A 112,053-nucleotide genomic window follows, 5' to 3' on the forward strand; every position below is an offset into this window, starting at 1 on the left:
TGCATGGGATACTTTACTTCCTAATGTTGGATAAAAATCTTCCAGGTCTCAGTTGGATTGTAACCATAATCAGACACAGAAGACACAGACATTCACACAGACATGTGACATTAACAGGAAGCAAGAGAACTACTTTCCCACCCTTCCTGCTCCCAGACTCATCCCACTGACTGATAATGAGCAACAGATTAAATGTCTTAAATGATGTCAGTGCCGACAGGCTACAATAATACTGTCTTACTTATAACACAGTCAGCAATCTCAGTCAATTTAATAGTTTCCTCCAGGACAGTGTTTTCTTGCTTAATTGGGGAGATGAGAGGATTATAGACCATTTGGGAGAGGAACTAAACCCACAAACCCTGTCAGAAATGCAATTTATAACCCGTGAGGCTCTGGTGCCATCTATTGGCAAAAGTATAAACGTAAGTAAAAAGTGAGTGAACGTTAAGTCCTGCCCTCTTGTGGAGATTTTTCAGATAACATGCCCCACAATTCATCTTCACATTAGTTTTTCTAAGCATGCCACAAAATGCGCCAATGCACCACCAAGCGATGTCCTCAAAAGGCAAGGTATAAGGAATCTGGTTTATTTTCTGGCCATCTTGTTTTCAGTGCATGTGATTCAGGCGTCCTGTAGATGGCGAGAGCAGCACACTGTGGAATTCCTTTGCACACACTGAGGCGCACGGGTTATCAAAACAAGGCTACCCAGACCAAAGTGTGTGATTTGAACAAGGCAACTTCCTCAGTGCAATTGTGGCAATTGTTTTTTTTTTTTAATTCCCAAGACTCCCGCACTGAGATATTATTTAAATAGAGTGTAAAGTATTGTACTACACAGTGAGGTGGATAGTATACAAACCTATAGTGACATCAAGATTATATATTTGGGTCTTGGTCAATAGAAGTAGTTTTTTTTCATAGGTAATCAGATAAGAATATCTGTCTAGAATCAACATGACGAACACCGGAACCAAAAACTATATTTAGGGGGAGGTTAATAGCTGATGCACTCCTTTGTGGACTCGATCAACTGCTCATGCGCAAACTTTTCAAAACACCGAAAGGAGACAAACAATGCCTTATCGAGTAAGAAATGTTTTCATTTCAGACAAATGACCTTTGTTGGCGTTTACACTCAACGTGTGTCCATGTTAAATTTCTTAGCCCCAGCTAATTTCTTAGCCAGTGTGACTAAGTTAGTGTGAGGTTACGATAACAATAGCTAGCATGCTAACTGATAGCTAACAGGCATTGTCGTTGGGTATTTAACTGTGCCCCCCCTGTGTTCAGTTTAGCATTTGCGCGGTTAATCGTCACACAGACTCCAGTAACGCTGATTGTAATGGGAAACGAGACAGACGGCTGTTTGGTATCCACTTTTAATTTCGAAATGAACTGTCCTCCCTATTTCAGGTTTGCAGTGGCTTCGGTTTAATCTCAGTGTGACTGCTCAGTGAGCGACCAGAGGATGGACAACGCTACCGTGTCAGCCTCGGATGGGACAACTGAGTGTCCCCTGGTTTCTGAGGACATGGAGGGAATCTGCGTAATGCCAGACTTAGCTGCCATCAAGACTGAGCAGTCGGTGGGTGCGAGCCCAGATGACACGGGCACCCAAAATGTGGCCATGGGCATCAAGTTTATCCTGCCCAACCGCTTTGACATGAATGTTTGCTCAAGATTTGTCAAGTCGCTCAACGAGGAAGACAGCAAGAACATCCAGGACCAGGTGAACTCTGATCTGGAGGTGGCTTCTGTTTTATTCAAAGGTAAGGAAGAGGTGGAACCCTGTTTATCTGTTCATTTGGTTATCCTGTGAGAATGGCTGATGCACAAGGCTGTACTTGACACAAAATGTTTCCCCCTCTTCCAGCTGAGTGCAATATCCAGACCTCACCCTCCCCTGGGATACAAGTGCGCCATGTTTACACACCATCCACCACCAAACATTTCTCCCCCATCAAACAGTCCACCACGCTCACCAATAAACACCGTGGGAATGAGGTTTCTTCCACACCTCTTCTGGTGCATTGTAAGTACCATAGTTGTATTAACCTCATTTGGTAAAATGTTTCAAACGTGAATCTAGTCAAGATATTAATGCATCTGTTTCCTCTCAGCTCTGTCCATTCATCAGCTGGCAGCTCAAGGGGAAATGGTGTTTCTGGCCAGCAGGATTGAACAAGGTAGGCAGTCCTTCCAGGTTCTCAAATGGGTATCATTATTCATGGTCGTGCAGTGGTGAATATGATATGATTAAATAATATCTGGTCTAATAACTTTTTCTGGTCTAATCAGCGATATAAAATATTCTGGATTCATAAATGAAGTAGAAAAGTACTATCTTTATTGTACTTACATTTTTTTAAATTGTTGCTGTAGTTATAAATGATGGATGAATAGATGGTGAGGCGCATACAAATGTATTGACCATGATGTTTGTTTTCTTTTCATGTGTCATATTAATAGAAACTGTGATCAATCTCCAAGATGAAGAAGGCTTTACCCCCCTGATGTGGGCAGCAGCACATGGACAAATTGCTGTTGTCGAGTTTCTGCTCCAAAATGTATGGAGAAGTTAACTTCCTGTTTAATTCAGATCTCATGGTTTTATTATATTAGAGCATTCCTTATAATATTTATGAACTGGCTGTTATTCTTCACTGTAGGGTGCTGACCCCAACCTCCTGGCCAAAGGGAGGGAAAGCGCGTTGTCCTTGGCCTGCAGTAAGGGATACACTGATATTGTGAAGATGCTCATCGACTGTGGTGTTGATGTCAACGAATATGACTGGGTAAGAATACTAAGCTTTAATTTCATGTTCATTGGACCTGGTTATGTAGCATATGGCAATAAATAAGGATAAAAGGACGTTACTTCACTCACTTTGCACTGGGCGTTTAATGGTGTTGTTCAATGAGGCCCTGTGTCAGTGTGTGTGGCTAATTGTTATGTTGCCTCTGTGGGTTTCAGAATGGAGGAGCCCCTCTGCTGTATGCTGTCCATGGGAACCATGTGCGTTGTGTGGAAATCCTGTTAGGTAAGGACAAATCTTCAATTGAAAAAACGCCTATGGTCAGAAATATCCATCTCTATTTATATTTCTATAGAATAAATATATAAGTTTTGTGTTTAGGAAATATCTAACACGTGTAATAATTATGTCTTCCAGAGAGCGGTGCTGATCCTACCATAGAGTCTGATTCTGGATTCAACGCAATGGACATGGCCGTGGCGATGGGCCACAGGAATGGTATGTAAAAAATAAACACACAGTCCGTCATACATTTAGGGTTAAAAGACATGGAGGTACACACGGTCTGAGAAACGGATGCTTGTGTTATGTTGATGATAGTGATTTCTCTCAGAAATCCTCTTTTGTTTAAAATGAGCAACCAAACTGTCTTTCCCGCTCATGGCTTCTCACCTCAGTTGGTGTATACAGTGGTGAATAAAACAGTCTCATCACAGCAAAAAGCGTGGTAAAAATCTTAGAAAAAAAAATAATTTTAGATACTTAAACGAACACTATTATACGAGTATTTTCATTAAGTGTTTTACAAGAAAGAAAGCAAAAATACGTAATACTCTCAGACATTATGTATGTGTTTCATTTTCTGCTCAGCAAATAATAACAGGGTCTTTTAAAGGCGGCAAATGCGATTTCTACTGTATGCACTGAATTCAGAGTTGCCCTGTGATACGTTACTTCGATCTGAGCAGGAAGCAAGTTGTTGGCAATGCTGTGACTTCTAAGACAGTAAAAGATGCTGCTAAGACAAACCCTATGACTATTCCCTTATTTTACCCCCTTTGGGAGTGAAGGGTGGCCAGTGTAGAAAACAACTGTAGCAAGTATTCACTCTTAAATGACATATGGCTCTGTTCAGTAAAACATAGTATGTTTCTCTGTTTAGTTCAACAGGTGATGGAGGCACACTTACTGAAATTACTGATGGGAATCAGAGAATGAACTGTGACACTTGAGGAAAACAAATACTTGGGGGACATCATTGGGTTCTGGACAATCATGTAGCACGCTCAAGCTGTCAGGCAACAGGAGTAGTTTCTTTTTTCCATTATGTGATATTTCAGCAGCATTGCATCACATCAACACCATTTTGTGGGCATGATGCACATGAAGGTTTGCGCTGTGTGGATATTCCATTTTACCCTTCTTTCTAACTATTTTGCTCTGCACTTTTTCACACTGAATGTGGAGAAGCGACTTTCATCAGGATACAGTGATATTTCAAAAAATCCAAAAGGTAAAGTTGAGTACTTCACTACAACCTGTAGAATGGCTGCCGAATTAGCAGCGCAGTGCAGGCGCCATTTTTTTCTTTAGCTAAGCTTGGAAGATCTGCTTTGACTTCCTTACAGTATTGGATATTTCTTCACATGCAGTCGTCAGCCATCCTTTTCCTATCAGTGCAAGTGTTTGTTTTTTTTTTTGTTTTTTTTAACTAACTTATTAACCATAATAATGAACCGTTTTTAAGAGTATCAGAATTTTATTGTAATACGTTGAAGTAGTTCATGTTTGTCTGGTTTTCATAGTGAGCTCATTTCTGAGGCTCATTTTTCTTCCCTGGAGAATACAGTGGGTGGACTGAAAATACGTTCTTACGGACTGGAATGCACGTAGCACAGACTCTGTGCTTTTTTTGAAGCTGCCAAGCTTTTTGTTGACTGAAGATCCTTGTGTTGGTTGTACTCGGTTTATTTATTGGAATAATTTAGGCAGTGTGTTGTAATGTGATAAAATTCTCACATTGATGTAACTCAGTTTTGTTTATCTGTATAGTGATACAAATGTCCAGATGTGTTGTTAATTTTTATAAGACCTCACACCTCATTTAAATGTCCCGCAAGATTACTGTGGTGCTGTTTGCCACTGTATGACGGTGCTTGTGTTTTATAGCAGTCATAATAAGTGGTGTATCAAGAAATAACTTGTATTGACCTCAGTTTCAGCCATCACTCTGTACAGATATTTATCTGATTCCAAGTCAAAATGGTCAAAGCACTGTTTATAATCACAGAAATGAAGCTGTTATTTAATTAAAAGATCTTTTTAAACTGTATACAACAGAGTCAGTCATGGGGAGAAAAAAACTCTTGTTTTGTAGCTGTTGAGTTCTGTAAATAGTAAGAATCTAATGGCTGTCCTTACACAGCAGCAGAAAATGTAGTGTCTACTGTTTAGAAAAACATGATGAAATAACATTTTATGATAATGGGCTAGCATTAAGATTCAGAGTCCCGCCTTGCTAGTGACTCAGTTCCATAGGCTGCAGGCAAAACCATATTTGAAGGAAAAAAAACCCATAGATTTTTGGTAATTTATTGACAGTAGCAAAGGTTTATTCCAGATATGGTGGTTTTAGCGAGGCCACATAGAATTAAGGTTCAGTAACATGATTACCCCTTTTCCACCAAGGCAGTTCAAGGACCACTTCGGAGCTGGTGCCTTATCTTGGACCAGTTCTTCATGTTTTGACAGCCTGGCAACTGGCTCCTCTCTGGAACCAGGAAAACTGGTTCCAGAGAGGAGCCAACACTTTGCTGGTCTAAAACCAAGACCGCTTACATCAGGGGCTGGAGGCAGGATTATCATGCCCAACAAGACAAACAAAAACCCTGTGACTGCCAGTTATGAAAAAAGAAAAACAGAGCTAGCTTAGCGTCCAGTCGGCCTAATCCAAAGACGAATAAGAAAAACCAAAGATTCAGTATGGATGTGACATCAAAGAGAGAATGTAGTCTGCTATTGTTTCTGTGTTTGATGCTAACAGTGTTGCTAACGTAGAGGCTTATACAGATACACAGTGACGTAATGACATGGCTCTCTGGCCCGTGGAAAAGCAAACCAGTTCTAAGAAGGTTCCCAGGTTGAACAAACTCTGAACCAGCATTAGCAGCAGCTCAGAACTAGCACTCATTTCTCGTTGGTGGAAAGGGGGGTAACAGTACAGCAGGAGCCTTAAACACCACATTTTACACACAATCTCTCACTCTTAACTGGACCACAGAGCACAACAAGCATTTGGAAAGTCTGGTGGCAAAGAAGAGGTGGAATGAATACTAAAATACCTTATGCTTAAATACTGCTACCCCGGTTTTTAATACTTCAGAGTACTATTCTAGAAAATTACTCAAAAATAATTCACTTATAAGTATGTAAGTACTTTGTTCAGGTGTTGCACATGTTACAGAATGCTCACAGCCAAAAGTTGATAGATTATCCATCTTCTCAGGTACTTTATTAACTTTCCACCTCTCAAAGTAGACATTATAACATCTTGTGTCCCACATGGTCCTGTCAAGTTTTGGCACTCCGGGGAGTCCCATCTCCTCTAGTTAGCCTCATCCTTGGATGCTTCATCGAAATTCTCCACCAGATCTGAAACAACAAAAGACTCGGTGGTAAATTGGCTGAAGTAGAGAGAAAGGCATGTCCATCTGTGCAAATGACTCTCAGAGGTGCCGGAGCGCAATTCAGGAAAAGTGTGTTTATCTGACACATGATACTAGATGTAATGCAATCCGGCTTCTTTGCTCATCTTTCCCCACTCCTATATAGACTGCAATGTGCTTGGCATATGAGGCCCTCACAACTACTGAAGGCAGCTGTAAAAATTATGGCATAACGCACCAAAAAGTTGGCTTCAATTACTCCATGAAATGTGAGAAATCTGCCTCTTCAAGTTTTGGCTCGAAGGGTCGGGGGTTAAAATGGAAACAATTCAAAAGGTCTGAGTAAACATGTTCTTTCAGTGGGAGAACAAAAAGGAAACTTAATTCCAATAACAGCATGATGGCAATGGCTGTTAACCCCGTGCCATCAGGCTTCAACTGCTCCTTTTTCTGAATACATGTATAATCGTTTGTTACACTAGTGGGAACTCTGGTTACAGGCAGAGAAGTCCTGGGAAAAGCACAGATTATTGTAATGGCAACCTCATGTGTTTGGTCCATTTTCCTCGCAAAGAAAAGCAAACTGACTCTTAAGATCTTATAAACAACGAACATGAGATTCAAACACAAAACGCTGCATTGCACCATCGTCTAAAGTAACTGATGAATCCCCTTTGTTTGACCCTTTTCACAAGCCAAAAGAAAAGCAAACCTGCCACGGCTATTTAACCGAGAGAGAGAGAGAGAGAAAAAAAACCTGCTGTAATAAAATGTGAAAGAGTTTTTCCAAATAAGACTGCAAAGCAGTTTGATGCGAGATAACCAGATTTTACTTGAGAAATGTTGAAGTAATGTTTTGTTTTGAATGGTGGAACAGGCTACTGTGAATAGACAGCTGAATGTAATGCAAAGTGACACATTTTAGCACTCACCTGGAACGTCATCATCTTCTTCTTCTACTGCTGCAATTGGCGCTTTTCCATCTGCAGCTGTAAGAACAGAAGATTTGTGAGTAGCTTGAATAGCGGTTTAAATTTTTGAGCTGGCATTAACAATCAAGCTTCAGTCCTGAGGGCAAGACTCGTCTCTCTAATCAAGTCTGACCAAACAGAAAATAGATGTGAATCTACAGTGAGACTGAGGGAGGCCTGTGTGCGTCCATTAGAAGAAATCTAGGATGATGTATGCTACATCATGTGCTACAACACGCTACAGCTAATTCAACATGTTAAATGAGTTTTAGTGTTGTAGGTTACTGACCCTGTTTGGGCAGGGCCTCAGCGAGTCTCCTGAGGCTCGTCAGGCTGTCGGCTCCCAGCTGGTTCAGGATGCCCGGCAGCATCTCGGTCAGCTGCTTGGTCTCAGCGTGGCCAGTGATGGTGAAGGTGTTGGCTGCGAGCGAGGCCTGCACTTTGGGATTGTTGAAGTGGATGACTGTTCCTTGATTTGTAAACATGTTAACCTGTAACAGACCAAAGTTTATTTTTAATATATTCAATGCCAAAATAACAAACTGACCTTAAATCACAGTGGGACGAAACGGAGATGAAGGTTTTACCTCTTCAATACCAGAAATGTTGTTGACGCCAAGTTTCTTTAGGGAGAACTGGAGCTTCTTGTCATCTGCGGTTGCTGTTCTGTGCACAACCTTCTTCTTTCTGCGAGCACTGCCCTATGGGGACAAACATAAAGTCATTTCTTGTCATTTAGAGCATTTCTTTTCTCCAGCTTTTAATTTTAGTGTAATAACATTAGTAGTAACTAGTGTTGATTCCCTTATAGTAAACAAGATTAAGTGCTTTGCGGGCAATTGATAATTTCACGTAACTTGTGATAATTTTTTTTTTTTTTTTTTTTTTTTTTTTAAATTACCTTTCCGCCGATGCGGACTTGTGCCTGTAGTTTAGCGAGTTTTTCTTGATTCATAATTGCTTCTTTCATCTGAAAAAAGAAAGAACATTACATGTGATTATCTTAATTGTGGTTGGTCAAAATACAGCACGAAGCAGGCTTAGACACCAAGATACAAAGCAAGCTATGCAACTAGGGAGACATCAAATGGTCAGACTGCAATGCAACTAAACATCTGTGCCAAACTGAAAATCTGGCTGACATCAGGCAACAAAAAATTATGAAATTAGAGCTGTTGAAATCAATTTTGTTAGACGATTTCAAACTGTTGCTATGTAGACTATTTTTATTTATTATTTTGTCTTGATCTTGGATCTGCATGAATGAGACGAGTCTTATTATGGATATGTGACATTTATCCACAGTCAGTGTGATTATTTATCAGGGCTGTGCAGAGCTGCAGTGTTACAAGCACACATTTGGTGTGACCTGGTTCATTAGTGTGCTGATGGTGAGAAACATCAGGTAAATGTGATAAAAGGCCTTTTCTTGAGGACTGCATCGTGACTAAACGGCTGTTTCTGATCCCACCCTTCTGACAACATGGATAAAGCGAACAAAAGCACACCAAGCATAGCTGAAATGCGACGAACTGACAATTGTGTTATTCTGCACAAAGATGATTCAGGCAGAACAGAATGTTTTGTTGTTATTCTTCATTGTTAAGCCTCACTGACAAACCGGGGCTTCAAAAATACAATGCAATAACTGCAATAACCAGTTCCCTGATACTCTGAAATTGTTTTGCAACTTGTATTTGTATTAACTGCATTATTTACATTAGTGTTTGTGTTTACCTGTCCGAGGGACTACAGATGGAAATCTTCTAGTGGCCCAGTCTTGTACGTTTTCTTTTTTTCTCTGTGTATGATCTAAATGTTTTTTTGTGCATGGTCCTTGACATGTACACACACTGTATATTTTTGCATTGTGGCATTATCTTGCCAGTCTAGACAACAAAGTCTTTAGTCTATAAAAGTTTGTTAATAGTCTATTAATAAAATGTAAAATTACAGACAACCCGGTATAAGTGTCCACAGCTGCTGCACGGTAAAAACGTAAGCCCGTTATGAACGGCCCATGATTATGTACGGATTATAGCTCAGTTCAGTTCACATACATTTACATCCAGACTACATTATCAGCCTGTAATTTGGCTACTGCGTCGCAAAAGCTTACTGCGTCCCTGGGAAATTGTCTGCAACGAATGCTAATGATATGCAAGGTGTTAACAAATGAGGCGATAATAGGGAAATCGTATACGAACGACACAGGGAAACACATACGGAGAGAGCAGAGGTTTTAGTGTGGGTGTGATAATCGGCAATAGATCGTGCTCAAAGCGGTAAGTAGATTTTTTTTTTTAAAGCAAGCAAGGAGCTGTCAGATGCGCAGTCAAATGCGCTAAGTTAGTTTAATTAGCCAAAAGCTAATGCTTCCACTTGTCCGCCTGTGTTAAGGACAACAAGCGAAGGAAGGCAAACAACAAAAGGCTGTGTTAGGCCAAACAAAACAAGCCAAAGAACACCGCAGATAACGTCAGGGTTGGTTTGAGCTAACGTTTGCTGACCGATTCCACCATCCACTGCGCCGAAACAAGGTGTGGTTTAGCTTTTGTGCCAGAACTTGAAGGCTAACTTTAGCTAGCTTCTGAGCTAGCAGGGAGACTGTGGAGTGGACGGCCTGTCACTTACAGCCACTCATAACCGTCAGTAACATTAGCTTCAAACCCCGGCAGATTTCAGCCATCTACTCAGAAAAGGCTTTCGTTTACCTCTTGCCGTCGGATCGGGGGGAAACAGTGCAGGGAAGAAGGTATTTAAAGCTCCACACTGACCTGTAAACTAACAGCAGACACATGCGGGGAGCAAGATGGAAGCGAGAGAGGAGGGAGGAAGTGACGTACGGCAAAAAGTGCAATCTGGATTTGGGTCTTTCCTGCCCTGAGCTGAGCTTTGCAGGCGACACTTTCACCACCTTTAGCAGCCTTTAGCAATCAATTGTGAAAGGTTCAGGTTAGAGTTAGGACGTACGGGGTTAGGATGCTGCCCCAGGATGAGAGGACATGCAGTGCTGTCATTTGTGTGCATGTTGTTTGTTTTAGAAAGTTTATTTTCTGAGATACATCTTCAGTGGGTGTTCTATAGACACCCTATGAATGAACTGTTACACAGGGTGCTATTATGCACCCTGTTTTAGGGGGCATAGGGTGTTTTAGGGTGCAGAGGGAATAGGCCTGTTCGATAATCCATGCATATAACAGATATCAATATCTTTACTGATATTGCAGCCTTTTGCTTTTGTGTTTAATGATGACAATTCCAATCACAACATAACAATATATCACAAAGCTCAAACCTATAGGTCTACCAGTTCAGTTCATTTAGAAATAAGACTCCCCAGTAACTCAGTAACTCAGTCAGAGTATGACTAAGTTGTATCTCGTATCTTTTAATTTATTTTGAGGATGATGTGAAATGTTGACATTAAAAACTCTGCTGTATGGTTACTTGTTGTGGGACGTTGCTCTCACAGGCTCTGGAAAAAACAAAAACTTTTTTTTTTTTCAATAATTTGTTTAGCTCTCCTCAAGCTTTGTGATGCCTCAAATGGAGGTGCAATTCAAAATCAAACCACTGAGAAATCCTCCCACCACCTGGTTTGTTTGTTTGGTATGAGTAGCCAGATTCCACACTGCTGGTGGATCTGAAGTTTATTACATTGGACATGAGTTGAGTGACCATAAGATGTCAAGGTGCACGGCGCCTGTGGAGAGAGCACAAGGAATTTTATTATACACCAGTACTGTGCGTCTCATAGGTGTGCTGATGAGGATAAATATACTTCTTACTGTAAACTGTTTTGACCCGCTATCATTCGGTTTAAGCACAACACTTCCCTGCAGTGAAAATGAAAATGTAAAACAGTAAGATGAAGTGTCTGATGTATTTATTATATTATCAATTTGTGCACTCCGTTTGAATTCAAGGGAAAGTTCACCTCAGATCATCTTTATGCTGCAGTATCAATGTACCCCCTACTGTTTATGTACTGTCATTTAGTCTGTGTGTGTGTGTGTGTGTGTGTAAGAGAGAGAGAGAGAGAGAGAGAGAGAGAGAGAGAGAGAGAGCATTTCATCTCAACCAGCTTTGTGTTTTGTTTTGCCTGCATGACTTTTTTCAACAACGCATTGAATGGGTGTGAAGACGTTGCATTGAGGAGGCAGAAGTCATTTAGGAAACAATAAGCTCCGAGTCCTTTACTCAAAACACAACCTGTCTTGTGGCTGCATTGCATTCTGGTCTAGTAAGGGTGGTGTTACTTGAAAAACTAGCGTATCTCTGAAGATGTCTTTCAGTATGGTGTTGAGCACTACACAGAAAACTGTAAGATTAGAAAGAAGCATTCTCTCTTCGTTTGTGATGGACTGTCGCTGAAACTCAGCAATGATGTCTCCTGTAAATATCTTGACATGATATCACAACATCAACATCACAAAATGTAAAACAAATTTTACGTATAGTTTAAAATGGCACACATATATGACACAGGGTCATGCATCTGGAGTTATTTCCCTTAAAAAGCCAAACAAACTACAGCTTATACAGTAAATAAATGACCATAAAACTCCCCTTACAAGCCCTTGTAATAATTCTAATAATAAGGATGGTGTGAGCCGGTTTCCCCCGCTTTTTTGTCTTGGATTTAGTTTCTTTTTGTGTTATCACGAACATGGACAAATATTTGCACCAAGTAACATCCTCTGACTACACTGAAACATGTCAAACCAATAAATTAATAAATAAACGTTTAAAAAATAAGTTTTCGCTTATGCACATGACTATAAACCTTCAGAAACCTGCTTGATCGTCTACAATAGATGTGATCCAACAGTAATACAGCTAACCCATGCAACAGTACAGATATTTATTAATAAAGAGAACGTTTAATATAACTTATATGACAACAAATATGAGCTCATGTACTTTTTTCTGTCCTGCACCTCCACGATGATCACATTGCTGAGTCCTCTTGACTCATCATGAACCTGAGGGCGCATGGGCCGGTGCCCCTGGGCGCGGTTGTAGGATCCTTTAGGGACTTTCGGAAATGTGTTGGACATTGTTGTGGAATAGTTGTCAACAGTTTCCCCTCACTCTGAAAGTAAAGTGCGTGAATGCGTCGCTAAATTAATTTCGAGCACCAAAAAGAAAACACGCTGAAATAATTACCCATCAATCCACAGGCAGGGAGGAGTGAAACCTTCAGAAACACATGCAGATGAACTTCAAGGTGCAACACCTTCACTGCTCTCACACGCTGATGTATCACTGCCTTTCATTTATAGTTTTTCCCCTGTTGTTAAAACTCGACTAATTTCCTATAATCATTTCAGGAAAGATCCGGAAATAAGTGAAGAGTTTTGTTCGTTAATTTATGATCGAACATTTGAAAAGAGGCTGAAATCACGGCTGTTAAAACGCTCTGAGAAACGTTAACAGGCGTTTAAAGCTCGTTTTTCAGACGACGTTTCCCATGTTTTGGAGATATTGAAAGGACCGTCAAAAAGTATTGAAACTAAAGTGTTTGAACCCTTTAAGTGCAAGAATCTAAACTGCAACACGTGTTGAACATTTTTGCATGCTTCTTATGATACCGATGAGATTTAGAAATAGAAAAGAAAAACATCTTTAATTCAGCCTATATCCGTTTGAGTGGGATGTTCCTCGCGTGTGGGCGTCAGTTTTCCTCTCTCCAGTCCACTGCAGGCACCGTATCTCTACTTGTACCTTGACTCGTCTTTTCTGCATGTGATACACATTAATCACATGGCCCCAAACACCCCTCTCAGGCGAACCGTTTTGGTGACACTTTGGGGTTTTGTCAGAGCAGGAGGCAGGCACCCAGCCAGCCAGCCAGGCAGGCAGGCAAGCAGGGAGACAGACAGACAGGCAGGCTGGCAGGCAGGGAGGCAGGGGTTGCGTTTGAACAGCCAAGTGCTTTCTTGGTACCCCGTGGCACGGAAACACCCTCGGATCGCAGAGGGGGAATTTAGAAACACTTTAGAAGTGGTTTACCACACATGCTAGTGCTGCTGTTGTAAGTGTCGGATCAAATTTAAAAAAAGGAAAAAAGTACCTAGTCTTCATTCATGTTTTTTTCTGATTGTGTTAGTAGGCATTCACACACGTTTGAACAGAGGTCCGTGTGCGCCTAAATTCATCTCATATTTTTTTGTTTTTGCCTCCGCAGTCTTGACTTTAAGAGGCTAGAAAACACTTGATTTTAATTGTGGACAGATTTATTTTTATAAATTTGTAATAACTCGTTCAGCAGTTAAAATAACTCACGGCACAGATCTCATGAGTGGACGAGCTCTCTGTATGAACTTAACGTTTGATGTTACGTTTATGGATTTACAAATGTCAATCATTCGTTATTCATGGGCTTAAATAAAGATATGAGGAATTAAACACGGAGGAACCAGAAAGTAGCGTCTCATGTAACAATTTAATGTGCACAAGTTCTCCTTTAGTTGATTACACGATGGTGGAGTGTTTTAGTCCTGCATCAGATGAAATATGAAACTAAATAATCGCAAAATCCATAGGTTGTAAGGTAAATATCAATCATGGCCAGTGACTGAAAATGATCAGGAAAAACTGTTCGTTTAGAAAAACTGAACGAATCTGGGTTGTTGCTACGGTTCCCTGTTGTCTACATTAATGAACAACACTGATTCATTCACTTATTCTTAAATAACTAATCTAAAAAAAAAGCTATAGGTAACTAAAGCGTTGGTGGGGAGCGTGTCTAACTTTCTCTGCCGACAATATTTTGGTCTTTAAATTAAGAGCCAATAATCAACATTAATTTTATTATAGTATAATGAGCCTGCAGACTAGTCTGTCCTTTCAACCTGTGAAATGGCAGAAGTGGTAAAATAAATAAACTATAGCATCCAGTTGGTAGATATCAAAGTAAAATACCTACAGTGTGAGCAAAAAATTAAAGAAAATATTATATGTTTTATTTTATTTCAAAATTCCTCATTCCTTTTTACCATAGCGCCTTGATGCTTAGTGTCTATAAATAAATTATAATTCATATGGGCTGGTAGGCTGTAGTTTAAAACTTTACACCAGGATGATCATTCAGACAAACTCCGTTCCTTATACGAGACTTTATACGAAAGAAAAGTTAGTTTTAGAGTAAGTTTTATGTAAATTTCTGGTTGTGACACCAACCAGCTGGAACTGCTTTTATCTTCTATGGGCCAGAAGTGTTTTGTTAATTGTGAGATGAGTTCGCCGCTAGATGGCGGTGGTCAAATGGGAACCTCTGAAAAGTTGCTGAAGGGCCACACAGCACCTGAATACATCTGTCAGTGTGAAATGAAGTCATGATAACTATGGCTGGATAGGTTTTTATTAAAAGTCCTAACGCGCTTTCAGGTCCGCTGCATTTATGAAAACCGCCGTATAACTTCTCATTTTCTGACAGGAAAAGTGAGAAATAAAATGTTTGGGAAAGTTTTTTCTCTTTAATAATTGGATTAAACTCATCAGAGTGTAATATTCTGGTAAATGTGCTGCGTGGCTTATGAAATATTTTCGCTTTGATTTATTTTTGCTAAAACCTGGGACCGTGTCCTGCAGTGATGTCTGACAAAAATGGAAAAGAGTGGCAAAATCATTTTCAGTCTAAAACCTAAGAAACAGTCACATCTGAAAGCAAAGCTCAACGGCAGCAAGAGATAAAACAGAATGAAAAACAGTCTGCGTTCATACTTTACTACAGAGACTCTCACTCAGCTTTAATTACCAATTTAATAATGACTGTAAAACATAGGAATAACGGAATAAAATCCACAGACATGAATGTATGAACTTCACGTTTTATTTAGGGTCCATTTTAATATGCAATCCAGAAACTTAGGGGAGACATATTATACATTATAGTGTTTTTGTAATGGGCTTACACACGTTGCAGTATAATTTTCACCTGACACTGACTTAAAATTAACACTCTCTTTACTCTTTGTTTTTGTCTTTTATGTGATTAGTTTTTTTTAATCTCATTTATTTTTTTGCTTTGTTAAAGGCGAACAAACCTGTTCAGAAATATTAATACCATCCTCCCAACCTGCTAAAACAAAATAAGATAAAAACAAAACAAAACAAAACAATAGCAATATCCACACACAGCAGCACCATGCTCCAGACGCACGGCAGAGGCCTTATATCTGGGGCTTGCATGCTCTGCGTGACCCGTGACTGATGCGAGTTAACAGCTGACTCTTTTCCATTACAAATGGCTCGCGGATAATCTAGATAACTACCGGATCACGCAAACTGAGCTGCCTGGATATGGTGCACCGCTCTCCGGCACCATATCAGAGGACATTCATATTAAATATCATAGGTATTCTTTACAGTGTATAGGACCTTTTTTTTTTTTATCCCGAGTATTCTGGGGTTTTGTCTCTTCAAATTAAAAATCAAAATATTCTTATGCCCCCTTAACGCATGACACTGATAACCAAGTCTAAATAAATAATTTTAAAAATTGTCATAATATCCTCTTCGATCTTTGCAGTGACCACACCAGTAGTTAGACTTTCCTGGCGATCTTTTTTTTTTATCTTCCACAATCTATTTTTACGCAAAACACTGGGGTGGAATAAAAGCTGCAGATTAGTCATATGCGGACTATAGGCCACCATGAATGACCACTAAAAAGGATGTAGGCCACACCAAACTTTTTTTTTTTTTTTTTTTTTTTTTTGAAACGCTCACGGTTAATTTTCAAAGACCTTTTTTTGTTATTTCATTTTTTTCTCTCTCTTTTCGTTTGCCTCGGTGACGTTTCCTCACCATGTGATCAGGGCAGTGGTATAAATAAGGAGAGAAGATCCACCCCCTCCGTGATTCAGATTTGGCCCTTTTGCAGGTTTCCCGGAACATTTCTCTGACTAGCATCGACGGGATCCTTCGTTAGTCGGCGATAATAAAAAAAACCCCTGAAAACATATGGAAATAGCGAGAAAACAGGGGGGCATCTCTCACCGACGGCGACACGTGCTCCTCTCCTCTCCCCCTCCTCATATGAGTTGTTGAAGAGGGAGGGCAGGGCAGCTTGTGCATCCCATCGTCTTCCTCATCTGGCGTCGGAGGGCACAGCCGTGTGTGAGCCATGACTCTGAGCTCAGAGATGTCGGATGCCTCCATCCTTTCGGAAGAGACCGACATAGACGTGGTCGGCGAAGGGGAGGATGGGGACAATCAGACGCGCTCCTACGTGGATGAGGTGGCGCAGATGCACGACGGAATCCTCCTGGCCGGCTCTCCACCTCCGTGCCTGGACAGCTCCACCTCCTCAAGGGATACCTACAAGCCGGCGGGCAAGAACACCCTGGTGAAGCCCCCTTACTCCTACATCGCCTTAATCACCATGGCCATCCTGCAGAGCCCCAAGAAGAGACTCACTCTCAGCGAGATCTGCGACTTCATCAGCAACCGCTTCCCGTACTACAGGGAGAAGTTCCCGGCCTGGCAGAACTCCATCAGACACAACTTATCCCTCAATGACTGCTTCGTCAAGATACCGAGGGAGCCCGGGAACCCTGGGAAGGGCAACTACTGGACCTTGGACCCGGAGTCGGCTGATATGTTTGACAACGGGAGCTTTCTGAGGCGAAGGAAACGCTTCAAGCGGCAGCAGACGCAGGACTTGCTGCGGGAACACAACACTTTTATCCCCGCCGCTGCTGCGTATGGGTACGGACCGTACGGCTGCGGAGGATACGGCATCCAGCTCCAGTCCTACCACACACACTCAGCGCTTTTTGCTTTTCAGCAGCAACAGCAACAGCAGCAGCACTCCAGGCTTTCACACTCACACACGGGAACCATTATCCCTGCACCGTCTTTGATGCCCACCACCACGGACTTAGCCAGGAGTAGGTTTTATCCGCAGCTCAGCTCCAGCCTGGGCTCAGCCAGCGTGCAGGCTGCAGCTCCGGCGCAGAAGTCCAGCTCTCCGGTGCAGAGGTCTCCCTTCTCCATAGAAAGTATCATAGGGGGGTCACTGAGCCCCTCCAGGACTTCTCCGGTCCTTGTCCCGGTCTTACCGTCCTCTTTGGGGCCTCCAGCGGCCAGCCAGCCGCAGACCGTTCATCCCGGAACTGTTTTACACCCGGCTGAAAACTTTTCGAGCAGAGTGGTCAGCGGCACTAGCGGCTGTTAGATGTCTTAACTACAAACTTTTCAAGAAACAAACAAACAAACAGACAGACAAACAAAAAAAGAAACAGCATCAAAAACAAAAAACGCCCCCTCTTTGAAGGTAGGATTATTTTTGTATGTTTTTTTGATAGCACGCAGCTGAATGATGGACATAAAAAAACACTATTTGTGCCTATATTCATGCTGTTTAAAAATATATTTATCTTCAGTTTTTTTTTCGGTGTGAATCAGATTTTGACCACGAACTCTCCTTGTATTTTCCATGAAGTGATTCGTTTCAGTCACTGTTTAGGGCGTCTCAGGATAATGACTTAATGAACATGTTATGAATGATCACATGTTTAAAATAGGCTAATAATGTATTTGTGTCAAACACATCCATGTTTTTTTTTATTAGTTTGGCAAATCAAAACGTTTTTCAAGTTTTGATTTGAACTTTGTATTAAAAGACACAGAGAGCAAAATCATACATTTATAATAATATGCAGTGTGTGTTTATTTCAGTAATAAAAACATTGTACATTTTTGGCAAGTATTGTGTAATTGAAGTGTGATATTTTTACACAGTTTGTTTTAAACAAGAATAAATTTCGTTTTGCAAAAAAAGAAAGGTAATTTGTTGGGAAATAAATTTATTAAATAATCCTAAAGTCCATGGGCCACGTGCTAACACAGGGTGTTTAATTAGAAGGAAAATAGGCCAAATATTGTTGCTAAAAACACCAAGTTGCAGGTCTTTTCGACTTTATTAGGTCTTTGCGTTGTGATTGTGTGCATTAATCAGATAATAACAAGTGTATGACCTTGAGCGAGGGATTTAAAAAGTGTTTCCTCCATTCCAGTGGGAGTGTGTGTGCGCGCATAATGGGCCACAAAAATGTAATTCATGCATTATATACAGTTTGCTCAGACTGTTGTTGCACACTCGCTTATACCAACGCTGTGCACTTTGGAACATGCGCACACTGGGCCTGCGTGTCCATCTGACCTCTCTCACACTCATCCTCATAATTACGGTGAGCGGACAGGGAGGTGTCAGCGGGGTGAGACGGGCTGTATTTTTGCCTGCTTCAGGTCGGTGATTATACCGGTGCTGATGTCGACAGGCGGCCAGCTCTTGAGAAAACACTCCTCATTCAATATTTCATTATCCGCTCTTATTTGACACAGTTTTCCCAGAGAAAATGAAACGTTGCTCCTGAAGTCTCGCTCTGGTGTGCCACGGGGCCAGCGGGGCTCGTGGAGGGACAGGGCTGTTTGGGAGGTTAAAACCACCTTAATCCACTCACCGGTTTTTTAGTGTTTACTCACTTTTATTTTTGCTCTTTATTTCTGCCCCACACGCAGGAAAGGGCATGTCATTTCTAACATGCAAATAGCCGCTGACAAGAAAAGCCAAACAGGGTGCTGTTTTTACGCAGACGCACGGAGATAATTAGACACCGTAAGGAGCTGTAGTAAAGATAAACCTGCAAGTGGATTGTTATTATTTTTTCCAAAAAGCACTGACAGATTACTCATCTCCTGAACACGTTTTAGTCTGAAGCAGGTGCTGGGGCTCGAGGCTGCAGCACCTGTGTTACCGTGATGCTGCATGATGTGTCAGACCTCTTCTATTTAAATTTTCATGACTTCTGTATGTTGCCTGTATACTGTACAGTCCCGCTGCTTCCGTGACTGGATGTGTGCGCCCGTCGACTGCGTGTGTCTGCCTCCCCCTGATTCAAAGCAACGTGTGTGTGTGTGTGTGTGTGTGTGTGTGTGTGTGTGTGTGTGTGTAGTAGATAGCTAAATTGGTGCAGCGCTTCGAGCCAGTTCACTAGGCCACGGGAGGACAGCTATTGCGTGATGATGTAACACGCAATGAGAGACAGACACACACATACACACACAGAAGAGAGAGGGAGAGCAGCAGGGAAGGAGGTCAGTTGGGCTTGTTTACAAATACAGAAGGTTAAACAGGGAAAAGAACAATTAATGCAATAAGACATGTTATAATAACCCGTGTATAGTCGCGCGGGTAATTTTCCCCAGTCTATCACAATAAGAGTCCTATAGGGATTTGCATTGTGCCTGTGGTCAGTTGTGACTTGTAAATTATAGTATTTTTTTTATCGCATCTATCCATAATATCTTTGTATGTCGTGCTCTTTGATTCACTAATTGCACATTGGGTTTGTTATATTTAATAGTGAACAGTACTACGACCCTCTGGCACGTTATTTGTTTTTTTTGTTTTTTAATTTTTTATCACGTGTGCATTTATCTGAAACATTTATATTATCTTTCCATAATAGAGTACAGTGCGTCTACGGTTCTGTGATGTTCTACAGGATTGCATATTCAGCTTAGAGACAGTTCAGCGGACTTTTTACCTGTTGTCTCTGCGTAACTGCTCTGGTAACAGCTTATTTGACAGATGTTGGTATATAGTTGAGGGTGCCACAAAACGATAAATAGTCAAACTCTCTCCTCTGTGCATTTCAGGTCCCAACTCTGTGTTACTGTGCTAAATGCTACACGTGAATGTTGTAAATCAAAATCATTCATTATTATTGCGTGACTCTGTGTTAACTACTTCACACTGCCGTTTATGGCCAGGTCTCGCCTGTAAAAGAGACAATGTGGGCCTGCCTCAGGAGAGTTCCTGCTCACATTAAAGTTTAAAAAGACGCAAGGCAAAAATCAAAGAAACACAGACTGGGCCTGCGCAATGAAATAGTTTACGGCCTGTGATGATAATATCTATCTATCTATCTATCTATCTATCTATCTATCTATCTATCTATCTATCTATCTATCTATCTATCTATCTATCTATGACAATACGATACGTGTCCTAGTTTTCTTTATTGAAGTGATGTGGCAAAAAATCTACTTGTTCTTCAGAAATTTATTTCATGGCTCCAGTGTCTCTGACCCGTTTGATAAATAACTGTAGTAACAAATAACAGAAATCTGTACTTTTATGGCCAAACTGTTGCTCTGACGGCTCATTATCTTTGAACTAAACGTTTCCCTAAAATGGTCCTCAGATTTTCTTTCAGATAAACAAAGTGTTTTCGTTCAACATTCAGACATAATTATAATTATTATTATGATAATTATTATCCCTCTTTTTTAAATTTTCCAAAGCACTCTGAAATAGAAGATATTTTACAGACTGATCAAACAATGCAACTTATACTATTCAAAACAAAAAAAAAAATTATGAAACTCAGAAGAAGTGTCAAAAATAAAGTAGGCAACGTTTAAGAGTACAGATTTTGTTCAGTTTACCAAGTAGAAAAAAGACAAGTGCAATGCATAAACCTCATTTTAAAATTCTGTAATGGTCAAGATGGTCAAGTAACCCCGGATGTTGTTTATTATTAAGTGTTTTGTCATGAGCTGTGGCAACCTCAGAGGAATATATGTAGGTAGTGGTGCAGTTAAAAAGGGGGCTTTTCATGAAATGTCACGGATCATGTGGGCATCAGCCTCCTTGAGCATGACTGAAGCTCAGTTAGCAGTTTATCCTGCTGGGTCACAGGTCATGAGGAGAGAGGATAAAGCACAACACTCAGCCCATAGGAGACACTGGCCTTTGGGTGAATGTGTTAGGGTGTTCAAGACTGTGAGAATAATCTATATTTCTGAGAAAGTCACAGAGACTTGGCAACTTCGATTTAAGCTGCACCCTCAGTAAACAGGTTATTTTTATCCTCGAGATGGGCTCATTGAACAGGAAGTCTCAGACTGACCTCATCACCTTTAGTCTTTATTTGACACAGCAGCATATGTGTGTTTTAAAGACAGAAAACTACCAATAACTGCTTGGAATGAATTTGTTAGTCATACCGGTGGAATTAAAAGTGTGAAAAATACATCTGTGGAAAATGGGATTTATAACCGTTTTGTGGCTTAAAAATATGCTCAGCTATAAAATAACACTGACAAAATTTCCACAAATGTTTGAAAAGGGGGGGAAAACGTATTTTATGACCTTTAGTACATAGTTTTAATTACATACACTTTTTCTTCAAGCTTTTACTTGGATGAGCTATTATTTTTTTGTACAAGTAACATCAACACTGTCTGAGCATTTAGGCTTATTTACGACCTCTTGCTGTATCATAGGATTTTGTGATAAATTTTTTTTTCCTCCAATGAGAAACACTGTCAGGTAAATAAAATTACAAATTTAGTTATGTTGACATTGACAACTGCACTTTTAGTTTTTTTCTGGTAAATAATGAATGCAGGCTGACCTGTGAGATTGTTGAAGCTTTTTTCTTTTTTCTTTTCTCTCAATAAAAACATTAGTAAAAATATAAAATATTAGTAAATTATTTCTGGACCAATAATGTCTCTAAAATGTTAAATTTTTAAACCCCAGGTGCCCTGCATGAAGTCCTCACTGAGATTGACCAAAAATATTTTTTAAATTCCTCTATAAAATAATAATAAATAACAATAATAATAACAACAATTAACAATATCCTCATTTATAGCAGAAATCATAGAAAATAATTTTGTACAATGTATTTTCTAATAAAAAATGAGAAGTAAATATTTAGTGTCTTAAATTTGAAAACTTTAAAAACTAAATAAAAATATCAAGGAACAAACAAGTAAGGAAATACATCATAAAAGAGGTAAAATCCAGCTAGAAACAGCGTTTTTATGTGAATCTACATGACACAAGTTTTAAATTTATTCTGAAATGAGAAAATTTGAAGTTATTACTTTTTTAAACTTTTTTTTTTTTTTACTGGCCAGTATTGTATTTTCTTCTTTCATGTTTGGTCTTCAGTAAAGAAAAATCTAAAAATAAAAATTAAGATTGAGTTTTAAGTAAATTTCATGTGTTTATTGATTAATTAATTAAATTTTGTTTTACAGGGACAGCGCTCTGTGTTGTCCCAGTGTTGACCAAAAGTTTACCTGCTGTCCCTTGGATCAGTTTATTTAAATCTGAGGCGAAAATTCTTTGTGAACACCTTAGAAGATCTGAGGGAGGTGAAATGTATGGAAAACAGAGGAGGAACATAAGAAAAAGAGAGCAATTGGAAAAATGGGAGAGAATGAGGAATGGAATAAAAAGAGAGTAAAAAAGAGTGAATACCTCCCAGGGAGGTGCAGAATCTCTCCATCTGCTATTCAGTGTATGGAACAGTCACTACACTTATCCCCTCTCTCTAAAAGGAGCTCCGCTTTCCACCCCATTAAAAAGTTTGGGAACTAATGCCACCCCTGAATACTACCCTAATTAGAGGCTGCTCAGAACTGCAAGGACCTGCTACACAAGAGTGGCTTTGGGATAGATTCTGCTTTTCCCCTTTTGTAATGCCATCGTTTTGCTCTTTCTTTTTCTGACCCATTACATCTTTTTCTTTCCTTCTTTCTTTCTTTCTTTCTTTCTTTCTTTCTTTCTTTCTTTCTTTCTTTGTGTCCTCTCAACAGAACTTTCCAACAAAAGGCAGAACAAAGCTTTTTAGCACTTTTGATCCAGCCTGAGTGTTGGTGAAAGTACAGTGCGTAAGCGTATAGCAGTGATGAGTACACATGATGAGACTTACAGTTACAGTAACAGCTGTAGAGATGCATGAAGTGCTGTTTGACAGAGGAATTAAAGACTCTGGCTCCAGGCCACCTCCCTTCAGACAGGCCAGGAGAGAAACACTGAGCTTTCACCACTTCATGAAGTACAAGCGTATGCATCCTTGCACATAATTTATTTAGCTGAAGACTTTCAGGGGTGTTTTTATTTGTTCTACATCTTTGCCTGTCTCACCTCAGTGTGAACCCACAGATCTGGGATCTGCTGCAGAATTATGTTGCTGCCTCTCACTGCATTTTTCACTTTTTTAGCCCTGCACGTGTTTGCTTTGGCATGCTATCCGCTCATACAAACAACTGGGGCCCATAGCTTATCCATCACGCTTGTGCAGAATGTGATGATAAAATAACAGGCGGCCTGAAACAAACCATTTGTTACAGCAGAATTTATTATTCTGTCCACTTGAAACAAAGTACAGAGGTTACCTAGACATCTCCTACTTAGGTTACAACAATAAATAGAACAAAAATTGGCTGCATGTAGCCAGGGCATCTAAGCCAGTTGGAAAGTCCCGCTAAGTCCTGGTCCCCTCTAAAGACTTCTGAGTCCAGCAGCTGTGTGATGTCACCGCAGCATCCGCTGACCGTTTGCGTCCTACACATCATTAAGCATCATTGCGTTACCGTTCAGAGGGGTTTGCCAAAGAAGCACTGCTTGTAACTACCAGCTTCAGGCCTGATTAGTTACATGCAACAACGCCTCTCGGTCATAAACACTTCATTGAGCTGCAGCAGCCCGTTCATCATCGTGACACCCACAGGTAATCCACACCAACGGCTGCAGCTGACACAAGGCAGAACCCAAACATTTCCTCTGGTTGGGACCCGCTTCTAAACACAGACTGCCAGCAATCTATACAGCAAACACAGAGCGGTACACAGCGTAAAATGTAGTAGGACAAATTCAAACCTGTAAACCTGTGCATGTGAATGGGTGGTGCATTTATATGTGTGTGTGAGTGTGTGAGTGTGTGTAAATGGGTGAGGTGGGGGGTACTTCAAACTCTGACTTCCTCAGACAGCTTCCAAGTTTAAAATTTCAGTCTGCATCCTCTGCGTTATGTCATTGATTTCTCAATGACGACGGCCTTGTCACTCAAGAGGCAAAAAAACATCAACGCTGGAAGCCACCCATGTAGGCCCATTCACTCCTCACTTTTCCTTCCCTAAATATCCTTCCCCTCTCCTCCCCCGAACATTCCCTTCTGTTTGTATATTTCTTTCCTTCCATCCTCCTCTTTCTCCAGCTCTCCGCCTCATTGACTCAACCACAAAGTGTCTATGGCAGATGACTCGGATCTCTGAAAGGAACAGGGAGAAGCTGGAGCTGAGCGTTTAAGTGGTCGGATCGGGCCACCCCACCTCTTTCTATGTCGCTGTGCCTTCTCAGGCTTTTGGAAGTTTGCCCAAATCTGTCTTGATATTTGACAGACGTGCTCTTCTCACACAGCAACAGATTGACCCACAATTAGATCCAGAGATTTTAGGATACACACACACACACAAGCACCCCCAGCTCTTGGATGTAGCCTTTGCCAAAATGTGCGCCACATAAAAGACAAAACCATGACCCTCTGCAACATATTAAGGATCTGAGCTTTGATTTCCTGATCACACGCTGCATGGTTATGTATGACATTGTCGAGGTGAAGAAAATCCCTTAGAAAGACACGTTCTTAAATTGTCAACTGCTCTCTGAGTCATGGCTCGGTAATTCCTGGAAAAAGAATAGATTACTGAGTTTGTGAGAGCAAACGAGTGAGAGGAAATGCAGTGAATGTGATTATTTGAGTGTTCCTTTCCTGACATTACTGTACGTCTGCATGTACAGCTCACAGTGGCCTGCAGTCAGACTTATGTCTCATCTTAGAGGAATTTTCTGGAGATAGAAGTTAGCTAAGGATGTCTTCACCAATCCCTTCTCCATTCCTTTCTTCCTCCTCCACAGATTTGGTAAAATAAGGAAGGAAAACATACGCCTAGTGTGCAACAACAATGTTGACTCTCTCAAAGGGAGCAAAGGAACTGTAAAAACACTGTATATCTTTGCGAGGTCCTGCTGAAAGCCTCTTTTTGTCTGGAGTGCCAGTGTGAAAAATCACTACAGAAAACGTCTAGCTGGCAAGATCTCACCGAAGCGGGAAAAAAAAGATGCAGTTTTATTTGATACTTCCTCCCACGGCAGTAGGCACTTCCTGTTCTCCGTCACAACATCTTCCATGGCCTCTATAAAAGTATAACTTTGCAGTAGGGGGTGTCCAGCTTCCCCTGTGCTTCAGGGTGGTCAAGCCCGCCATTTCTGAGCTGACTTCTGTTGGATATGTGGTGTGGCAAGTAACTGGATACACATTCAGGGCACAGCAGGGTGCAGCAGACCTGCTGAAACGTAGCCTAACTCTTGTGTTAGCACAGGCTAAATTTACCGGCTGAATTTTAATGTAACTCCACCGCTAACGTGAGTGATCAAGACCAAAAAGCTCAATTCACACAATTTGCAGCAGTTCACTAAGCGGTAAAGAGGTCCATCTTGTGTGTTTACTGAATTATCATCATCTGAACTCGCTTTATTCCAGTTGAATCTACAATCACTCTGGTTGGGGGAGTGGGTTTCACATGTTTTATCTCCAATGCTTAGAGTGCCTCACTTATGCTTCCATTTTGCCCTCTTGTACACGGCAAAGCTGGAAAAGTGGCTTTTACACACCCACATACCCTCAGTACACACATACTCTTAAATGCGAACACCAAGACTAATTACCACCATCCAATAGTGGTAATTCAGTGCGATCATTATGCAAGCGGACTTCTGCAAACAGCAAAATATCTGTTTTACCACAAATGTAGTTACTCTGACTCACTGATGATATGACGAGGAGCAGCAGACTGTATTGTCTTACTTCATTTCACATTTACTGTATACACATTACAGGTTAATCATCAACTCTTTGAACAAGAGGAGTTTTAACAACCTGAGGAGGAGTTTACATAAACTTATATTAGACACAGCAGATTTAATAGAACTAAGAACTGTTTCTGAATATTTGCTTAATTTATACTTAAAAAACGACTATATGTTTAACAAGAAAAATATGCTTAATTCATGGTTTCATATGTGGAATATTCGATGTCACATATGTGTGAAAATGTTTGTGAAATGATCCGACACCTATCCGAATATCCAAAAATCAAATGTCATATGAAAACCACATGTGGCAAAATGTTAAATTTTCGCAAGTGAATTGGTTTTCCATATTTCTCCTCCCAGACTTGCAGTCCTGGCAGTGCAAAGGAGCTTTTGAGACAGCATTTATGGAAATTAAATTATATGAATTATTAAAATCTGAAAATGTTTTGGTAGCTGGTCAAAAATGTCTTCGGGAGTGGGCTGGCACTGGGTGAATTTGAATTAGTGACCTCAGTGTTTCTACAAACCTGGCTACAGGTCTGCTTTAGTCTCTTAAAACTGGTCTGAGTCTGAGCACCTGGTGTATACAAGTAAAATGAAAGATAATGAGAACAAGATCAGGGGTTGGCTCCAGCCTTTTACGTGCAGTGTTTGGTCAGGTGTCCCCATAGGCTCCTGTGCATGCAACTCTCTACTGCGTTTGACTTTTTTCTTTTCAGTCATGCAAGCAAATGAAACACAAAAGCCCAAAGAAAAGACAGCAACTTGAACTCTTACTATACAGGGCACATAAAACATTGTGTCATGTTCTCATCTTCCTATAACAATATTTTGGGTGGGTTATGTTGAAGTTGTTGACAAGCAGTGCTTCACTATTTGCGGTCTGCTGCATGTGCACCCTAAGACAACAATATCTAAATTTGTTTAAAGTCTAGATTTGTGTCTTTAGCCGTAGACGTTTCTCAAACGATGCCCTGGTTGGTCTTCAGTGGCTGTTTATTCTTTACTGATTCATGCACAGCACCACAGCCCATGCAGCCAACTCAAACATGGTAGAATAATACATTTGGAAACTTTCAACAAAACTGGATTGCAGAGTGAGGTCTTGTTATGAAAGCAAAGATATTAAGAGCCAGATAAACATAGCTGAAAATTTTGACAATGAGTGAGACAGCTTGTTGGAAAAATTCTTTGCAAGGAGTAAAAACCTTCTTGTTTTATTTCCTTAAACTCATAAAGGAACTTGCCATGTGTTCATTAAGAAAGAGAACGAGACATTTAACTAGTAAATCTCACAAAACAATCCAAACAAAAAACCCTAAATCCGAGATGAAGTGGTCTGAAACAATGTGCAGGCAGGATGCAGACAGTAGCGCCGACTCTGACAGCTGTGACTTCTCTGCCTGCCTGTGCGGCTCGTTGTTTTTGCAGTAGCTTAATTGATTCACTGGTTGTACTGGTCTCTTCCTCTTGATCTCTCCATCCTCTCCCATCACTCTGCACTCAGGTGGAACGAGGTGGTAGGGGGTCCAGGACGTGGTCTCGGTCCAGCATGAGCACATATGCTACACAGATCAGTGTGTTTCCATTTCTCTGCCCGTCACCAGAGGGGATAGGATTACTGTGTGCAGATGAGGGACGAGCGGTGAAATGCACTGCTGGTTGGATGGTGCTAGGATGTCACAGAGCAAATACATAAATCTGCGCACATGAATGCTGGTCATTTGTTAGTTGTGGAACTTTTCCTCCCCCATGTACTTCATACTTCTTCCCCATCCTCCTACTTTTGCAGCTGTGGAATAGGCTAGGTTCGTTGTGGGTCTGACAAACTGATGCCCTGCTTATGTCTCTTCATGCAGTTTAAAAGTACAGTATAATAAAAGTTGAGATTAGATTCGTTCATGGAGTCGGTGAGATGAAGAGGCAGTTCTCATTAATAAGTAAGGAAACTTCTCAAAAACTGAATGGCTCATGGAACTAAACTTCATGTGGAGTAGTAATAAAAATGGTCCAATTGGCACCCAAAGTGGTTAACTGCAAAAATGCATATTTCTGTGACCAAAAAAAAAAGACAAAAACAAAAAACAAAACAGAAAAAAACAAAACAACAAAAAAAGCTCTACCTAGTAAATTAAATCTGTCTAAAGTTGCAAGTGTCTCTGAAACAGAATGAGTATTGCCACGTTGGCAAAAGGTTGTGGTGAGGCAAACTACTTCGAATCCATCTGCTCTATCAACTAATAGTATGACATTTTGGGGAAAATGGTTATTTGCTTTCTTGCCAGGAATTAGAGCAGAAGGTATGGTAAATATGTAGCTGGAGCCAGTTAGCTTAGCTTACCCCCCAGTTTGTGGCTGTTGTGGCATGTTTTACTTTTACATTAGAATAAAAGTACTAAGCATGTGATAATCTGCAAAATGAGTATCTGGTGATCTTTGAAAAAAAACCCAGAAAGCTTTTTAGCTTTTTAACAGAAAGAAATCCTCCTACCAGCACCTAAATAATGAACATTTTACATCTCAGTCTTTACACTCACGTCTGCACAGATACGAAAAGAGAATCAATCCCTCTTGTAATTCTAGGAAAGTCGGTAAATAAGTGCATTCCCCAGAATGCCAAACTGTTCCTTTGAATCACTCTCAGTATCGCTTTTCTGAGGGCATCAAGAAGTGAGACAAAGCTTCATCTTATGCAAACACAGATAAAAATAAGCCTGAAATTTTAGTACATTCATCTTCCTCCACATTTTGGTCATGTTGGCAGTTGAGTAGGAGATTAATTTTGCTCTTGTATTTTGGCCTTTAGAAAGACAGAATATCAACAGCTTATTGACTTCTTATTTAACAGTTTGTTATGGCACACGTTATTTAGCTCAGGATATACCTATAAAAGTAACTTCCACTGTTATCTGATTTCCAGTTTGTAGTAGCTCAAGCTGGCAGTCAAACAGCCTGATGGATTGATACTGTCTTGTTTAATGCTTAATGACTTTCCCAGTCTAAACAAATAATCAGTCTCTCAGTAGCAGAGCAGGGCGATTCATGGGGCTATCAATTCACTCTTTAGGGATGTAGCACGGAGGGATGGAAGGAAAGGGGGCTAATGCTAGAGGAGGAAAGGAGAGGAGAAGGGGTTTACCAAAGAATTTATCCTCCTTGTCTTTGCCTTTCTGCATGGTGCTGCCACGAGGGCGGTCAGTGCTATGACCTCTCCCCGGTAGGAGGGGTCCGCTGGTGACCCCTGTATTCCCCTGCATCCCCTTCCAGCCCCAACTCAATGCAGGCCATTCATGAGAGTGTGTTTATCCTAGTGATGCTCCGCAGGGACGGCCTGCTATCCACTGCCATTTTATGGAGCCTGAGGGGCAGAAGGAGAGAAATAGAGAGCAATGGAAGCGTCAAACTACTCTACTCACACTCACACACAATAACATTTCTATTCACCCCTGTACTCCTTGCTTGTTTTTCTTCTCCTTGCACTAAAATGGTGTTATAATGCACCTGATTCCTGATATTCTTTCTTTCAACAAGACACCTTTTGGCTGCATAAATGTAGAAGGATTGATATGCACTGAGGAATAACACAAACTTTCACTCTCTCACACTGCCTTGGACAAACATACAGTGGAGGCACACCCACCAAGAGTGAGAGGGAGAGAGTGAAGGAAGTGTTGAAGTATGTCTTACGGCGTTTAATCAAGTGAACCTTGAAGTTGTTTCACTTTCTTCAAACCAAGCATCTGGCTCCCCCCAAACCCAATTTCTGCAAACTCCCCCCTCGCCAACACGGGGCCTCTAGGGACCTGCCGTAGGACAGGGTGTGGAGGAGGAGATGCGTACGCTCTGTTTTTACAGCTGAGGTCATTAAAGTTGTACGTGCAGGATTAGACAAAGAGCAGAATGGAGTTGGAGATGTCTTAAGACAAATTCAGATTCACAGGAAAGAATCTGCAAACTCATGACACGTCCCACAAGTGAACCTCTCTGCATCATGCTGTGAGTAATCTGCAGCATGTGTGTGATTGCTTACATGCTTTGTCCCATCTCTTTTCGAAGGAAGTGTGCTGAGGTGTGGCGTGCAGACCGACCACCCACACTTCTAACTCTTTCATTAAAACAAATGGATGTCTCTCACATCATGTATGATATACACCAGCGCAGGTGATTTAATGAACCCTGGAGCACAACCTGTATCATCACTTGTATGTTTTCCAGTTCATTAAAGATGGGTCAAAGCTCAAGAGAAGGTAGATCAGGAGGTAGATGTGTCAGTACATTTTGGTCTGCATAACAAGACATGTCTTGCATATTCTCTCTGACTTTCCTTACTTAGCCTGTGTGTGTGTGTGTGTGTGATGGAAAGGAGACAGAATTTATTAATTTATTAATGAGGATACGTTGCCTGTAATATATGATTTAGTTTTCACTGGGTTTTAGTGCCAGTGCAGATAACGCTTTAAGTAAACTTCAGGACATTTAGTATTGCATTTTAAAGTCCTAGAGCTCATGGTGGGTTCACACTTTACCATGAGTTGGTCTTGCATCATATTAAAGGGGAACTCCATCAATCTTAAACATCACAGTTTGTTTACAGGTCCTGGAGAGTACTATTGCACTATTGCAAGGCAACATTAGGTGCGGATAAAGTTTACAAGTTAATAATAATTATAATAATAATAATACCCTGTAGCCCATTCCTCATTTCTGCTTGAAGCTAGAGAATTAACATGCCCAAATCTCGGGCTAAACTGTTTATACTGTAATCTGTAATTGAATTTTGTATCTCATTCTTCTATGCTGACGATACCCTGCTGTGTCTCTCTAACTGATTGCAGTAAGTTTGTAGTTTTACATGGCCAGTAATATCCCAACAGTTACCACAAAGTTTTCACACCCCATGGTCTTATTGACAGGTATGTAGAACTTTTAGTCTGATTCACTGAATTTTACCAGGTGATGGTCTGAGGACCAAAATGTCACTAAAGTTGAAATCCTTTAGAGTTCAGTTCTGCTTGAATTGGCTGCTGTGGTGCAGTTTAATACTTGATGTTGATGATGTTGCACTGGTGTATGTGTTTACAGTGCAGCCAAACAAGCTCATGTTGTTTTCGTAAAGATGTTATTCAAAACGATCGACTTTCCGGCTCCATACAGATTTTACTGTTAGTAATAACAAAAAGGCTAATCATAGCAAAAATCTTCATGCTATGAACTAATTAAAACTCATCTACTTCAGCTGTTATAGCTGGAAAACCATAAAAAAGCTAGTATTTTGCCATTTGCAGTCAAGTTCATGCCAGTTATTGGTTGGAGACAGCTCCATTACAGTGTGAGTGCCATTGTGTTGAATAGACATGTTGGAATTGCCTTTTTGGGTTCATCTCTGTTGGAGGTTGTTTGTTCCTGTGTGTGTACTGGACAGCATTGCACCCAAGACTTCTAACAAACACCAAAACAGCCTGCTCACATTATTCAGTCATTACACTGGCTCCCCAATCAATTTTTTAATTATTTTTATTACCATTACTCAGCAAAGTCCCAGAATACATTTTGTCTGTGGTCACCTGACTAAGACCCCCTAACTGTCTCACCAGCTTAAATTAAATTTAAAGGCCCCTTAACTCTGAAATGGTTTATCACGTTAAAATTCTGCTGATGTTTTAAAATCTAATATAAACGTCACTGATATAGTTCGGTCATCATGTCTTAAGTTGATTCCACTAAATGCTCTCCAGTTTAGTGGAATCAGCTTCTCTCTCTGTACTGTTTAAGTACTGTTTAAACATTTTCTATAAGTTCTAGAATATTATTTTTCCCAGTAGTGTGTAGTAGTAGTGGTATGTAGTTGTTAATGTAGTTGTTGGCATGTTGCCATGCTGTTACTGCCCAGCAGTGGGTCAGCTCTGTGGTAGTCATCATGACACACAACTGATGAGTCACAATCTTCCTCTGATGAAAAACAAGTGTATTTCTGTTATTGAGAAGATGCATGAGATGAACTAACAGCACTTTGTAAACATATACAAGTGTGTTTGTGTCGTACTGTAACATCTTACATTGGCCCTCAAAAAAAAAATCGTGGAAACTGTTCTGTACGCCACTGTTTATAGAGAGCCTGATCCAGATGAAGGTGCAGTGGTTAAAATGATGCCCCAAGACGTTTGTTTTAAAAGCCCCACAAGTGAAACTGTTGGACAAAGATGAACCACAAGCAAAGCAGAGGAACCTGTACTTTGAGGACGTTAAAAACCAGACGCAGCTCCATGAAAAAACACAATTTCCCACCATCATACGCTGCTATCATAACCAGCCAAGTGTAAAATTTGGAATTTTCTTGTAACGTCTTACACCAATTTGAGAACAGTGATGATTTTTTTTCCCTCTCTCTCTCTTTTGTGTTTTCTGCTCGCTGCCGTCCTCACAATATACAATTTATGCAACACCACAACCATTTTGCAAGATGGCATAATTAGAAGGCGAACGGCTGTGTTTGTAAAAACAATGGAACACATCTTATATTTTAGGTATCTATCTGAACAAACTTTAACTTGTAAGGCTCTATGTGTGTATGTCTTTGTTGCACACAAGCATTTATGTGTACTTTACAGCCCTGCTATCTTTAGTTCCTTGGGAATATCACAAGAATGCCGAAACAGGCCACTTCCATAAACCTCCTGCTATAGTCCTCCCACTTTGAGGTTTCTGGCTTTAACATGCACTGACATACTTCAGTAAATATAATTTACTTTATTTTTTATGATTATTTCTATACCAAGCTGTGCTCTTCAAAGGTTTGAAATCTTTTTTGCTAACCCCTTTTTTTTCTCAGTTGTTGAGTTCGTTGCCAGAGAGCCATGACCTCATGCTGTAATTTTAGTCTAATTCCATTTGGAGGGGAAACTCAACTGAGCAGGCCCTTGATTCAAGACCAGAAAGGTTAAGAAACTACCACTGGCTAATAGCAGAGGTAGGGATGCTTAAGAAAATAAAGATCACTTCTTGACCTTTTTTACTTCCTCTTTCAATTGTGGCTCTCAATCATTTTTCCCTCTAAAGGGCCGGCTGCATGTGTTTTCATTTATGAGAGATTATTATTTTGAGGTAGATTCTGCTGCAGTTCTGCTTCTGCAAAGTGAATTTTGCACATTCTTTTGGTCCATCCGCATGATGCACAGTATATCTGAGTGGAAAAAATGCTTACTTGCTATCTTGCTGAGAGTTAGATGAGAGGACTCATGCCACTCACACGTCTGTACAGTAAATATGAAGTTTTATGAAGCGCTTAGTTTAGCACAAAAACTGCAAACAGGAGGAAGCAGTTAGCCTGGTTCCATCCAGACACAACAGAATCCACTTACAGCACCTCTAAAGCTCATTAACTGAACTGAGGTATTTAATTTTTTAAATATAAGTACAAAAACCAAAGTGTGAAAATGACTGTTTTCTGGCTATTTTTTTTTTTTTTTTTTGGCTCTGAGCAGTTGCCGGCCAACCTGCAGAGTCCATGAAGTTACTCATCCCAGCCAAGAAACAATAGGTATTTAATTCCCTGTGAAAAGACAACTTGTTGTTTTTGCACTTCACTTGTTTCACATACAGACACGAGAGTGGTAGAAATTTTCTCATCCAACTCCCAGCAAGATTGTAACCTGTATGACTCAAAACGTGAAACTATTAGTTTAAGAGCAGAAAGATCTAAAATCTTTCTGCATCCCTGTTTTTCACTGGTATGGCAACGGACTAAACAGTGGTTCTTTATGGAAATTAAGTGTACTGTAATGCACAACAAAATGATTCATAATCTGTTTCAGAGAAACCTCAATTTCCTGAAAGACCTAATTTTCAAGGTCCAGCTCCAGCTTTTTTTTTTTTTTTTTTAATATATTCCCCCACAGAAAAATGCACATTTCCATTCAACTGCTTTGGCTGTTTACCATGGCTGTATGTAGTAATTTCTACAGTACATTAAGTTTAGTTACACCAGCCATTAAATTTTTTGAGAAATTTAGTGGTGCATTTCCTTACTTATTAATGGGAACTGCCTCTTGATTTCCAGACAGTAAGCTAATCTCAACTTTAATTATAAACCACAAGAAGGACATTGATGAATTTGTCTGACTCTGGGTTAGAAGAAAATGAAGTAAAATCAGAAGTCTGTGGTATATTGGGGAAAGAGAAACACTGAATATTTTACAAAATGAGCAGATCATTGACACTGGCCTGAAAAAAATAGTGCAAGCCAGGAGAAATAAAAAAAGTTCCCTGAGTGAATGGAGAAAAAAGATCTAGGTTTTCTTTAGGTGTGTTTTTTCTGCTTTGTAGGTCACAACACTGTAAACCGCCTGCATGATTCAGAGAGGAGGTCTTTAACTATCTTGGCACCAAAGAGGATGAGGGCGGTCTCATCAGAGCTGTGAGGTGTGTGAGTTGAAGTCTGGGTGTCAGTCTGCTGTAACTGATTCAGTGGTAATGAAGCGGCTGTTTGGGCAAAGTGCCAGTGAACACAGAGCCACCGGCAAATCATCCACTCTGCGCCTCCTAAACTGTTGTCGCATTGTGCCGATGAGGAGACGTCTCCTCCTTTTCAAGACACATTTTCTGTCAAATGTTTCATGTCCCTGTTGCTCGTGTCCTCTGGAATCGGGCGCCTGTGTTGTTGGACATCCAGTACTCCCCTCTGAGCACTGTTGTTGCAGGGGTGTGAAACTCCTCCAGGGTTGGACCGAGGACTCTCACTGCGAGGGGGCTCACGAGTCAGCCCTCAACCCCCCTCTCCTCTCGCTCTAATACAGCCAGGTCCTCTAACCTCTCCTTAGCCCAAAATCACATCCGTAATCCCATAATGTGTCTCCTTGTCTGTTTCCATCTCAAACACACAGGGACAGGTCCGTGTATGGCACAGCACCCCTCCCTCTGCTCTCTGAGACAGTGGGTCATCCTCTCCCAAATCAATTCGTCTCAGTCCTTTGTCACTGCTATTTCACACGTGTTGTCCGTCCCCCCGTCCAAGACATCAGGTGATATTTCAAAGCTTTTATCATGAAATGTCCCTTCAGGCACATACAACAGAGCTAATACTGAGCAACAAAGAAAACTGTATCTGTGGAGCAGGAGTATGATGTTTGTGTGTGTGTGTGTGTACAGTATGTTTGTTTGTCTGCGTGGTCATACGGTGAGCTCTATCTGAGCCATCTCGTGCGTAGAGCACTCGGGGACACTAAAGCCACACGCAGCGTTTGTGAGAGATTATTGGAGCGAAAGATATCGAGTCTGTCGTTCTAGGAGGAGGTTCCTCGAAAGATTGAACCAATGGATGGAGATGGAGCCAGTGCGTGTATGTGCACCATAGGGTCGAAGTGTGTGTGTACGCATGTGTGTTTATACAGAGGGGGGAGGGGCTCTAGTAATAATATTACTGCCATTCAGATATATAACAGTAACAGCACACATGTTTCCATTATGACAATACTATGGCAATGATAGATTCAGTGCCATTATACTACGTAAACATACAGCTGATGCACTAATAAATCACTGAAGTGCAGAGCTGCGCCTGCTCAGCTTCATTCTTGAAAACCATCAGAGCGCAGAATTGTAGTTGCATCAGTTGGTTTTTAACTTTTTAACACTGTTCCAGGATAATGTCATCACGTCTCTGAATGAATGAGTTTGGGTTAAAGTTTGTTCTTTTAGAGGTGCAGGGCCGTTGCTAAGATTTCATAAGGCTTGAATTTGTGAAAGTCTAAATGGTATGAAGCTCTCTCCGGACTCCCACCAAATTTTGTAGTGGAAATTTAGTTTTTTGTTTATTTGCTTGTTTGCGATTTTTTTAGTTTAGCTTTAATTTAATCCAGTGGTTCCCAACCTGAGGGTCAGGACCTTCCAAAAAAAGATGAAAAAAAAAAAATCTTAATGGCCTCAAAATGATTAAAGGAATGGGAAGGAAAACATTTATTATTGTTAAAGTTTTCTTTACTTTTTTGCTTGTCTTTTGTTAAACACATATGTTTGATCTTCAGAGCTCATCAAATTAAAAAAAATCAGTTTTCAGTTGAACTACTCATAAGGCAGATACTGCTTCAGTTAACAATCCACAAGCTAAAAAAAGTTGGGAACCGCTGGTTTAATCTACAACAATATTTTACAAGCTTATTATGGGTTTTTATATGTAAACTCCTGATCTACAGTTTTAGAATAACTAGCTGTCAAATAAATGTAGCAGAGTAAAAAGCAAAATATTTACCTCTGATGCAGAAGTAGGTTCCTTCAAATTTACTTTTGTGCTGAACTAAATTACGTAATAATTACGTAAATGTAATCAGTCACAAAGTGTTTTTATACCTGCGACTGCTGGTGAAGAAGATCCAGAGTCAGATTTTTTTAATACAAAAGTGGCTCAGCAGTCAGTTGTTACTCCAGCTGGGAGAGTCTGAAAAAGCAACACTGGCAAGACCAAGGGAAAAGTACATCAATAACACAGCTAAACATACAAAGAACAGCCTTTGTCTCTCTCTCACACACACACATACACAAACACAGGCTGACTAAGACAGCACATGCAGTACAGTACTGTCAGCACTGTTCTACATTTGTTCCTGTAAACCTGCAAAATGTTTGCTGCTCTTATTACACATCAAACTAGGGGTGAATTGGAAGAGGAAATGCAACTTAGATACACTAAAAAAAAAAAAAAAAAAGAGACCAGAGCCAGATAAACTTGGAGGAGGGGATGAAGGTTGATGGGCGGGGTTATATGAGTGAAGGTAAATGACATTGGAAAGCCCAGTCTGATTCCAAGTGACCCTGCTTTGAAAGTTTGCGTGAGGCAGCTTAACGGAACGTCGGGTTGTTTTTCCGCTTCACTGCTTTCTGGACTGAACTATAAACTAAAGACGACATCCTCTCATTAGTCTGCCCTCTGTAGCAAAGCCAGGCCATTTAGTGTACCCAAAATCCCATTGTTTAATTGTGCGGGTCAAGTCAAAGGTCAACCAAAATATTGATGAACTTTTTTAAGGAAGGAGGGAGGGGGGCAGCGAGGCTTGAAGCGGCAGGGAGGCAGGCGAGGGCAGAGGTGCAAGGGCCACAAACACAGCTGTACTGAAGCACACACAGAGCCGGTCGGGGCCGTGCACTGGGAAAACAGAATGACCACCATTCACAGTCACATTTTTCACATTGAAGTTATAACGCAGGTGTGTGGTTTGCAGGGGAATCACAAGAGCAACACCCTCTCAGATACAGATCGCTCTCTCCCCGTTTCAAATTGGATGTTACTGCACGGAATTACACATGAAATTACAGTGAGAACTTGTTCGTGCTGCCAAAGGACAATAAAGTCCGTGAGACCAATCACCCACTCAAAGCAATGCAGTCATAACAGCAGCAGGGCTCATAACCTGAGTGAGATGGTGTGCAACGGCTGAGTGTTATGGATTACACTGTTTGTTTAAATCCATGTTAGGTGGATTATGCTCCTTCACTAAAGAGGGCTGGCTGGGGTCAAAGGCCAGTGAGGCAAAGGCTGCTAAGAAGGTCCTCAAAACACAGCTTTCTCTCTGACCTGAGGGAATTCCTGCAGACACCGCTCTTTGTGCTCGTGACTTGAGTTTGTTACAACTTAAACTGGTATAAAAGAGGTGTGTGAATAAACCAAGAGACAGTAAAAAAAAAAAAAACAACAAAAAAAACAAAAACAAAAAAAAGCATGTTCTCAGTCAGAAGTTTGTCAAAATCTGCTGATAGTCTGAAGAAAAATCTGACCTGAAATCACTTTTGCTTCTGGTTCCCAGCAAAAATCTAAATTTTCAAACATGGAGGTGCAAAAAACAAGAAGTTAAACTTCTGGGTTTCTTCTGGCTCTGAGACTCTGAATCTAAAAATACTGTCAGTATTTATGCAGGTGGTGCTGTCTCATCCCAGTCCACCAGGGGATAAACTACGTTTATATTTTTGTCTTTTCTTGTGCAAAAACGTCTCTGTTTGTGCCACAAGTTAAATCATTCTTATGAAGGTCCTGAGTGCTCTGCGGCCTGTTTCAGCTCTCAACCTGTTGCATTATTACAGTATTCTGATGTGGCAGTCAACACAGGCCAGATCTTCTCCCCACATTCTTTCTTTTCTCTTTAATATTTAATTTCTTTAATTTTTTTTGACAAAGAAAAAAGAAAGGAGAACATTTCTTATTTGGGTCAAAGTTCAAATAATTAGTTTTTTTTATTTTGATGTTATAAACTCATTAAATAACAAAGAAGAGAAAAAAAAAGAAGGTGTGGGAGATCTTTTTATTCCAGGCCTATAGGCTTGGGTTTGACCCGTTCTCTCCTGTGATATCACAATGCCTGTAACTGAGAGGGATTTAAGCACACAAAACAAAAACAAAGTGGTCACTTTATGCCCCAGGCGCGTTTCTGGTGACATTTAACAGCAAGGAAAGCTATTTCCTTTACCATTCAAAGCCAAACGCTTTTAATTGCTCAAGAAGTCTGCTGCAGTTTGGAAAACACTTTGTGATATTCCCTGAGCTTGATCTCTGCGGTTCACTTGAGTCTGTGTTTATTCCTGTGTGGAGAAAATTGGTTTACTCGAGTTGTAATTTTGATATGACACTAAAATATTCCCTTGAACGCGCACCATTTGGAAACCTTTGTAGTTCTAATGGCCATTCATTATGGTTTTCAAGATAAGTTTATGTTGTCATTAAATCTGACTAAACACAGAAACAAACATTTCCCAAACGCACCTTATCTTTTCAGCCGAGTAGCCGGCAACGATGCCATTTGGCTGCAGAGACGTATCAGATAGCCTGAAGTCATCTGTTAAGCAGCACTGCATCGACTGAACCATTTCACCGATAAAAATCTTGGGAACTTTCTTCTTGCAGACTGCAGCAGATCGCTTCTGTGAGCGGGCACCCGGGGGTTCCCACAGGGAAAATGGAATTTCCTTTATGCTTTGTCACAGCCTTCAACACAACATCACCGTGCACGTACTAAAAAACTGTGCTTTAAAAGAAAATCTCCTCTCTGAATTTCTGTGAATACTCACACGGGGAAAAAGCTCACTTTGCAAGTATTTTAACCTCTCACCCACCTCTAAAACTTTTTCTTTTTTTTCTGGAGACAAAGGAAAACAGATTCCACCAAGTGATCGTGGCTGGTGTCATTTTATGTGTTTCAGAAATTAAAAACAAGTGTCTGACAAATCACGGAAAAACAGACACATCACTGCCATCTGTCAAGAGACACCTGGTGACACTTGATGGAAACACTTAAAACTAGTACACAGTGTTTTTCCAACTCACCACCGAGCAATTACAAACACCTTTCAAGACTTTATTCTAAATTAAACTAGTTAATAAGATGAATATTTTAAAGAAAACGCTCATTTAAAAAAACACAAAAAAAACAAACAAACAAAAACAAAAAAAAAACCAAGTTGAACTATTTAATAAGTATTTCTGCAGCATTACACAAATATAATATGATTTGTTGCCAAATCTTAATTTGACCAGTCACGTAATTTTACACTTTAAATTATTTGTCATTATTAGTTGGGGTTATGGACAGAATATCAGCCGTGTGATTGTTTCTCAAGTGATTAATGTTTTAGTCATATTTTATGCAGATTTGTAAAACTTTTACAACTTTCCAAAGCACCAGAAACTTAGATTTAGTTGTTGTTCATAGTTCAATCTGTGGATCTGCGTCACTTTTCCTGATCTTCACGACCTTTGCTTGTGTACTTTTTTTTTTTTTTTTTTTATTAAAGTTATTTATTGAACAGTCTCCAGAGGTGGAACAGTCACAGCACTGGACCCACAAGCTCTTTTAGTTCAGCTGAGGTAAACCTGCTGACTGGAGCCTTTCCAGTTCAAACTCTGCAAACTGGCCTGATTAGAAGGAGTTTAGCAGCTCTTAAGTGAGTGGAGCCAAGCATTTTTTGACGCCTTTTCCTGGACTTACTCCTGAATGAGGGATGTTGTAAAGATGTTGAAAATTCCCTATTTTTTTGTAAAATATGACTTTATTTTTATGAGGGCGCCTTTGAGTAAGTCTAATAAATTATATTTGAGCAGGTGAAAGCAAAGCCAAGAAATAATAAGTCAGATTTTTTTAAAAAAATATTTATTTATTTGTTTGTTTGTTTGTTTGTTTATGAAAACTCATAAGTCTATATATGCACTGAAGGTGAAAGGTGTGGTGCGGTCACGTGCCTTTTATGTCTTCACGTCATTTTCAATGCAAATCAACTCATTTTAATAATTATATATATATATATTTTTGTTTTTACTACTCTTCCGCAAAAACATTGCTGGACATGTTCGCCCCGGAAAGACACGTGTAGACACAGAACACGTGGTAGAAAATAGCTGTACGTACGTTATTTACCTACAGTATTGCACTAAAGTGCAGCTTTGAGGTACTTGTACTTGAGTTCTTCCATTTTTTGGCCACTTTCTGCTTCTACTCTGCAGCATTTCAGGGAGAAATATTGATCTTATTACTTCACTACATTCGCTTTAACAAGCTTTTTTCATGCTGAACATATGATGACAACATGACGTATTGTTATTAACCAACAAAGTAGTAAAACGTGCTGACTAATAGTCCAATGATGTATAACTACAGCGCACACGTGTGTCATTTTCAGGATCAAGGACATTTTACTTTGGTAACATTTCAATGCAAAACCTTTACTTGTAACTGAGTATTTGAGTATTTGAGTATTTGTACTGTGTGATTTTGCTGCTTTTACCCATGAAAAGGATCAGGACACTTCCTTCACTACTTCTTATTGTATGATCATATAGTCAAAACAGGCTTTTACGCGGAGCCACCCATCCCAGGAAGTACAGTCAGCGTCGCCCATGCGCGACCGGTATAGGCCTTATATTAATTATTGATCGCTCACAGCTGCTTTTGGTTTATGGTTTGGCGTTAAGCACAAGCGCCTCAGCGCAGAGCTCCTGGTGTCCCGTAAGCAGGATTGTGTGTTTGGCCTCTAATTATTCATAATGCCCTGTGAAAAAAAAAAAGAAACAATGCTTTCCGTGCAAGGGGATTGGCAAAATGCTGCAATTTAATAAATTGACGAAACTCGCCACCTAGAGTGACTGAACAGATTTATTCTCATTCAGGCTCATGTGCTCAGAAGCAAACATATCTGACTCATTGGTCTAAACTGTGTTGCTTGGCTTTAGCATCACAAGTAAAATATTAATGCTGAACAGTCAAGTTGATGAAAAATCTGTTTAAAAATGGATGTTTTGTTTTCCCATGAACTGAACTAAATATGTTTTCGGGGCGGGCTCCATGTGGGGGTGAGTCGTGGTGGGAGGTAGGCTAATTGATGAAAGAGGCGAGTGTGTTTTGCCCCAAAGCGAAGGAAGCTGTTCCCCTTTCCTCCGCCGCCAAGCACACAGTGCAACTCACTTTTTTTTTTTTTTGCATCAGATCAAAGCTGCACAAAAGGCCTGAAAACAGCCCCAACACAGAGCCACAGGTCTGCAGAATTTAACCAGCAGAAATTATACGTTTTATTCTTTTAATTTTGACTATTAATGATTATTATCGGTCTGCAGCCTTAGAAATAAGTTTTGTAGAAGCTGTGCAGTAAAGCCTGTGGAGCCTAGTTTTATTTATTTATGTGTTTGTTTGTTTGTTTTGCTTAGGCTGGGAGGAAGTTGTTGTTTTGTTTTGTGGGGATATAATGTGTAAAAGAGGCACCTAGGTTTGACAGCCTTTTCCAGTGCATGCATTAGGCCTCCCGGGAGGAATTGAGACAGTAACTCCATCCACACAGGTCCACACAGCCGTCAACTGAGACGCACAAAAGTAAAACAGCTTCTTATATTGCTAAGATTTGCGTCAGGGTGTAAGTGATAACGACCAGGACGCTGCTGGTTGGTGCAGTTGGCAGCATTAAATCCAATAAAAGGCTGGCTGATGCCTCATATAGTATATTGCAGCCTACAGCTTCACTCCTCCTCTCCCTCCTCCTTCATAGAACTTTAATTGTAATAATAAATCCTTCAAATAAAGACAAAATATCTTAAAAACAGGCCAGGACCTAATTGATCACCACCAAAATTGGATAAACTGAAGGTGATTTTGTTTATTTATTTGTTAATTTATTAATTCGTTTGACAGGAGGAAAGAACAAGCTCGGTCGAATGTGTGCATCTGATGACAGGGACAACAAATATATGCTCACTTTATTGGGCTTTTATTTAAGAACAAAAAAAAAAAAAAAGTTCAGAGACGTTCTGTGTTTTAAATAATGTCCCTCCGCTCAGAAACGTGTTACCTCACGTTTGACCTTCGCTGTACAGAATGATGTTGGACACCGGAAGGCTGTTTTCACGTCACGTGCTCACTCGGTTCACCGGGTTTCAGACGCGCACTTATGTGAGCATGATTTTGTTTTGGAAGTCGGTTGTGGTCCAATAAGCGACTTTCACAAGTGTGATGTGGAGACTGCAAGCTGTGAAGCGCACACACACACACAAGCACACACACACTGAGGCGGACATCTTGTGTGCAGCAGTCAAATTTTTCAAATGAAAATTATTTTCATGTTCATAAATGCTGTATTTTCCAATGAGGGAGGAGGGACAGATATGTTTACTTAATTTGATTGATTGATTGATTGATTTTTTCTAGAAAAACCTTAATACCCACAGATATTTGTTCAAAGCAGTTGTTGTTGTTGTTGTTGTCTTAAAACCTAAACACGTCTGCAGGGGATGTTTAGGATGTGGGCTGAGCTCCTGGTGAAAGGTCACTTTGCTTACAAAGTGACTGAGTCAGGTGGGCTTTGTGTCACATATTCCTGTCAAAGTTATCGTCTTATTTTGAAGTGTGTAGGGGCTGTAAACTCAGTGGTACAGTGACAGTCACAGAAGCATCTGTATTCAGGAAAAACAGTCCAAGTGAGACACAACAATTAAGAAAAAAGCCGTAAATAATGTGGAATAGAAACCGGAGTGAGTAACGATAATCAACCAGTCATGACGAACGTAAATCTCGGTGCAGGCTATATGTCACGCGTGGTGTGTGGGTGTGTTTACTGTTTATTGGCTCAGAGCTGGAGCTGCACGCCATGGCAGTGCATGGTTACAGCTTTTCTTTTGAGTGTGTGTGTGTGTGTGTGTGTGTGTGTGTGTGTGTGTGTGTTTATTCTCCTAATTGACTGGTCAGGTTCATGCAGCTCAGTGTCCGCAGCGAGCCTGTGAATGTGGGCCACAACTCCCCTGAGGGGGCGAAGGAGGAGGCCGAGAAATATCAGCTCCCTGCCGAGAGAAGTTGGGACCTTGTTGAGCTTCTCAGCAATTAAACAAAGACAAGACACGTGTTTAAAAAAATACAACAGCAGTGAGTTAAAACGATCCACCCATCGCTTGATGTTTACATACTTAAATATCATCAACGAATCAAATTCGAGGCGTGCATATGATATAACCTCGGGGTAGCTTCGTCATTTCATTGCTCCATCTTCATTTTCTTCACGCACTTTTCAATTAAGTTTAATGCAGGTTTTCAGGTATAGAAAGCTCAATGTTCTATTTTTAATTTAATTTGTACCATTTGCTTTTCAGTTAAATCCCGCGAGAAAAAAAAAGTTCTTTGAGTCTTGTTTTAGCCTCATAAATATTCACCTGATGCCAGTGGACACTACAATTTTGGGCACTTTTTGAAGAAGGAAATTGCAGTTTCCGCTTTGAGTCATTACATTAGTGTGGGAACCTGTGTGTTTAACGGATTTAATAACAGATGGATGTGTACTTATCTGAAGTAAAATCGCATTTACAATAATCCACATGCATTTCTTATTGCCTGCCATTATTAATGGAAGTCTACTAATCCTCTGCATTCCCATCACTGCACTAGCTGTCGGTAAATTATGCTGGGAAGAATATGAGAGCTTTTCACACCTTCATTCAAGTGCTATTACTTTAAAATGTTAGCAGGTGGCTTACATCACAGATGGAAATTAAGTTTATATGAGTAATTTGCTTCAGAATAACTGATTTCTTTTGAGTTTACAATGGCGTTACACAACTATTCCACATCAAAAGCTATGTCACACAATGATTTTCTAAATGATACAGTCCAGTGCAATTATACTGTATGAACTCTCACACATCACTGCAGTGAAATCTAATCAATCAAATTCTCTCGGCACAAAACAAAACAACAAAAAAAGAAGAAGAAGAAGGGAAAATGGTGCTTTAACCTCCTGAATGAGGTTGGAAACATGATGTCAGACTTCTCCACATCCAAATTAACCTCCAGCCTTGGGCATTGATTTGCAAATCGCTGCCGTATAAACCTCCAGTGACTCCTCATGCTATTCAGTGCATCTAAGTTCAACAAGCACTGGTGCTCACCTGCTACTGCTTTGACTGCTGCCAGCTGCCAATTAACACCTATGGCATGTTAATTAGGCCGCAGAGTCTACCACTTCAGGAGACTTTTCAGACCCTTCACCACAAGTGCCTTTATTTTCACAAGAGCTCATGTGCAATCTGCATATGCATCTTGCATGAGGAATCAGGAGGAAGCCAAAGTGGGATTCAAAGCTTGGATTAAGTCTTGTAGCTGCAACATGGACTGAAAGTATTTGGGGATCATGTGTAGTATTTGAGGATCATGTGTAGTTCAAATAATTTAGACCAATTAGACTGTTTTGGGATATATTAGTGAGTGAGTGGCAGTGGTGGAAGAGGGGGTGACTGAGTTCCCTGACTGATGGCTTGAAATTGTGAAATTAATGGCCTTTTACAGAATCCACGAGGTGGTGAGTGAAATGTCCAAATCAGTGTATAGGTTAAACGTGATGTACCATGACATAGAAATGTGTTTGTCCTCTGCTATTAACAAGCAACATTCTGTTCAGATTCTGCTGCTGCCTCGCACACAAGCACACATGAATGAGTAAGACAAACAAACCTCGAAACAAATTAACAAACGGCTGGCTCTTCTCACGCACAACCTATCGTGATTCGTATCCAGAAATCTGGAACCGGTCTGCTTCGAGTAAGGTACAGAACCTGCCGGAGCACCTCCTCGCATATTTCAGAAAATTAGACAAATGCACAACATGGCATCATTAGTGCTAAAAGGGATACTGGAGGTGAAGTGGGGTGTTTGGGGGTGGGGTGGGGAAGAGGAGGAGGAGGAGGGGGTGGTTCATGAAATGTTACTCAGAAAAGAAGAAAACCACCTAAAAGGCTGGAGAAACACAATGACACATCAAAAGGGAAAACCTGAAAACCTTGGCATAATAAGACTCATGAATAAGCTCAGATCCCAAAGGAACAATGTGTGTTTAAGTGTGTGTGAGAGAGCAAAAGAGAGAAAGAGTAAGAGAGTGTGTGTGTGTGTGTGTATGTGTGTGTGCGTGCGTGCGTGCGAGAGTGAGCATGCGAGCACAATCACAGAATTACTCCAAAATCATTGACACAGCAGGAGAACGTCCATTTGCCACATTAATGACTTCATTGCTTCACATAATCATTTCAGCTCTTGTCTCTGGTTACAGTTCAAAGACGAGAAATGTTTCATCTCTTTGATGCACAGAAACTTGGTGGGAGCACAGTGAACTCTGATAATAACAAAGGACAAAAAAATGTGCTTTGCTTTTTAAAGAGGCTAAATGTTTGCAGTGCGCTTCAAAGTGCTGACTCAGTGAATTTTAGCATTAATCACACCCAATCGAAAAAGCTGTCCAAAAGTCCATTAAGGTTTTGGAGTAAAATATTGTTTAAACAAGTGATCAGTGTGGAGCATTATCACTGTGAGCATGTTAGCATGTGGATGTTTGCATTTAGCTTGAAGCATCGCTGTGCCTGACTACAGACTCTTGGTTCTATAAATTAGCATTTCTTACAGTCAGCTGCTTATATAGACTCCATAAATCTATTTGTACTTTTAGAAGTGTTTATAATAGAATTAAAAATTAGAGTAACTGACCGACACCTCAAGGTAAAGCATTTTAAATTATCTCTACAGGATAATGTTGGTCTGAGGGTCTGTACTTTTGATTAAACTTTGGTCCACCAGAGAAATGACTGCAGTCAGAAGAGCAAAGGAGGCATCTGGGTTGTGTGTGTTCACACAGCGCTGTGACTCATTAGCTGTGCGCTTCATCGTTTTTTGGGGGGTAACACACTTCTGCTTTTTTTCCCGTGTTTTATGGTTTGTCAACAAATAACTTTTTCAGAGTGGCCCCTGCGTTTGAGTTGACCTCCTTCTCTGTTCACCATGACATCATTTCCCCATTGTAAGAAGATTTCTGTTTTGAATCCACAGTAAAGTGATACAGTGCCAGGAGTTGAGGGATACAACTTCACTCCCTCCTGTAAACAATGAGGGGCCAAGCCGAAACTGTGGGCAAGCTAGGTGGGAGAAAGCTCTTTTTACTGTGAATGGAGAGAGTCAAACAAATTGTTCTGCGCGACAAACTCTCAAATGGGTTCATTGCATGTGTGTGATGTGGTTTTGTAGAATTGCATAAAGAGAGCAGAGTCAGCTAGCGTTGATTATTATTTATGGTTTTTTGAGTAAAACGCATATCACTCCAAATTATTTCTGTAGTAATATATTTTTATTATAATTTTACAGCTTTTTAAAAAAAAATTTCAGCAAATGTCAATTGAAGTTGGTGCGGTGACATTTCATTTGCGTGTCTGAAGGAGATTATATGCTCTATGTGTGTATGTTCGTGAAAATTCAAAATACAGCTTGAAGTTTTCATCATTTTGTTTGATTTATTCTGCGGTAGAACAGAGCAGGAGAATAATGCACAAAAGAACAGTTCTGTAGAGTTCAGTAGGGTTGATCAGAAGCAGAACAAAGCTGAGCTGAGCTGCTGTGACTTTATTGCCATTACTTGCCCACGCAATGGATAGAACATTGCAATAAAGACCCATTCAAGTCTCAGTTGGAAGTGTGTGATAATATTCACTATTAGCAACATAGGATGACTTTGCCTATTGGCTTCACCTGTGTGACTGATTGATAGACCAATATAGACAGGAGACTGGACAGGATCCCACCGGAGTCTGGACACTGGTGGTGGTGGTGTAAAACCAGTTGAATCTCAGTGGATATCCTGTGACAGTGGTGATGGGTTAGCATCATTTCAAGAACAGCATCAAAAGACTAATCAAAGGAAGGCAGGCAGAATGATCAGTGCAGCGCCCAGAGATTTTGACGTTGATGAGAATGTGGAGACTTTGTCAGGGTGGGAAAGTGGAAGTGACAGAGAAGATTAGAATGAAAGGAAATAGCAGAAATTTCACCCAAATATGAATGTGAGAGGAATTTTCCGTGCTGAACTTTTGCTACAGCTTCGTTCAACTTACAAATAAACACACTTAGATTCACTAAACACCACCAGTAATTTTCTTGTCATTTCATGTAAATACACTTATTTAAAGTGGTCATTACTATGACACAGCAATCTGAAAACACCAAAGGTTTTACCCTTCAAGTCTCAAACAGCCTCAGGGAATACTCTTCATCTGAAATGCTCTGAAAGTTGTCCATGTTTTCTCCCTGTGGGTCCTTCCTCAAGGAGGGGAGATGCTGGGTGAGAATCTATGCAGAACAGGGTATTAGGTAACTACAATAGAGTACATTAGAATAGAGAAGAGATTAGTGGAAAGAAATCCAAATAGGATTTTAGTTAATTCTATACCTGATCCACCTCTAAATGTGTTGCAAAGTGGTATAATTCCAAACATGTATGCCAGCCAGAGGAAAGAGGTGTGGAACAGGGTAAAGTAGAGCAGAGTACAGCTGGAAAAAAAATGAGTAGAGGGTGGCAAAGTACAGCAGAGTGCAGTAAAGTGGAGTGGTGTAGACTAGAACACAGCAGAGTAGAGCGGAGCAAAGAAAATTAGTGTAAAGTAGAATGGAGGCCCCATAAAGTTAAAAGTGTCACAAAATCAATAAAACGTAGCTGTGCCTGATTATTTCAGTATGTCTGAATCAAATTGATACAGTTCATGTAAAGGTCTGCCCGTTAAAAGGATGATAAGATACGAGTAGTTTTGCTGCTCTGTGACTCTGTGGTTTTTCAGAGCTCACAGGCCCAGAAAAAGGAAGGAAAGGAAAAGGTAAAGTAAAGGTCAAATCACCTCTGGACCTTGTATTTCTCTGGACGTCATGGCAGCCAGAAAGAAGCGTTTTTGCCTGAGGCTGCTGTAGTTGATGATGTAGTCCAGCTCTTCATGAGTTAAAAGATCAGAGCTGGAGCTGGAAACCAGGTCTGACTGAGCCTTAAGAGGCATCATCTTAAAATCAATTATAAAGTTATTACCAACAATTTCAGTAATTGCCAGTGCAATAAAATCCGAATGGGATTTCAGTAATTCTATACCTCATCCACCTCTAAATGCTTCGCAAAGCAATATACAATCTTTTTTTTTTTTCTAAATTTCATCATTAAAAAATGTATGCCAGCTGGATTTGACCTTATTTGGTTCTGAAATTACAAAATACCTTTTTTTTTCCCTCAAATTGTTGTTATTGTTACTTAACACGATTAAAGGAGAAACACTGCTGGAAATTGGTTTATGTTACGGTCTGAGATTTGACAGCACGCATGGTGTGGAGTTTCCATGTCGACACACACACACACACACACACACACACCTCAAAAGCACAGGACTAGGGACTTAAGTGGCAAACACTCTGCAGGCCTGCCCAATTTTCAAGGCGATTTCCTAACTTGAGAAAGAGCGGGCTGTGAATAATTGTGGTGCTCTTCATGCTTGTGATAATAATGTTATTGTAAAGGGGTGAAAGTGGTACCAATGGTGGAAAAAACACTTAAGAAAGAGGAAAAAAAGAGAAAAGGTAGGACATGTAAGAAACCACACATTCTAACTTGCTGCCAAATTACTCATTTATCATGAGGTTCCATTTACTCTGACAATTAAAGCAACGTAAGGGTTTTGGTAATACCCGTTCCACACATAGGCTCTGTGGCAATCAGCATCAGTGAACTTAAGAAAATAGACTGTTTAGATGTTTTGGGAGCAAAAACAGGGGGGAAAAAATCCCACTTTACACATAAATAATAATTTCTGGATTACTGTAACAAGTAATTGTCATACCCAGACTGTGACGTTCTGAGCAGTTCATTTTCTCAGTGTCAGAAAGTCATGTTTGTAAACTGCTGTTTAAATCTCTCACACACATTCATTTTCATTTTAATGTGAAACTGTTTGTTTGTCCGCTCTCGTCTCTGACTGCTGACTATTAAGTAGCTGGCCATTCGCTTGACACCCGCCCACCTGAGCAGGGATTGTCCAATCATAGCTCAACAGCATTAATGGCACAGCAGGTCAGTCAACCTTTGGATTTCTCCAGGTTTAACAGTGTGCATGGGGCTGCAGTAAAACTCTCTGTGTAAAGGTTGCTGTGTTTAGTTTCAGTTTCATTCTTTTAGTATGTTCATATCAGACATTGCAGATATATATTTTACGTAAGACAGACTGCATCCAAAACAAGATAAATTACCTGATGTCTAAGTTAGTCAATTCCAGATTTGCCTGCAAAATTGGAAACATAAAACCAGGAAATCATGATAAGAGCCTGCTGGCTCAATTAGCTCAATCCTCACACTGAAGTGAATGGGTAAATAACTGTGTGTTTGAGTTTGTGTGGGTGGGTCGATGACTGTACCTTTGTGTGAGAAGGGCAGAGAGGAAGCATGTGTGTAAGCTTTCAATGTTTTGTCTGTGGTTTGAGTACCCAGAATATTCTGTGTGTGTGTGTGTGCGTGTGTGTGTTTGTTTGTGTGTGTGTGTGTGTGTAATACCTCAGAGGGTGCTCAACCGACTGTCTGTGTATGAGCTGAATAATGCATCAGGAGTTTTCCTTCCTCTCTCCCCTCTCATCTCCTTCCTTATCCCTGTCTCCTTCACTTATCTCAGCCTCCAATCTTTCAATCATTCGGTTGTTTTTCTAATATTCACCGAGTTACATGACCTTTGTTCTGTGTCTCATCCTCCGCCATCAGTCTACAGCATCACCCCCCCCCCTCTTACCCCCTCCACTCTCCTCCCCTCCCTCTATCACTCAGCCCCTCCCAAGCCTACTCATGCGTAAGGTAGTGGGGTGAAAATGCTATGCTCTCAGTGCAGCCTCTGCACGCAATAGTGCTGGGATTGTGTGAGAAGGCCAGCAGACATGATGCAGCCCCACATGGCTGTGGCATGGAGCCACGGAAGAGAGGAACGGTGCAGAGGGGAGGGAGGGGAGTAAAAAATCCCCACAGTCCTTGTAACCCGCAACCAGGGGTCTCGGCTCAGCCGAAACCATGGCAACGTTTCACACTGATGAGGGATTTTTTTCACTGACATCGCCAGGGTCAATCAGGCGGGTCTCACGCAATGCCACTCTTCAAGGGGGGAGGAGGGGAAGGAAAGTGGAGTGACAGAACGCACCGAGAAAAACAAACAATGCTGAGCGACTTTCCATTCATTTAGGAGGGCTGCTAATGAAATCTGTAGTTCACAAATCCCTGGGCATAAACACCTTGATTTAAAGTGGTGATTACCTCGAAGGCTGAGGGAGGAGGCGCGGGCTCAAATCACACCCATCACTCATTCTCTTTTGATTTTCAAGGCTCGGCCCTCAAAGGCCGACCAGCCTGCTCCTTTGACTCCCCCTTTCCCCTCGGGTCCCCCGCAGCCGCTCTCCACACCTCTGCTGATGCTGGTCTCATTTCAGGGGCGGGTTGTAATGAAGTCCTCGCCCTCTGATGTATGTTCCTCCGAGGCGGCGGGCCGTGTGGGCCAGGCCGCTGAGCAAGCGAAGGCCTCTCCATTACAGACGGGTTAACGTCTTGTGTCAAGCTTTGGCCGGCGTCGCTGCAGTTGTGATAACAACGTAATGACTTTCTACCTCTGATTACCAAAGAGTCAGAAACATACAGGATCAAAGTAAATAAAACAGAGTAGCACCTTTGGCTGGAAAAATAAACCCCTTCAGAAGTGGTGCATGCTGGGAGGATTACTCATATTTTTTCATCTAATTAGGACAATACATCATTTACAATTCACATGGTGGAATGGGGCCAAATGGAGAGGCCCAGGTTACTCAACATGGATAAGTTAAAGCTTATGAGGAACCAAGGAAAATGAATCAAATGCATGAAACACAAAGAGTAAATTTAATTATTTTAACAAAAACATGGTCATTTTTTGTTAATGGGTGTAATTGTAGTTGTAGCTTACATCTTGAGTAACACGAGACAGGAAATCGGTTGAGATCTATTTTAATTTCTTCTTTAAATAGACAAATGAATAGGGAATGCGTGTCATTTTGTTTGAATATAGCTTTCTCAGATTTGAGTGTTTGTGTGTGAGTGCGTCTTAGATGGTGCAGGTGTCTGTGTGTGTGTGGTCTCATAGCGGAGGTGCTAGCAGTATGGGTTGGGGGGGGTTGAGCGAGGAGGCCTCTTGGAGAACCATCACTCGTAGGGTTAATATCTGTTTCCCATCTTTTCCAAGTGGCTCTTGAGGAACTGTGGGTTTCCCCCATTTCATTTTCAAAAAGGGGAAAAGGAGGAAAAAAAGGCCTCTCTTATGAAATTACAAGTACTTGAAAAGATCTAATGTGGTCTTAATTGTCTCGTTGCATTTGACAATGGGTGTGGAGGGAAACCATGGGGTTGGAGGGGGGGTTTCTCAAGTGTGTTTCAAATTACAATAGGGAGTTCTACAAAAAAATGTGCTTGTCTCTGTTGTGTGGCTTTGTTTTCTTGAGCAGAATAAAGAGGTGCAAGGCTTGGTTGAAGCACTTTTAGAAAAAAAAGGTAAAATGAATGACAAGCTTGAAAAGAGTTTTTCCTGATTGCATGGTGTCAGCCTGCCACACATATACTGCAAAGTGTGATGAATGAATGAATATTTTTTTGCAACCTAACTTCTGAAACCATCTGAACCAGTCCACAAGAGAAAAAAGGATGAAAGTCTTAAATGACCTTTGCCCTGACTGATGTTTTTAACCGAACATCGCCTGATTTGGTAGAGCCCAACCATTTTGGCATGTAACACCTAAAAAACTATGCTAAAAGAGGTAACACTATCCAGAGGTAAATATTAGGAAAATAGAGAGAGCTTACTGAGAAACATAGAGATAATTTGGTGTGGCAGAATTTTTTTTCCTCCTCTTTCCTGTTCAGCTAGCACCTGCTACAACTCCTTAGTGGCCTGAAGTTAGGAACCATTAAGGTTTGTCAACATTTAAGGCCCCAGTCTTCTCAAACCATGTGCAGGTTACTACTGTACAAGGCTGTTTTAGTGTGTGAAATATGTTTGGCTGATTGGTTGATAAAAAAATATATATATATAAAAATAACCCAGTAGAATAGATATTGTTTAACAGCCCGTTTCCCACCAGGAAAAAAAACTAACTCTTCTTTTAGCGTCTTCATGTTTAAATTCTGATTTTTTGCACCTCAAACACAGACAAGTGATTTTTCTCTGCGCAAAGCCTGCGGTACCCACAGAAACCAAAAACCGAGGCGATCCCTAAAACTGACTGAACTGCTCGACTGTGTATGGCCACCCCTGCTGCCAGGCTTCTCCTTTGCCAGCTGCTATAGCCTAATTAGCCATTTCAAGAGTCACCCTGCCAGAAGAGATGTGTTTCCATGTATGTGAATTTCCCTCACCAGTCATTCACTTCGCCATGTTTCCCACCCTCCACGACTACAAATCTGCATATGGTGCACATCTGGGCCTTCATTCACGAACATTCAGGGTACTGAGGTGGTTATCTGATGAGAGGAACACACAAGGAAATCTGGCAGGCCTTTTTGCTTACTGTGTGACAGACTTGATGTTGACAGAGTGAAGGTTTGAGAAATAAATGTGTCTCGGATCCCACGGAGCTCAGTCGGATTGGTATACACAAGTGCTTATGTTATTTTCCTGTTTAACTGTGAAAACTGCCTCCACTGCATCTTGTAGCACAAGCTGAAACAATGTGAACAGTTTATTGCCTTTGATAATTTTAAAATGGAATCAAAGAACAGCCTTTGGCCTACAAGGGATTTACAGCTAACAAAAATAAAGAGACAGATGCGCGCACACACAATTGCAAACAAAATCACATCTAATTGGATCAGGGCAGCTCTCTGGGCTGATTCACTGACCACAGAGACCTTGTCCTCTGATAAGTAGGGATCTAGCCAACGCAGGTTGTCTGTGTACTGACCTCCACAGTCGTTGAGTGTCCGCCGACACCTGACACAGCCAGCTTATTCTCCCCACTGGAGCCTAATGTCTGCTGATGGCGGAGACCACCATCCCCTCTTTAGTTTAGGTGCAGTGGGCCGCGTACACATAGGCCAAGCAAGTCTGTCACCCTCCACCCACCCACCTCTCATTAGGACGAGACAACCTGTTTCTGTGCAAATGACTCTTGCTGTATTCAATGCGGGTGGTGGCACAGGGGTTTCCCACTCACTGTGTCTCCTCGGCCGAAAGATAATAATTAGGCCCAGGGCTGTGCTAAAGTACCCTCAGAGTCTGGTTCTAGTTGGATTTATACAAGCATTTAACATTATGTGGCTTTTAGAACAATTTAGAAAAATTATACCCCACTGATAGTGGTCTTAAGTTGTGGTTTTTCCCATTACATTGAGCATATGCATGGCAAGAGCATGTCACAGCATGAAACCTGCATGATATTAATAGTATGCACGGCAGCAAATTTGGCAGGGAGGTGGCTTCCTCAGAGACCCCACCAACAGTGCTGCAGTTTTCCCATGCTTCATACATGACCTGTACCCTCAGTGATTTGTTTTTCAGTAGATCTTATATCTATATTTGTATAAATGATTATTTAAGTGCTCTAGTGCTATTTAAAGGCTCAGGTAGAAGGGTGGTGCTTTATTTAAGATGTGATTAAACTCCAAACTGTCCAAACGAATGCTAGTAAAATGACTTATGGCCACCATAAACCAGCAGAAGAGCTTCAGTTCTCTTTGTCATGTATTTTACAAATGTCTGGCGCTTTACTGGAGGAATGAACATGAGTCTCCCAAACTATGTTCCCTCATTTGGTGTTTTGACGATGGTGGCAGAGTGCGCTATCAAACATGTCACTGTGAAACCTTGGATACGTGTTAAACTGATGAGATGAGTTTCAGAGACTCCAGCAGCATGGCTCTGGGGATGATTTTTGGTATGTGAGTTTGAAATTTTTAGCTTTGGTCTGTCACTTTTCAGAAGTCGAGTCTGAACCAGATGTGCAGGATTGAGGGCTGGGTTAGGTGAAGCCATTCTGACGACCTGAGACTGTTCAGTAATCTGTGCACTCTTCTTCACACACAGACACAAACAGAAACCATCTCACAGTGTTACACACTACACACACACGCACACATGTACTGGCCTGCATGCACATTCTACACAAGTAATGAGGAAATTGCACTAAAGTTGGAATCGTGACTAGAAATATATTTTATGATGCTTAACGGTTCGACGTCATGGCTCGAAATATGAAAACAAATAGGAAATGAATGTTGTGGAATACAAAGTTAATCAGCAGTAATGTTTATCAGCTGCTTTGTGTTTGCCTCACAACTTGGTACAAATAAAAATTCAAATGTAAACAAGTGCAACAAGATGATTGTACAAAACACTTTGCAGCAGCGTATGGAGGCACAGTGCACTGCATTCAAAGCCGGGAACAGGACACTGTCAGTTTGATCAAGTGGGAACAAATAGCAAATGAATCAAAACTTCACTGTCTCAGTCCTACAACGTGTACACAAACCGGCACCAAATGTTTAGGAGCATTTGTCATCAGAAAAGGAAATTAATCATTTTTGTCTTTTCTTTCTTACACATGGTTCAGCAGAGAGATTTCAAATATGATCGATCCCTCTTCTGCAAATGCTCATCTGACATAACAGTCCCATCCAATTATGGTTAGAAAAAATGGGGGATGATGCCAATTATGATGGGTGGAGAAGCTTTCTCTGTTCCTCTCCTTCACTTTTTGACAGATGCTATAATTCATAATGTGAGAGGAAGATTGGTGCATCTTAAATACCGAGCATAGCCTACACTCTCATTTGACTTAGCTGGTGGTCCGTCTGAATTATGGTTAAGGAAATGTTTTGTGCGTGTGTGTGTTTTTAACTTTTAAAAGGACAGAAAGAACCACTCTCGACAAAGCTATCCTAAAAGCATCCATTATGTCCTGCCTCATGTGCTGTCTATGAACACCACATGTTGCTGGTCAACAGCAAGAAAAATACGACTTTCTAAATCACTCGTGGCAGGTTTACAGTACACTTCCCTCACTGTGTGTCTGCCCTGCTCTCTCTGTGTGTCTGCTCTTGCGCAAACACACACATAAACACATATATAAAACCACACACATACATTTGCAGTGGCCACCATGACACACCATCATTTCAGTATTGAAGTAGATGAACTGACTGTAGAGGGCGGTGGACAGCATGATCGTCTTTTTTTCTGTGTGATGAGAATTATAAAAGTGATTACACACACTTACACACACACACACTCATGATTTGAACTGTCTTTACATCATATATAAAGCTGACGTCTGTCAACAGTGAAATGAACAACACATTTCTATCTCCATGAATTTATAATGTGCACTAAATTATCTTTACGCTGTACTGAAAGACTCAGTAAACAAACTGAAAGACTGAAATTTTAGCAGGGATGGAAGGAGTGCTCGGATCATTTAGTTAAAGGATAAATTTGGCGATACATTTTTATTATTGTCAGCAAATCCTGTTAAAGACTTAAGACAACAATGAACTGATGACAAGCATTGTCTGTCTAAGCGAAGCCCGATGTAGCTCATTCCTCTGCGCCAAAGTCTGAGTGACTCAGACAAGATGGGAGAGCCAGAAAACACTGAAGGATGGACCGTGACATTTTTGGTTTTGGTCTTTTCATGTGATTTTTTTTGACAATAAGGAAAATATAGAATACCCCTAGCCTTATTCTTTACATAATAGCAGCCACAGAACAATATAGAAATGCTCAAATTTGAAACAGCAATGACTGAGCTTTCAGCCACTTGGGGGCAGCAGCACAAGCTGTAAACTTAACATGTCACCTTATAAAGTTGAAATGGAAAACTTGTTAGCAAAAGGTTTCCTGTTTACACAACCAGCAGACAGTCTTTAGTTAAGCAGGTAGTGAACAGTAGGTTTATCACAGTGGCTGTGGCTGAAAATCAGGTTGAGAAGTGCAGAGTTTGTGGGCCGTAAAAATCAAAACAATTAGCTGAAAGACACTAAAACACTCCATAGAGGGAGGTGGGTGATAATTAGATTGTTCATCGCTGTGAGCAGCACCTGTCACATTGCGCATTAGTATTTTACCCATTGTTAATTTAAATGTATTGATTAGTGCAGCTTTAAATAAATGTAGTTGCCAGTAATTATTTTAAGGGGCAATACATAATTCTCTTAACATGTGGGCCCAGATAGGCCATGAATGGCTGTGATTTGCGTATCACCAGATTGAGGATCATTAAACTGGCTACTGAACATCATAATCCAGGCTTTCTTTGTTTGCACATATTATGCCGCATTCTTTGTCAAGAGAATGTTTGAGTACAAGAACAAAGAGAAGGTACATTATGGGTCTCTCATTCCACTGCCCAACTCTTTAATTTCTCCCTCAGATATCCTTTGAAACAGACACAGCAGCTATTTTGGCCAGTTTGCATGTTAAAAGTGAATATATTTTTAATGTAGCTTGACAATGTCTTGTTCTTTCCACTTGTTCCATGTGTGTTGCCATGTGGTCTGTTCAAATTAAGGAAATGTACCCACCAATGTGTACTGCATCGCGCTGGTCCCTTGATTTGCCAAAACACAAACTTGAATCAGTCTCGTTCTAACTGTAAAAAGACATATACCGAGCAGTTATAGTTGCAGCTTTCATGATTCCTTCAGCCAAGAGCTTAAGCAGGCTTCACTGTTCTTCCCAGAAAAAAAAAAAATCTCTCCTCCCCACAGAATAATTCAAGATTTTTATGTTAAGAGTGTGCAACCTCAAAATGGGAGCCAGCCCTGCTCATTAAACCAGAGAATAAAAGTTCTGTAAAACTGATAATTGTTCAGTTCAATTTTCCAGCTAAATAATGTTTGAATCATTCATATCAAACAGAATATGTCTTCAAGAATATGTTAGATTGGTCCATGTTGAAAGAGTCAGAGTCCACCGTTGCCACAGACCAATAAGGGATTTAAATCTATGTTGCCATGTGTTGAAACACTGCATCAAAACTGCTGACCCAGAAAAGTCAGGCATCTTTGAATCCAGGACGACATCAGGTTGCATCAAGGCTTGTACATCTGCCCCCAAAGGCTATTTTGTCTGTTGCCAATCATTTTGGGCTCTGTTGGTCATTCTTGCTAAACTACATATCCACTGACTGAATACATGTCATTCATAATGTGAGAAAAAAACTAAACAAAATCAGAGCATCCAGAGCCCGAGGTTACACATAGAGTAATGTGCTCAGCGGCCATATTACTCAATGAGGAAACCTGCTGTTCTTATACTCACAACTGGAACGCACCAGTCTGTAGGATTGGTGGCTCGATCTAGATACTCTTTCTTTATTGATCAGCTTTTCTAGGCCATTCTGCACCAAACGTACCCACACAGTTTTCTAAGGAGATTGTCTTTTCATTGAGTTGAGACAGGACCAAAAGAGGGACTCAGGTGATGTTATTATGGAAAGACCACGTCTTTCCTTAACATGGTAGACCACTGTTTGTTTCCTGTTTCCAACCAACAGTCATTGTTTTTTCTTTCTTTTGAAGCATGACCACATGAATTGTTCCCCAACCTTAACCCTGTGTTTATTATCATCACCATGACAACAAAGATCCCCAATCTTAACTAAGCAGTTGTTTAAACCCAAACAATGATCCTAAACCCTAACCAAACCTCAGTCATAGCGCTGTAGCAGCATAAAAGGGATTTTTTTTTTCTTTTCAGTTGTGATTTGTGGTGGTTTTGAAAGGCACAGGTAAATGTTGTCGTGCTGTCAATAGTGGCATCAAATCGGAAAGCACCTCTGTGTGTCATTCATGGACAAACGACTTCTATTGTCTTTTGATTCGGAGGACTAGCAAATAATTCCAGTACAAGCACTGTCATCAATGTAATAATTACGTTTTCATTGAGCTCCCTCAGTGGATTGAAGTTAGATCAGAAAATGGGCAGAACTGCTTCTAAGAAAAGACAAACGTAAGAGTCGTGTTATGAAGCATTGAAAGCTTTGTAAAAACATGTAGAATATAATGAGAAACTGATCAGATTATGAAAGAAAGACAAAGTAGATTTAATTATAATTATGGATGGGGACTAAATGTGCTCATACCGCGAACAATGCATATTTCCACTGAATATGGACTGGAAAATAAAACTGTGATGGAGAGAAAGTGGGGAAAAGAGGGATTGATAAAAGAGGCAATGTATCCCAGCTGAGTAATGTAAGTGGCAGATGAATTGAAAACAATATCCCATCCACTCGTCTTGCCAAATTCAGTTACAGATTTCAGCTTTAACCTATTGGATCCCTGGAGCTGTTTTGAAGGGAGTGAGCAGGAAAGCAAACAGTATTAATCCTCAAAAAGTTCAAAATATCTTCCTGTCATAACAAAGGATCGAGCCCTTGTTCTCCGTAAAGTCTGCAAAATAATATTAAGTGCAGATGTGAAGGAAGATGGAGGCATAAACACTGGGCCCTGTCTTTTCTAAATGTTTAAAAATGAGCCCTAATGCAGAAGGGCTGTGGGTATTTGCCCAGCTGTTGGATAAATAAGCAGAGAGATTCAAAGGCTGGATAACCTCCGCCAATGCCCATCAAACCAAACAGATGAGAGACTGTAGTAATCTGCTCCATTCTCAAATGGGACAATACTGACTCCAATTAGCCTTCAGTCCCAGACCCATAGAGGGAAGTGGGTGGGGATCTGAAAAAGGACTGTTGTGAACTTCCTCGCGTTTTACTCAATGCTTAACCGTTTTCCACGTTTGCTGTTTAATGGACGTTTTGTCAAAAGCACTAAAGCCCCCTGACCTTTTCATCCATGTCATACAGGAATCTTGTCATGCTCAATGACAATGTTTTGCCATGTGATGCAAGGTTTTCTAACTGTCCACGTAATTAAATCACAACAGTTAATCAAAGTGAATCAGATGTTTTCTTTACAAACACTGGTGTCATGTTTCCGTAGTTCAGCTTGGTGCATCACGGAGCATCTTGCACTGTGATAACACTCATTCCTTGGCTGGTTGTTGGTTAGCGGATGAACGATTGCGCCCTCACTCACGTTTGGAACGAGAGGGCTTTGATGTGCGGGAATAATTGGCAGCAGGATCTTCCTGGAAATGTACAGGACATCTTTCAAGAGACTCGAGAAATGTTTTCACTACCGTTGAGCTCACTGGCGCTCGATCTGTGCTAGACTTGAGGGGATGGAGTGCACAGAGCAGTAATTAAAGAGAGGTGGAAGAGCTGACATTCATCAGGAGCGGTGGGGGGGGGCTGATGCAGAGCTCTGCGCCAAACCAACAGTCTAATTCTTCATCTCTAGTTATTTTCTTGGCCTTTCCTCCATCTAAAGTTTGTTTTGTCATGGTACGACCAATTTTTTAGCCCAATCTCATACTTCCACATTTAATCCTCGCCATTGATTGTACAAATACAATTTTCAAAGTTATTATGTAATTAAACGTATGTTTTGCTGCTGGAAACTTCAAAGGGCCAGCTGTTTCTGAGGGCATTGCTTGCCGCTGATGTAATAATTTCCCTTGGATATTTAAAATAAACACATTAGGCCTGAAAGAATTCAAAACTTGTCTCCGACTATAATGCCTGGCCTTTTGATTGGCATGAGGCGTGGCATGCCACTTTTCAGTGAAAACCAATGGTCGTCTTTAACAGCCTGCATTTCCAAGCTCCCATGCAGTGTAAATTATAGGATAATAGTGTGCAGGCGATCGCAGACTCTGTTTATTCAATCCATTTCTTCACATAAGTTCCCATTGCCTTTTTCCGTCTTTCTGGCGTGTGTGTGGTGGTCCTCTGATCCTGCTGACCCTCGACATGTGTTTTCACTTTCGGCTCTGATCTCAGCTCTGCGACCAGTGGGGAACCAAATACAAATTGAACAGTAACCATTCACAGGCCACTCTTTTTCATACCACCGTTAAACTCGCTTTGTCTTCCCCAGGAGGAGCTCGGGGGATAGTGGTCACCGGTTTGGTCACGGGGGCCTTGAGTCTGTTCCCCTTGCAGCCGTCAGGTTTTGTTTTAGGCATCCGAGAACAATGTGGTTTGCTGCAGTTCACAGCACATGTTATATCTTTCAAATCTAAGTCACATTGTTCCCCTAAAAGAATTGACAGGCCACAAAACACAGACACAAGCTGAAAACCTTTCAGTGTGCATTTACTTTCCTCAAAGCATCTAGAATGACGAGCCGAGGCCCAGAGAAAACACTACCGAGAGGAACAAATCGCCAGTGTTTGGGTGGTGTGCTTTTTATTATTTCAGTTAAGGTGAAGTTTTCATTAGGCCCATAAGCCCCCCCTTTTGAAAGCAAGCCCTTTTTCTGTGAAACTCGCTGGACAGCAGCCGCTCGCAAGTGGCAGGGTATGTTTGTTCAGCTTTTATTGGGAGATGTGGTTTGAAGAAGTTAAAAAGAACCCTTTTGTTGTTCTTGGGGTTCATATTTTCTCTGGAGTTGCTCCATGCGCTGTGTTTGTTCCCCCGACTGAAAATGAAAAGGGTAAAACCTGAATGCAATAACTCACCTAAAGTGAAGACAAACTCTCAGAAGACTCCACGGATAATCTCTCAGATAAGATATAAATCAAGCAGGGTGAAAACCATGAGCTGCAGGCTTTTATTGAAGGTGGCTGCCAGAATTCGTGTGTAGACAGTTTAACTTCACTCACTTCAGTCAATTAACTTGCTTTAAATGGCCGGCTGAGACTTAGTGAGCAATTTAGTGACCTAACACAATGTAATCCACTGAACTGAGCCCAGACTTATACCAAAGCCGTGATATTTGATCAAATGATATGGCACAGATAGTATCAACGGGCTATTGCTATAATATCAGTCACAACGGGACATGCTGCGACCAAGTACATCAAACATCCCTACACATGGGTTTGCAATGTGATTTTCAATAATCTTTTCTGCACCAGGATTCTCCCTTGGAGCCTCTTTATTAGAGTAAAAACACATTCATCACCTGTTTCACATTAAAGTTTCACGCATGCTGCCCCGACCCCTTGTATCTTGTAAACTCTGCTTCATTTACTTAGCCTGGCTTTCATTGCGGCCATTTTGCATGGTTTACCTTTGTTTAGTTTATTAACCCAGGGGGTTACTTAACCTAAACATCTCAGCTGAACGCTTTGGCTTTGGGTTTCAACATTTTGGACAAAAGTCTTTTTTTCAACACTGTTGAAAGTGACAGCAGGTGATGATGGTGGAGTTTCTGATCCACACTGACAAATGGTTATGGTTGTCAAATGGGAATGTGATTGGTGGATGACATATTAAAGATTTTTACAATTTTTTCTTTTCTATGAAATCAACTATTCAATGAAGTTTAAAAAAAAAAAAACAGATTTCATTTTTATAACTGGTTTTATTTGACTTTTAGAGACTAAAATTTGCTTAAAGAAGAGAATAAAAGCCAATATTTTTTGTTTTAATGCGACATCGATACTTGCCTCAAGACTGACAAAACAATACATTTCTATCTCCTATCTAACTTCCAGGCTGCATCAGTTTCAACAGCACGTCTGAAACTCTCAGAGGACGTTCCTTAAACAAATACAGGCTCAGAGCAGCATCAGACAAGAATGAAAACCTTAAAAAAAAAAAACCTGTGCATGTACCGAAAGCCGAGTGAGACCGTCCTCATTTGCTGAACCAAAAATATCCCCAGTTTAAGGACCAGCTCCACGGCTGACGGCTGGTGCTTGGTTCCCATGCTCCAGCATTGTGTATCTTCCAGCTGCAGCCGGGGAAAATGGGGGAGGCACACTCATGGGTGGTCCGCCCCACATGGTCCCACACTCTGCGGTTTGCGCCCTACATCTGATAGCAGTGGCTCTCAGCTGGGGCGCGCACGGCTCACATTCTCTGTGCCATTTTACTGCAACAATCTCGAGCTCCAGGAGGAGGCTGGAACTGTTTACCGTGCAATATCTTCATCAGAGCGGCACACTGCACAGCTGGCTTGCCGTACACCAACACTGACTTTTACCAAAGGATGCTGTAAAATTCTTCCATGAGTTTGATAAGCACCTTCACCATTAATCAGATAGACAATGGTTCTTAGTGAATACAACTTTTATCTTTTTATCCACTTACGCCTGCATGCTGCTTTTCAAATAATACTTCTCGTAATCGACACTTTTATCTACTTTTATCATGCTCAGTTAAGTGAGCATTAACTACTTGTGCTGCACCATAACCATTACCCTGCGCACATTTGGCTTAAAGAGACTCTCACACGCCCTTGCTATGGGGGTAAAATCGATCATTTCTCAGCCAGAAGGTTTTGCAATGTTCACACAAATCACGCTGAAATTTCAATCGTGAACGTCATACAGTCTAGTTAATAACTGAGGGGGCTGTTAGATCATTTATGTTGAAGTAGATTTATTCTCAAGCCCACAAATACCACATTTTATTGACTTTCATACCCTGGCAATCTGATCTGAAGTACAGGAGCACAATTAGCTCCATAATAACATTTTATGGAAATAATCAATATGGAGCAGAGCAGAGGTTTGGGCTGGGGCTTCAAGTGTGGTCTTCTGGCTCTCAACAAAGTTCTCATGAGCAGAGAAGCCAACATGTTGCAATCATCTAACCCAACCACACACATGTAAAGATGAATACAGCTATAATTTCCTTTATTTTCTGTTGAAGAAAATGGGGCTCACGGTGTCAGTGAGCAGCCTCATAGGTGACCTTCTGTCTTCAGCAGTCGGTGTTGGATTTTGAGTTGTGGTAAAACATGGATAACCTCTAATTTAAATGTTAAAAGTTTTTCATGAACTTGCAAAATGTACTGTAAACTGACAGTGCTGATTTTATTTAGGCTGCAGTCTTGTTACCGGTCATTTTGATTTGGACACTTTTATTGATATTCTTATTTAATGCTGCTTCTGTTGCTTCCACATTGTAGCAGGTCAAATCCAGGTCAATTTCCCATCACACTAGGTGCTTAAATACCCAAATTGACTTTCTCTCATGGGATAATATGATCTATAGCTATGGCGCAAGGGCTGATGCTTTGTGAATGCAAAAAATTGCTGAGAAAACCCAGATGCAGTTGTAGTTTGGCCAAGTGTTTTCCCATTGAGCGCGTGTGTGTAAAGCGGATGAGTGGTTGTAAATTCTTCTACTTCAGAAGCAGCTTCTCAAATGTTCTATGAACAACATGTTTCTGAGAGACATTTCTCAACAATGAGCTCCAGAAGATTGGAGGAGAGCAGTGATATCATTCATTCTGTGCTGTGACACTGATGAAGAAGACGACGTTGCAAAGCCAGAGGGTAAAGCTGTTGATCATCAGAGTTGTTAGAGGATTCAGAGTGTTTCACTGTCTCATCTGCATCTGGTATAAACTGAAGGCTTGTGAATGGGGCCATAGAAAGCTGAAGATGATCTTATTAAATGGTCAGTATCACCACAGCAGAGCAGGCGGACTGTCAACTTTTAATGTAATCAGAATGGGTCCTGGGCCTACAAGCACTTACAGCACTGTTTCATGTGTATGTCAAGGTCTTCACATCCAAACCCACACATAAAATTATACTGGACTCAACATGTGTGAGAGGGAGGTGTAACAACATGTTGACAGGTTGTACCACTGTCAGAGAAGATCAGAGACCCAACAATAAAAATGTCTTGATCCTTCCAGAAGCATCAGCTGCTACTGTAGAAAAGAAAAAAAAAATCAAGCTGGACCATCCAGAATCTAGTCAACCAGCGGAAACAGGAGACATGTGTTGTCAAGGAACACAACAGGGCCGCATGTCTCCCCATGAGGACAGTGAAAGCATCACCATGTGTGTCAAATCTGCAGACAGTTCACACAATCATCCTGCTCGTCATGTGTAGAGAAGGCGAATGCAAAGAGCAGAAATAACCAGAGCCATACAAAACAATGTGAAATTAATTTACATTTAATCAGATGAATGTTATGAATCAGCGTGTTTTCAGTTGTTCAGTGGAGTTTGGTTCTTAAAGGCTGATGTTTTTAATCTGGTAAAATAAGAAAAATACCACATTCTCTAGCTGCCCCGTTAGCTCAGTTGGTAGAGCAGGAGCCTCAATCTCGTGGAGTTGTGGGTTTGAACCCCACTCTGGACAGCACCACCTCCCATGGGCTCACCATCTTTGGGAGGTGCCGTAGGACTATGGTGCATTGTGGACGGGGCAGTAGTCGTCCCCATGACCTGGGCCTGGACCCCGATAAGCGGCAGATGATAACATGATGTGACCACATTCTCTACAGTTTCACCAAAGTCTTTTACTTAAAGAGAATATATCTTGTAGTTCATTTCAGTCCACAATGTAAAGGCTTTAATTATTGTTTCACACCGTAAGAGTATTAAAAAGCTCCCAACATGTGTGTCCTCACATATGCCACGCATGCACATGTGCACATAGAGAATGAAATACTATTACAACATGTCTAAGTCCCAGTTTGAAATAAATCAAGGGATTTTATTAACGGTTATCGTGTTTGTAAACAGTAATTTACTCTTGCTCCTACATCTTCATCTCTGCTGTAACTTTGAACGTCCCTACAAAGAAAACCATAATTAAAGGGACATGCTGAGAAGAGTCCTTAAATGATTAGATAATAAAGCAGCAGTGAAAGAAGGCCTTACATTTGCTGACAGCCTAATAAATATCTGCAGCCGTGAAAGATGAAATGTTGCCATTGTTAGTGGCAGATTTACATGCAAACCAGACAGCATGGATTCAATTTCACTGCCTCCACTTCAGTCAACTCATCAGTGATGTACAGTACAATACAATACAGTGTGATAAAACACAGCCGCCTTTTGTCATGGTAACATTTGCAAATATTTGTCAGATTTTGGTTCCAAAATGACACCTTTAAAAATGTTACCTTTCAAAATGAGTATAAATGCAGAAATGAATATAATCTTGACCTGAAGTGTTTGGTTGAAAATGTCATATCATGCCCACAGGTGGTGATCCCATGGGAGGTGGTGCCGTCCAGCGTGGGGCTCAAACCCACGACCCTGAGAGACGGTTGTTCTACCAACTGAGCGAACCGCACGGTGGGTGAAAATGTGTTAAAACTTAATAACGTGTCTCTTCTACATCTGATAATGATTACCCCCCCCCAAAAAAAAAAATTGGTATCAAACATTTGGGAATATAACTCTTTGTTTCCTTGTGCACTCTGGACACCATGAGAGCTCTGAACAGTATCAGTTTCCTTTGTATTTTTCATGTCTTATCATACTTCAACTCTCAGCAGTGATTGCTACAACAGGCTGAAAGGTGACTTTTAAGATGTTTCAGCTGACGCAGCTTTTGGAAGGGAAAGTGGCCTCTAGCTTCTCTTTCATCCTTTAACATTTCTGCACTTATCACTTAAATCTGTCTACAGTCTTTAATTCACTGGCAGAAGCACAAAAGACCTTCACATGTGGGTTTAGAGAACGTGGGTTTAAGACATGATCAGAGTCCATCACAGTGCATGTTAACCTCATAAACTCTTGACTTTCCAGTTACATTTTCTCTTCTGTTTCTTTGAATTAAATAAAACTTATGGTATCTTATAATATCACATGTTCTGTACCTGCTTGTTACAACAGTTCATTGCATATAGAGCTTACTGCACACTGAGCAAAACTCAAGATACTCTGCCTTATTTATTTTCATTAGGTCAGGTTGGTTAGTTAGGTGAGGATCATTGTTTAAAAGGGACTGGCACAGGTCCTATTAGGGTTACTGTTAGGGTTTCTGTTACTTTTAGGGTTAAAGGGTACAGTTAGGGTTAGAGGCTAGGTTTTCTGGGGTTTTTTTTAGGGTTAGAGGGTAGTGTTAGGGTTTCTTTTAGGCTTACAGTGTTAGATTCAGTGTTTCATTTACAGTTAGAGGGTAGGGTTAGTGTTTGACCAATCATCTGACAAGCAGTTCTAACCCTTGAGCCACTGAGTAAAGGCTAGCTAAAATATAAATTCTAAAAAAATGAAAAACAAAAAACCTACACATTTTTCTCTGTTTATGTAAATATGCATCACGTGTATTTGCATGTATTTTTTTTTTGTATACATTATGTGTACATAATGTAAACACGCATAATGTATATGCATGCATGCATGCATCTTATGTGTATGAGGTGGTTGGGGCAGACTTCACAGTGCACACACACACACACATACACGTGTTTATGTGTGTTTGTCAGGGAAAGCTTTGTTTCAGGGCGTGTGTGAGGGGCGGGAGTGTTTGATTTCAAAGCATGGCAAATGAAACCTAAAACTTGGGAAAAGCTGACAAAACATACCGATCCCAGGTGGTTAATGGGCCGGGAGAAATGACCAGTTGACCAGCATCATAGACGACCCCACTCTGATGTGCCCTCCCTGCCGGCCCGGCCCCCATCTGCTAGATATTACACCTAGAAACTCTTCTGTTTGTCCAACATATGAACAGATGGGTGGTCTTGTGATAACACAGCAAGAGGCCCGCAGTGTCACTGAATGATACCTTTCCTTGCATTTTCCTCCTCACCATCCCAACATTAAAGAGGGGAGGCCACTGGTGTGGCAAGATGTCAGGGAGGCAATGACAACCTGCTCATTGCTTCATGATACCACTTTGATGCCAGGTGCTGTAAGGATGAAGAATTTTGGCGAATGGATCTTTTATCCTCTTTTAAACTACCACTGCAGTGCTTTAATCGCCCTGTCTCATTCAGATGCCTCAGGAAGACACAAAGAGAAGAGTTTGTTTGACTCAGAGAGAAATCTGTGCCCAGGGAGCCGACTCGGAGAAAGTTCCAGGTGTCAGGGGTGAGAGGTTGAAGGTCCCGGTAGTGTGGGTGGTTCTGATGAAGCCCTGTTAGCAGTTAATGAGGGCTGAACAGACACACTGATCACCCCTTGTAATTTGTGGGGGGCTAATCGCTGAATATTCCCTTTGACAACAGAGATTACAAGCAGAGCCCAGGGCTGCACAATAGAGATTTGCCATGTAATGTCTCCACTATAGACTCAGGACACAAAAAAAGGGTGGATCAGGCCGTAGGAGAGAGGAATTAGAGGAGGGGAAGACAGGGGGGTTGGACGTGACACCGGCCAAGAGGTGCCACCTTTGGGACAATGTGAAGATAGGGGAGGGAATGGAGGGGTGGAAAGTGGGGGTGGGGCAGGGAGGCATAACAGCACAAAGCTGAGTATCACATGGGTCAGCTATGACCTTAGAGAATGTGTGAGCGGTATTCTGATTGGCAAAAATAAGAAAAGAATGCTCTGTTTACTTTTTAGGCTTTTAAAGCAGCAATAATCAGTATTTAATATTATTGACAGATCAGCTCAGACTGTGGACCAGCTGATCGGCACCAAATCAGCTGACAAAGAGAGTGTATGGGACTTAACATCCACCAGGCGGCCAGAGACATGACTCCGCATGTATGCTAACAGTGCACTGTATCAGCTGGATGTGTGTTTTTAGATTAATAGAAGGCAGCTGATAGGAAATCAAAGGAGGACTTTTTCACATTTTCACTAAATAATCTGTTGTGTCCATCAAGCACTTGCTCCGTGAATGCCATTTTGACTCTGAAGGGAAAAAAACCAGAGGGGAGGATTTAGGTCTCAGTCCATCAGGCACATGGAAAGCTCATAACTCAATGAGGCAGCGCTCGCTTTAGTGGTTTTCAGTGACACAGATGACTTTTACAGAGGCAAAATTATTCCACACTAAAAGAAGCATACACTCTTACATGTGTGAATGCACCGTATATACTTACCTCGGTGGTCCATGTAATGTACTTTACATTTAGAAACTTACTGTATATGACCGAATACTGTGTGAGGTTTGGGTTTGTCATGACGATCAGCTTTAGATTTGGCCATTAACCCACATATGAGCTAATTTCCATTCTGTCTTTCTCATATTAGTTGAATTAGTTGAAGTACAATGCATCATGGGTATCTTTTGTAAGTTTTGTGTAATGCAGTATAACAGGGCTCATTGATTTGAAGCCTTGTTGTTGATAAAGGCTTGTCACACAAACTGAATTTCCACCGGCAGAGAATTAAGGCCTGGTCACGCCACAAAGATGCAGATGCTACAGGTTTGGTGACATATGGTTAGCAAATATAGCTGTAGACGAAAACAGTTTATAGTCCCTGAAAGGTCAACAGTGTCAAGACAGTTTGCTGTTACGGTGCAAACTTAATCTTTGCATTTGCATTTGTACAGTTTGCATGGATTTACATTGCCCCTGATTTCCAAGACAGTGAGAGACAACATGTGATAGTGAGGCTAAAGGAAACTAAGGCCAACGCCATATTCCTGTGAATCAGCAGACACTGAAATACAAACCTGCAACTGCTGTTTTTAAATGCGTATCCTGCTCTCTCTTATCTTCAGTGATCAGTTACTTTAACTCATTTCTTGTCTTCTCTTTTGTTTTCTTCCTCCCTTTGACATCCCTCGTGTCACTCATATTTTAGATGTGTGGCTTTTTGTTTTGCCAAAACATCCTTTGGGTTTGGCATGCATGCCAGAACCAAAGGATGCATGCAACATGTTGTACAAGTCTGCAGAGACGGACAGGATTTTTCCCTTTTTTTTTCCCTCTTCTTGCTTTAGAAGCCTGCAAGGACCACCAAAGATGTCAAACTTCAAACTCAAATTAATGATAATCTCAAGGATGATCAAGTTCGTCTGACATCAACTGCATGTTACAGTTCTGATGTTCATGTTTGTGTGTGCTATTCCACATGTCTTCACATGCACTAAAAAGAGCATGAATCCCAAAGGCTCAGTGACGGTCATGGGAATCTGAAGCTGCACTTCGAACACAAACTCCCAGTGGCAGTCTGATGAGAGTCCTTCTGCTCTGAACATGTACAGTGTAATTTGTGAAGTTGTGGGCCGTGTCATTGGCACTTCAGAGGAAATGTGACTCCGTCTCACGCACAGTTTCAGGCTACAAAGATAAAACACGAAGTGCCGGGAGGGGGGCACGTACACTGAAGACGTAAAGGTGAAGATCCCGACTGCGGTGCCTTGATTTAACAGCTGAAGTTTTGAAAGCCCAGCGCATATAAAAGCCTGCCATCAACACATATAATCTCTTAGCTGAGCCCATTGAAAGCTGGGTCCCAGGGGTTAATTCTCCCATCACTCCATGTTTGAATCAACTCCTGGCTCACATTGAGATGAAAGCCACAGAGTCCCAGGACCGAGCCTGGACTCCGAGGCCTGCTGATCCTGGACGACTGGAGCGGATTATTGCATGTTCGTCTCGTCGGACCTCCATCGGGACAGGAAAACTGAAAAGAAAAACAATAATTAGAGATAATTGCTTGTGTCCAAACACGAGCGTTAAAGCCCTCCTCCCTCCCATCTCCTTTCGTAGTATGTGAGGTGGAATGAAAGGGACACCCCCCTGTTTTGACAGCTGGGCAGGCGAACATAATTTGTGACAGCTGAACTGAAACGTCTTTAACCGCAGGGAGAGACACAGAGAGAGAGAAGGATTTGTGCTGAGAGAGAAATGGTGAGAGAGAGAGAGAGAGAGAGAGAGAGAGAGAGAGAGGGAAGATCAGACAGAGAGGTCCTGCCCAAAAGAAAGGAAGAAGATGTCAGAGAAGAAAAAGAGACAGAGGAGAGCTGGGGAGAAGTGATTGGGGTGGGATTTCAGCAGAAAAGGATGAGGGAGGTTAAAAGGGGGAAAATTAGTCACACACCATAAACGTTGAAGAGAGGTAGAATTTAAAATAACCCACAAAAAAAAAGACAGGACAAGAGAAGGCTTAACATCAAATGCATGCAAGTGGAAAAGAGGAGAATATTTAAACAACAGAGCTCGGCTGAACATGGTGTCATGCCAGCTTTGACACATTGGGTTAATTTGCTGCTCCCTGGAGGTGACCCTTGAACTTTAGGGGACAAGGGGTCGAATTGAACTCAGAGTGAGACAGCCAAAATCATGTCAGTCTGAGGAGCCGGGTCATGGGTCAGCTCTGAGATTCTTGGTATATAGGCCAAAACAAGGACCATATGTGGACGGAAACACATTTGAAACAAAAATAACTCCTGATTTTCCGTCCTCACTCCAAACTGGCCATTTTCTTTTTCTTTTTGTTTCTCCTCCTTCACTTCTCCTCCCGCCCCCGAAAATCTAGACCCACCACAGACTTTCTGCCCTAATTCAATAAAGTCATAAATACTGGCGTAACAGCAAATTGACATAATGTTGGCCGCATGCCCTTTAAATTGTCAGTGACAGAAGTTTTCCCAGAGGTGAAATATTAATACAAACACAGGATTTCTTTTCCAAAATACCCAGCTCCCAAATTCTCCCATGTTTACTTTTCTCCTTGCTCCTAATTTCTGTTAGTGTGAAATGTTATACTGACTGTTGTATTTACTGACAGGGCAGGAATGGAAACCTGGGAGCTGGGAGAGAGATCCTTGCGGGGCATTGCTCAGCCAAATAAGCGAGTCTCTGTCCTTTCAGTTTCACTTCATCTGACCAGGAAATCTCCTTTCACCATCTGGGCAGTGTGAGTACATCGCTGATTAATCACCATTCAAACAGTAAATAAACTGACCATTAATAATTTCTTACTATTTTCTTTGAGTAGCAGTTTCTTTCTCTACTGTGTATTAAATAGTAATGAGACATGATTATTCCAAAAATTCCCAAATGTATCACATTATCATCTTTAAAAACATGCTGCAGTAAAGCACTACAGCCTGTTCAGTGTGTCAGGCTGTTGTAATTACTGAGAAAAAGGCCAAAACATGAGCACGAGCTTCATGTAAGAATGAGGCTGTGAGGATTAGTGCTGTTATTTTTGCAAATCGGCAACAGGTTTGAAATTTAAAGTCACATTACACGTAAAACAGCAGGCTTATTATTCTATAAAGAGGCCTATTATGAAAGTATTATGAAACACAGAGACAGGCTAAGGGGAGAAAAACAGGCGAAGGCCTATCAGAATAAAAGAAACAAAAATAAAAACAGGAAGTTAGATCTGTGTAAGTAAAATGTGCAAATATTTGTGCAAAAGAAATCCTGTAGTGCCACACCAGCAGCCATGATGTGCGAATTATGATAGTATAGGTACATAGATATAGGTATGAACTGTAACTGAATTATACATAATTAGAAATTACATTGAATATGTAATACACACAATTTACAGTAATAATATACTGCTTTGAAACATAAAATAGAAATGGAAGAGTATGGAATATGTAATATCTAATAATATAAGTTATACAGAGTAAATTAAAATAGTACTACATACCTGATAAGAGCTTACACAAAAACTGAAAACTTTCTCTTTTCTTACTTACTTACTTACTTACTTACTTACTTACTTACTTACTTACTTACTTACTTACTTAGTTATTTATTTATTTGATGTTGTCCTGTCTGAAACTTGTAGCACTGTCTTCCTGGCCTGGTCTCCCTTGAAAAAAATAATAATTCGTGGTTAAATAAAGGTTAATTGAAAATAAAACAGTCATGTCTGATCTTACCTCTGATAGGTTGTTTGAATCCCAAAATAGTCTTGACTCAAGACTATAGGCTTTCAACCCCCCGCCCCCCATACCAAGGTCTTTTGCTGCTACATGCTATAAAAAAAAATACATTAAAAAGTAATTCTGAGTATAAAATGTAAAACTGAATTTTAATTAATAAGAATGAAATAAAAACAAAATTTAAATTATAATTTAACAAAGCTCTCTGTGACACTTCATTTTTAAAGCTTGGAAAAGTTCATTGTGCGACACAAACATTTTTTTTTTCACAGCACCTATGGAATATCCCACATTTAAAGTCTCATACTTGCTAAAGTCATATAAAATTCTCATGAGGGCCACAAAAGCTGCCCTCTTATCAAATATAAAATGAAATACTGTTCATAAATGTAATCATCACAGAACTCTTTTTCCACATGCCATGTCCTCCTGCTGTGTGACAAAGCACTGACCCTTACAGAGGACACATGTAATTGCACTCAGAACACAGTCAAATCCACTGCGGTTGCCCTCATAACACATATACGGTTATTTCCAATAACGCGGCAGATGAAGCTGACCTTGCCGAATGAGCTGAACACCTGCTCTGTGAGGTGAGCCGGAGAGGCAGTTTGGTCGTAAAAAGATGTGATGGGAAAGTTATTAGAGAGAGTAAAAGGGAGGGAGGGTGAGACAGGGAGAGGGAGATGACTTTATCAGGGCCACATAGAGTGGTTGGCTTACAGTCAATAAAGGAGAAAAATGACTTGATTGAAGCTGATAGTTTTGCCACATTAGCTCTGAAAAACAAGGGCATTCATCTAAGCCTCTGTCTCAGAAAATGTGCGTGTTAGTGGGAGATTGAAAGAGTGTGTGTGTGTGTGTGTGTGTTATTGTGTGTGTGTGTGTTATTGTGTGTCCAACTTACTGCATGTACCTGTAAGTTTGTCTGTACACATGGTGTGTGTCAGAGAGAACTAGAACTGTGTTTTTCTGTGTGTGTGTGTGTGTGTGTGTGTGTGTGCGTGTGTGTGCGTGTAGCCCTGCTCCATACAAGGATGAGTATGTAAATGGGTTATTATGCTGAGAAGGTCTGCAAATCATTTCCTGTGGGCTGACAATTTATCAGATCCCCTTGAGGTTTAGACGCTCCTCTCACAAACATGTCTGCTCGTGTGTGTGTGTGTGTGTGTGTCAGAAAAATGTCTCAGTCAGGAAAATTAACACACACAAAAAAACTACCAGCTTGAAAAAGTTTGTTTTCTCTGCATCTTAAGGATAAAAAAGCTGATAATTTGCATTTTTCACCACCTTCACCACCAGAAGAAGCACAATAAAACGCCCGAGGACTTTTAATCTGAAAGTGACAAACCAGTCAAATCATTTTCAGAGTGACTGGAGCAAAACAGCCACTCTGAAATTATATGTGCAGTGTGAGTCTCTGGGTGCATGCGAGTTCACTGCATGTGTGTGTGTGTCTGCGACCAGTAAACTCTCTACCTTTCATGCACAGACCTGCTCGCTGGGTGGTGACACTGCTGGCGAGCGAACTGAAAACTGCAAACGACAAAAGCTGGAACAACAGGAAGATAATTCAGATTTGATTGGTTTCACGTGTTCTTCATAAACAACAAAGTTTTCCTGTGCCTCCAGCGTGTTTTCCTGCAAACATGGAATGCATTTGTCCCCTGTCTTCATGCCCTGTAGTTGCACATGCTCTTACATAGCAACACACACACACACACACAGACATACACACAGTGAAATGAAAGCAGGCACAGAGAGAGAGCCCACCACTGTGGCACTGGGATCTTTTGATATACGGTCAGGAACTTATTTTGAAAACAGCCACTTTCAGCTGCTAAAAATAATCACGAGGGACTTGGAGACGAAAATGTGAATGAGGTTCGCCAGATCTGCCTTTCCCGTCAAAATAAGAAGAAATGTCCTGACAGAAGCTCGTGTCCTTTAATGTCATTTTAGTGAAACATTTTCCCTGAATACAGCCAGCTCCACACACGCGTGCACACACACAATTGCAGGACATTTAAAGGGCAGGTCCACTCAAACACAAGAAAACTTATTTTCACTTTTATCTGTCCAGACAGTTTTATGGAAGTAAATGGAGCTTTGTTTGTGTTGTTCATATTAATTTAAAAAAATGCATTTCAAAAAATTTAACTGCAATTTTTTTTTCTTTATTATGTTTTCAGAAACAAAATCACTGATTTTTTTCATAGTCTCTTTCCTCAGAGCAGTGGGTCCCAACCTGATGATCCGGATCCCCACAAGGGGTCACAAGATTCATCTAAAGGGCTGTGAGATGATCACTCACACACAAAATAACAAATGCTTACTTACTGCACAAAGCCATGTTCATTTTTGAGACTTTTTTCCAGTCTTTGTTTTTTGTGAAATACTGCAGTGTACAGTTTTACCCCTGTGGGTCTCTAAAAATTATTCAAACAACAGTAAACTGTAGCAGTAACTGCTCACAGTGTATGTACACGCGAGTTGCAGTCTGTGATGAAGGGCAACAAAGAGATATCACTTTGTTTTACAGAGTCAAAAGCAAAAACAGGTTTGGAACCACTAAGTGTGCAAAGTTATATAAGAACACTTTTTTTTTTTCATTTCCAGACAGATGAAAAAAAAAAAGTTCACTGCTTACTGCTGATAATTCAGTAAGTTCATTAGCAATTAAAAGTCCTAATCCATTAACAAGAAGCCACCTGGTCATCACCTGGTCTTTAAAAACTATTGCTGTGATGTTTTGAGGTGAAAAAATTATTCAAACTTCATTTTAAATTCAAGTGGAGAAAGTTTCCAGACAAAGCAACTATGTGAGACTGAATTTTGGGGGAATGTACAAAAAAAAATTTGTTCAACAAGAGGTTAAAAGAAAACTTACGTGTATGTTAATTTAAAAAATGTTGAAACAAAACTGGCTCTGAGTTTTTCTACAGTCAGACAAAATGTATTTTAACTTTTTGTCACCCAGAACAAAGCTCCTTGTTTAGTGCAGTGTTATAAGAGAATTTTCTCACACAATGAGCTCAAGTTACAGACTAAACACTGGCTTCAGCTGTTTGCGAGTTGCAGAGATCAAGCCTTCTCATTCTTATTAGCATGCACCATATGGGTGTATGGTGATGTAACAATGCAAACACAATGGCCGCGTCCACTCGCTGCCAGCATGCAGAGCAAGGTCAGTGCTAATTACACTAGTCTAATCATGATTTCCAGGGATTATCTGACCCTTTGGTATTTTTGATTTCAAAAGGAAAATGCCATCTCAGATGTAGTTTCCAAATCCGTCCACAAATGTTTAGCTGGGAGCACATGTGGTTTAGTGAGAGGGCCTCCAGCTCAGGCCTTCTGCACAATCAAACCACTTTAGTGGCCCCACAGCACAGGCTCATCCTGGAAAACATGTGACCAAAAAAATACAGACTGTGAGTGAGAGTTGGTCCAGTCCAGCAGAGACAAATAAATACGGAAAAACACCTGCTGCCCTCAGAGAGAGCTTCAGTATTATAGACTCAACTCATTCACTCTGACCGGTTTTAATTTGCATTAAAGTTTATTCACTTCGTTAGAGAAATCATCGTGTATTAGGACATTTTGTAAGTTTCCAAATAATTTCAACAAGCAGAGTTTTGGTGCGTTACTGCAAATAATTGATCGCTGTTGCTGTTTGCCTTTAAAAGATCTCCAGATGGAAATAATAAAGTGGTTTCCCTCGTTATTAACCACAAAATTACTGATAATGACCTATTCATAACCTTCAAAACTCATATCAGGACTCATTCTCGTGGGATTCTGTAGGCGAAAATCACCGCCCGCCCCCCCTTCTGTCTTTTATATCGGAGTAGTTATCGTTCAGCATGTTCCGTAATACTTTCATAAATCGTCTCCAATGCTCCAAAATGGTGAAATAATGGGCCTTGTCGGCCACCCGCGTTTTACTGTGCTGTAAAAATAATGAAAGTCATATTGCGCTGCGGTTTCAGATCTGCACAGGCAAACGGCGCAAGTTTGAAGGAGGTCCTGAGATGTTTTCTAAGTTGCTATGAATTTTCAATTTTCGACGTTTTTTGGAAAGTTGTTTGGAGCGCGCACGCTTGTTGGAGCGAAGCCGACAGTTAATGTAGGAAGATCTGAGTAAGTGTTGGAGGGAAGAGGGAAAAAATAGAAAAAAAAAAAAAAAGAAGAAGAAGATATTTTTAGTATCAGGTCAATATTTACCGAACTGAGAACAGACATGTCCAATAAAACGTAGATGAACTCAGTTAAAACATTTCGCCCTGCTGCTGAGATTCAGAGTGGGATTCGTGAAGCCACCAGGAAAATAATATTATACAAAATTTAGTCCAAACTGCCAAAGATATATTTGCTTCTTGTTTATTTACACGTATTTTTACGCATTTTATACATTTTGAGAGCAGAATTTTAAAGGAACCGGCCTGTTTCACGAGTAGCACGAAACAAGAAAGTTTTCATTAAAATAAGTAAATAAATATATAAAGTAATTTCCCCCAAAAGATCAAAATTCAATCCCAATCAATAAATTCTTAATTTGACAGAATGATTTTATCAATAGATTCATAAACAGAGAAAATATTTGGTTGTTTTTGTTTATTTTTTTCAGCAATGTGTGGACCGTAATGTGTGGACTGTGAATCTGCACAGAGACCTCTTACTTCTGTTTCTTAATATACATGATTTATTTAGCCTGATTTCTTGATGATTTGGTAAAATAAACAAAATAGCTAAGACAGCAAATAATTAATTAATTATTAACAGATATTTGTTGAGTAAGTAGTAATGTAAGAGAAACTACACGTACGTGTACGTTTGTCTGTACATACGGTTTGTGTTAGAGAGAAGTAAACTTGTATTAGACAATTTATTTTTACACAGATTATACACAGACTTTATAAACAGGATTGGTAAAATAAAGTGAACTACAATAGAATAAAAAAAATGAAATAAGCTGAAGTTGAATAAAGCAGGAGAATAAAAGTTTCAGTGCAGATAAAGTTCAGTACAAGATTTGAACAAGTAGTTCGAAATGTAATTTAATAATTAATAAAAAGCAGTGACAGCCAGGGGCGGGCTGGCCATCGGGAGGTTCGGAAGGTTTCCCGAACGGCCGGTCTGTTCCCGGCCGGTGGTCGGAACGATTTTTTTTACCCTATAAAATGCAGCATCAGTGTACCGCAGCAGCGTGTCCTCGCAGCCGCAGGTGGCACAGAGTGGAACGTAACCAAATGGGGAGTTGTAGGTTTCAGCAGTGAGGATCACTTCCGCGTTCGCGTTTCTCGGCTGCCGCTGGGGGCTGGCTCCAGAAGTGAGCAATTCTCCATTGACCCCCATGTTAAAATAGCCAACTTTAGAGCCAAAAAACCATATTTACAGCCTGGTACATTTTTTTGTTTTTGGTCTCTATTGATCAGGGGCGGGCTGGGGTTGAAATTCAGCCTGGGAGCTTGGTTTGGAGAGGCACGACGGTCGCAAGTGGAACTGTGATTTTAACATGAGTACTTTATTTGCAATATAAAAACAATCTAATGATATACATGATATACAGTCAGTAGAGTGTACTAAAGTAAGCTACATATGCTCACACATACCATGCATACTGAAACACTATGTTTATTTAAAAATGAAAACTTCTTTGTGTGTGTGTGTGTGTGTGTGCAGTGTTGATACTTTCAAAATGTATTCCGTTACAGAATACAGAATACATGCCCAAAAGAAGTAATTTGTAACGCATTCCATTACATTACTCAATCTGAGTAACGTATTCTGAATACTTGGATTACTTCCACATGGAATTGCATTTTATAAGTGTAGGAATGCGGCCATCAAATCCTGCTTATTAAACAGCCCTGTTCTGTGTGTTCTTCTGTTCTAACTGTCTGAATGTGTTAGGTCCAAGACACCCTGAAAGTGCAACATATTATCATTTTCTGAACAAAGACTAAGGGTATGTTAGCACAAAAGATGTTTTGCTTGATTAAAAAATAGAAAAACTGACCAATTTTCCCTTTGTTTCTTTATTTATTCAGCAGAGAAAAGCAGAAGTTGGACTGCACAGTTATATTTCCTTCTCCCTCCTTCTTCAATGTGAAATGCTGTGTGAATTTCCAAGACAGAAACGCATTCCTGTCCCGGCTCTGTTTTGCTGGCTGTGGCTCAAGCTCTTGCTCCTGGTGCTCCTCATCTGACTCCATTCTGACCAACTGATCAGGCAAATAGCTTGTTTATTTATGTTTGTTTTCGTGGAGTCGGGGCTTCTGGGAAATGCAACAGATTTCCTTTGTTCATTTAGAGAATAAATATAAACTGGTGAAACAGAGAAGCATTGTCACGTAATCCATTGATTTCAACAATGCAACTGTATTCTGAATACTATCTATTTAAACTGTAACTCATAATTTGTATTCTGAATACGTAACGCCGTTACATGTATTCCGTTACTACTGTGTTTGTGTGCGGAAAACAGAGGCAAAAAGACTGGCAAAATTCTGTTCAATTTCTGCTTTATTTGGTAGCATGAAAACATGGAAAAGAAGATGTTTTGTGTGTTCCTTGCACGTGGTTTTGCTCAAATAAAAGCAATTAAGTGTGTGTGTGTGTGTTTGTGTCTATGTGTCTGTGGCCTCTTTCTTAATTTACCCTGCTCGTCTTTCTTGTTTTCTTTTAACAGTTTGATGACTGAATGAGCGGCTGAGCCAATCACATTTCAGTAAAAACAGGGATCAGCTCAAATTGGGAGGGGCCATTCGTACCCCCCCCCCCCCCCCCCCTTAATATGCAAAATATTAGTTTCACCCAGTCCAGCGGTGCGGAATCATCCCAGTCTAATGTTAGGTTCATAGAATGTATAAAACACGGATGTAGCACCCGTGACGTCACCCATTGGTTTCGGGGAGTCAGTTTTGTGACCAAACCATGGGCTCCCACTTAGCTCGGAGCAACCGAGCTAGCGTAAGGCCATCAGCTAATCAACAAGTCTAACAGCTGCACGCAGCTACATCCACAACATGACAGTCCCCAAGTCCGACCCGACTAGCTCGACCCATATTAGCAGCAACCATAAATCTGCAATTAAGTCATAAGCCAGCGGGAAAATATGCTAATACATGCTAGTTAGTACAGTCTACATTATAATAAGCCATATTGTCAAAAAAACCTATCCAAATATTGGCAAAAAAACACATCCACTGCAGGCCCGGTCAACCGCTGGAGGTAGCCGGTGGCCTTTGGATGTAGCCGCCTAGCCCATCCGATGCTGTAACAACGAACTAAATGCCATTGCCTGTCTTTGAGGCTGTCGCCCCACGTAACGACACTGTAATTTATCTAAGAATTTTAAGCCGTGAATTTTTTTGTACCAGAACCGTTTTATGACATTTTGAGGTCAAAATAAAAAAATTTTTGACTATTTTTGGCCGATTTTGACGCCTTACTACACTATGACGTTTTTTATGACATTTTGAGGTGAAAAAAATGTTTGACTTTTTTTTGCCGAAAAAAACGCCTTACTATACTATGGCGTTTTTTATGATATTTTGAGGTGAAAAAATTTTTTGACTCTTTTTGCCCGATTTTGACGCCTTACTATACTATGACGTTTTTTATGACATTTTGAGGTCAAAAAAATTTTTGACTTTTTTTGGCCGAAAAAAAGCCTTACTATACTATGACGTTTTTTATGACATTTTGAGGTCAAAAAAATTTTTGACTTTTTTTGGCCGAAAAAAACGCCTTACTATACTATGACGTTTTTTATGACATTTTGAGGTGAAAAAATTTTTTGACTTTTTTTGCCCGATTTTGACGCCTTACTATACTATGACGTTTTTTATGACATTTTGAGGTCAAAAAAAATTTTGACTTTTTTTGGCCGAAAAAAACGACATACTATACTATGACGTTTTTTATGACATTTTGAGGTGAAAAATTTTTTTTGACTTTTCTTGGCCGAAAAAAACGCCTTACTATACTATGACGTTTTTTATGACATTTTGAGGTCAAATTTTTTTTTAACTTTTTTTGCCCAATTTTGACGCCTTACTATACTATGTCGTTTTTTATGACATTTTGAGGTCAAAAAAAAGTTTGACTTTTTTTGGCCGAAAAAAACGCCATACTATACTATGACGTTTTTTATGACATTTTGAGGTCAAAAAAATTTTTGACTTTTTTTGGCCGAAAAAAACGCCTTACTATACTATGGCGTTTTTTGATATTTTGAGGTGAAAAAAATTTTTGACTCTTTTTGCCCGATTTTGACGCCTTACTATACTATGACGTTTTTTATGACATTTTGAGGTCAAAAAAAATTTCGACTTTTTTTGGCCGAAAAAAAGCCTTACTATACTATGACGTTTTTTATGACATTTTGAGGTCAAAAAAAATTTAGACTTTTTTTGGCCGAAAAAAACGCCTTACTATACTATGACGTTTTTTATGACATTTTGAGGTCAAAAAAAATTTTGACTTTTTTTGCCCGATTTTGACGCCTTACTATACTATGACGTTTTTTATGACAGTTTGAGGTCAAAAAAAATTTTGATTTTTTTGGCCGAAAAAAAACGCCTTACTATGACGTTTTTTATGACATTTTGAGGTCAAAAAAATTTTTGACTTTTTTTGGCCGAAAAAAACGCCTTACTATACTATGACGTTTTTTATGAAATTTTGAGGTCTAACTTTTTTTGCCCAATTTTGACGCCTTACTATACTATGTCGTTTTTTATGACATTTTGAGGTCAAAAAAAAGTTTGACTTTTTTTGGCCAAAAAAAACGCCATACTATACTATGACGTTTTTTATGACATTTTGAGGTGAAAAAATTTTTTGACTTTTTTTTGCCGAAAAAAACGCCTTACTATACTATGGCGTTTTTTATGACATTTTGAGGTGAAAAAAATTTTTGACTCTTTTTGCCCGATTTTGACGCCTTACTATACTATGACGTTTTTTATGACATTTTGAGGTCAAAAAATTTTTTGACTTTTTTTGGCCGAAAAAAACGCCTTACTATACTATGACGTTTTTTATGACATTTTGAGGTCAAAAAAAATTTTGACTTTTTTTGCCCGATTTTGACGCCTTACTATACTATGACGTTTTTATGACATTTTGAGGCCAAAAAAATTTTGACATTTTTTGCCCGATTTTGACGCCTTACTATACTATGACGTTTTTTATGACAGTTTGAGGTCAAAAAAAATGTTGGCTTTTTTTGGCCGATTTTGACGCCTTACTATACTATGATGTTTTTTATGACATTTTGAGGTCAAAAAAAATTTTGACTTTTTTTGGCCGAAAAACACGCCTTACTATACTATGACGTTTTTTATGACATTTTGAGGTGAAAAAATTTTTTGACTTTTTTTGCCTGATTTTGACGCCTTACTATACTATGACGTTTTTATGACATTTTGAGGTCAAAAAAAATTTTGACTTTTTTTACCCGATTTTGACGCCTTACTATACTATGACTTTTTTATGACAGTTTGAGGTCAAAAAAAATTTTGATTTTTTTGGCCTATTTTGACGCCTTACTATACTATGACGTTTTTTATGGCATTTTGAGGTCAAAAAAAATTTTGACTTTTTTTGGCCGAAAAAAACGACATACTATACTATGACGTTTTTTATGACATTTTGAGGTCAAAAAAAATTTTGACTTTTTTTGGCCGAAAAAAACGCCTTACTATACTATGACGTTTTTTATGACATTTTGAGGTCAAAAAATTTTTTGACTTTTTTTGGCCGAAAAAAACGCCTTACTATACTATGACGTTTTTTATGAAATTTTGAGGTCTAACTTTTTTTGCCCAATTTTGACGCCTTACTATACTATGTCGTTTTTTATGACATTTTGAGGTCAAAAAAAAGTTTGACTTTTTTTGGCCAAAAAAAACGCCATACTATACTATGACGTTTTTTATGACATTTTGAGGTCAAAAAAATTTTTGACTTTTTTTTGCCGAAAAAAACGCCTTACTATACTATGGCGTTTTTTATGACATTTTGAGGTGAAAAAAATTTTTGACTCTTTTTGCCCGATTTTGACGCCTTACTATACTATGACGTTTTTTATGACATTTTGAGGTCAAAAATTTTTTTGACTTTTTTTGGCCGAAAAAAACGCCTTACTATACTATGACGTTTTTTATGACATTTTGAGGTCAAAATTTTTTTTGACTTTTTTTGCCCGATTTTGACGCCTTACTATACTATGACGTTTTTTATGACATTTTGAGGTCAAAATTTTTTTTGACTTTTTTTGCCCGATTTTGACGCCTTACTATACTATGACGTTTTTTATGACATTTTGAGGTCAAAAAAAATTGTGACTTTTTTTGGCCGAAAAAAACGCCTTACTATACTATGACGTTTTTTATGACATTTTGAGGTCAAAAAAAATTTTGACTTTTTTTGGCCGAAAAAAACGCCTTACTATACTATGACGTTTTTTATGACATTTTGAGGTCAAAAAAAATTTTGACTTTTTTTGCCCGATTTTGACGCCTTACTATACTAAGACGTTTTTTATGACATTTTGAGGTGAAAAAAATTTTTGACTTTTTTTGTCCGATTTTGACGCCTTACTATACTATGACGTTTTTTATGACATTTTGAGGCGAAAAAAATTTTTGACTTTTTTTGGCCGAAAAAAACGACATACTATACTATGACGTTTTTTATGACATTTTGAGGTGAAAAAAATTTCTGACTTTTTTTGTCCGATTTTGACGCCTTACTATACTATGACGTTTTTTATGACATTTTGAGGTAAAAAAAAATTTTGACTTTTTTTGGCCAAAAAAAACGACATACTATACTATGACGTTTTTTATGACATTTTGAGGTCAAAAAAATGTTTGACTTTTTTTGGCCGAAAAAAACGCCTTACTATACTATGATGTTTTTTATGACATTTTGAGGTGAATAAATTTTTTGACTTTTTTTGGCCGAAAAAAACGCCTTACTATACTATGACGTTTTTTATGACATTTTGAGGTCAAAAAATTTTTTTTGACTTTTTTTGTCCGATTTTGACGCCTTACTATACTATGACGTTTTTTATGACATTTTGAGGTCAAAAAATGTTTTGACTTTTTTTGGCCGAAAAAAACGACATACTTTACTATGACGTTTTTTATGACATTTTGAGGTCAAAAGATTTTTTGACTTTTTTTGGCCGAAAAAAACGACATACTATACTATGACGTTTTTTATGACATTTTGAGGTCAAATTTTTTTTTGACTTTTTTTGGCCAATTTTGACGCCTTACTATACTAAGACGTTTTTTATGACATTTTGAGGTCAAATTTTTTTTAGACTTTTTTTGGCCGATTTTGACGCTTTACTATACTATGACGTTTTTTATGACATTTTGAGGTCAATTTTTTTTTTGACTTTTTTTGTCCGATTTTGACGCCTTACTATACTATGACGTTTTTTATGACATTTTGAGGTCAAATTTTTTTTTGACTTTTTTTGTCCGATTTTGACGCCTTACTATACTATGACGTTTTTTATGACATTTTGAGGTCAAAAAAAATTTTGACTTTTTTTGGCCGAAAAATATGACATACTATACTATGACGTTTTTTTATGACATTTTGAGGTCAAAAAAAATTTTGACTTTTTTTGGCTGATTTTGACGCCTTACTATACTATGACGTTTTTTATGACATTTTGAGGTCAAATTTTTTTTTGACTTTTTTTGTCCGATTTTGACGCCTTACTATACTATGACGTTTTTTATGACATTTTGAGGTCAAAAAATTTTTTAACTTTTTTTGGCCGAAAAAAACGACATACTATACTATGACGTTTTTTATGACATTTTGAGGTCAAAAAAAATTTTGACTTTTTTTGGCCGAAAAATACGACATACTATACTATGACGTTTTTTATGACATTTTGAGGTCAAAAAAATGTTTGACTTTTTTTGGCCGAAAAATACGACATACTATACTATGACGTTTTTTATGACATTTTGAGGTCAAAAAAATGTTTGACTTTTTTTGGCCGAAAAAAACGACATACTATACTAAGACGTTTTTTATGACATTTTGAGGTCAAATTTTTTTTTGACTTTTTTTGGCCGATTTTGACGCTTTACTATACTATGACGTTTTTTATGACATTTTGAGGTCAAATTTTTTTTTGACTTTTTTTGTCCGATTTTGACGCCTTACTATACTATGACGTTTTTTATGACATTTTGAGGTCAAATTTTTTTTTGACTTTTTTTGTCCGATTTTGACGCCTTACTATACTATGATGTTTTTTATGACATTTTGAGGTCAAAAAAAATTTTGACTTTTTTTGGCCGAAAAATATGACATACTATACTATGACGTTTTTTATGACATTTTGAGGTCAAAAAAATTTTTGACTTTTTTTGGCTGATTTTGACGCCTTACTATACTATGACGTTTTTTATGACATTTTGAGATCAAATTTTTTTTTGACTTTTTTTGTCCGATTTTGACGCCTTACTATACTATGACGTTTTTTATGACATTTTGAGGTCAAAAAAATGTTTGACTTTTTTTGGCCGAAAAATACGACATACTATACTATGACGTTTTTTATGACATTTTGAGGTCAAAAAAATGTTTGACTTTTTTTGGCCGAAAAAAACGACATACTATACTATGACGTTTTTTATGACATTTTGAGGTCAAATTTTTTTTTGACTTTTTTTGGCCGATTTTGACGCCTTACTATACTAAGACGTTTTTTATGACATTTTGAGGTCAAATTTTTTTTTGACTTTTTTTGTCCGATTTTGACGCCTTACTATACTATGACGTTTTTTATGACATTTTGAGGTGAAAAAAAATTTTGACTTTTTTTGGCCGAAAAAAACGACATACTATACTATGACGTTTTTTATGACATTTTGAGGTCAAAAAAATGTTTGACTTTTTTTGGCCGAAAAAAACGACATACTATACTATGACGTTTTTTATGACATTTTGAGGTCAAAAATTTTTTTGACTTTTTTTGTCCGATTTTGACGCCTTACTATACTATGACGTTTTTTATGACATTCTGAGGTCAAAAAATTTTTTGACTTTTTTTGTCTGATTTTGACGCCTTACTATACTATGACGTTTTTTATGACATTTTGAGGTCAAAATTTTTTTGACTTTTTTTGTCAGATTTTGACGCCTTACTATACTATGACGTTTTTTATGACATTTTGAGGTCAAATTTTTTTTTGACTTTTTTGTCCGATTTTGACGCCTTACTATACTATGACGTTTTTTATGACATTTTGAGGTGAAAAAAATTTTTGACTTTTTTTGGCCGAAAAAAACGACATACTATACTATGACGTTTTTTATGACATTTTGAGGTCAAAAAAATGTTTGACTTTTTTTGGCCGAAAAAAACGCCTTACTATACTATGACGTTTTTTATGACATTTTGAGGTCAAAAATTTTTTTGACTTTTTTTGGCCGAAAAAAACGACATACTATACTATGACGTTTTTTATGACATTTTGAGGTCAAAAAAAATTTTGACTTTTTTTGGCCGAAAAATACGACATACTATACTATGACGTTTTTTATGACATTTTGAGGTCAAAAAAATTTTGACTTTTTTTGGCCGAAAAAAACGACATACTATACTATGACGTTTTTTATGACATTTTGAGGTCAAATTTTTTTTTGACTTTTTTTGGCCGATTTTGACGCCTTACTATACTAAGACGTTTTTTATGACATTTTGAGGTCAAATTTTTTTTTGACTTTTTTTGTCCGATTTTGACGCCTTACTATACTATGACGTTTTTTATGACATTTTGAGGTCAAAAAAAATTTTGACTTTTTTTGGCCGAAAAAAACGACATACTATACTATGACGTTTTTTATGACATTTTGAGGTGAAAAAAATTTTTGACTTTTTTTGGCCGAAAAAAACGACATACTATACTATGACGTTTTTTATGACATTTTGAGGTCAAATTTTTTTTTGACTTTTTTTGTCCGATTTTGACGCCTTACTATACTATGACGTTTTTTATGACATTTTGAGGTCAAAAAATTTTTTGACTTTTTTTGGCCGAAAAAAACGACATACTATACTATGACGTTTTTTATGACATTTTGAGGTGAAAAAAATTTTTGACTTTTTTTGGCCGAAAAATACGACATACTATACTATGACGTTTTTTATGACATTTTGAGGTCAAAAAAATGTTTGACTTTTTTTGGCCGATTTTGACGCCTTACTATACTAAGACGTTTTTTATGACATTTTGAGGTCAAATTTTTTTTTTACTTTTTTTGTCCGATTTTGACGCCTTACTATACTATGACGTTTTTTATGACATTTTGAGGTCAAAAAAAATTTTGACTTTTTTTGGCCGAAAAAAACGACATACTATACTATGACGTTTTTTATGACATTTTGAGGTGAAAAAAATTTTTGACTTTTTTTGGCCGAAAAAAACGACATACTATACTATGACGTTTTTTATGAAATTTTGAGGTCTAACTTTTTTTGCCCAATTTTGACGCCTTACTATACTATGTCGTTTTTTATGACATTTTGAGGTCAAAAAAAAGTTTGACTTTTTTTGGCCAAAAAAAACGCCATACTATACTATGACGTTTTTTATGACATTTTGAGGTCAAAAAATTTTTTGACTTTTTTTGTCCGATTTTGACGCCTTACTATACTATGACGTTTTTTATGACATTCTGAGGTCAAAAAAAATTTTGACTTTTTTTGGCCGAAAAAAACGACATACTATACTATGACGTTTTTTATGACATTTTGAGGTCAAAAAAATTTTTGACTTTTTTTGTCCGATTTTGACGCCTTACTATACTATGATGTTTTTTATGACATTTTGAGGTCAAAATTTTTTTTGACTTTTTTTGTCCGATTTTGACGCCTTACTATACTATGATGTTTTTTATGACATTTTGAGGTCAAAAAAATTTTTGACTTTTTTTGGCCGAAAAAAACGCCTTACTATACTATGACGTTTTTTATGACATTTTGAGGTGAAAAAATTTTTTGACTTTTTTTGGCCGAAAAAAACGCCTTACTATACTATGACGTTTTTTATGACATTTTGAGGTCAAAAAAAATTTTGACTTTTTTTGGCCCAAAAAAACGACATACTATACTATGACGTTTTTTATGACATTTTGAGGTCAAAAAATTTTTTGACTTTTTTTGCCCGATTTTGACGCCTTACTATACTATGACGTTTTTTATGACATTTTGAGGTCAAAAAATTTTTTGACTTTTTTTGGCCGAAAAAAACGCCTTACTATACTATGACGTTTTTTATGACATTTTGAGGTGAAAAAAATTTTTGACTTTTTTTGGCCGAAAAAAACGACATACTATACTATGACGTTTTTTATGACATTTTGAGGTCAAAAAATTTTTTGACTTTTTTTGTCCGATTTTGACGCCTTACTATACTATGACGTTTTTTATGACATTCTGAGGTCAAAAAAAATTTTGACTTTTTTTGGCCGAAAAAAACGACATACTATACTATGACGTTTTTTATGACATTTTGAGGTCAAAAAAATTTTTGACTTTTTTTGGCCGAAAAAAACGACATACTATACTATGACGTTTTTTATGACATTTTGAGGTCAAATTTTTTTTTGACTTTTTTTGTCCGATTTTGACGCCTTACTATACTATGATGTTTTTTATGACATTTTGAGGTCAAAATTTTTTTTGACTTTTTTTGTCCGATTTTGACGCCTTACTATACTATGATGTTTTTTATGACATTTTGAGGTCAAAAAAATTTTTGACTTTTTTTGGCCGAAAAAAACGCCTTACTATACTATGACGTTTTTTATGACATTTTGAGGTGAAAAAATTTTTTGACTTTTTTTGGCCGAAAAAAACGCCTTACTATACTATGACGTTTTTTATGACATTTTGAGGTCAAAAAAAATTTTGACTTTTTTTGGCCCAAAAAAACGACATACTATACTATGACGTTTTTTATGACATTTTGAGGTCAAAAAATTTTTTGACTTTTTTTGCCCGATTTTGACGCCTTACTATACTATGACGTTTTTTATGACATTTTGAGGTCAAATTTTTTTTTGACTTTTTTTGTCCGATTTTGACGCCTTACTATACTATGACGTTTTTTATGACATTTTGAGGTCAAAAAATTTTTTGACTTTTTTTGGCCGAAAAAAACGACATACTATACTATGACGTTTTTTATGACATTTTGAGGTCAAATTTTTTTTTGACTTTTTTTGTCCGATTTTGACGCCTTACTATACTATGACGTTTTTTATGACATTTTGAGGTCAAATTTTTTTTTGACTTTTTTTGGCCGATTTTGATGCCTTACTATACTATGACGTTTTTTATGACATTCTGAGGTCAAAAAAAATTTTGACTTTTTTTGGCCGAAAAAAACGACATACTATACTATGACGTTTTTTATGACATTTTGAGGTCAAAAAAATTTTTGACTTTTTTTGTCCGATTTTGACGCCTTACTATACTATGATGTTTTTTATGACATTTTGAGGTCAAAATTTTTTTTGACTTTTTTTGTCCGATTTTGACGCCTTACTATACTATGACGTTTTTTATGACATTTTGAGGTCAAAAAAAATTTTGACTTTTTTTGGCCGAAAAATAGGACATACTATACTATGACGTTTTTTATGACATTTTGAGGTCAAAAAAATTTTTGACTTTTTTTGGCCGAAAAAAACGACATACTTTACTATGACGTTTTTTATGACATTTTGAGGTGAAAAAAATGTTTGACTTTTTTTGGCCGAAAAAAACGCCTTACTATACTATGACGTTTTTTATGACATTTTGAGGTGAAAAAAATTTTTGACTTTTTTTGGCCGAAAAAAACGACATACTATACTATGACGTTTTTTATGACATTTTGAGGTCAAAAAATTTTTTGACTTTTTTTGTCCGATTTTGACGCCTTACTATACTATGACGTTTTTTATGACATTCTGAGGTCAAAAAAAATTTTGACTTTTTTTGGCCGAAAAAAACGACATACTATACTATGACGTTTTTTATGACATTTTGAGGTCAAAAAAATTTTTGACTTTTTTTGTCCGATTTTGACGCCTTACTATACTATGATGTTTTTTATGACATTTTGAGGTCAAAATTTTTTTTGACTTTTTTTGTCCGATTTTGACGCCTTACTATACTATGACGTTTTTTATGACATTTTGAGGTCAAAAAAAATTTTGACTTTTTTTGGCCGAAAAATAGGACATACTATACTATGACGTTTTTTATGACATTTTGAGGTCAAATTTTTTTTTGACTTTTTTTGTCCGATTTTGACGCCTTACTATACTATGACGTTTTTTATGACATTTTGAGGTCAAAAAAATTTTTGACTTTTTTTGTCCGATTTTGACGCCTTACTATACTATGATGTTTTTTATGACATTTTGAGGTCAAAAAAATTTTTGACTTTTTTTGGCCGAAAAAAACGCCTTACTATACTAAGACGTTTTTTATGACATTTTGAGGTGAAAAAATTTTTTGACTTTTTTTGGCCGAAAAAAACGCCTTACTATACTATGACGTTTTTTATGACATTTTGAGGTGAAAAAAAATTTTGACTTTTTTTGGCCCAAAAAAACGACATACTATACTATGACGTTTTTTATGACATTTTGAGGTCAAAAAATTTTTTGACTTTTTTTGCCCGATTTTGACGCCTTACTATACTATGACGTTTTTTATGACATTTTGAGGTCAAATTTTTTTTTGACTTTTTTTGTCCGATTTTGACGCCTTACTATACTATGACGTTTTTTATGACATTTTGAGGTCAAAAAATTTTTTGACTTTTTTTGGCCGAAAAAAACGACATACTATACTATGACGTTTTTTATGACATTTTGAGGTCAAATTTTTTTTTGACTTTTTTTGTCCGATTTTGACGCCTTACTATACTATGACGTTTTTTATGACATTTTGAGGTCAAATTTTTTTTTGACTTTTTTTGGCCGATTTTGACGCCTTACTATACTAAGACGTTTTTTATGACATTTTGAGGTCAAATTTTTTTTTTGACTTTTTTTGTCCGATTTTGACGCCTTACTATACTATGACGTTTTTTATGACATTTTGAGGTCAAAAAAAATTTTGACTTTTTTTGGCCGAAAAAAACGACATACTATACTATGACGTTTTTTATGACATTTTGAGGTCAAAAAAATTTTTGACTTTTTTTGGCCGAAAAAAACGACATACTATACTATGACGTTTTTTATGACATTTTGAGGTCAAAAATTTTTTTGACTTTTTTTGTCCGATTTTGACGCCTTACTATACTATGACGTTTTTTATGACATTCTGAGGTCAAAAAAAATTTTGACTTTTTTTGGCCGAAAAAAACGACATACTATACTATGACGTTTTTTATGACATTTTGAGGTCAAAAAAATTTTTGACTTTTTTTGTCCGATTTTGACGCCTTACTATACTATGACGTTTTTTATGACATTTTGAGGTCAAATTTTTTTTTGACTTTTTTTGTCCGATTTTGACGCCTTACTATACTATGACGTTTTTTATGACATTTTGAGGTCAAAAAAATTTTTGACTTTTTTTGTCCGATTTTGACGCCTTACTATACTATGATGTTTTTTATGACATTTTGAGGTCAAAAAAATTTTTGACTTTTTTTGGCCGAAAAAAACGCCTTACTATACTATGACGTTTTTTATGACATTTTGAGGTGAAAAAATTTTTTGACTTTTTTTGGCCGAAAAAAACGCCTTACTATACTATGACGTTTTTTATGACATTTTGAGGTCAAAAAAAATTTTGACTTTTTTTGGCCCAAAAAAACGACATACTATACTATGACGTTTTTTATGACATTTTGAGGTCAAAAATTTTTTTGACTTTTTTTGCCCGATTTTGACGCCTTACTATACTATGACGTTTTTTATGACATTTTGAGGTCAAAAAATTTTTTGACTTTTTTTGGCCGAAAAAAACGCCTTACTATACTATGACGTTTTTTATGACATTTTGAGGTAAAAATTTTTTTTGACTTTTTTTGGCCGATTTTGACGCCTTACTATACTATGACGTTTTTTATGACATTTTGAGGTCAAAAAATTTTTTGACTTTTTTTGTCCGATTTTGACGCCTTACTATACTATGACGTTTTTTATGACATTTTGAGGTCAAAATTTTTTTTGACTTTTTTTGGCCGAAAAAAACGACATACTATACTTTGACGTTTTTTATGACATTCTGAGGTCAAAAAAATTTTTGACTTTTTTTGGCCGAAAAAAACGACATACTATACTATGACGTTTTTTATGACATTTTGAGGTCAAAAATTTTTTTGACTTTTTTTTTCCGATTTTGACGCCTTACTATACTATGACGTTTTTTATGACATTCTGAGGTGAAAAAAATTTTTGACTTTTTTTGGCCAAAAAATATGACATACTATACTATGACGTTTTTTATGACATTTTGAGGTCAAAAAATTTTTTGACTTTTTTTGTCTGATTTTGACGCCTTACTATACTATGACGTTTTTTATGACATTTTGAGGTCAAAATTTTTTTTGACTTTTTTTGTCCGATTTTGACGCCTTACTATACTATGACGTTTTTTATGACATTTTGAGGTGAAAAAAATTTTTGACTTTTTTTGGCCGAAAAAAACGACATACTATACTATGACGTTTTTTTATGACATTTTGAGGTCAAATTTTTTTTTGACTTTTTTTGTCCGATTTTGACGCCTTACTATACTATGACGTTTTTTATGACATTTTGAGGTGAAAAAAATTTTTGACTTTTTTTGGCCGAAAAAAACGACATACTATACTATGACGTTTTTTTATGACATTTTGAGGTCAAAAAAATTTTTGACTTTTTTTGGCCGATTTTGACGCCTTACTATACTATGACGTTTTTTATGACATTCTGAGGTGAAAAAAATTTTTGACTTTTTTTGGCCGAAAAATATGACATACTATACTATGACGTTTTTTATGACATTTTGAGGTCAAAAATTTTTTTGACTTTTTTTGTCCGATTTTGACGCCTTACTATACTATGACGTTTTTTATGACATTTTGAGGTCAAAATTTTTTTTGACTTTTTTTGCCCGATTTTGACGCCTTACTATACTATGACGTTTTTTATGACATTTTGAGGTCAAAAAAAATTGTGACTTTTTTTGGCCGAAAAAAACGCCTTACTATTCTATGACGTTTTTTATGACATTTTGAGGTCAAAAAAAATTTTGACTTTTTTTGGCCGAAAAAAACGCATTACTATACTATGACGTTTTTTATGACATTTTGAGGTCAAAAAAAATTTTGACTTTTTTTGGCCAAAAAAAACGCCATACTATACTATGACGTTTTTTATGACATTTTGAGTTGAAAAAAATTTTTGACTTTTTTTGGCCGAAAAAAACGCCTTACTATACTATGGCGTTTTTTATGACATTTTGAGGTGAAAAAAATTTTTGACTCTTTTTGCCCGATTTTGACGCCTTACTATACTATGACGTTTTTTATGACATTTTGAGGTCAAAAAACTTTTGACTTTTTTTGGCCGATTTTGACGCCTTACTATACTATGACGTTTTTTATGACATTTTGAGGTCAAAAAAATTTTTGACTTTTTTTGGCCGAAAAAAACGCCTTACTATACTATGACGTTTTTTATGACATTTTGAGGTCAAAAAAAATTTTGACTTTTTTTGGCCGAAAAAAACGCCTTACTATACTATGACGTTTTTTATGACATTTTGAGGTCAAAATTTTTTTTGACTTTTTTTGGCTGATTTTGACGCCTTACTATACTATGACGTTTTTTATGACATTTTGAGGTCAAAATTTTTTTTGACTTTTTTGCCCGATTTTGACGCCTTACTATACTATGACGTTTTTTATGACATTTTGAGGTCAAAAAAAATTTTGACTTTTTTTGGCCGAAAAAAACTCCTTACTATACTATGACGTTTTTTATGACATTTTGAGGTCAAAAAAAATTTTGACTTTTTTTGGCCGAAAAAAACGCCTTACTATACTATGACGTTTTTTATGACATTTTGAGGTCAAAAAAATTTTTGACTTTTTTTGTCCGATTTTCACGCCTTACTATACTATGATGTTTTTTATGACATTTTGAGGTCAAAAAAATTTTTGACTTTTTTTGTCCGATTTTGACGCCTTACTATACTATGATGTTTTTTATGACATTTTGAGGTCAAAAAAATTTTTGACTTTTTTTGGCCGAAAAAAACGCCTTACTATACTATGACGTTTTTTATGACATTTTGAGTTGAAAATTTTTTTTGACTTTTTTTGGCCGAAAAAAACGGCTTACTATACTATGACGTTTTTTATGACATTTTGAGGTCAAAAAAAATTTTGACTTTTTTTGGCCCAAAAAAACGACATACTATACTATGACGTTTTTTATGACATTTTGAGGTCAAAAAATTTTTTGACTTTTTTTGCCTGATTTTGACGCCTTACTATACTATGACGTTTTTTATGACATTTTGAGGTCAAAAAATTTTTTGACTTTTTTTGTCTGATTTTGACGCCTTACTATACTATGACGTTTTTTATGACATTTTGAGGTCAAAAAATTTTTTGACTTTTTTTTTCCGATTTTGACGCCTTACTATACTATGACGTTTTTTATGACATTTTGAGGTCAAAATTTTTTTTGACTTTTTTTGGCCGATTTTGACGCTTTACTATACTATGACGTTTTTGATGACATTTTGAGGTCAAAAAATTTTTGACTTTTTTTGTCCGATTTTGACGCCTTACTATACTATGACGTTTTTTATGACATTCTGAGGTCAAAAAAAATTTTGACTTTTTTTGGCCGAAAAAAACGACATACTATACTATGACGTTTTTTATGACATTTTGAGGTCAAAAAAATTTTTGACTTTTTTTGTCCGATTTTGACGCCTTACTATACTATGATGTTTTTTATGACATTTTGAGGTCAAAATTTTTTTTGACTTTTTTTGTCCGATTTTGGCGCCTTACTATACTATGACGTTTTTTATGACATTTTGAGGTCAAAAAAAATTTTGACTTTTTTTGGCCGAAAAATATGACATACTATACTATGACGTTTTTTATGACATTTTGAGGTCAAAAAAATTTTTGACTTTTTTTGGCCGAAAAAAACGCCTTACTATACTATGACGTTTTTTATGACATTTTGAGGTGAAAAAAATTTTTGACTTTTTTTGGCCGAAAAAAACGACATACTATACTATGACGTTTTTTATGACATTTTGAGGTCAAAAAATTTTTTGACTTTTTTTGTCCGATTTTGACGCCTTACTATACTATGACGTTTTTTATGACATTCTGAGGTCAAAAAAAATTTTGACTTTTTTTGGCCGAAAAAAACGACATACTATACTATGACGTTTTTTATGACATTTTGAGGTCAAAAAAATTTTTGACTTTTTTTGTCCGATTTTGACGCCTTACTATACTATGATGTTTTTTATGACATTTTGAGGTCAAAATTTTTTTTGACTTTTTTTGTCCGATTTTGACGCCTTACTATACTATGATGTTTTTTATGACATTTTGAGGTCAAAAAATTTTTTGACTTTTTTTGGCCGAAAAAAACGCCTTACTATACTATGACGTTTTTTATGACATTTTGAGGTGAAAAAATTTTTTGACTTTTTTTGGCCGAAAAAAACGCCTTACTATACTATGACGTTTTTTATGACATTTTGAGGTCAAATTTTTTTTTGACTTTTTTTGTCCGATTTTGACGCCTTACTATACTATGACGTTTTTTATGACATTTTGAGGTCAAAAAATTTTTTGACTTTTTTTGGCCGAAAAAAACGACATACTATACTATGACGTTTTTTATGACATTTTGAGGTCAAATTTTTTTTTGACTTTTTTTGTCCGATTTTGACGCCTTACTATACTATGACGTTTTTTATGACATTTTGAGGTCAAATTTTTTTTTGACTTTTTTTGGCCGATTTTGACGCCTTACTATACTATGACGTTTTTTATGACATTCTGAGGTCAAAAAAAATTTTGACTTTTTTTGGCCGAAAAAAACGACATACTATACTATGACGTTTTTTATGACATTTTGAGGTCAAAAAAATTTTTGACTTTTTTTGTCCGATTTTGACGCCTTACTATACTATGATGTTTTTTATGACATTTTGAGGTCAAAATTTTTTTTGACTTTTTTTGTCCGATTTTGACGCCTTACTATACTATGACGTTTTTTATGACATTTTGAGGTCAAAAAAAATTTTGACTTTTTTTGGCCGAAAAATAGGACATACTATACTATGACGTTTTTTATGACATTTTGAGGTCAAAAAAATTTTTGACTTTTTTTGGCCGAAAAAAACGACATACTTTACTATGACGTTTTTTATGACATTTTGAGGTCAAAAAAATGTTTGACTTTTTTTGGCCGAAAAAAACGCCTTACTATACTATGACGTTTTTTATGACATTTTGAGGTGAAAAAAATTTTGACTTTTTTTGGCCGAAAAAAACGACATACTATACTATGACGTTTTTTATGACATTTTGAGGTCAAAAAATTTTTTGACTTTTTTTGTCCGATTTTGACGCCTTACTATACTATGATGTTTTTTATGACATTTTGAGGTCAAAATTTTTTTTGACTTTTTTTGTCCGATTTTGACGCCTTACTATACTATGACGTTTTTTATGACATTTTGAGGTCAAAAAAATTTTTGACTTTTTTTGGCCGAAAAATAGGACATACTATACTATGACGTTTTTTATGACATTTTGAGGTCAAATTTTTTTTTGACTTTTTTTGTCCGATTTTGACGCCTTACTATACTATGACGTTTTTTATGACATTTTGAGGTCAAAAAAATTTTTGACTTTTTTTGTCCGATTTTGACGCCTTACTATACTATGATGTTTTTTATGACATTTTGAGGTCAAAAAAATTTTTGACTTTTTTTGGCCGAAAAAAACGCCTTACTATACTAAGACGTTTTTTATGACATTTTGAGGTGAAAAAATTTTTTGACTTTTTTTGGCCGAAAAAAACGCCTTACTATACTATGACGTTTTTTATGACATTTTGAGGTGAAAAAAAATTTTGACTTTTTTTGGCCCAAAAAAACGACATACTATACTATGACGTTTTTTATGACATTTTGAGGTCAAAAAATTTTTTGACTTTTTTTGCCCGATTTTGACGCCTTACTATACTATGACGTTTTTTATGACATTTTGAGGTCAAATTTTTTTTTGACTTTTTTTGTCCGATTTTGACGCCTTACTATACTATGACATTTTTTATGACATTTTGAGGTCAAAAAATTTTTTGACTTTTTTTGGCCGAAAAAAACGACATACTATACTATGACGTTTTTTATGACATTTTGAGGTCAAATTTTTTTTTGACTTTTTTTGTCCGATTTTGACGCCTTACTATACTATGACGTTTTTTATGACATTTTGAGGTCAAATTTTTTTTTGACTTTTTTTGGCCGATTTTGACGCCTTACTATACTAAGACGTTTTTTATGACATTTTGAGGTCAAATTTTTTTTTTGACTTTTTTTGTCCGATTTTGACGCCTTACTATACTATGACGTTTTTTATGACATTTTGAGGTCAAAAAAAATTTTGACTTTTTTTGGCCGAAAAAAACGACATACTATACTATGACGTTTTTTATGACATTTTGAGGTCAAAAAAATTTTTGACTTTTTTTGGCCGAAAAAAACGACATACTATACTATGACGTTTTTTATGACATTTTGAGGTCAAAAAATTTTTTGACTTTTTTTGTCCGATTTTGACGCCTTACTATACTATGACGTTTTTTATGACATTCTGAGGTCAAAAAAAATTTTGACTTTTTTTGGCCGAAAAAAACGACATACTATACTATGACGTTTTTTATGACATTTTGAGGTCAAAAAAATTTTTGACTTTTTTTGTCCGATTTTGACGCCTTACTATACTATGACGTTTTTTATGACATTTTGAGGTCAAATTTTTTTTTGACTTTTTTTGTCCGATTTTGACGCCTTACTATACTATGACGTTTTTTATGACATTTTGAGGTCAAAAAAATTTTTGACTTTTTTTGTCCGATTTTGACGCCTTACTATACTATGATGTTTTTTATGACATTTTGAGGTCAAAAAAATTTTTGACTTTTTTTGGCCGAAAAAAACGCCTTACTATACTATGACGTTTTTTATGACATTTTGAGGTGAAAAAATTTTTTGACTTTTTTTGGCCGAAAAAAACGCCTTACTATACTATGACGTTTTTTATGACATTTTGAGGTCAAAAAAAATTTTGACTTTTTTTGGCCCAAAAAAACGACATACTATACTATGACGTTTTTTATGACATTTTGAGGTCAAATAAAATTTTGACTTTTTTTGGCCCAAAAAAACGACATACTATACTATGACGTTTTTTATGACATTTTGAGGTCAAAAAATTTTTTGACTTTTTTTGCCCGATTTTGACGCCTTACTATACTATGACGTTTTTTATGACATTTTGAGGTCAAAAAATTTTTTGACTTTTTTTGGCCGAAAAAAACGCCTTACTATACTATGACGTTTTTTATGACATTTTGAGGTAAAAATTTTTTTTGACTTTTTTTGGCCGATTTTGACGCCTTACTATACTATGACGTTTTTTATGACATTTTGAGGTCAAAAAATTTTTTGACTTTTTTTGTCCGATTTTGACGCCTTACTATACTATGACGTTTTTTATGACATTTTGAGGTCAAAAATTTTTTTGACTTTTTTTGGCCGAAAAAAACGACATACTATACTTTGACGTTTTTTATGACATTCTGAGGTCAAAAAATTTTTTGACTTTTTTTGGCCGAAAAAAACGACATACTATACTATGACGTTTTTTATGACATTTTGAGGTCAAAAATTTTTTTGACTTTTTTTTTCCGATTTTGACGCCTTACTATACTATGACGTTTTTTATGACATTCTGAGGTGAAAAAAATTTTTGACTTTTTTTGGCCAAAAAATATGACATACTATACTATGACGTTTTTTATGACATTTTGAGGTCAAAAAATTTTTTGACTTTTTTTGTCTGATTTTGACGCCTTACTATACTATGACGTTTTTTATGACATTTTGAGGTCAAAATTTTTTTTGACTTTTTTTGGCCGATTTTGACGCTTTACTATACTATGACGTTTTTAATGACATTTTGAGGTCAAAAAATTTTTTGACTTTTTTTGGCCGAAAAAAACGACATACTATACTATGACGTTTTTTATGACATTTTGAGGTCAAATTTTTTTTTGACTTTTTTTGTCCGATTTTGACGCCTTACTATACTATGACGTTTTTTATGACATTCTGAGGTCAAAAAAAATTTTGACTTTTTTTGGCCGAAAAAAACGACATACTATACTATGACGTTTTTTATGACATTTTGAGGTCAAAAAAAATTTTGACTTTTTTTGGCCGAAAAAAACGACATACTATACTATGACGTTTTTTATGACATTTTGAGGTCAAAAAATTTTTTGACTTTTTTTGGCCGAAAAAAACGACATACTATACAATGACGTTTTTTATGACATTTTGAGGTCAAATTTTTTTTTGACTTTTTTTTGTCCGATTTTGACGCCTTACTATACTATGACGTTTTTTATGACATTTTGAGGTCAAAAAATTTTTTGACTTTTTTTGGCCGAAAAAAACGACATACTATACTATGACGTTTTTTATGACATTTTGAGGTCAAATTTTTTTTGGACTTTTTTTGTCCGATTTTGACGCCTTACTATACTATGACGTTTTTTATGACATTTTGAGGTCAAAAAAATTTTTGACTTTTTTTGGCCGAAAAAAACGACATACTATACTATGACGTTTTTTATGACATTTTGAGGTGAAAAAAAATTTTGACTTTTTTTGGCCGAGAAATACGACATACTATACTATGACGTTTTTTATGACATTTTGAGGTCAAAAAAATGTTTGACTTTTTTTGGCCGAAAAAAACGACATACTATACTATGACGTTTTTTATGACATTTTGAGGTCAAATTTTTTTTGGACTTTTTTTGGCCGATTTTGACGCCTTACTATACTAAGACGTTTTTTATGACATTTTGAGGTCAAATTTTTTTTTGACTTTCTTTGTCCGATTTTGACGCCTTACTATACTATGACGTTTTTTATGACATTTTGAGGTGAAAAAAAATGTTGACTTTTTTTGGCCGAAAAAAACGACATACTATACTATGACGTTTTTTATGACATTTTGAGGTCAAAAAATTTTTTGACTTTTTTTGGCCGAAAAAAACGACATACTATACTATGACGTTTTTTATGACATTTTGAGGTCAAATTTTTTTTTGACTTTTTTTGTCCGATTTTGACGCCTTACTATACTATGATGTTTTTTATGACATTTTGAGGTCAAAAATTTTTTTGACTTTTTTTGGCCGAAAAAAACGCCTTACTATACTATGACGTTTTTTATGACATTTTGAGGTGAAAAAAAATGTTGACTTTTTTTGGCCGAAAAAAACGACATACTATACTATGACGTTTTTTATGACATTTTGAGGTCAAAAAATTTTTTGACTTTTTTTGGCCGAAAAAAACGACATACTATACTATGACGTTTTTTATGACATTTTGAGGTCAAATTTTTTTTGGACTTTTTTTGTCCGATTTTGACGCCTTACTATACTAAGACGTTTTTTATGACATTTTGAGGTCAAATTTTTTTTTGACTTTCTTTGTCCGATTTTGACGCCTTACTATACTATGACGTTTTTTATGACATTTTGAGGTGAAAAAAATTTTTGACTTTTTTTGGCCGAAAAAAACGACATACTATACTATGACGTTTTTTATGACATTTTGAGGTCAAAAAATTTTTTGACTTTTTTTGGCCGAAAAAAACGACATACTATACAATGACGTTTTTTATGACATTTTGAGGTCAAATTTTTTTTGGACTTTTTTTGTCCGATTTTGACGCCTTACTATACTATGATGTTTTTTATGACATTTTGAGGTCAAAAATTTTTTTGACTTTTTTTGGCCGAAAAAAACGCCTTACTATACTATGACGTTTTTTATGACATTTTGAGGTGAAAAAAAATTTTGACTTTTTTTGGCCGAAAAAAACGACATACTATACTATGACGTTTTTTATGACATTTTGAGGTCAAAAAATTTTTTGACTTTTTTTGGCCGAAAAAAACGACATACTATACTATGACGTTTTTTATGACATTTTGAGGTCAAATTTTTTTTTGACTTTTTTTGTCCGATTTTGACGCCTTACTATACTATGACGTTTTTTATGACATTTTGAGGTGAAAAAAATGTTTGACTTTTTTTGGCCGAAAAAAACGACATACTATACTATGACGTTTTTTTATGACATTTTGAGGTCAAATTTTTTTTTGACTTTTTTTGTCCGATTTTGACGCCTTACTATACTATGACGTTTTTTATGACATTTTGAGGTGAAAAAAATTTTTGACTTTTTTTGGCCGAAAAAAACGACATACTATACTATGACTTTTTTTTATGACATTTTGAGGTCAAAAAAATTTTTGACTTTTTTTGGCCGATTTTGACGCCTTACTATACTATGACGTTTTTTATGACATTCTGAGGTGAAAAAAATTTTTGACTTTTTTTGGCCGAAAAATATGACATACTATACTATGACGTTTTTTATGACATTTTGAGGTCAAAAATTTTTTTGACTTTTTTTGTCCGATTTTGACGCCTTACTATACTATGACGTTTTTTATGACATTTTGAGGTCAAAATTTTTTTTGACTTTTTTTGCCCGATTTTGACGCCTTACTATACTATGACGTTTTTTATGACATTTTGAGGTCAAAAAAAATTGTGACTTTTTTTGGCCGAAAAAAACGCCTTACTATTCTATGACGTTTTTTATGACATTTTGAGGTCAAAAAAAATTTTGACTTTTTTTGGCCGAAAAACACGCATTACTATACTATGACGTTTTTTATGACATTTTGAGGTCAAAAAAAATTTTGACTTTTTTTGGCCAAAAAAAACGCCATACTATACTATGACGTTTTTTATGACATTTTGAGGTGAAAAAAATTTTTGACTTTTTTTTGCCGAAAAAAACGCCTTACTATACTATGGCGTTTTTTATGACATTTTGAGGTGAAAAAAATTTTTGACTCTTTTTGCCCGATTTTGACGCCTTACTATACTATGACGTTTTTTATGACATTTTGAGGTCAAAAAACTTTTGACTTTTTTTGGCCGATTTTGACGCCTTACTATACTATGACGTTTTTTATGACATTTTGAGGTCAAAAAAATTTTTGACTTTTTTTGGCCGAAAAAAATGCCTTACTATACTATGACGTTTTTTATGACATTTTGAGGTCAAAAAAAATTTTGACTTTTTTTGGCCGAAAAAAACGCCTTACTATACTATGACGTTTTTTATGACATTTTGAGGTCAAAATTTTTTTTGACTTTTTTTGGCTGATTTTGACGCCTTACTATACTATGACGTTTTTTATGACATTTTGAGGTCAAAATTTTTTTTGACTTTTTTGCCCGATTTTGACGCCTTACTATACTATGACGTTTTTTATGACATTTTGAGGTCAAAAAAAATTTTGACTTTTTTTGGCCGAAAAAAACTCCTTACTATACTATGACGTTTTTTATGACATTTTGAGGTCAAAAAAAATTTTGACTTTTTTTGGCCGAAAAAAACGCCTTACTATACTATGACGTTTTTTATGACATTTTGAGGTCAAAAAAATTTTTGACTTTTTTTGCCCGATTTTGACGCCTTACTATACTAAGACGTTTTTTATGACATTTTGAGGTGAAAAAAACTTTTGACTTTTTTTGGCCGATTTTGACGCCTTACTATACTATGACGTTTTTTATGACATTTTGAGGTCAAAAAAATGTTTGACTTTTTTTGGCCGAAAAAAACGCCTTACTATACTATGATGTTTTTTATGACATTTTGAGGTGAAAAAATGTTTTGACTTTTTTTGGCCGAAAAAAACGCCTTACTATACTATGACGTTTTTTATGACATTTTGAGGTCAAAATTTTTTTTGACTTTTTTTGGCCGATTTTGACGCCTTACTATACTAAGACGTTTTTTATGACATTTTGAGGTCAAATTTTTTTTTGACTTTTTTTGGCCGATTTTGACGCCTTACTATACTATGACGTTTTTTATGACATTTTGAGGTCAAAAAAAATTTTGACTTTTTTTGGCCGAAAAAAACGACATACTATACTATGACGTTTTTTATGACATTTTGAGGTGAAAAAAATTTTTGACTTTTTTTGGCCGAAAAAAAACGACATACTATACTATGACGTTTTTTATGACATTTTGAGGTCAAATTTTTTTTGGACTTTTTTTGTCCGATTTTGACGCCTTACTATACTATGACGTTTTTTATGACATTTTGAGGTCAAAAAAATTTTTGACTTTTTTTGGCCGAAAAAAACGACATACTATACTATGACGTTTTTTATGACATTTTGAGGTGAAAAAAAATTTTGACTTTTTTTGGCCGAGAAATACGACATACTATACTATGACGTTTTTTATGACATTTTGAGGTCAAAAAAATGTTTGACTTTTTTTGGCCGAAAAAAACGACATACTATACTATGACGTTTTTTATGACATTTTGAGGTCAAATTTTTTTTGGACTTTTTTTGGCCGATTTTGACGCCTTACTATACTAAGACGTTTTTTATGACATTTTGAGGTCAAATTTTTTTTTGACTTTCTTTGTCCGATTTTGACGCCTTACTATACTATGACGTTTTTTATGACATTTTGAGGTGAAAAAAAATGTTGACTTTTTTTGGCCGAAAAAAACGACATACTATACTATGACGTTTTTTATGACATTTTGAGGTCAAAAAATTTTTTGACTTTTTTTGGCCGAAAAAAACGACATACTATACTATGACGTTTTTTATGACATTTTGAGGTCAAATTTTTTTTTGACTTTTTTTGTCCGATTTTGACGCCTTACTATACTATGATGTTTTTTATGACATTTTGAGGTCAAAAATTTTTTTGACTTTTTTTGGCCGAAAAAAACGCCTTACTATACTATGACGTTTTTTATGACATTTTGAGGTGAAAAAAAATGTTGACTTTTTTTGGCCGAAAAAAACGACATACTATACTATGACGTTTTTTATGACATTTTGAGGTCAAAAAATTTTTTGACTTTTTTTGGCCGAAAAAAACGACATACTATACTATGACGTTTTTTATGACATTTTGAGGTCAAATTTTTTTTGGACTTTTTTTGTCCGATTTTGACGCCTTACTATACTAAGACGTTTTTTATGACATTTTGAGGTCAAATTTTTTTTTGACTTTCTTTGTCCGATTTTGACGCCTTACTATACTATGACGTTTTTTATGACATTTTGAGGTGAAAAAAATTTTTGACTTTTTTTGGCCGAAAAAAACGACATACTATACTATGACGTTTTTTATGACATTTTGAGGTCAAAAAATTTTTTGACTTTTTTTGGCCGAAAAAAACGACATACTATACAATGACGTTTTTTATGACATTTTGAGGTCAAATTTTTTTTGGACTTTTTTTGTCCGATTTTGACGCCTTACTATACTATGATGTTTTTTATGACATTTTGAGGTCAAAAATTTTTTTGACTTTTTTTGGCCGAAAAAAACGCCTTACTATACTATGACGTTTTTTATGACATTTTGAGGTGAAAAAAAATTTTGACTTTTTTTGGCCGAAAAAAACGACATACTATACTATGACGTTTTTTATGACATTTTGAGGTCAAAAAATTTTTTGACTTTTTTTGGCCGAAAAAAACGACATACTATACTATGACGTTTTTTATGACATTTTGAGGTCAAATTTTTTTTTGACTTTTTTTGTCCGATTTTGACGCCTTACTATACTATGACGTTTTTTATGACATTTTGAGGTGAAAAAAATGTTTGACTTTTTTTGGCCGAAAAAAACGACATACTATACTATGACGTTTTTTTATGACATTTTGAGGTCAAATTTTTTTTTGACTTTTTTTGTCCGATTTTGACGCCTTACTATACTATGACGTTTTTTATGACATTTTGAGGTGAAAAAAATTTTTGACTTTTTTTGGCCGAAAAAAACGACATACTATACTATGACTTTTTTTTATGACATTTTGAGGTCAAAAAAATTTTTGACTTTTTTTGGCCGATTTTGACGCCTTACTATACTATGACGTTTTTTATGACATTCTGAGGTGAAAAAAATTTTTGACTTTTTTTGGCCGAAAAATATGACATACTATACTATGACGTTTTTTATGACATTTTGAGGTCAAAAATTTTTTTGACTTTTTTTGTCCGATTTTGACGCCTTACTATACTATGACGTTTTTTATGACATTTTGAGGTCAAAATTTTTTTTGACTTTTTTTGCCCGATTTTGACGCCTTACTATACTATGACGTTTTTTATGACATTTTGAGGTCAAAAAAAATTGTGACTTTTTTTGGCCGAAAAAAACGCCTTACTATTCTATGACGTTTTTTATGACATTTTGAGGTCAAAAAAAATTTTGACTTTTTTTGGCCGAAAAACACGCATTACTATACTATGACGTTTTTTATGACATTTTGAGGTCAAAAAAAATTTTGACTTTTTTTGGCCAAAAAAAACGCCATACTATACTATGACGTTTTTTATGACATTTTGAGGTGAAAAAAATTTTTGACTTTTTTTTGCCGAAAAAAACGCCTTACTATACTATGGCGTTTTTTATGACATTTTGAGGTGAAAAAAATTTTTGACTCTTTTTGCCCGATTTTGACGCCTTACTATACTATGACGTTTTTTATGACATTTTGAGGTCAAAAAACTTTTGACTTTTTTTGGCCGATTTTGACGCCTTACTATACTATGACGTTTTTTATGACATTTTGAGGTCAAAAAAATTTTTGACTTTTTTTGGCCGAAAAAAATGCCTTACTATACTATGACGTTTTTTATGACATTTTGAGGTCAAAAAAAATTTTGACTTTTTTTGGCCGAAAAAAACGCCTTACTATACTATGACGTTTTTTATGACATTTTGAGGTCAAAATTTTTTTTGACTTTTTTTGGCTGATTTTGACGCCTTACTATACTATGACGTTTTTTATGACATTTTGAGGTCAAAATTTTTTTTGACTTTTTTGCCCGATTTTGACGCCTTACTATACTATGACGTTTTTTATGACATTTTGAGGTCAAAAAAAATTTTGACTTTTTTTGGCCGAAAAAAACTCCTTACTATACTATGACGTTTTTTATGACATTTTGAGGTCAAAAAAAATTTTGACTTTTTTTGGCCGAAAAAAACGCCTTACTATACTATGACGTTTTTTATGACATTTTGAGGTCAAAAAAATTTTTGACTTTTTTTGCCCGATTTTGACGCCTTACTATACTAAGACGTTTTTTATGACATTTTGAGGTGAAAAAAACTTTTGACTTTTTTTGGCCGATTTTGACGCCTTACTATACTATGACGTTTTTTATGACATTTTGAGGTCAAAAAAATGTTTGACTTTTTTTGGCCGAAAAAAACGCCTTACTATACTATGATGTTTTTTATGACATTTTGAGGTGAAAAAATGTTTTGACTTTTTTTGGCCGAAAAAAACGCCTTACTATACTATGACGTTTTTTATGACATTTTGAGGTCAAAATTTTTTTTGACTTTTTTTGGCCGATTTTGACGCCTTACTATACTAAGACGTTTTTTATGACATTTTGAGGTCAAATTTTTTTTTGACTTTTTTTGGCCGATTTTGACGCCTTACTATACTATGACGTTTTTTATGACATTTTGAGGTCAAAAAAAATTTTGACTTTTTTTGGCCGAAAAAAACGACATACTATACTATGACGTTTTTTATGACATTTTGAGGTGAAAAAAATTTTTGACTTTTTTTGGCCGAAAAAAAACGACATACTATACTATGACGTTTTTTATGACATTTTGAGGTCAAAAAAATGTTTGACTTTTTTTGGCCGAAAAAAACGCCTTACTATACTATGACGTTTTTTATGACATTTTGAGGTCAAAAAAATTTTTGACTTTTTTTGGCCGAAAAAAACGACATACTATACTATGACGTTTTTTATGACATTTTGAGGTCAAAAAATTTTTTGACTTTTTTTGTCCGATTTTGACGCCTTACTATACTATGACGTTTTTTATGACATTCTGAGGTCAAAAAAAATTTTGACTTTTTTTGGCCGAAAAAAACGACATACTATACTATGACGTTTTTTATGACATTTTGAGGTCAAAAAATTTTTTGACTTTTTTTGTCCGAAAAAAACGCCTTACTATACTATGACGTTTTTTATGACATTCTGAGGTCAAAAAATTTTTTGACTTTTTTTGGCCGAAAAAAACGACATACTATACTATGACGTTTTTTATGACATTTTGAGGTCAAAAAATTTTTTGACTTTTTTTGTCCGATTTTGACGCCTTACTATACTATGACGTTTTTTATGACATTTTGAGGTCAAAAAAAATTTTGACTTTTTTTGGCCGAAAAATATGACATACTATACTATGACGTTTTTTATGACATTTTGAGGTCAAATTTTTTTTTGACTTTTTTTGTCCGATTTTGACGCCTTACTATACTATGACGTTTTTTATGACATTTTGAGGTCAAAAAAATTTTTGACTTTTTTTGTCCGATTTTCACGCCTTACTATACTATGATGTTTTTTATGACATTTTGAGGTCAAAAAAATTTTTGACTTTTTTTGTCCGATTTTGACGCCTTACTATACTATGATGTTTTTTATGACATTTTGAGGTCAAAAAAATTTTTGACTTTTTTTGGCCGAAAAAAACGCCTTACTATACTATGACGTTTTTTATGACATTTTGAGTTGAAAATTTTTTTTGACTTTTTTTGGCCGAAAAAAACGGCTTACTATACTATGACGTTTTTTATGACATTTTGAGGTCAAAAAATTTTTTGACTTTTTTTGTCTGATTTTGACGCCTTACTATACTATGACGTTTTTTATGACATTTTGAGGTCAAAATTTTTTTTGACTTTTTTTGGCCGATTTTGACGCCTTACTATACTAAGACGTTTTTTATGACATTTTGAGGTCAAATTTTTTTTTGACTTTTTTTGGCCGATTTTGACGCCTTACTATACTATGACGTTTTTTATGACATTTTGAGGTCAAAAAAAATTTTGACTTTTTTTGGCCGAAAAAAACGACATACTATACTATGACGTTTTTTATGACATTTTGAGGTGAAAAAAATTTTTGACTTTTTTTGGCCGAAAAAAAAACGACATACTATACTATGACGTTTTTTATGACATTTTGAGGTCAAAAAAATGTTTGACTTTTTTTGGCCGAAAAAAACGCCTTACTATACTATGACGTTTTTTATGACATTTTGAGGTCAAAAAAATTTTTGACTTTTTTTGGCCGAAAAAAACGACATACTATACTATGACGTTTTTTATGACATTTTGAGGTCAAAAAATTTTTTGACTTTTTTTGTCCGATTTTGACGCCTTACTATACTATGACGTTTTTTATGACATTCTGAGGTCAAAAAAAATTTTGACTTTTTTTGGCCGAAAAAAACGACATACTATACTATGACGTTTTTTATGACATTTTGAGGTCAAAAAATTTTTTGACTTTTTTTGTCCGAAAAAAACGCCTTACTATACTATGACGTTTTTTATGACATTCTGAGGTCAAAAAATTTTTTGACTTTTTTTGGCCGAAAAAAACGACATACTATACTATGACGTTTTTTATGACATTTTGAGGTCAAAAAATTTTTTGACTTTTTTTGTCCGATTTTGACGCCTTACTATACTATGACGTTTTTTATGACATTTTGAGGTCAAAAAAAATTTTGACTTTTTTTGGCCGAAAAATATGACATACTATACTATGACGTTTTTTATGACATTTTGAGGTCAAATTTTTTTTTGACTTTTTTTGTCCGATTTTGACGCCTTACTATACTATGACGTTTTTTATGACATTTTGAGGTCAAAAAAATTTTTGACTTTTTTTGTCCGATTTTCACGCCTTACTATACTATGATGTTTTTTATGACATTTTGAGGTCAAAAAAATTTTTGACTTTTTTTGTCCGATTTTGACGCCTTACTATACTATGATGTTTTTTATGACATTTTGAGGTCAAAAAAATTTTTGACTTTTTTTGGCCGAAAAAAACGCCTTACTATACTATGACGTTTTTTATGACATTTTGAGTTGAAAATTTTTTTTGACTTTTTTTGGCCGAAAAAAACGGCTTACTATACTATGACGTTTTTTATGACATTTTGAGGTCAAAAAAAATTTTGACTTTTTTTGGCCCAAAAAAACGACATACTATACTATGACGTTTTTTATGACATTTTGAGGTCAAAAAATTTTTTGACTTTTTTTGCCTGATTTTGACGCCTTACTATACTATGACGTTTTTTATGACATTTTGAGGTCAAAAAATTTTTTGACTTTTTTTGTCCGATTTTGACGCCTTACTATACTATGACGTTTTTTATGACATTTTGAGGTCAAAAAATTTTTTGACTTTTTTTTTCCGATTTTGACGCCTTACTATACTATGACGTTTTTTATGACATTTTGAGGTCAAAATTTTTTTTGACTTTTTTTGGCCGATTTTGACGCTTTACTATACTATGACGTTTTTGATGACATTTTGAGGTCAAAAAATTTTTTGACTTTTTTTGGCCGAAAAAAACGACATACTATACTATGACGTTTTTTATGACATTTTGAGGTCAAATTTTTTTTTGACTTTTTTTGTCCGATTTTGACGCCTTACTATACTATGACGTTTTTTATGACATTCTGAGGTCAAAAAAAATTTTGACTTTTTTTGGCCGAAAAAAACGACATACTATACTATGACGTTTTTTATGACATTTTGAGGTCAAAAAAAATTTTGACTTTTTTTGGCCGAAAAAAACGACATACTATACTATGACGTTTTTTATGACAGTTTGAGGTCAAAAAATTTTTTGACTTTTTTTGGCCGAAAAAAACGACATACTATACTATGACGTTTTTTATGACATTTTGAGGTCAAATTTTTTTTTGACTTTTTTTGTCCGATTTTGACGCCTTACTATACTATGACGTTTTTTATGACATTTTGAGGTCAAAAAATTTTTTGACTTTTTTTGGCCGAAAAAAACGACATACTATACTATGACGTTTTTTATGACATTTTGAGGTCAAATTTTTTTTTGACTTTTTTTGTCCGATTTTGACGCCTTACTATACTATGACGTTTTTTATGACATTTTGAGGTCAAAATTTTTTTTGACTTTTTTTGGCCGATTTTGACGCCTTACTATACTATGACTTTTTTATGACATTTTGAGGTCAAAAAATTTTTTGACTTTTTTTGGCCGAAAAAAACGACATACTATACTATGACGTTTTTTATGACATTTTGAGGTCAAATTTTTTTTTGACTTTTTTTGTCCGATTTTGACGCCTTACTATACTATGACGTTTTTTATGACATTCTGAGTTCAAAAAAAATTTTGACTTTTTTTGGCCGAAAAATACGACATACTATACTATGACGTTTTTTATGACATTTTGAGGTCAAAAAAATTTTTGACTTTTTTTGTCCGATTTTGACGCCTTACTATACTATGACGTTTTTTATGACATTTTGAGGTCAAAATTTTTTTTGACTTTTTTTGGCCGATTTTGACGCCTTACTATACTATGACGTTTTTTATGACATTTTGAGGTCAAAAAATTTTTTGTCTTTTTTTGGCCGAAAAAAACGACATACTATACTATGACGTTTTTTATGACATTTTGAGGTCAAATTTTTTTTTGACTTTTTTTGTCCGATTTTGACGCCTTACTATACTATGACGTTTTTTATGACATTTTGAGGTCAAAAATTTTTTTGACTTTTTTTGTCCGATTTTGACGCCTTACTATACTATGACGTTTTTTATGACATTTTGAGGTCAAAAATTTTTTTGACTTTTTTTGGCCGAAAAAAACGACATACTATACTATGACGTTTTTTATGACATTTTGAGGTCAAATTTTTTTTTGACTTTTTTTGTCCGATTTTGACGCCTTACTATACTATGACGTTTTTTATGACGTTTTGAGGTCAAAAAATTTTTTGACTTTTTTTGTCCGATTTTGACGCCTTACTATACTATGACGTTTTTTATGACATTTTGAGGTGAAAAAAAATTTTGACTTTTTTTGGCCGAAAAAAACAACATACTATACTATGACGTTTTTTATGACATTTTGAGGTGAAAAAAAATTTTGACTTTTTTGGGCCGAAAAATACGACATACTATACTATGACGTTTTTTATGACATTTTGAGGTCAAAAAAATTTTTGACTTTTTTTGTCCGATTTTGACGCCTTACTATACTATGACGTTTTTTATGACATTTTGAGGTGAAAAAAAATTTTGACTTTTTTTGGCCGAAAAAAACAACATACTATACTATGACGTTTTTTATGACATTTTGAGGTGAAAAAAAATTTTGACTTTTTTTGGCCGAAAAAAACGACATACTATACTATGACGTTTTTTATGACATTTTGAGGTCAAAAAAATTTTTGACTTTTTTTGTCCGATTTTGACGCCTTACTATACTATGACGTTTTTTATGACATTTTGAGGTGAAAAAAAATTTTGACTTTTTTTGGCCGAAAAAAACAACATACTATACTATGACGTTTTTTATGACATTTTGAGGTGAAAAAAAATTTTGACTTTTTTTGGCCGAAAAAAACGACATACTATACTATGACGTTTTTTATGACATTTTGAGGTCAAAAAAATTTTTGACTTTTTTTGGCCGATTTTGACGCCTTACTATACTATGATGTTTTTTATGACATTTTGAGGTCAAAAATTTTTTTGACTTTTTTTGGCCGAAAAAAACGACATACTATACTATGACGTTTTTTATGACATTTTGAGGTCAAATTTTTTTTTGACTTTTTTTGTCCGATTTTGACGCCTTACTATACTATGACGTTTTTTATGACGTTTTGAGGTCAAAAAAATTTTTGACTTTTTTTGTCCGATTTTGACGCCTTACTATACTATGACGTTTTTTATGACATTTTGAGGTGAAAAAAAATTTTGACTTTTTTTGGCCGAAAAAAACAACATACTATACTATGACGTTTTTTATGACATTTTGAGGTCAAATTTTTTTTGACTTTTTTTGGCCGATTTTGACGCCTTACTATACTAAGACGTTTTTTATGACATTTTGAGGTCAAATTTTTTTTTGACTTTTTTTGTCCGATTTTGACGCCTTACTATACTATGACGTTTTTTATGACATTTTGAGGTCAAAAAAATTTTTGACTTTTTTTGTCCGATTTTGACGCCTTACTATACTATGACGTTTTTTATGACATTTTGAGGTGAAAAAAAATTTTGACTTTTTTTGGCCGAAAAAAACAACATACTATACTATGACGTTTTTTATGACATTTTGAGGTGAAAAAAAATTTTGACTTTTTTTGGCCGAAAAAAACGACATACTATACTATGACGTTTTTTATGACATTTTGAGGTCAAAAAAATTTTTGACTTTTTTTGGCCGATTTTGACGCCTTACTATACTATGATGTTTTTTATGACATTTTGAGGTCAAAAATTTTTTTGACTTTTTTTGGCCGAAAAAAACGACATACTATACTATGACGTTTTTTATGACATTTTGAGGTCAAATTTTTTTTTGACTTTTTTTGTCCGATTTTGACGCCTTACTATACTATGACGTTTTTTATGACGTTTTGAGGTCAAAAAAATTTTTGACTTTTTTTGTCCGATTTTGACGCCTTACTATACTATGACGTTTTTTATGACATTTTGAGGTGAAAAAAATTTTTGACTTTTTTTGGCCGAAAAAAACAACATACTATACTATGA

The 112,053-nt window shown here is 37.2% G+C and overlaps 3 protein-coding genes across 7 annotated transcripts; 2 read left to right on the forward strand and 1 right to left on the reverse strand.

Moving 5' to 3' along the window:
- Positions 1–1,005: 1,005 nt before the first annotated feature.
- On the forward strand, positions 1,006–78,301 carry ankra2 (ankyrin repeat, family A (RFXANK-like), 2). Of its 4 annotated transcripts, none has more exons than XM_041058283.1 (11): positions 1,006–1,092; positions 1,420–1,775; positions 1,880–2,038; positions 2,127–2,192; positions 2,476–2,573; positions 2,676–2,801; positions 2,981–3,047; positions 3,180–3,260; positions 65,397–65,489; positions 70,833–70,961; positions 78,003–78,301. In XM_041058283.1, exons 2-10 carry the CDS (start codon positions 1,475–1,477, stop codon positions 70,928–70,930), a joined length of 1,089 nt encoding a protein of 362 aa, XP_040914217.1. In that variant the 5' UTR covers positions 1,006–1,092; positions 1,420–1,474; the 3' UTR covers positions 70,931–70,961; positions 78,003–78,301. The 4 variants fall into 4 exon arrangements, with proteins under 4 accessions (XP_040914217.1, XP_040914218.1, XP_040914220.1 ...); XM_041058284.1 differs by having other exon boundaries at positions 78,006–78,301; XM_041058286.1 differs by lacking the exon at positions 70,833–70,961.
- Positions 5,341–10,241, reverse strand: btf3 (basic transcription factor 3). Of its 2 annotated transcripts, none has more exons than XM_041058289.1 (6): positions 10,176–10,241; positions 8,300–8,368; positions 7,986–8,099; positions 7,688–7,889; positions 7,360–7,416; positions 5,341–6,413 (listed from the first exon to the last, which is right to left on the reverse strand). In XM_041058289.1, exons 2-6 carry the CDS (start codon positions 8,366–8,368, stop codon positions 6,367–6,369), a joined length of 489 nt encoding a protein of 162 aa, XP_040914223.1. In that variant the 5' UTR covers positions 10,176–10,241; the 3' UTR covers positions 5,341–6,366. The 2 variants fall into 2 exon arrangements, with proteins under 2 accessions (XP_040914223.1, XP_040914224.1); XM_041058290.1 differs by having other exon boundaries at positions 10,113–10,240.
- Positions 16,282–18,110, forward strand: foxd1 (forkhead box D1). The gene has a single exon (XM_041058288.1). The coding sequence runs from the start codon at positions 16,535–16,537 to the stop codon at positions 17,585–17,587; it is 1,053 nt and encodes a 350-aa protein (XP_040914222.1). The 5' UTR covers positions 16,282–16,534; the 3' UTR covers positions 17,588–18,110.
- Positions 78,302–112,053: the final 33,752 nt, after the last annotated feature.

The sequence above is a fragment of the Toxotes jaculatrix genome, chromosome 16 (assembly GCF_017976425.1).
Source record: "Toxotes jaculatrix isolate fToxJac2 chromosome 16, fToxJac2.pri, whole genome shotgun sequence".
Taxonomy (NCBI): domain Eukaryota; kingdom Metazoa; phylum Chordata; class Actinopteri; family Toxotidae; genus Toxotes; species Toxotes jaculatrix.

Coding starts and splice junctions, on each gene's coding strand:
- ankra2 (XM_041058283.1), top strand. CDS start 1,475: ATGGACAACGCTACCGTGTCAGCCTCGGATGGGACAACTGAGTGTCCC. Junction 2,574..2,675: donor TCGAGTTTCTGCTCCAAAAT/GTATGGAGAAGT, acceptor TCTTCACTGTAG/GGTGCTGACCCCAACCTCCT. Junction 3,048..3,179: donor TTGTGTGGAAATCCTGTTAG/GTAAGGACAAAT, acceptor TATGTCTTCCAG/AGAGCGGTGCTGATCCTACC.
- btf3 (XM_041058289.1), bottom strand. CDS start 8,368: ATGAAAGAAGCAATTATGAATCAAGAAAAACTCGCTAAACTACAGGCA. Junction 8,100..8,299: donor AAGTCCGCATCGGCGGAAAG/GTAATTTAAAAA, acceptor TTGTCCCCATAG/GGCAGTGCTCGCAGAAAGAA. Junction 7,890..7,985: donor ACATTTCTGGTATTGAAGAG/GTAAAACCTTCA, acceptor GGTCTGTTACAG/GTTAACATGTTTACAAATCA.
- foxd1 (XM_041058288.1), top strand. CDS start 16,535: ATGACTCTGAGCTCAGAGATGTCGGATGCCTCCATCCTTTCGGAAGAG.